The sequence below is a fragment of the Nannobrachium achirus genome (genome assembly GCF_963921795.1).
Source record: "Nannobrachium achirus genome assembly, chromosome: 12".
NCBI classification, from domain to species: domain Eukaryota; kingdom Metazoa; phylum Chordata; class Actinopteri; order Myctophiformes; family Myctophidae; genus Nannobrachium; species Nannobrachium achirus.
The window spans coordinates 8,260,393-8,381,867 of NC_137832.1; the positions used below are offsets into that span (position 1 = coordinate 8,260,393).

The 121,475-nt window shown below is 41.9% G+C and overlaps 4 protein-coding genes across 4 annotated transcripts; 2 read left to right on the forward strand and 2 right to left on the reverse strand.

Moving 5' to 3' along the window:
- Positions 1–39,087: 39,087 nt before the first annotated feature.
- ak6 (adenylate kinase 6) lies at positions 39,088–48,278 on the reverse strand. Its single transcript, XM_080739020.1, has 5 exons — positions 48,124–48,278; positions 42,813–42,905; positions 42,272–42,330; positions 41,409–41,554; positions 39,088–40,167 (listed from the first exon to the last, which is right to left on the reverse strand). Exons 1-5 carry the CDS (start codon positions 48,158–48,160, stop codon positions 39,978–39,980), a joined length of 525 nt encoding a protein of 174 aa, XP_080595146.1. The 5' UTR covers positions 48,161–48,278; the 3' UTR covers positions 39,088–39,977.
- Positions 48,279–49,439: 1,161 nt separating this feature from the next.
- On the forward strand, positions 49,440–81,477 carry rad17 (RAD17 checkpoint clamp loader component). The gene is made up of 17 exons (XM_080739373.1): positions 49,440–49,490; positions 50,690–50,845; positions 51,701–51,946; positions 52,233–52,313; positions 52,924–53,089; positions 53,738–53,874; positions 55,586–55,638; positions 57,399–57,524; positions 58,326–58,395; positions 59,625–59,739; positions 62,507–62,704; positions 63,441–63,535; positions 64,224–64,370; positions 65,097–65,225; positions 65,585–65,705; positions 80,295–80,352; positions 81,057–81,477. Exons 2-17 carry the CDS (start codon positions 50,804–50,806, stop codon positions 81,307–81,309), a joined length of 2,037 nt encoding a protein of 678 aa, XP_080595499.1. The 5' UTR covers positions 49,440–49,490; positions 50,690–50,803; the 3' UTR covers positions 81,310–81,477.
- A 2,429-nt stretch (positions 81,478–83,906) lies between these two features.
- On the forward strand, positions 83,907–108,482 carry ccdc125 (coiled-coil domain containing 125). The gene is made up of 13 exons (XM_080738435.1): positions 83,907–83,948; positions 85,398–85,740; positions 87,343–87,401; positions 88,238–88,324; positions 92,552–92,629; positions 94,995–95,080; positions 96,750–96,832; positions 97,696–97,808; positions 98,881–98,985; positions 100,074–100,224; positions 105,734–105,840; positions 106,298–106,693; positions 107,207–108,482. Exons 2-13 carry the CDS (start codon positions 85,398–85,400, stop codon positions 107,531–107,533), a joined length of 1,935 nt encoding a protein of 644 aa, XP_080594561.1. The 5' UTR covers positions 83,907–83,948; the 3' UTR covers positions 107,534–108,482.
- A 676-nt stretch (positions 108,483–109,158) lies between these two features.
- Positions 109,159–109,602, reverse strand: LOC308295381 (lactose-binding lectin l-2-like; the record flags this gene model as incomplete). The annotated part of the gene is made up of 2 exons (XM_080738436.1): positions 109,159–109,169; positions 109,302–109,602. 2 exons carry the CDS (start codon positions 109,600–109,602, stop codon positions 109,159–109,161), a joined length of 312 nt encoding a protein of 103 aa, XP_080594562.1.
- Between the last annotated feature and the right edge of the window lie 11,873 nt (positions 109,603–121,475).

Genomic DNA, 121,475 nt, shown 5'->3' on the forward strand with positions numbered 1-121,475 from the left:
GATTCCATATACTGTAGTTTCATTGTTTGACAGCAAATAATAGTGTATTTTGGATTCATGTCAATTTGAGTTTTCAGATATTTAACCACATGAACCGTCAATACTTAATAAACTTGACCTTTCACTCTGTACTTAGTCTGCTCTTTTTCCCCTCTACACCAAACCTCTCACAACGCCTCGCAGCTTGAGCTCAAGCTTGTAGATCGACTATTTTTGGCTAAAGTTCTCAGAATATGGACACTAGGGTTCAATTGGTTTATATAAAAAAGAAGAAACCAAGTTTTTATCACTCAAATATTTGGAGGACCCCCTGTAGTAACTCTGAGGACCCCCTAAGGGTCCCGGACCCCCTGTTGAAGACCCTTGCTGTATAGCCTCTGCTCTACTCCTCCCGCTCAACACTCCCGGTTTCCTTCCCACAAAGGAAGCACCATGGTGAAATCAAATCCCCAGACTGTGGGTTCTGCACCACCATGCATGAGTCCCCAAAAGGATTCTTGTAGAAAAATTGTGAAATTGATAGGCTATATATATATATACACTCCCAAACTGAAAATAGACATTACAAAAATAGAGCCTGGCCATCTGGGGGTTGAGGCGTATGCATTGATATTTATTCGCAGAGGTTTAAAATCTGGCATTAAAGGTCTTATGACATAATTTTTGTAGGCTTTTTTTATGTTTCCTGGCCTTAATTACACCAAAAAAGTGTTTCTCCTGTAATCTGTTTTTTTATTTTTTATTTTTTGAGCGGTGCTAACCGCTCCTATAGACCGCTTTTTTACCAAAACCATGATGTCACAAATGATGATGACATGAGTCCGCCTGACCAATGAAACACTTCGATTCTGTTGATCTGTCCATGATGTCATAGTCACATAGGCACCCGATTGGTTAACTCTGATTTAGAACGCGTTTAGGCCGCCTAAATACGTCATAAAAAATTATTGAGCGGTGCTAACCTTGAATTTCTCAATTGTATGAGTCATGTATTATTATCTATATAATACATGAAAACAAACCACACTTTTAGACAGAGCGCTTTAATCACAGGGCCCTGTCTAAAAGTGTGGTTTGTTTTCATGTATTATAGATAAATACATGACTCATACAATCAGCAATGTCAGTTCTCTGAGGTTTCATGAAACAAAATGTATAATAAAACACACTGATAACAGATTTCACAAAACCGAATGAATCTCATCTCAGTAATGTTCTGACGGAACGTGATGTGCTTCTGAAGACAGTGAATCACGTGATTTCCTACTGTACTTTTCCTGCCACAAGTTGTATTAACTTTTCTCCAAAAACAGACTGTATAGATTATAACTAAATAGTATAAACAATAAAGAGCCACCTGCATGACAGAATCAAGACAGGACACAACATGACAGTGATATGCCAGATATGATGAGTCTGTCTACAGGGATTGCAACCTTGCCCACAATGTCAAGACCATGGTGCTTCATTGATGAAATTGCAGCGGAAAGGGTCAGCAAATACCATACTAGTTTCATTACCTGAAGGAGTTCGGAGCGAGCCCCCGCATCCTCAGGCTGTATTACAACAACTCCATTGAAAGCACTCTGTCAGGCTGCTGTGTCACAGCCTGGTATGGCATCTGCACCATTAAAAAACGGAAAAGCCTACTGTATGTTGTGGTGCGTTGGGCCAAGTACATAATGGCTGGTGGGCTCTCCTCACTCCATGAGCCGTACGATGAGCAGTGTGTAGTCAAAGCTCACTGAACAGGACAGTCACCACCCCAGTCACAACCTCTTCATCTCACTTCTACAGCCGTGGCTATGGAAGGAGGTCTAGTATCAAATGCAAGAGCACCAGCTTTCTGAACAGCTTCCTCCCGCCTCATACTGGAATATTAATATATACAAAAAAAGATTATGCTGTCACTAATGAGGGTAACATGAGTTAACTAGACCAAATGTTCCGCCCCAGGATAACGGATGATTCTTTGGTCAAAATAATCGTGGTATGAAATTCAAATACTTCGGCTTTGCCGAAATAATTAGTATAGGGTCATAAACAAAAATCTAGAGGCAAATAAGATCACTGGTTGCCTAACTGACGACCACCAGAGTCATCAGGCTCTGGTGGCAGAGCTGGTTCTGTCCAGAGATGGTTCCGTCCTCTGTATGGTGTAAAGGTCAGGACCACGAAAACCTTATATAGTCTGAGCAGACCTCTAGACTGACATCATACACAACACAAAGAATATTGCCATGCATGCCTATCAACACTGATTCGCGCAGGCGCCCTTACAGGAATTAGTTTGCACCGCTCACTTCGCACGGTGATGATGACACAAGTCCGTTAGACCAATGAAACACTTCGATTCTGTTGATCTGTCCATGATGTCATAGTCACATAGGCACCCGATTGGTTAACTCTGATTTAGAACGCGTTTAGGCCGTGTAAAATACGTCATAACACGTTTAGGCCGCCTAACCTTGAATTTCAAAATTGTATTAGATTAATATTCACTTATAAGCGATAACATAACCACACTTTTAGACAGAAAATTTGCACAGTTTGTGGCCTTTGATCGGTCCTAGAAATCTTACTCCCCTGCTCTCTCCCACCCTTCCTGTCTCTCTATACTGAATGACTATCAACATTCAAACATAATTGCCCCAAAATTATATATATTTCTTTATTTCTGATCACATCACAATATCTATTGTGATGTAGAAATGACATCATGTAAATGATTGAATGGAATTGGTTTATATTGATGATGTATATTGTGAATATTAATTATTAACCTAGTGATTGTGAATGCTAGCTTGACGATGCTGATAAATGCTGACTTGGCGATTGTGAATACTAAACTGCTCATGTTGAATTCGGCTAATTCATGGTTAGAACAGCTATTGATTGATCACGGCCATTTGATTGAAGACACACAAAGCATATATGATTATTTAAAGAAAAACAAGGCTTGAAAATTGTCCACAATGTATCTCCCTAAATATATTTGCACAGCTCACTTCGCACGGGTGTGATTTTTTATATAATTAGGCTCATAAAAGTCATCATCGTCCAAGGGAGGGTGTGGTTGTATCACCTTTGCTGTTACTTTCCACTGTGTTTGTATCTTCACCATTTACCTGTTACTTTGCACTGAGTTTGTATCGTTCCAATGTACCACTTTGGTTGTTGCGTTCCAAAAGAGGCAACTATTAACGTTGGAAGGTTCCTGAACTACGACACCTACAGGAATTTAGGGATATTATCTTTGCAAGTAAAAATGCAACAGAAGAACACAGAGAAAAACACCTGCCATGGCTCACTGGAGTGGAGTTTTCAGTTTTAACATGTTAATACACCAGGACCAGGACAAAGACTATTACGATTGGTAAAAATCAAACCTCGGTTCGAAGTGAAGCGGTGAATTTGAGCAGTTCCAGATCTGTTTTTTATTCTATGTGTTCTAGATCTATGCGTGTATGAGAATATGTAGGAGCATAATAATAAAAGGAGCAGCCAATGGAGGAGTGCAGTGTACTGAGAAAGACAGTGTTGATAAATGTGTAGGATTGCTTTGCTAAAATTGTGAATATAGTTGACCACACCTTACATTCGATATAAAAGTCATTTTGTGGAGCATAAAATCGTGGATTTTACTTTGAGATGACAACAGCTACAATGACAACAGATGACAACAGCTTTTTCTCTGCCAATCACAGCGTGTGTCTTTTTCTCGGCCAATCACAGCGTGTGTCTTTTTTTCAGCCAATCACAGCCATTCAATCCATTCTGGACTAGTGGACAGGCACTGGACAGACAAAGCTAAACCTTGGAAGCGCTTTCACCGCTTCAAAAACAGTATATATATCATAATTGCTTTAATAATTTGGAAATGTACTCAAGTAAGAATAATAAGTATTACAAAAATGATAATATTCAAGGAAAGTACATATCCTCAAAATCTGTACTTAGTAGCCTACTCAAGTACATTACTCAGCAAAATCATAATAGTTCAGTTTCACCAGATAAAACCACAGTTACAGTATCCATGGAATTTGTCCGTGACCGTTTTGCAATGTAGCTGAGGAATGATGACAGTACTTTAAAGTACTTTATAGAACTGTACCTACACTGTAGATTACAACATACGGCTGCATGTCAATGGCAAGAACATAGAGTGCACATTGGTTGGTAGTATTATGAACCTTAATACAGAGAATATAATCTCCTGACCAAAAAATATATATATCTGTAGTAGGCCCACTTCGATCCCCAGAGAATGAAAATATGCAAATGTGTCTCATGTAAAGCAAAACAAACAGTCTTAACGTGAGAGTAATTAACTTTTTAAACTCTTTTAATGATAGAATATCCACAACTCCACATCTCTGACTGGAGTTAGTTTAATCTGGTAGAAAACTTAGAATCTACTAATAACAAGATGATATTTATTAATATTGTTCTGCTATGAAATACACAGAAAATGTATAATCATTGAATTTCTGTGTCTACATCTTGGTGGCACCACGACCCATGATGGACTTCTTGGTGTTTCTCTCAGGTTTCAAAAGCATTATATAACACTTTGGTCCAAACAGCGCCACCAAAATGCCAAAACTAGAAGCTAAGATAGCAAACACCTCCACTACGTCTGCATATTTGCCTGGAGAGCTGATATATGCTGGGATGAAGGCTATCCACACGGCACAGAAGATCAACATGCTGAAGGTGATTAACTTGGCTTCATTGAAGTTGTCTGGGAGATTCCTTGCCATGAATGCTAGGATGAAGCTGAGTAGTGCCAGTAAACCAATATAACCCAGTAACACTGCAAAACCAACTGTTGATCCCACATCACACTCATAGACTATCTTATCACTGTGGTATTGAGTGTTTTTATGAGGAGTTGGTGAGGCAGAAACAAGCCAGACTATGCATATTATTCCCTGAATGGAAGTAAGAGCCAGAACAGTTCCTCTCTGCTGCACAGCACCAAACCACTTCATAATGTCTGCTCCTCCAGGCTTGGAGGTCTTGAACACGGCCAACACCACCATAGTCTTTACCAGGATACAGGAGGCACAAAGAACAAAGCTGATGCCAAACACTGCATGTCTCAGCTGGCAGGTCCACGTTCTGGGACGACCAATGAACAGAAGAGAACACAGGAAACACAGTTTGAGTGACAGCAAAAGTTGAAAGCTAAGTTCTGAGTTGTTGGCGCGCACCATGGCCGTGTCTCGATGATAGATGAAAATTCCCAGGACAATGGCACAGGTAAGTGTGCCTAGCAACGTGATGGTTGTCAAGGCGATACCCAGGGCCTCATGGTAGGAGAGGAACTCCAAGCTCTTAGGGACACAGTGGTCGCGCTGGGGACTGGACCAGAAGTCCTCTGGACAACTGGTGCAATCTGTAGAGTCTAAACAAAGAAAAGAAGATTAAAGGGTCTGACAAGTACAGTATCAGCTTAAAGTCTGTACGACAAACGGTTGATGAGTTATAGCCAAATAAACTTTCGGCCAATCAGAAGAGGGGGCGGGGGTAAGTTAAACCAATTAAGCTGAAGGACTCTGAAACAGGTCAAATGACACCACCCAACAAGTCTGTACGACAAACGGTTGTCGAGTTACAGACAAAATAAGGAACAATCAAGTATCAACCAATCAGAAGAGGGGGCACTTCCTGTTTGGTGAAGGAAGTTTGACGCTTTGACACGGTCACGCCGCTTTACAAAACTCACGATTCGCACAACTTTTCATCGTTAAGGTGTCTTGTGTATGCCGAGCGAACTTGAAGTTGATCCGATTAACGCCCTAGTATTTAGGAGGAGTTCGTTAAAGTGCGACACGTGAAAACGGCCCAAAATGTGCCAAAACGCCACAAAGAAGTAAAAATGTCTGACTTCCTGTTTGGTTTCGGACGTGGTGCCAAGAGACTTTTTTGTAAGTCGGGACATGATACAGGTGTGTACCGCTTTTCGTACATGTAGGTGGAACCGTATAGTCGGGATGCGCCGTTGAAATTTTGTAGGGGGCGCTATTGAGCCATTAGGCCACGCCCCTTTTTGCGGATTTTAAAATACAAAGTTTTTCGCCACTTGTTATGTGTGCAAAGTTGCGCAACTTTTGGAGTTTGATTTGTGCCTTGATTTATATGGGGGAATAAGAATAATTAAAGCTGCAAGCAGCGATGACCGGGCCCTTGCAGCTCTACCCACGTCACAAGGGGCAGCAGCCAATCAGAAGAGGGGGTGGGGCTAAGTTACACCAATTAAGGACAAGGAAACAAGTCAAACTAGAAGAAGTGCTCTTCCGAGCACAGGTCTCCACCAGGCACACGTCCTGGTGGTGCTATAATTGGCCAATGTAAAAAGGGTGGTATGTGTTCTTCACCAATCTTAGACCTTTCATGGCGCCACCATGAGGCTGATTTGAACATTGTGTAGTGTAATTTCTTCCTTTTGCGAATGTGCGTGCACAATTTCATTACAATTGCACGCTGTGTTTGATTTGAGGCATTTTGTTCGAAACGGATCAATCCTGCAAAGTTTGGAGGCCAATCTTAGCCAATCAGGATTGAATATTTAATACGGGACAGATCCGTCTTGATCATATGACTGTAGAGATACTGTGTACTGATTTGTGTTAATTTTGGGTATAATCTGGAGGAGTAATATCCAAAAATGTGTCTTACATAAGTCGGCCTCCTGGTGGCGCTATAAAAGGCTGATGTGAAAAATACAAGGAAAGGGTTTTTCCTTGGCCTATAGGGAGTGCGCTTACAAAGTTTGAAACTGATCGGTGGAGTTATAGGTAAAACCATAAATAGTTATAGTGCCACCATGAGGCTGTTTTCAAAAATTTGAAGTGGCATTTCTTCCTCGGCCTAGTGGGAACGTGTGTGCGCGATTTCATGTTAATTGCACTCTGCATTTGTGATTTGAGGCATTTTGTCCAAAACGGACCAATCTTACAAACTTTGAAAGCCAATATCAGCCTGATAGGATATAAATTATGATACATAATTGTATGGTTTGTGTATGAGGGTCATATGACCATATAAGGATATATTATGAACTGAACTTACAGTATAGGAGACCACATTTTGGTCGGATACTGTAAGCTCAGGCTAATAGATTACAGGTCATTGTAACTTTGGTTGCCATGATATAATCATGTTTTGGTTTATACTGTATGTCACTAGTGGAAAATTACCAACACTAAGTGTCACTGTCTTCCTTGTTATGATCTGGGAACCAATCAATGAGTCCCACGACTTATACTGTTATAACTGTACTCTTTATATACATGTTAACTTCCATCTTGGAGGAGAGAGATTTACAAAGCTACCACTAGGATGGTACGCTCACTGTCTGTCTTCCTTGTCTGACTCTCTTAAAATACAGCAATCTAAGATACAGTCCTTTGTCTCGTCTCTCTTATTTTGGATATGGATTTTATCCATATTCCATACTTATTTAACTTAATTAATTTATTTAACACAGCCAATCAGGATGGAATATGGACAATCAGACATATCTGTGTCGATCACATGACTGTAGAGACACTGTCTACCGATTTGCGTGATTTTTGGACAAAATCTGTAGGAGTAGTGTACAGAAATGTGTTTGGCAAACATCGGCCCCATGGTGGCGCTAGAACAGGGCCATTTGAAAAATGTGGGGCATAGGTTCTGAATTGTCATCCAGGGAGTGTGCTTACAAAGTTTGAAACTGATCGGTGGAGTTATAGGTAAAACCACGAATCGGCCTGTTATAGCGCCACCATGAGGCTGATTTAAAAAAATTGAAGTGGCATTTCTTCCTCGGCCTAGTGGGAACGTGTGTGCGCGATTTCATGTTAATTGCACTCTGCATTTGTGATTTGAGGCATTTTGTCCAAAATGGACCAATCTTACAAACTTTGAAAGCTAATATCAGCCAATCAGGATGGAATATGGACAATCAGACAGATCCGTGTCGATCACATGGCTGTAGAGACACTGTCTACCGATTTGCGTGATTTATGGACAAAATCTGTAGGAGTAGTGTAAAGAAATGTGTTTTGCAAACATCGGCCTCATGGTGGCGCTAGAACAGGGCCATTTGAAAAATGTGGGGCAGAGGTTCTGAATTGGCATCCAGGGAGTATGTGTGCTCATTTTGGCAGCGACCGGGCCAACTGCGCCGGAGATTAGCTGTACACAAACTCGGAGGACGGATGGACGCACGGACGGACGCACGGACGGACAGGGGCGAAAACATACTCTCCCCCTGCCTTCTGGTGGAGACAATAACAGCGCCGGAGATTAGCTGTACACAAACTCGGAGGACGGACGGACGCACTGACGGACACACGGATGGACGCACGATCGGAAAGAAAAGTAATAGCACACCATTCCCGGCCGAGCCGCACATTTTGATATATATATTGCGGCGGTGGCGTAAATCGTGTGGCAGTTATTACGTGCCGAAATTTCCCCCATTCTAAGTCAATGGGGTTTTTTGGGCGTCGTTTTTTGCGAATTACGTCGCAATGGTAACGCGGATCGGAAAGAAAAGTAATAGTACACCATTCCCGGCCGAGCCGCACGTTTTGATGTATATATTGCGGCGGTGGCGTAAATCGTGCGGCAGTTGTTACGGCTCCAAATTTGTGGGATCATTATTAAGTATGGCGGATTACAATAAGTGTTTTGCCATTGCGTTGCATGGCAGGCAGACTTAATTACAATAGGGTCCTCACACCACTGTGTGGTGCTCTGGCCCTAATTTGCAAATAAAAGTGTTAAAATGTTTTAATTTACTGCTTTCTATTTAGCGATTTTAGTATTTTGATTTCAGTGGGTTGGGGCATGCGTACAAGTGGCAAAATATATCTTTTTAGATACAAGAAGCAGCCCCCATAAGATTGCAGATCTGCCCATGAAAGATTGCAGTGAATCTTGAGAATGGGTTTATTGTGTCTAAAAGATTCATATTTAGCAACTTGCATGCAAATCAAAATAGTTAAAATCACTATTAAAACGATAGAAAGAAGTAAATGAAAACATTGTTTTAACACTCATCTTTTCTTTTCTCTAATGACTATCTAAAATATGAACCCTTGATGTATAAAAAAAACAAAGTTGTCCTTTAACGATAACCTACTGTTCATACATAATGTAATCCTACCGGTCTCATTGCTGATCTCTCCCTCAGAACAAACAATGCAGTCAAAGCAGCAGACAGGTTCTCCTTTCCTTCGGGCCACACGGGTTCCAGGGGAACAGCTCTCACTGCACACTGACCGAGGAGGCTACAGAGGAGACTAACAATGATCAATTTCAGTCCAAATTAAATTAAATTCATATTATGGGCTCAAAATGAGGTATATTAGAAAGTCAAAGTGACCTTTTTGGTTTCAAAGTTCCAGAAGATTCTCTCTTCATCAAGGATGAGTTCTTCATCTCCGGAGGCTGACTTTTTGAAATCACCTACATGGTGAACTTTTGTGCTTCCATCAGGGAGCCAAACCCAGTTCATGATATCACAGACTGGTGAGGCATCACTATTCCCTTCAAATAATACTTGATCGCCAAATGACGTAGTGAAGTTGATCTTGTCCATGTAATACATTAGCTTAGGTGATGAAAAGAAAGAGAAAGAGAGAGAGAGAAGAAAACAATCACTTTGTACATTATCGGGATCTCATGTCCCAGCACAGAATATGTGAAGATTCAATCATTCAATCATCATTATTCAAAAATGAAATCCTTCTAGAAACTCTCGTAAAACAGTTTATTAACCCATTTAGGCCTGACCTTAGTTTTCTGAAAACCCACCTGCCATGGCTGTATTGTCTGCAAACTGGCACAGCTGTGCCCAGTCAAAGGCCCTCTTCCTGGCACACACTGCAACATGTCATGCAGGGCATGGGCCACAGCATACACAGCCTTGTACACATTATACTCTACCCTGAGATCAGACACATCCAACAGGGTGGTTTCTGCTGTTCCCAGGTCCTCTTGTCCAGTGCACACCCTTCCACCAGCATCCACCCACTCTGATGGTAGGGGTGAAAATTTACACTGAAATGTGTGCTCCCAAAACTGCCTCACCTAGAGAAACAAAATGATAACTCAAACAGAAATATAATAACTTTTGAATATTTAAAAAAAGATGAAAAAAATATAAATAATCTTTAAGTTACTCAAAATTAATAACATCACAAAATATTAAATGTGATCTTCGTGAAAACCAAGTAAGGGGATCCAATGCAGTTGGGTACATGAGTACAACAAGGCTGAATAGGGAAAATAAATACACAATGATACACACATTTGCTTCACAGCCATATCTACTGTTCATTAATATGTGCTGTCCCGTCCAAATAAACAAACCGTGATCATTGAAATTATACAAAAGACCCACTATGACATTTTCATGGCTTTTGTCCAGGTCATTTTGAGGATGTATTTTCAACAAGAATTCCTTGAGGCCTGGTATCTCTCCACGACGTACTGCAATACCCAGGGTGCCTCTCATATACGGCGCGTAGCGAGGAGTCAGGAGCTTTGGTTCTTCCAGGAAACACACATCAGCGATCCACTGTAGACCTGTCACCTTCTGCTTTACCACCTGTTGATTATAACAGCAACAACAACAATGGAATACTGTTCCTACAAAACACTGTGGGCTCGCTGCTCCCTCATTGGCCAAAGGAGAATAACCTTAGTATATAAATGTGATTTGAGAGAATATACTGGTCTCGCCTTTCAGCAAGCCCACAACAAGATTTCATGTGGGTGTTGTTATTTATATCAGGTCGCACTTGGTGGGGGTGATGTCATCAAGAACGCTGCTCCTCATTGGTGTTTATTTTTTATTTTTTAGGAGAATAACCTTGGTCTATAAAGTTTTGGTATAACATAGGCCTACTGGTCTCGCCTTTCAGCGAGCCCACAACTAGAACGATGCAAGTGTTGTTGCTGTGACGCTTGCAAATGAATTCTGTCTTAACGTTAGATTTTTTTCTTTTTTGCATTTTGCATTGCCATTTTCCCATTCAAGTCAATGGAGAAATTGTATTCAATAATAAATGAATACAATTAAACTATATAATGTATCTCTTAGAAAAATGCAAGAGGACGTGTCCCGATGAAGCCGGTCAATTTGACATAGCCCAAAACTATGGGAGGAGCATGGAATAAAGTCAGACAAGTACAGTACTACTGTCTGGTTGTCCTGTGAGCAACCACACTACTACTACTACTAATAATAATAATAATAATAATAATATACATACATGTCAGAAAGCCTGTCAGGTGCATTTAGTAGGTGATTTTTACAGACAGCTTTGTTCAGTGTTAGACACAGACAGAACAAGTCAGACACGACAACCTTTCTATGTTTGTGTTATTGATTACTTTCTCCCTTTGTGCGTTCATGGAAATAATATCGAATGAATGAATGAATGAATGAATGAATGAATGAATGAAATTTTTATTTCCGTGTCATGCCATAATTTGGCCCATCCCATATGGGATTATATGACACATTAGACATCAAAGTGACTTTACATCGGTAGTCCTTCCGGCATTTACACTACGCCCTTATAGTATACATTAACAAATTCATAAACATGAGAATACATCAGAAACAAAATTATCTTAAATAAAACAGTACTATTCTACATGTATATGGCCCTCCTTCTCATTGACCAAGCTTTCTCCAGAAATGAAGCAAAAGAAAAAATATCATATTGAAACAGTCGTCTCAGCTTCTCTGAGTCATCACACCACACAAATTCATAATTTGGATCAACCTTATTAAAAAGTCTCTTCCTAATAGAGTTGTAGAATGGGCAATAGAAAACAAAATGCATTTCATTTTCAATTTCATTAAGCTCACACAAACCACATAACCTATCCTCCTCAGCTGTGCCTATGTATCTACCCGTCTCGATATGAAGACCAAGTATACCAGCCCTAATTTGAGCACATAAGGATCGTTTCTTTTTTGAAAGGTTATACAGTACATATTTTTCTGGACCATAGACATATTTTATCTCACAATATGTACGGAGCTTTGGTTTACACCATATATCTAGTGCCCATTTGTCTTTTACGTTTTGAAAAATAATTTCTTTTATTACAATACTCTGTATGTTTTCTTTATTATAATAATGGTCTTCATACCCAGCTCTCAACAGAATATCATACATGTCCATAGCCCATGCACCCTTAATCGAGATGTCCCACTCAAAAATCTTCCTTACAATTCTATTAGAATTAAGACCAAGTATTCTATTCCACAGACGTACCATGTGCATACTCCACCGTACCTCATTGGGTTCCCACCCCATATCCCCCATGATAGCCAGGGTTGGTGTAAATTTGTGTACGCCCAAAAAGTACCGCATTGCTCTATTATGTACAGCCTCGCTTTTAGGATATTGCTTAAATCCCCACACTCCTGCTACATAATCTAACACTGGACAAACACAAGCCTGGTATAGTTTGGAGTAAGTAGAGAAACCAAGATCCCTCAGTGCCTTTGTCTTAGCTATGACACCCCCTAGTGCTCTACTTGCTGATTCTGTCAATAAAGTTGTTCCTTTTATAAAATTCATATGTTCATCCAAATAGAAGCCTAGATATTTATAATACTTTGTATAATTCAGCTTTGATTCCCCAAATTGGAATTGAAAATCACTTGTGCGAATAGCTGGGTTTTTAAAATGAATAATTTCTGATTTCTTTTCATTTATCAGAAGTCTCCATTTTTTACACCAGTTACTTGCATATGTAAGCATTCTTTGTAAGTCCAGTTCTGTCTCTGCTAATAAAATAATATCATCTGCATATAATAAAATACTGACATATTCACTTCCGCATTTGACTCCACAGTTTAGCGGTTTAATTTGATTAGCTAAATCATTAATAAATATGGCGAACAGGGTAGGGGAAAGGGCATCGCCCTGTTTCACCCCGGATGGTGTGGGAAACCAATTGGTACAAATATCATTTACCTTTACACATGCTTGTGGTGCACTATAAAGTGAGCTAATTGCCTGATAAAACTTTCCATCTACACCAGTTTTAATCAGTCTAAAGGCAAGAAGTTCTCTATTGACAAAATCGAAGGCTTTTTGAAAGTCAATAAAGCACGCAAACATTGATTTGTTTACCTTCAATCTGTTTCTTACTATGGTACATACTGTATAAATGTGGTCAATACAGGCCCTGGCTTTACGAAAGCCATTCTGCTCCTCTACCAGAAGCTGTTCTTTCTCCAGAAATTCCATCAATCTCTCATTTAGTAAAGATGAATACATTTCATAAACTGTGCTCATCAGACTAATTCCCCTGTAATTAAGGGGAATTCTGGGCTCATTTTTTGGTGATTTTGGTATGGGGCTTATGATAGACTTAAACCATATTGAAGGTATTCTACTATATTCAAAACAATTGTAAAACAAATTAAACAAAATGCGCAAGCTTAGGGGATTTTAAAATTTCATTTGGTAAATCTTCTATGCCTGTAGCTTTACCTATTTTTGCTTTATCAATAACTTTTTGCACTTCCCCCATAGAAATGACCCTATTAAGGTCCTCATTACCTTGGAATGTTGCTTCTAACATCTCTTTTTCCCAATTGTTTTTTAATTGACACATTTCCTGAAAAAATCCATCATCAAAGCCTATTGCATCATTTTCAAATAAAGTAGCAAAATCTTTTTCCCATTTAGCCAACACCTGTGAAGTCTCTCTTATCAGATGTCCCCCTTCTCCCCATACTTCCATTGGAATACATTTTTTACGTCTTGGTCCTAACTTATTAATTTCGCTCCAAAAATGCTGAGGGCTTGATGATTGGATTTCTTCTAGATACAGTAACTGACCTCTTTGATATCTCCTTTTAAACAAACGATATCTCTTATCAAATGCATACTGACATTTTCTGAAATTATCTAATAGTTGCTGTCTGTCCCCACTATCTCTTTTACATCTTAGAAACAGTCGTTCTGAACTATGCATAGAGTACCACAGATCCTGCAACTCTTTATTCCAGTATGGTTTGTCGTGTTTAATTCTCTTTTTTGTAGGAGTATATGGCTTGTCCTGTGAACCTTTTCCTATTTCCTTATGAACTAAGTCACAAAAATCACCATACCAACTATCTAACCTCTCCTGTGTGGTAAAACATGCTTGCTGTCTGTCCACCAGATCTATCAATGCTTTGCTTCTCATATTAGAACATAAAAAATCATTTGGCAGTTTTCTACTAACACCTCGCTTATATTGTTTTACTTGTTGGCCACTTTCCCTTGATAAATCTACATTAGTTCTATAACCTACTGTAAAATCCATTATTAGCAGGGAATGGTCAGGCACTTTACTACGTTCTCCAATTAAATCTATGCAGCCAATTGATTCCACTATGTGGTTCGACGTTATCACTTTAAACCGCATGCATGTTTTCAAACACTCATAAGGAGTTGCTATATAGTCCACAACAGCTTTTCCTTTTACAGATATTGAGGTGTAGTTATCGTTCAGTGGACACACTCTGCCATTCACCATACACATCTTAGAGTCCTTAAGAAACTGTATCCATAATTCTCCATGTCCATTAACCCCCTCGTCCAATACCACCCTCCTTGGCACATCATCAATATCACTCACATAGTCCTCTAAGTTACCAGTCCTACCGTTTATGTCCCCACAAACATAAATAGCATCCACGTCAGAGTATGAATACATATAGCTTAATAAATGACCAAAAAAAACGGATGCATCTCTTCCCCAGGGGGGATGTCTCACACCCATTGTATGTGAATGGAATAAATATTTGGAACGAAGTCCCTTCTCCAGTAAAGCCTGATTCTCTGATAGGAATCCAGTTCATATATGTCCGCCTCATCCATTAAACCTGTTTTTGAGTAATTGGAGGTGTCCCCCTCCGTTACAATACAAATAATTATAATAGTAATACAATTATATAATAATACAATCAACAAATGCAATATAATAACATTCCAACACTATAACATTTAGTTTGAACAATAAATGTGTGCCGTCAAAAGCCTAAACAAGTAAGCAAACTTCAAAGCAAGTCACCTAAATGATCAAGCCAACTTCAAACCAAGACTGAGTGAGAGCCTAATTCCAGGGTTCGAGTTATGTGGGGGCCAATGGGGGCTTAGCCCCCATAGATAAAGTCTGGGACCCCATAGTCAAAAACCCCTATGGGGTCTCTTTTTTTCCCAAGTGTTTTTTTTTTTTTTTTTTTTTTTTTTTTTCTCCCCTGCGCTCTCTGGCTCTCATCAACACAAACGTAACATCTCAGTGGCATGTAGGTGCTATTTGGCTACTATTTTCCAGGACAATTTCAAAATAAACATGTTGAATGATCGATTGTATAGATGAAAAAAATAAAATAAAGACTCTTGTTTTGAAATGCGCTTCTTTGCAGAGAGGAAATGGCTTTCATAGGACGAGCCTTTAACGGTCGTCCACTCTGTCGTCAGTGCGTATCTTGCGCCCTGATGGACTCGTGGTGAAATTAACAACACAGGCATAAAGGAATATAACAGAACACCAAGACAAGACCATGTAGGCTATAAAGGCATTAAACATCGTCCTGCTCGTCTCATCGTCACTCAGTCAACAATTGGTGAGTGAGTCGTGGCTATATAGAGTTGGAGTAATGATGGATGCTATGCTGCTAGCTAACACTGTTTTGGCTAGCGTTGTGGACACATTGTATGGGTCCTGAAAATAGCAGATCTAGAAGTTCACAACGCAGCGCGAAGCGACTCCTTGTGAGCTTGTAGATCGGCTATTTTCACTTCTACTTGTTTGGGTTTAGTTTCTCTTGGTTCACGGGCTAAAACGTTTGGGAAGCGATACCATAATGCTTGCTGTAGTAGAACAGTGGTGTAAAATTAAGTAGATAACTGAAAAGCTTTTGGAACTGAATGATTATATGATACTGGTGTTGTCTGTATGTTGGAGTGTTGGTACCAAGAATTCCATCTACTATAACTATATAGACTATCTTGCTGGCTGGTGCATGTGGAAAGGGGCAAAGGGAAAGTGTAGTGTGCCGTTCCCGATTGTTTAGCAAAAAAAAAACAGCGGAAACCCGAATAAAATGCGATAAAAACGCGATCAAAACTGCGAAAAACCGCCAATTTTCAAGACGTGCACGCGCGCGATGACCCCCCCCCCCCCCCCCCCCCCCCCCATGTAGGGCCCCCATTGCTCTGGGAGTATAACTCGAACACTGCCTAAGGGTCGTTTCATACCGTTATAAGGAGCCTAACTAATTTCGGTTCGGGAGTGCTCCCCGACCCGAAATTAATTAGGTTCGGGGGGAGTTCATCCATACTTTCTTAACGGCTATAGTGCCGAAGTCGCTTAAATATTGGAGGTCCGTGGCATGACAACGTTTGTGGCCGATGAATGAGCATTGCAGGGCGGATACTATTTGACTTGCCCTGGCGCTGCACGTTGAATGACTTGAAGTCCAGTGAGTAGCAGGCAGCTCCAGCAGGCAGCAGCACCAGTGACGGGGACACGGGGTCTCTTCCATAGGTCTCTTTCTCTCTCTCACTCACTCTCACAAACGTCGAAAACATTTAATCTACAAGCTCACATTATAGACGTGCCGCGGCCGCCTCTCTTGCTGCATGCATATCATCACGCAGTCACAACTCGTCATGGACAACACGGAACATTAGCAAAGTTGTGTCTATGCTTTTCTTTTCTCTTTAAAACGTTCGGCGAGTAGCACTAGCAAGACATGCACCAAAGCTGCGTGTGTGTGTGTGTGTGTGTGTGTGTGTGTGTGTGTGTGTGTGTGTGTGTGTGTGTGTCGCGCGCGCCTCCCAGTCCACCACTCGTCTCCAGAGCGAGAGGCAGCTGTATATATCCGCTCTGCGATGCCCAACACACGGCCACACAAGCATTTGGAAGTCGGCGTGTCTCCCTCCCAAACGACCGCTGTTTCCTTGGATTTACAGCCGAGAATATGCACTTGAAGCCGGGCTGAATGAATTAGAAGACACCGCTGAGTACCGAAATTAAGTCGGGAGGTCACAACATTTCGTCAGCACCGTAGAGCCGAATTTAGTCGGTTGACGCCCCCCCGAACCGGGAGATGCGAACCATATTTGGGTTAGCCTAGTGCCGAACCGAACTTTGTTAGGCTCCTTATAACGGTATGGATCGACCCTAATTCATTCACTGATTGGAAGGGAGACACAGTTTTGTCCAGAACAGTCAGAAATGCTAGTGCAGCAGGAGGAGAAGCACTGTTTGTTCTCTGGAGTAAAAACTAAAAAACTAAGAAAATAACCAAAAGATTGGAGCTGGGAAGAGAGGACCTTATCCACGGCATCGAGGGGAATGCCACTGGTGCGATAAGTGTTACTTTTAGTTAGAATTATGACATTTTAGTTTATCTCTACTTTAAATGCTTAAAGTATGGTGATGCTACTGCTTCAGTATAAGTCACTGTTTGATGCTGTACTGCTAAATGATTATGGTTGACTGCTACAGTATGTGTAATTGATTGAAGATGTAACGCTAAATGCTTGATGTTTAGTAGATAGTACCTAGTAGATACAGTACCTATTTAGTGATGGTGTGTTTTGTATTTTGTGTTTTGTCTTTTTTCTGTAAAGGTTTTCAACCTACTAACTACTAATTCCCTACTAATTCCCAACGAATAATATTCACGACTATTCCTATATAAAAAGTCAAAAAGAAGAAAGAAGTTGTGTTTATTGAGTTGAACCACAGATTCCCTCTGGCTAAGCCATTTTCAAGTTTCCCCAAAATCCCATATAACTTGACAAATGGTTTGAATATTTGATTATTGAGTAAAAATACACAATTACTACTCATTTCATTTGATGAACCAAATACTGATTAAACTGTATTGAAGTTTAATTGTGATTGAATTGCATTGCAATTAACCCTAAAACTACGAGTTCCTAAATGAACATGGATCGTCATCCCAACCTCATCCATGAGTTTAATCAGACGGATCCCATATATAAATGAAAAGACGACATGAGCTGTGGATTTCTTCATCACAGAGACAATTCTCTGGATTTCAGCGGGGTCGCTGTCCCAAGGAAAAACCTCTGCAAACGCCAGGCAACCCCAACCAGACTGGGCCAGCTCAGACTGGAAGATTCGGGCCCCATCCTTGCCATAGGCATCATCATTATACAACACTCCTACCCAGGTCCACTCGAACCGTCTCATAATCTGGAGCATGGCTCGCACCTGATTGGATAAAGAATGAAGAGAGACGTGGTTAAACTGATTATTCACATAGCGGTAAATCATTGACCTTTGGCAACTGAAGGTCTGTCTGTCTGTCTGTCTGTCTGTCTGTCTGTCTGTCTGTCTGTCTCTCTGTCTCTCTGTCTCTCTGTCTGTCTGTCTGTCTGTCTGTCTGTCTGTCTGAATCATTGTATCTCCTACACTGATTCCACAATGGAAAGCATTATTATTTTCTTTTGTTATGCTGTCAACAAAGACCTTAGGTTCCAGCAATAATACACAAAAGCAAAAGAGAGATTTGAATTATAAATTCCACTCTATAGACTAGGGGTAGGTATTTGTCAAGTGTGTGGAACATCTAAAAAGCCATTCACCTGGATGGAATTACTGATGACTGTTCTGAAGAAGGAAGGATGCTGATTCCGGTCACTCAGACCAGAGCTCATGGAATAGTAACTTATCTGGAAAATACATTCTGTAATGTAAAACCCTTTTTTTCTCCTTCTCTTTCTTTTTTTTCCACATTTCCCCTGCAAGCAAAGCATGAGTGGAGTGAGGGCTGATGAGGCTCTTCACATGCACATGTGTTCATAGACACTTCACAAAGCCAGATGCAAAGTGGTGGATTCAAACCCCCAAACACGGTGGTGGACTTGTAATTTTCCACTGCGCCACCCGAGTGCCTTCAATGTGTTTTCTATTTTTAACATTATTGTAACCTCATTATGTAGGGCTCGCAATGATTCAAACATAAGATTTAATGACAACATGCCAGGTTTTACGACAAATAGCTTACTCCCCAACCCCAGTTATATAGTAGGCTATTGTGGGAGACCATTTCCACGCACTCGACACGCTTCAACAGTTTCCCCTGCCATGCAAGGTGCAGTTAGTAGCCAAAGACATTACACTTACAATTTAGCAGAAGCGCTTAATCCAGAACGACTTACAATAAGCAGATAATACATTGATACAATAGGCAAGGTCTTTACTGATATTAAACTGATATTGCATCAGTATAGAAATATCAATATAGAAAAAAACAAAAATTACGTAGGTAGACCAAGCACCTAATCAATAAAAAACGTTATGTAAAACCCAAAAAATGCTATCTCCATGTCTGGCCATTTTAGGGTAGGCAAGCGCTATGGTAAGTGCTATGGGCTTAGGTGGAGTCTGAAGAGGATCAGGCCACGGCGGAAGCTAGGGAGTGAGTCTGTTGTTCTAAGTGCGACCGTATGTATAGGAAATTGGTGAAATGACAGATTACTGTAACTGAATCATGACAGATGAGCTGAATCATGATAAATGAATTTGCACTTATTTTACATTATTATATATTATATTATTGTACTGATTTTAGTTATAATATGAAGTGTTTATTTATTTTATTTTGTTATTTTCTTAAATATATTTTAGGATATACTGTACAGTATGTAGGATTGTAGGATATCCTGTCTGTATTTTTTGCACTCTGACCATTTGAAACATCTGCCCGCTCCGCACACATGCTCTGCCTGCAAGTAAATATGTCTTTCAACTACATTGTACATCATATTATGTTTGATAAACAACCAAATTACCATCATCCTTGATAGTTGATGGTCAAAGGAGAATCAAGCAGGAAACTTACCTGGGGCACTCTGTACAAACCTACTACACTGGAGATGGCAATAGAATGTGCTGAGGAATCAGGACCCACAATTCCGAGCACTGGAGGAGAGCCGACACAGCTCTCATCCAGCTGAAAGTGCTCATCTCTTCCGCTGACCAATGACAACGCTGCACTGAATGTAACTCGTTGTGTGAAACAGGTATCATAGAGAATATACCCCAGAGTGACATTAGGCAGCAGGATGGGGTTTCTGTTGATCTCTGTAATGGCAAAAGCCATGGTCTGGGTCCATCTGAATACATCAATGTTGAAACTAACAGACACAATGTCAAGGTAACTGTGCCCATTTATCAACATACATCAACAAATCCTATGGTACCATACAGTCCTGGAATTTCATCATTTTAGGGGCAAGGCCACTTGGCCTTTGGTGTTGTCCATTTTTGAGGGCACAAAGGCCAAATGCCAGGACAGGAAGGCCATCAAATAAAACATCATTTATACATAATATAATATAATTTAGTATAATTCACTGGATTGGTTTAAAGATTGGGATTGGGGGAATTAAGAATTCAGAATATCAACAAAAGACACTGGTGTCTACATGACAAGAAAGAGACACTGGTGTCTATATATTGACGATAAAGAAAGTGTGGTCTCAGGTCATGCCATTTTTTTTGAGGGGCAAAGGCCAAACCGAGGGGCAACGAAAGCCATGGCCTTCATGTCCTCCCTGAAATTCCAGCCCTGGTGCTATACTTCAAAACAAGGTTGCTATTCTCTTGCTTGCTGTTGCATTTGTGATGCTCACCCATAGCAAATTGGTTCCTGTTGCTCAGAGGTGAAAGACAGATCAGGGAAGACAGAGGAGAGGTGGATATCAAACAAGCTACCCAGAACCACGTCCCCAGGCTGGTAGATTCTGTTGAGATTAAACGGCGCCTGCAACTCACAAGAAGAGGAAGATGAGGAAGACAAAGGAGAGAAGGAAAAGAACAATATCATGTACAAGTGCAGGTGTGCAAGCTGGTGTATGATGAGAGAAGCCCTCATGACTGCCCTCTTCGGTTTAACTACTGTAAATCCATTGTCCAGTGTATTTTATACACAGTGCTGTGCCATCCCCTGTGCCACCTTATTAGTCTAGCGGAAAGATGCTGATTTCAATGCATGATAGTTCAGTTGGTGATAAAAGCATGAAATTTGGCACAAATGACCTTCATATGACCCTAATTGATAATCAACCTCTGGCCACGCAAAATTCCAACATTTTCAAGATGGCCAGCCAGTTTGAAAAATGGCTGCAACTGGACCTACGTTTTGGACAATATCACTTTGCTTGGGCTGTAAATCTTTGATTTTCCTCTCATTTTGATATAAGAGAATGTTCTGGAGGTATTACAACCAGGCAAGTTCAGAAATAATATTAGGTTCCAATATGGCGGCATATTTTCCAATATGGCTGCCGATACATTGCATAAATGTACATCTGCTCATAGTTAATTCACAGTTGGTGATACAACCATGAAATCTGGCACAGATCACGTTTATACTACCCTAATTGATAATCAACCTCTTGCCACGCAAAATGTAACATTTGCCAAGATGGCCAGACAGTTTGCTGCAACTGGACCTACGTTTTGGACAATATCACTTTGTTTGTGCTGTAAATCTTTGATTTCCCTATCCTTTTGATATATAAGAGAATATGTTCTGGAGGTATTACAACCAGGCAAGTTCATAAATAATATAGGTTCCAATATGGCGGCATATTTTCCAATATGGCTGCCGATACATGTACATAAATGTACATCTGCTCATAGTTAATCCACAGTACGTGATACAACCATGAAATTTGGCACAGCTGACCTTTATACTACCCTAATTGATAACCAACCTCTGGCCACACAAAATTCCATAATTTTCAAGATGGCCACCAGTTTTCAAAATCGATGCCCAGCCTAATTGACCAGGGCACACTGGTTGACACTGTAGCACACTAGTCGCATGGGGTTCGATGTTAGCTATTAGTGAATACATTTTCAAATTTCACTTACAAGGAAGCTGACACAAGGATGTTCCTTTATGCAGCCTATGCTGCGAATCATGGAGTGTCAGCTGCCATCATCTGAAGCTCAGATACTGACTTTCATTGTCATAGCAGTTTCAGCCATAGCTGAATGGTTAGTGAGCCCGCCTGGGGAACCAGAGCCCCAGGTTCGATTCCAGGCCAGGCCAGCAATGTCGATCTGTGTCCCTGAGCAAGACTCTTAACCCCTAATTGCTCACACGCTCCTTGTGGGCAGCAAATCAGCTGGGTTGGGCTGAATTTCCCTCACGGGAGGGGTAGGTAACCATTATAATTATTATTTCACTTGGCTTGAAAAATCTGTGGATTGACATTGGAAGGGGGAAGAACCACAGATAGATCCCAATTCATGAAATTGCATCAGCTATGGGATCAAATTCATCAGGTTCTTTCATGCATTCAGCGAATGCAATACAGTTTCGTTCTTCCATGGACGGTCAGCATGGCAGACATGGAACGTGTTTGAGAAGATATCCCTGGTCTTCAACAAATTAGGTTCAACACCTGTTGCAGTAACTGATGAAGACATGGAAGTCATTGAGGAGTTTGTAGTACTTTATGTACGATAAAGGTAGTTCCTACAAGGAAGTGAATGAGGCAAGGCTGCACTTGTCTGCAAGAAAGCAACGATCATATGACTGTATTCTACCAACATGCTGCTCTGAAAGAACACTGCAAGAGATCTGCATTCCAAGCAGGACATATATGGGGCCTGTCACTCTAATGTAGTCCTGTTTTGCCAAGTCCAATTCACTTGGGCTTCCACAATGGATGGATCTTCCAGCAATGGCCAAATCATGCCAGGAGCTGAACTTTCTGGACGCTGCAAAAACCTTAAGTCTGGACTAATCTACACCCCTCTGTGGTTGCAGTTGCTAGCACACAGGCCTGTCACTTTCCCAGCCACCATTATAAATGAGAATGTGTTTATAATGATTTGCCTGATAAAAAAAGCAAAAATAAATAAATAATAAATACAATACAAAATACATTTAAAAAGATGCTAAGTTTTATAGGATCTAAGTGTGTTTATGGTGACCATATTTAAAAACATGTCAACCTATTTGAACCTATAGGTCATTCTAAAGCTACAGAATCACTTTAAAATGTGCCATAAAGGGATTCTGTGGTAATTTACACAAATATGTGTTACAAGCTCATGTGGATTAACCATAAGCAGTAATGTCAATTTATTGGCAACCATATTGGAAAATGTGCCGCCATAAATCAAAGATTTACAGCACCAGCAAAGTAATCTAGTCCAAAGCGTAGGCCCAGTTGCAATGCAGCCATTATAAAAACTGGTGGCCATCTCGAAAATGGAGGAATTATGTGTGGCCAGATGTTGATTATCAATTAGGGTAGTCTAAATGTGATCTGTGCCAAATTTCATGCTTGTATCTCCAACTGTGGATTAACTATGAGCAGCTGTACATTTCTGTAATGTATCTGCTGCCATATTGGAAAATATGCCGCCATATTGAAACCTAATGTATTTTTTATCTTGTTTGATTGAAATACCTCTAGAACATTATTCTTAGATCAAAATGAGCTGAGAATCAAAGATTTACAGCCCCAGCAAAGTTATGTAGTCCAAAACGTAGGTCCAGTTGCAGCCATTCTGAAGACTCCCATCTTGAAAAATGTTGGAATTTTGTGTGTCCAGAGGTTGATTATCAATTAGGGTCATATGAAAGTCATCTGTGCCAAATGTCATGCTTTTATCACCAACTGAACTATCATGTCAACTTTCCGCTAGACTATATGGCATTACGTTATCTTTCACAACGCCCATCTGGGCAGAGGCAGAAGGTGAGGCAAGGCTTAAAGTTAACAAATAATGTTGTGTGTCCTGCAATCTGTCAATGACACTATTCCCCATATCGGCAATGATTTCATGCATTTCATGACACTGTAGTAGATAATTGTCTCCACCAGCCGAAGGCATGGGGGAGAGTATGTTTTCCCCTCCGTCCGTCCGTGTGTGTGTGCGTCCGTGTGTGCGTCCGTCCGTCCGTCCGTCCGTGTGTGTGTGTGTGTGTGTGTGTGTGTGTGTGTCTGTGCGTCCTCGCAGTTTGTTACCACGTAATCTCAGTCACCGTTGGCCCGGTCGCTGCCAAAATGAGCACACACACTCCCTGGATGCCAATTCAGAACCTCTGACCCACATTTTTCAAATGGGCCTGTTCTAGTGCCCCAATGAGGCCGATGTTCGCAAAACACATTTCTGTACACTACTCTTACAGATTTTGTCCAAAAATCCTACAAATCGGTAGGCAGTATCTCGACAGTCATGTGATCGACATGGATCTGTCCGATTTTGCATATTCCATCCTGATTGGCTAAGATTGGCTTCCAAAGTTTGTAGGATTGAGCCGTTTTGAAAAAAATAACACAAATCAGTACACAGTATCTCTATAGTCATGTAATCAAGTCTGATCCGTCTGATATTTCATATTCCATCCTGATTGGCTAATATTAGCTTCCAAAGTTTGCAGGATTGCTCCGTTTTTGAACAGAATGCCTCAAATCATCAACGCAGCTTGCGATTACTGTGAAATTTGCCACACATATTCCCACTATGTCAAGGAACAAATGCTACCCTTTTCACATTGGCCTGTTATAGCGCCACCAGCAGGTAGACTTTAGCAAAACACATTTTTGGAACACAATGCCTCAACTCATGCATGCAGTGTCCGATTGTGATCACATATGCCACCCGTTTTACATTGGCCTATTATACAGTAGCACCACCAGGACGCCTGGCCTGGTGGAGACCTGTGCTCGGAAGAGCACTGCTTCTAGTTACAAATAATGTATACACATATAAATCCTCAACTTGGAAGTTGTTCTGTCCCCAGGGTAGGTTTCCAAGAAAATAATAGCTTTTTGAAAAATAATTCTAGTATTTATTAGGTAATAGTAAACCCTCTGAGCAGGGGTTGAACATAAAACACCAGACCCAGCTTCTGGAAACTACAACCGCCACTCTTAAAATCTCACAGCCGTTTGCTTTCAACAGTGTCAAACGGTACTACAGACAGAAAAGGTACAGCCGTGACCGGCTGTAGGCACAGGCAATGGTCTCTTCACAACAGCTGAGTTGGACAATATTGACCTCAATTCAAGCTCTGGAACAGCAAATGACTCATTTCATAGCACTAGGATCTTCTCTATTGTGTAGGCTCTGCCTCTGACCGTGGTGTGCTTGTCATTAACCAGTCTACTCCATCCACTAAGTCAATCATGCCTTTGCCACAAGCATACACCAATGCGCCACCTAGTCTGGGATCCCTTCTCCGGTCGAGAGCGGAAACCACTCTACGTCATGTTGTAGTCCTAGACGGACTACACTTTGGCCGGAACTGTCAAACCGGAAACAGTTTTAACCCAAAATAATTCCCCTGCGCTTAAGTTTTAGGGCCCACCAAATAAATCCGTTGATGCAGCATATTTTTTCTTTTGGAAAATTTGTTTGGTATATGTATCTTTTAGTCCAACTCGTAGCGACTGGCAAGATTACACTAGGCTACTCGAGCATTTTAATAGGGATTGAGGAAAAACGGCAGGAACCAAAACAAAGCGACGCCGCTTCTTCTGCTTGTGGTTTCCGAATACCAGGCTTTCCCCCAAGAAAGCCTGGTGACGCGAGGTTAGCGCCTATGGGTGTAACGATACATTTTAATAGCGATTCGATACATATCACGATACATGGTTGACGATACGATACGTGGACAATATTGCATGGTTCATTCATGGTGATACGATACGATTCGATTCATTGATTTAAAATCGATATAGTTACTATTTATCAAAGAAATTCAATCTGTGTGAAAGGTGTCTGTGGATAGTGCAGGTTTTTAAGGGAAACATGTATTATTATGGATATAAATAAGTAAACACAGTGATTATCTGCCAAATACATGGACATTGTATATTGACAAACCTGCACCTTGACATGAACCCAGAGATTACGCATATTTATCGAAAGACCAGTGTAGCTATATGGAAAGGAAACGTAATTATCCTCCTTTTAATTTTGTCTTTGGCTAAATACAATGCACAAGTAGGTAGTATCGATACAATCGATTATTTGCACTGCCGATTCGATACGATACAAAATAAAACGATACGATTCGATTTTAGCTGTTTTCATTTCGATATACTTCGATTTTTTAAGTTAAAAACAATATTTCGATACAGTTACTACATTGTTACACCCCTATAATAGCGCCACCAGCGGTTCGAATGACAAAGCAGGCATAGCCCCTCCAGTAAAAGGCCCTTTGAAACCCCTTGATTTCCACATGACAGCAAAAACAGCGAAGGCAGCCCTGGATGATCCGTAAACAAACCAGGCGACGTGAGTGTCATGGTCTGCCGATATCCAGCAGACAGTAATCCCCTCTGCAGCCATCAATGTTGCCTTTATTTATGGACAACGCACACCCTGCTGCCATGATAAAACATTCAATGGATGTTGGAGCAACAGTTCAGCACCTGGATCCTGGCCAGATGCCTCTGCCTGCTGCAGACCAGCCTCTCTGTGTCTTAGCCAAGGAGATCCAGTGGTCAGCCACGGAGAGGACCACTTTGTGATCATGTTCAGTGGGCTTCACATCGAAATGGCTGTCTTGAAGGTAGGGCCCATTATTTCAGTTTACCGCTAAGATAATCTGTCATTGGTAATACAAGGTAATACATCAATACAATAAGCAAGGTAATACCGTACATCAATACATCAAATGCATAGAAATATCAATCTAGACAAAAATAACATAGGTAGGCCGAGCACCTAATCAGTAAAAACGCTATATTTAAAAAGAAAATGCCATCTGCCTCTGGTGGTCAGATGGTCAGTGGGGGGTTGGCGAGTGTTATGGAAAGTGCTATGGGCTATGGTGGAGTCTGAAGAGGTGAGTCTTCAGGCCACGACTGAAGCTAGGGAGTGAGTCTGTAGTTCTAGTGCGACAGGGAGTTTATTTCACAGTTTGGGGGCCAAGAGTGCAAAATGTCTAGGACGGGTGAATTTTTGTCCTGGGTCTGTCAGATTGTAATATGAACTAGCAGTATAATGTTAATAATGTTAATGTTATTATGGTGTCACTTGGCACCACCGGAATGTAAAAGTTGTACTTTTTTGTTATTTCAGTTTACTTCTACCCATGTCTTGCTGCGGACTGTGCAACTGTGCGCTCTGCCCTGGCAAATGCGTTAGGTTTACTGTCCATCTCTCTGCTCTGGTCTCTGTGAATTACAGTAAGTATAGTTATCACAGCCACTTGTTGTCTTATTTCAGGGCCGGTGACAACACTGACTGCTGTATTGCTATGTGTGGTTTCACTACTACACACAAACTCCGAGCTCTACCGTTCATAAAACGGCCTGTCGTAACATGGACACGGCGGGAGTGTTTCGCTGTTACTAGTACTACGTGTCATCTGTTCGACACCCAACTCTAACCCTTACCCTAAACCTAACCTCTGTGGGGTGAGTCGCTAACCCTCCCGACGCTCCTTTGTCGAAATGATGGTCGTTCGAAAGAGCGAGATTTCCCCAGACACGGCACCCGTGCTGCTTCATATACCTGATGGTCCGAGGACTGCCCCATAGGTCGAACTCCCGTTGGGTCGACTGAGGTTAGGGTTAGGGTTAGGTTTAGGGTTAGGTTTAGGCATAGTTTTACTGAGGTTAGGGTTAGGGTTAAGGTTAGGTTTAGGTGGTAAGACCAAAGGGAGTTCGACCTAATGACATGTTACCAATGGTCCACAACCTCCGGTTTCACGACCAGCTCAATTGTTTATTAACGTCTTTATTATTTGTGATCATTGTTTATTTGGAGTTTATTTCGTTATTTTGTTTATTGTGTGAGGCTACCGGGCATACAAATAGGCCCCGTAACAGACAACATCCTCTAGTTCTTGAATGTAGGCTATGTTATTTTAACATTTTTCACTGCAAGTCTTTCATCTACTGTTGTTTCTATTACAGGCCTGGTGCTGGGGGGGGGGGGGGGGGGGAGGGGTGATGGCCACCCAGTGGTTGTGGTAATCCTCCTTCTCGCTGTGTTTTGCTATTGTTTCATTCAGTTTGTTTCATTCAGTTTGTTTCATTCCCTATAGGGCCGAGACAAAAATGCATGTATTTGTGCATATCTGTCAAAAGGATAACCCACAATATGCACACAGTGACAAAACAGTGACAAAACAGGTGGGTGCTGGGTAGGAATGAAAACCTGTTGTGTGTTTACCACTGCTGACATGTGGCCCAGGGCTGATGAAATACCGGCTCAACAGGTGCGATGTTGAGAGATAATTAATGTTTACCTCTCTAATGAGGGCAATGAGTCACCGGAGATCTTATTAAAACATGCTCAAATCCATTAACAACATGTGAGGGCCATACAGTGGTGTAAAGTAACTTTTACTCGAGTACTGTAATTAAGTTAAAATATTATAGGTATATATATATATATATATATATATATATATATATATATATATATATATATATATATATATATAATTTTTTTAGGCCTACTGGAGTATTTCCAATTTCCAATACTTTTACTTCTACTTTTACAATTACAACTTTTACCATTATTTGAAAACTTGAGTTACTAGTTACCACTTAATTTAGAAAATAGACAATCTACAAGCTCACAGTGTGTCACAAAGAAACACATTGTGAGCTTGTAGATCTGCTATTTTCAAAACATTTGAAAACTTGTGAAATGGGACATTCTGTATAATGAGTAGCCTACTTTCTACTTTTGGTACTTTATGTACATTTTGATAACAACACTTTTGTACATTTACTTTAAGTCAATTTTGAATTCCAGACTTTGACTTGTAACAGAGTATTTCCACATTGCAAGTATTGATACTTTTACTCAAGTAAAACATTTTGGAACTTTTTCCACCACTGGAGCCATAGTATATGCCATAAATATAGATAGAGTCGCTCTCCAGTGGAAACCTTATACTTTTCAGGAAATGGGGTAAAAAAAAAACCTGTGTTCCGATGGATCCTATTATTTAGTCACAAGTTCTTCTTTTACTTTTCACTAGTTTACACACTGATGTCAAAATATGAGTGGGGGATATGAGTTGAGAGGGGAACTGTTCTTTTTTTTCTGAATTTAAAACAACCCTGAAGAGCCTGTGTGCATATCTGTCTGTGGGGTGAAGTTATGGTATGGTTAACCAGAGGATGTCGATGTATTACCTGTAAGGACCCCTGGTGTTCCCCAGAACCGACGTTGAGAAACTATGCGTTACAGGACATCATCTGTTGCACCGCCACACATACTGTACTGCAAGTACAGTATGTATGTCTTTTCCTTGTTTTTGTCCTTGGTTTAAAGTTAAAGAGTTAAAGCTGCTCTAAGAAACTACTCCTATAGTATATCTGTAAAGTATGACTCATTTAAGTTGATCTTTTAACTGCTGTATTGTACACTGGTCCTAATGTTGCCCTTTAATCCTCTATAACCATGGAAAGTAACATATTTTTAAACAGACTGTATACCCTGTTTTGTGCTTTCATTCATGTATAGACAACATGTGTAGGATCATAGGATGCCAACAGGGGGCCTGCAGGCTGCAGACTGCAGGTCCTCACCCTGGACACTTCTGGTAGGCCAATAATTAGGTCTACACGTTGTCTTTGTTCAGTACCCTGAAGAAGGCATTTGCTGTTACACGTTGGTGTTCTTTTAATGTTCTAATCTAGCCCGTTGCCCAAATAAAGGCCTTTTATTTATGAATCCACCTGAGTGCCTGGACCTGGATTGTTGTGCCTCTGTGGCACATTTTGTCCTCTTTTGCTCGTTGTATTACCTTTCATGAGCACCGGTGGTTTGAGGGATACCAGTAGCGCCCCTGCTATCTTCTTTCTCATGATAAAGGAGCACTTCAAAACATTCTTTACCTTATCTTCGTATAGTTGTGATCTGGCCTAGTTCTGAACGTCACCGGAGTCACCAGAGGACGTTATCATAACGTCATTGTGACGTTATAACGTCGACTTGTGTAATGAAGTCGACTGAGTCGACTTGTCGACTTTTTCGTTAATGCCCTATAACATGGACAATTAGCCAGTAGCTATGCCCCTCCCCTAAAAGCTTTTGTCCAAATTGGACAAAAGCTTTTAATGCTAGCTTAGCAACCGGCAGCTTGCCAAGGCAAGCATTGGCAAGCAGGAAGTTATTCTTAGCTAGCATTGGACAAAAGGTTTTTTGGGAGGGGCATAGCTACTGGTTCTGAAGTTTTTACATGAATGTGAGATCGTAATGTGGGGTTTCATATTTGAAATGTTGTGATTTTGAGCCTTTTTGGGTGGGTGTTGTGAAAGATTACGTAATGCCATGAGGTGGCACAGGGGATGGCACACAGCACTGTGTATAAAACTTGACAACTGGACAATGGATTTAGAGAAGGGAGGGGGTTAGACCGAGGAGGACAGTCATGAGGGCTTCTCTCATGCACACCTGCCCTTTTACATGATATTGTTCTTTTCCTTCTCTCCTTTGTCTTCCTCATCTTCCTCTTCTTGTGAATTGCAGGCGCCGTTTAATCTCAACAGAATCTACCAGCCTGGGGACGTGGTTCTGGGTAGCGTGTTTGATATCCACTTCTCCTCTGTCTTCCCTGATCTGTCTTTCACCTCCGAGCAACAGGAACCAATTTGCTATGGGTGAGCATCACAAATACAATAGCAAGGAAGAGAACAGTGACCTTGTTTTGATGTATGGTACATAGGATCAGTTGATGTATATTTCTACAATGATAAATGGTCAAAGTTACCTTGGCATCTTGTCTGTTAGTTTCAACATTGACGTATTCAGATGGGCCCAGACCATGGCTTTTGCCATTACAGAGATCAACAGAAACCCCAGCCTGCTGCCTAATGTCACTCTGGGGTATATTCTCTATGATACCTGTTTCACACAATGAGTTACATTCAGTGCAGCGTTGTCATTGGTCAGTGGGAGAGAGGAGCACTTTCAGCTGGATGAGAGCTGTGTCGGCTCTCCTCCAGTGCTTGGAATTGTGGGCGCTTCTTCCTCAGCACATTCTATTGCCATCTCCAGTGTATTAGGTTTGTACAGAGTGCCCCTGGTAAGTTTCATATTTGGTTCGCCTTTGTACCATCACCTACCATCACCTGTACAATGTATATAGTATTTTAGCTGGTGTGAAATCTGGCATGTTGTAATTAAATCTTATGTTTGAATCACATGTGAGCCGTACATAATAATGTTACAACGACAACGATAACATAGGAATACATTGAAGGTACTCGGGTGGCCCAGTGGAAAAGTACATGCCCACCACCTTGTCTGGGGGTTTGAATCCAACACTTTGCATCTGGCTTTGTCAAGCGTCTATGAACACAATTGCATGAGAACAGCGTCATCAGTCCTCACTCCAGGCACGTGCACACATAAAAGGGGGCTTGAGCCCCTGCCCTTTTATCCTTGTGTAAAAGGTGCCCTCTCCAGACCATGAATGCTGTTTTTACTATGGTGAAAGAAATGCAAATGCGCCCTCTTTCCATGCAATACCTGAAGGCGGCATTCAAGAGAATTGCCTTGTCCAAACTCTCCTGAACTCGAATGCAGCATCTTATGTTGAAAGAATTGCCCTTTCTGTGTAGAAATCCATGCCGTTACGCAACTTCTCTTGTATTGACTTGATGCTTAGTTCAATATTTCCACCAAAGGCCTTTTCAGAAATTTCAGCCCATGCCTCTCTAACATTCTCTGCACGTCCCTGCCTTACTCCACTCATGATTTGCTTGCAGGGGAAAGGAGAGAAGGAAAAAATAAAAAGGTTTCACATAATGTCTTTTTCAGATAAGTTACTATGCCATGTGCTCCTGTCTGAGTGACCGGAATCAGCATCCTTCCTTCTTCAGAACAGTCATCAGTAGTACCATCCAGGTGAACGTCTAATTGTTCCACACACTTGACCTCCCATAGAGTGTGATTGATATAACCTGGTGACACTTTTGGTGTTAGTGGGTCAAATTTGACCCGTGATTTAACCTAAAATGCTCAAGTGAATTTCTTCTTGGTTTTCGCCTCACCTCATATCTGACTTGTTATATGCATGTAAACACCATTTAAAATATTATTTTCGGTCAGGTTTAGGGTTTTATCTTTAAATATAGCAAATGTTGAAATGAACTCATTACTGGTTTTCCAATATTATGTGAATAATCTACCGGTAGTTTGACCTGCACATCTCTCTTCATTCTTCATCCAATCAGGTGCGAGCCATGCTCCAGATTATGAGACGGTACGAGTGGACCTGGGTAGGAGTGTTGTATTATGATGATGCCTATGGCAACGATGTGTCCCGAAAGTTCCAGTCTGAGCTGGCCCGGTCTGGTTGGGGTTGCCTGGCCTACGTGGTGGTTTTTCCCTGGAGCAGCGACCCCGCTGAGGTCCAGAGGATTGTCTCTGTGATGAAGAAATCCACAGCTCACGTTGTCTTTGTATTTATATATGGGATCCGTCTGATGATACTCATGGATGAGGTTGGCATTATGATCCACGTTAATTTAGGAACTCATTGGGTCAGCGTTAATTGCGATGCAATTTAATCAGTCTTTGGTTCATCAAATGAAATGCTCAATAATTTTTTATTTTTAAACTTTTTTCCTCTGCAAATAATCAAACCAATTATTGCTGAAACTAAATGTTGTTGGAATGTTATTATATTGCATTTGTTTTAGTGTACATTCGGATAATAATAATTATAATTATGATATTATGATATAATAATAATTTGTATTATTGTTGTTGTTATAATCAACAGGTGGTATAGCAGAAAGTGACAGGTCTACAGTGGATCGTTGATGTGGGCTTCATGGAAGAACCAAAGCTCCTGACTCCTCGCTACGCGCCGTATATGAGAGGCGCCCTGGGTATTTCGGTCCGTCGTGGAGAGATACCAGGCTTCAAGGAATTCTTGTTGAAAATACATCCTCAAAATGACCTGGACAAAGGCCATGAAAATATCATAGTGGGTCTTTGGCATAATTTCAACAATTATTTGGACGGGACAGCACATATTAATGAGCAGTAGACAGGCCCACTTGTAATCATTTTGTTTCTCTAGGTGAGGCAGTTTTGGGAGCACACATTTCAGTGTAAATTTGCACCTCTTCCATCAGAGTGGCTGGATGCTGGTGGAAGGGTGTGCACTGGACAAGAGGACCTGGGAACAGCAGAAACCACCCTGTTGGATGTGTCTGACCTCAGGGTAGCCTATAATGTGTACAAGGCTGTGTATGCTGTGGCCCATGCCCTCCATGACATGTTGCAATGTGTGCCAGGAAGAGGGCCTTTCAGAGGGCACAGCTGTGCCAGTTTGCAGACAATACAGCCATGGCAGGTGGGTTTTCAGAAAGCTTAGGTCAGGCCTAAATGGGTTAATAAACTGTTTTACCAGAGTTTCTAGAAGGATTTCATCTTGAATAATGATGATTGAATGTACTCATTCTGTGCTGGGACATGAGATGCTGATAATGTACTTTTTTATTTCTCTTTCTCTTCATAATTATTTTCATCACCATTTAAAGCTAATGTATTACATGGAAAAGATCAACTTCACTACGTCATTTGGTGATCAAGTATTATTTGAAGGGAATAGTGATGCCTCACCAGTCTGTGATATCATGAACTGGGTGTGGCTCCCTGATGGAAGCACAAAAGTTCACCATGTAGGTGATTTCAAAAAGTCAGCCTCCGGAGATGAAGAACTCATCCTTGATGAAGAGAGAATCTTCTGGAACTTTGAAACCAAAAAGGTCACTTTGACGTTCTAATACCTCATGTTGCGCCCATGATGTGAATGTAATTTAATTTGGACTGAAATTGATCATTGTTAGTCTCCTCTGTAGCCGCTTCGGTCAGTGTGCAGTGAGAGCTGTTCCCCTGGAACCCGTGTGGCCAGAACAGGAAAGGAGAACCTGTCTGCTGCTTTGACTGCATTGCTTGTTCTGAGGGAGAGATCAGCAATGAGACTGGTAGGTTTACATGATGGAGGACAACTTTGTTTTAATCAAGGGTTCATATTTTAGATAGTCATTAGAGAAAATAAAAGATGGGTGTTAAAACAATGTTTTCATTTACTTCTTTCTATCGTTTTAATAGTGATTTTAACTATTTTGATTTGCATGCAAGTTGCTAAATATAAATCTTTTAGACACAATAAGCCCATTCCCAAGATTCACTGCAATCTTTCATGGGCAGATGTGACTTATGGGGGCTGCTTCTTGTGTCTAAAAAGATATATTTAGCCAATTGTACACATGCCCCAACCCACTGAAATCAAAATACAAAATTCACTAAAACAATACAAAGCAGTAAATTAAAACATGTTAACACATCTGGTGCCAACCCCGAGTTTCCCGAGTTTGAAAAGGTACTACCCCTGTGCCAACCCCGAGTTTCCCGAGTTTGGGCCGTTTAAAAAAAAAAAAAAAACATTTCAAAACTTTTTTTTCAAATTTTTTTTTTTGACCTCCAGAAATGTATTAGGCATGATCGCGATCGCGAAATTGCATGTTTAACCCCCATACCAACCCATTCTTTCAAACATGGCAGCCATGTTTGTTTACATCTGAAGAAAACATAATGGCTGATAAATCATGAATGCCTGAACGGATTTCCAAGCAGATTTTTTTGTTTGAAAGCTGTGAACAGTGTGCACACACGTGGTGCATCATCTAGGCATGGGCATGCACTTTTTACACAATTGCACAATTACATGGAAGTCTATGGTAACCATGGCAACGTGGGACATTGGCCGGAAAAAATCATTGCAACATACCCATCTTTTTTTTGTGTGAGGACCCTATTGTAATTGTAAAGATTCTTCGTATTATTCTTATTCCCTCGAATAAATCGTGTTTTTGAGGCACAAAGCAAACTCCAAAAGTTACGCAAACTTTGCACACATAACAAGTGACGAAAAATTCCGTATTTTAAAATCCGCAAAAAGGGGCGTGGCCTAATGGCTCAATAGCGCCCCCTACAAAATTTCAACGGCACAGCCCCACTATACGGTTTCACATCATACGGTTTCACCTACATGTAAGAAAAGCAGTACACACCTGTATCATATGCACAAGACACCTTAACAATGTAAAGTTGTGCGAATCGTGAGTTTTCGTAAAACGGCGTGACCGTGGCAAAGCGTCAAACTTCCTTCGCCAAACAGGAAGTGCCTCCTCTTCTGATTGGTTGATAGTTGATTGTTCCTTATTTTGGCTGTAACTTGACAACCGTTTGTCGTAAAGACTTGTGAGTGGTGTCATTTGACTTGTTTCAGAGTCCTTCAGCTTAATTGTTTAAATTAGCCCTGCCCCCTCTTCTGATTGGCCCGAAAATGTATTTGGCTATAACTCATCAACTGTGGGTGGTGTCATTTGACTTGTTTCAGAGTCCTTCAGCTTAATTGGTTTAACTTAGCCCCGCCCCCTCTTCTGATTTGCCGATTTTCTTTTTGGCTATATATCTTGTTTCAGAGTCCTTCAGCTTAATTGGTATAACCTAGCCTCGCCCCCTCTTCTGATTTGCCGAAACTTTATTTGGCTATAACTCATCAACCGTTTGTCGTACAGACTTGTGGGTGGTGTCATTTGACTTGTTTCAGAGTCCTTCAGCTTAATTGGTTTAGCATAGCCCTCTTCTGATTGGCCGAAACTTTATTTGGCTATAACTCATCAACCGTTTGTCGTACAGACTTGTGGGTGGTGTCATTGGATTTGTTTCAGTCCTTCAGCTTAATTGGTTTAACTTAGCCCCGCCCTCTCTTCTGATTGGCCGAAAATGTATTTGGCTATAACTCATCAACCGTTTGTCATACAGACTTGTGGGTGGTGTCATTTGACTTGTTTCAGAGTCCTTCAGCTTAATTGGTATAACCTAGCCCTGCCCCCTCTTCTGATTGGCCGAAACTATATTTGGCTATAACTCATCAACCGTTTGTCGTACAGACTTGTGGGTGGTGTCATTTGACTTGTTTCAGAGTCCTTCAGCCTAATTGGTTTAACATAGCCCCACCCATTTTCTGATTGGCCGAAACTTTATTTGGCAATAACTCATCAACCGTTTGTCATATAGACTTGTGGGTGGTGTCATTTGACTTGTTCCTTCAGCTTAATTGGTTTAACTTAGCCCCGCCCCCTCTTCTGATTGGCCGAGACTTCATTTGGCTATAACTCAGCAACCGTTTGTCGTAGACTTTTGGGTCATGTCATTGGACTTGTTTCAGAGTCCTTCAGCTTAATTGGTTTAACCTAGCCCCGCCCCCTCTTCTGATTGGCTGAAACTTTATTTGGCTATAACTCATCAACCTTTTGTCGTACAGAATTGTGGGTGCTGTCATTTGACATGTTTCCTTGTCCTTAATTGGTGTTACTTAGCCCCACCCCTCTTCTGATTGTCTGTTGCCCCTTGTGATGTGGGTAGAGCTGCAAGGGCCCAGTCATCACTGCTTGCAGCTTTAAGTAAAGAAAAGCTTTACATTCTAAAATATGAACCCTTTAAGCTGATACTGTACTTGTCAGACCCTTTAATCTTCTCTTCTTTGTTTAGACTCTACAGATTGCACCAGTTGTCCAGAGGACTTCTGGTCCAGCCCCCAGCGCGACCACTGTGTCCCTAAGAGCTTGGAGTTCCTCTCCTACCATGAGGCCCTGGGTATCTCCTTAACAACCATCTCATTGCTGGGCGCACTTATCTGTGCCGTTGTCCTGGGAATCTTTGTCTATAACCGAGACACACCCATGGTCCGCGCCAACAACTCAGAACTCAGCTTCCAACTTTTGCTGTCACTGATACTGTGTTTCCTGTGCTCACTGCTGTTTAGTCTAGTAGCCAGCCCATAGAGCCCCATTGTGAACCCGGACATTTTGAGTACCCTAAAGTTTTGTTAGAAATGTTGAGTATGGGTCCCCAGCATGTAGAAACTGCCGGATGCTAACTTGCATATGTTTAGCAATTTTCATAATTCGCACAATTAGCTTTAATTCGCATAATCACCTATAATAATGGATAATATGTCAAAAACTGATTGGCTGATTTGAACAATATTGGAGTGGTTTCGGGGGTTATTGAGGATGCTGAATCCATTTCTGATTTTTTTTTAATTCAAAATGGCTGTTTTAAACCGGAAATGGCCATATAACAACTTAAATTGGGATGATTTTGATCATTTTTTGTTGATTTTCCAAATGATGAAGTGACTATTTTTGCTAGGCTATTGTGGCAGTCATTGTTCTAATCATTTTGTGTGGATTGTCTATATTTGGCTTTTGAAATGCAGATAATGTATAAGCATATAAATAACCACATTTATAATTGAATTCATTATCAAAATCAACAAAAAAGTATCAGAATCATCCCAATTTAAGTTGGCATATGGCCATTTACGGTTTAAAGCGGCCATTTTGAATTTAGAAAATGTCAGAAATGGATTCAGCATCCTCAATAACCCCCAAAACCACTCCAATATTGTTCAAATTGTCCTATCAGTTTTTGACATATTATCCATATAGGTGATTATGCTAATTAAAGCTTATTATGCAAATTATGCAAATTGCTCAACATATACAAGTTAGCATCCGGCAGTTTCTACATGCTGGGGACCCATTCTCAACATTTCTAACATAAAACTTTAGGGTACTCAACATGTCCGGGTTGACATTTTGGCTACTAGACTAGTTCATTGGTCGTCCCAGAATGTGGACCTGCCAGCTGAGACATGCAGTGTTTGGCATCAGCTTTGTTCTTTGTGCCTCTTGTATCCTGGTAAAGACTATGGTGGTGTTGGCCGTGTTCAAGACCTCCAAGCCTGGAGGAGCAGACATTATGAAGTGGTTTGGTGCTGTGCAGCAGAGAGGAACCGTTCTGACTCTTACTTCCATTCAGACAATAGTATGCATAGTCTGGCTAGTGTCTGCCTCACCAACTCCTCATAAAAACACACAATACCACAGTGATAAGATAGTCTATGAGTGTGATGTGGGATCAACAGTTGGTTTTGCAGTGTTACTGGGTTATATTGGTTTACTGGCACTCCTTAGCTTCCTCCTAGCATTCATGGCAAGGAATCTCCCAGACAACTTCAATGAAGCCAAGTTGATCACCTTCAGCATGTTGATCTTCTGTGCCGTGTGGATCGCCTTCATCCCAGCATATATCAGCTCTCCAGGCAAATATGCAGATGTGGTGGAGGTGTTTGCTATTTTAGCTTCTAGTTTTGGCCTTTTGTTGGTGCTCTTCGGACCAAAGTGTTATATAATGCTTTTGAAACCTGAGAGAAACACCAAGAAGTCCATCATGGGTCGTGGTGCCACCAAGACGTAGAAGCAGAAATTCAATGATTATACATTTTCTGTGTATTTTATAGCAATAATGTAATAAAATGTGATTGCTGATCATCTTGTAATAGATTCTAGATGTTCTACCAGATGAAACTAAATCCAGTCAGAGATGCAAACATCTATTTTCTATCATAAGGGAGTTGGGGAAATATAAATTACTCTCCCGTAAAGACTACGTTTGGTGGTTTTATACGAGAAAGGAATAGCACATATTCATTCTCTCTGGCTCAATATACAAGTCAAATTATGTATAGGTTTAAAATGTATAAATGTACCAGCAGCTACTGTCTAACACTATTATTTTAGAAATATTCTGGTTTCATAAGGTTAGTGTTGCTTTGTGCATTTTCTTGGTGAAGAGATTCATGCAGATCTAGTCTCTGCATGAAGGTTTCATAACACTACCAACCAATGTGCATGTTGACTGCCATCGACGACGATTTTCCAAACTACTGGCAGTCTGGCCCAACCATACGCTACCCGATTTCCCCCCTCCCCTTCCATATTTTCTTCCCACTATGTTAAGTTATTTAGTACAGGATATAAGCACTTGTGCAAAGACTATTTACTCTATCATGCACACAGTAGGTAACAATGTCATCAAATATGGATTATTATTATTATTGTTGTTCCTAAAATGAAATTCCGGGCCTGGACATTCAAGGCAATGTGAATATTCCAGGCCCTCAAATGACAAGCTCAGCTATTTGCCATTTGATAGAAGGTTTAATGTTGAGTTATAATAAAAAAATACATTTGGAAATATTTGAATACTTAGACATCGTCAATTTATACAATCCGTTGACCTCAAGACAACTTGAACAGTTGCTACATAGTTGTTCAAATTCTGCTGCAAATATTCATCCAGAATAGCAGATCTACGAGGCATCGTGACATTGTTTGAGCTTGAAAAACTGCCATTTCTAACCAAGAGATGTGGCGCATAGGGAAACAAAGAAGCAGACTAGGTATAGATCCCAGTGGGACTCCGGTCAACTAATTATCTTCATATAATTGGTCCTCACTAATGTTCATTATAAGATGGCACGTTTATGTCTACTGCTGTGTCTCAGAGGTGGGCTGTGGACAGAAACCTTTTTTTTTTTTTTACTGCTGCTGTGCTGCAAGAACAATTATCAGCAAGCCAACTTTCCAATAAAAGCTGTAGTTTCTACTGTATTAGCATACCACCAAGGAGATGAGTTTTGCGTATTACATGTACAATAACCCTTGTGGGGCTTGTTTCTTTTTGTGTTATCCTTTTAGCATAACCGTTGACTGCACTACATGTTAACAACCTTGTTAATGAAGTATTCAATCAAGCAAAGTAAACAGAAAGGTTGCCCTCTTACACAGAGCATTATACAAAGATATGGCAAAAAATGGATGCTCCTTTATCTTGACGACTTGCAGTATACAGTAATGTGTGGCTGTAAAGCAGATGATATTCTGTAACACACGGTTTCTGGGGACCACCAGGGGTCCTTGACAGGTCTAGACCCATAAGGGTCCATTTCATTTGGACACACTTGTGGTCCTCGGACCCTACAGTACATCGACACATGGAGTCCAGCTGCAGGCCAGCAGTGAGTTAGTTTAGTTGTTGTCCTTGGTCCACTGCTCCGTCCACTGGACGATCTGCTCCAGGTTGCGCTCCAGGTCCTCAGGCTCGTTGCTGGGCAGCTGGTGGACCAGCTCCTCCTTGTAGGCCTCCATGGCCTCTTCGTAGATGGTCTGGAAGATCTCACACTGCACGTTGTCCTGAAGCTTCTTCCCCGAGTAGCCCCTGGTCAGCAGGGAAGGAGAGGGTCAGCGGTGGGAAAAGTACTCAAATGCCTAACTTAAAGGAAACTTACATACATACAGTATGAACAAGGGTTCATACTGTATGTTAGATTGTAATTAAATTAAATAAAAGATGAGTGTTCAAAATGTTTTCGTTTACAGCTTTATTTTGTTTTAGCCATTCTAGCGATTTTGATTTCAGTGGGATGGGGGCATGCGTACAAGTGACTACCCGCAATTGCCGGACTATAAGCCGCGGCTTTTTTCCCATGTTTTGAACCCTGCGGCTTATACAACGGTGCGGCTTATATAGAGATTTTTACAGCTAACGGCCAGTTAGTTTTACAATGGTCTTTAACAAGGATTTATATATAGATTTTTACAGCTAATGGCTACCAGTGGCGCTCAACCGGAAGCAGGAAGGACACCTGGGGCATATGTAAACATTAGTTTTTTGTTCTAAATTTAGCTGGTGCGGCTTATAGTCCAGCAATTACGGTAAATGTCTTTTAGACACAATAAGCCGCCGATTACGCATGCTAAAACGATAGAAAGCAGTAAATTAAACATTTTAACACTCATCTTGTATCAAGCTCACTACTTGTCACAGTGTGACATGTTGTGAGCTTGTAGGTCGGCTATTTTCCAGAAAGATATTTTAAGCCCTTGAAACGCAGTGGACGGAAAGTCAATCGGAAAGTAAAGAGCACATACTCAAAAGAATTGACTCAAAGGACAACTTTGTTTTTTACAACAAGGGTTCATAATATTTCCGATAGCCATTAAAGAAAAGAAAAGATGCATGTTAAAATATTTTCATTTACTTCTATCGTTTTAGTGATTTTAACGATTTTAATTTGCACGGATGCCCCCAGGTTGGAACATGCGTGCAAGGGTCTAAATATGTATTTTTACACAATAAGCCCATTCCCAAGATGCACCGCAATCTTTCATGGGCAGATGTGACTTACGGGGGCTGGTGTAAATAGTAAGAAAGAAATTAACGGCTTATTGTGTCTAAAAAGACATATTTAGCCACTTGTACGCATGCCCCCACCCACTGAAATCAAAATACTAAAATCGCTAAAACGATAGAAATCAGTAAATGAAAACATTTTAACACTCATCTTGTCTTTTCTCTAATTACAAACTAAAATATGAACCCTTGTTGTAAAAAAGTTGTTCTTCAAGTACAGTGTACTCAAGTAAATGTAATTTATCAGCGTCCACCCCTGCATGTACCTGCTCTCCAGTCGGCTGTACAGATGGGTGTTGTCCGTGCGGAGGACGAACACGATGTGGAACCAGCGCTCGGGGAAGAAGTCACAGCCGTGGTAATCCACGATCACACCGCCGTCCGACATCTTGTCCTCCAGCTCATCAACCACCTGGAAAAAACAACATGAGCACCATTACTGTAATGTAGTCCAAGGGTCTTCAACAGGGGGTCCGGGACCCCTAGGGGGTCCTCAGAGTTACTACAGGGGTGAGGGGGGCCTCCAAATCTTTGTGTGATAGAAACTTTAGCCAAAAATAGCCGATCTGAGCTTGTAGATCGGCTATTTTCAGCAAAGAGGTTTGGTGTAGAGGGGAAAAAGGATCAGACTAAGTTCAGAGTGAAACGTCAAGTTTATTAAGTATTGACGGTTCAAGTGGTTAAATGTCTGTAAACACAAATGTACATGAATTCAAAATACTCTGATGATTGTGCTGTCAAACGATTGAACTACAGTTTATGAAAAGGTTGTGGGGGTCCCTGCTTCATCTCTCTCTCAACTAAGGGGTCCTTGGCGTGAAAACGTTGAAGACCCATCCTGTATTCCAAATTCGAGAGTTTAAATGTTTGCTTCCAAACAGACAAGACCTCACGGGTGAGGGCAGACATGACTGCTCTCTTGATCAGTGGTTCTCAACCTGAGGGCACGTATATCAGCTATTTTCACAAAAGAACCATGTTATACAAAATGTAATGCCTCAACTCTTAGTGCTCGTCAGGGTGGGGGGTCCCCAGTTAAAATATGATTATTTTGGGGGTCGCTGCCTGAAAAGGTTGAGAACCACTGCTCTAGATGTTTGATGGACGTTGACAAAGCATGGACACTCACCCTGTCCTCATCCAGAACGGGACACTGGTACTCTTCATCGAAGCCGTCAAAAAGTTTCCCTGAGGAACAATCGTCATGGTCAAACGTCAGCAGTATCAATCCAACCGGTATATCCTGAAAATGTATTTCTTTTCGGATGGTAATTTTATTGTCTGACAGGGAGACAGACCCCTGTTACCTGAACACACACTACCATTGGTTACTATCACAAATATAGCATTAAATAGTTCACCCCCAAAATGACTTTTTTTCCCCTATTGATTACTCATGCCATGGAGACTTGAGTTCAAATGCATTTGGGTCCCCATCCGGAATCAATGGGGGCAAATTTACTATAATCACATTTTTTACTTAGGAATGCAACAAATACAAAAAAGTATTATTGAACTGAAGTCTCCATGGTGTGAGTAATCAATAGAAAAAGTCATTTCGGGGGTAAACTACTCCTTTAAACTTTTTAAAACCCTTTATTTTTTAACAAAGATACAAATGATCACTATACCTTTAAAAAAAAGTAGGTGGGATGTGCGTCATATCTTACCCTCCTCTGCGAGTTCGCCAACATTGATGTAAGTCAGTCCTGTCCTCTGGGCAAGCTCTTTGCCCAAAGTCGTCTTGCCTGTACCAGGAGTACCTGCAAGAGAAAAGGAACAATCGTCATCACCAACGCCATCATCAACAGACCTCCAGCTCCTTCATATAATTGGTCCTCACTAAAGTTCATCATGATGCCACCATTTCTGTCTAGTCTCTGTGCGTCTCAGAGGAGGGATGTAAACCGCTCTGAAACCTGACGGGTGCGTAGCGAGGTTACACCCCGCCATACCGACGCCCTGCCACTCCGACCATTGACTTCTATGGGTCGAAATGGCGGGGTGCTCCCTCTTTTCTATGCACATCGCCTTTACGACCCTATAACGTCTCGGTTCAGAAATACCGCCATTTCGAATAAACCTGTCGGAATGGCAGGGTGTCCCCGTGTTGCTATAGACATCACCACTCCGACCCTAGGAAAGCCCTTCTATGCGCGGCCGCTGCTTCTATATAAGCGAACGATTCAACTGTGCGTAGAGCGGCAGTTCATAGGGGTGGAAGAAGAAAAAAAAAAGGAATGAGTTTATGTGCGCATCTCCTCCCATCTCTCTCTCTCTCTCTCTCTCTCTCTCTCTCTCTCTCTCTACGTAATCTTGTAACGGTCTAGTATTATTTCTGTACTTCAAGCTTGATGGTTTGATGGAGGGACAATTAAAACATTTATATACACTGAACCGAGGCGGGCCCCGCGGACCACCGCCTGTCCCCCCGCCGTTCAGTGGGCACCTGGGCCAGCCTGCCTCCAGGACCACGGACAGCAACGACGTCATTCCCCATTAATGATTGAATAATATCCTACAGAACAGATGAAATCACGTAGCTGTAATGTAGGCTATATTGCTGGCTTAATTTGTTAATTATTATAATAAATATAGTCTATACGCCTACTTGATTCAACAATAAATAGGCTCAAGAAAGTTGCCAAATTACAATGGGTCACTGTGACATGGCTTATTTAATCAAATCTAATCAATAGTATGCCTTTGGGTATAGCTCACCAGATCTGCAATTTATCGCAGTTTGGCTGGGGTCTGTCTTGTTATCAAATGATATCGTCGGCCCAAAACTGATGGACATGGAATATACAGTATAGCTACTGACAAGGCGCACAGTTGTGCACGACGCTGTCTGTCTGTCGCGCTGTTGCATTAGGCCTACGGTATATATCATTATCATCATCACATAAACAATCCATATTTGCGCGCCTGACGGCCCATAGGCCTAGATAGCCTAATAGGCTCCAATCGCTCCATGTACAAGTGCATTAAACGAACAAAAAGGCTTAAATACTTCTAAAATGGACAATTTCTTATATCCCTTTACCCCAGTCCCCTTAATTTATCTGATGAAGGATATATAGATTTCGTTATTCGTAGGCTATTTATGATCGCAAGCCAAGAAGACAATTAAGGTGGCGTTTCCAAAACGTTTCTGCACGCACACGCACACATTTGCGCTCTTAAGTTAATATGTAGGCCTATTGCTGCAACCAAATCGCCCCTCGGGGACAAACGAATATACATGTAGGCGGCAGCCTATTTGAACTTGAACTTTATGCATATGCACACATGGCTGGGAGTGGATCGATCGCTCTCTCACTCTCTCTCTTTCTGTCATTTGTTTCTTTTCCTAAATAAATAAGCAGCAGCAGTTAACGGCTGCATGGCGCTGCAACTAAATGATCAGGTCGCTTTTGGCTGTATCCTCTATATATGAACCTCTCCCTCTCTCGATGAGTCGTTACTGGTATAGTCTGGTAACTGTCGTTTCCATTCTGTGTAGAGCAATGGTTGTATGCCAGGGACCACCAGGCTCTAAAAGTGATTCTCAAACGTTTTCATTTCTAGCCTAGGACCCCCAGGTTAACATGCATGAGTCCTTCCTTCCATCCATCGAGAGAGAGAGAGAGAGAGAGAGAGAGAGAGAGAGAGAGAGAGAGAGAGAGAGAGAGAGAGAGAGAGAGAGAGAGAGAGAGAGAGAGAGAGAGAGAGAGAGAGAGAGAGAGAGAGAGAGAGAGAGAGAGAGAGAACCTCGGCAAGCGCTGGCCGTCTGTCGCGCTGCCTGTCTGTCTGTCGCGCGCGCTCTGGATGGATAGATAAATACCGAGGGGGGGGGGGCAAGCGCCGCTGTGATGGACGGACAGACAGACAGACAGACAGACAGACAGACAGACAGACAGACAGACAGACAGACAGACGGACGCGTCGCGCTCCAGACAGACGCGTCGCGCTCCGTGCCAGCTATACCGTCAATTAATTTTACGCTTACAGTTAACGGTCGGGTGGGTCCATTTGGTTTCATTTTAGTTACAGATATAAGGTGGTCCACAACTCTTTAGCTGGGGACCACATGGGATCCCCTCAAGGACCACTGGTTGAAAAGCAGCCATAAAGAAATGTGTCCTCCGCTTAAGGCTGTATGATACAGTAACAGTCCATTGATGCCATTAATCCCTATACCCGTTTAATTAATTCATTGCATATTAAATAGGCCTAAGCAAAATAGGCAGTAAAGCACTGGTGCAAAATGCATGTATGATTGAATAAAGCAAATAGCCTACTCCAAGAAAAAGGACAATGCGTTACTGTTGGCCAGCTCAATAACAGACCTACCCAGGGAGTGTGTGTGTGTGTGTGTGTGGTAGGCTTCTGTGGTTGGTACAGTAGGTCAAAGACGCACAGGAAAGTAGCCTATATAGGAGGGTCCAGTTCAGTCCCCACACGCACACACCTTTCTCTATCTCCTCTGAATCAGAGGAGATATAGAGCACGACGCTATAGCCTCTTATTCAGAGGCTCTGATTAATAAGAGCCTATAGCGTCGTGCGAAGGTGCGCCTTGTCAGTAGCCTATATTCCATGTCCTTCAGTTTTTGGCCGACGATTGATAACAAGACAGACCCCGTGCAGCCAGAACCCGCGGAGGGTCTGGATTGGTCGCCAAACAGCGAAAAATAGACGATCTACAAGCACACAATGCTTGCCGAGTTTGCAGATCTTTCGGTGAGCGACCCAAAGCCATAGCCTATATAAAGCTTTGATAAGATTTGATTAAATAAGCCATGTCACAGTGACCCATTGTAATTTTGCAACTTTCTTGAGCCTATTTATTGTAGGCGTATAGACTATATTTATTGCTCCTAATAATTAACAAATTAAGCCAGCAATATAGCCTACATTACAGCTACGTGATTTCATCTGTTCTGTAGGATATTATTCAATCATTAATGGAGAATGGCGCGTTGCTGTCCGTGGCTCCAGTAGGGCGTAGGGGGCTGCCCGGGGCTCCGGTGGGCCTGGCAGGCTGGCCCAGGTGCCCACTGAACGGCGGGGTGACAGGCGGTGGTCCGCGGGGCCCGGGGACCCCCGGAGGAAGCTCCGGGGCTGCCTGGGTGGACGCACAAGGCCTTATTGCTCGGTCAATTCTCAAGGGATTTTTTTAATTTTAAGTACTGTATCTGTGAAGTGTCTGTATTCATTCAATGTATATAAATCATGTTTTAATTGTCTGGAGAGAGAGAAGAGGGAGAGAGAGAGTATGAGAGCAGGAATTAGTCATTAGTAGCCTATATTACGGCCGGAATATTGCGGTCTGAATGGGGGGGGGGGTCGAAGTGGGGGGGTGGGGCGCGGTCGAAATGGGGGGGGGGGGGGGTCGAAGTGGGGGGGGGTCGAAGTGGGGGGGTGGGGCAAGGTCGAAATGGGGAGGGGTCGAAGTGGGGGGGGGGGTCGATTTGGGGGGGGTCGAAATGGGGGGGGTCGAAATGGAAATCTGTCCCCGCGTAGCGATGATCCCATTAGTCTGAACGACAGTCCCGGTTTGGCTAGGATTGTCCCAGCCAGAATTTAAATTATAGTAACTGTTTTCAGTGGTTGCACAGACATTTATCATGTTCTTTTCATGAAAACATGCTCACCTCACCAATCAGAAAACATGAACAAATTCATTGTGTCTGAATATGGTCTGCATTCAATGCTGAGACTGTTTGTCAATCACTCACTGCCTGTATGCAACCCTACTTTGAGGGTCCCGGTTTTAGCCTGGAACAGTAGTTCACACTCGGTTTGAGTGGCTGAATATAAGGTCATCCAAACCTAACCCTAACCTTTATCCTAACCTCAGTAAAACTATGCCTAAACCTAACCATAACCTCAGTAAAACTATGCCTAATCCCAACTCTAACCTATTAACTAATGATGGACTACCGAGACTTTGTCAAACCTGCCTACCAGTGACGACATCATCCGTAGAGAGGTTTCTATTTGTTTCTTATTAATGAAAGAAATGGCTTCTAATCACTTGAACCCTAGCAACACTATTCTGGGGGAGAATTCACCTAAAATAGCCAACACGTTGTGAGCTTGTAGATCTTGTAGATCGGCTATTGGCTTGTAGATCAGAATGTGTTCCCCCTCCAATATATAACTGCACATGTATGTAGATTAGTCAGAATGTGCTCCCTTATTAATATTACTATAGAGTCGCAATATCCAACCATTGTTTTACAGTTTGATAATCCAAACAATATTCCTGTAGTTAGTAGATTAAACAAAGGCAAATAAATAGTAGTCGTTTTAATGATAAGAAATATTTAATCACAACAACACTCAAATTCCTTCACGGATATGAATTGTATTGAAGGAGGGGTCACACATTCTGTCGGGGAAACACAATTAGGCAAACCCAAACAAACAGTACAATCTTAATATTTACCCATTTGTGAGTGACTCTGTGGGTGTATTAATATTAGATTTTACGGGTGAATTTGGTTCAATGTAGGCTATACACTTTACAGGGCTTGACAATAACTTTTTGAGGCACTTGTCGTTTGGACAAGAGCATTTCCCATTCACCTGTCCAGGCACAAAAGTCACGGATATATATTAGCCATTTCAGTCATTTATTTTTCTGCTTTATTTTATTTTTAATAGATATGGGGCCCCCCTTGGCCCCCTCCACAGACTGCAACTCTGCTAGGAGCATCACAGAATACGTTAAACCAAGAGCCACTTGTCCAACGGAAGTGCATTTTTCATGAACTTAATTCATTGTCCATCCATATTATTAGTTATCCCGGTCAACAGAACAAGCCTTTAATGTCATGTCCTATACTTTAGAGTAGGCTATGTAGGCTACAGCAGTGAGAGTGAGGAGGATTTCGTAGATTAGACGGGGGAACACATTTCGACAGGGATACACACCACGACACAACATGGATATAGAAATGCAGATTGCATTGGTTGGTCGGTTGTTTATTACCTGTAAGCAGAATGTTCGGTCGCTTCATGAGCTTCATTTCTGTTGGAATTCAGTGGCAGCCAGTTGCAGTCAGAGGGGAAGAAACGGCGTGTTTTCCTCTGGACACGCAAAACACGCAGAGAGTGTTGTAAGTGCGTGGATCACAGATCGCATGCACACGCCATGCGCACATCGACCACTGTCTGTCAAGTTATGCAATAACAACTACTATAGAAGTTCCGGTCATGGAAGCTCATATCCCTGAGAGTAAACATGACGGTCGTATCCGTCATGGTTCCGAGTTGAAATGGTTTCGGGCAGAACGTCTTAATTTGCCGATTACAGCTACACAAACATTCACATTTTACAAACAAAGTGCTTAATCAAGTCTCAGACGTGTCTAAATACGGTACGCTCTACTATAATTACCCGTAGCCTCCGTATTCTTTAATTAGAAGCCTTTTTATCCGATCGTTTTCCACCGATTTCCCAAGACCACGCCCACATCCCAGTGGGGTTGGTGCGCTTGGGGTAAACCAGGAAATACGAGGAAACACAGAAAATGATCGGATAAAAAGTATTCTTATTAAAGAATTCGGAGGATACGGGTAATTATAGTAAACCGTACAGTATTTAGACACGTGTCAGCCTAGATTAAGCACTTTATTTGTGAAATGTGAATGTTTGTGTAGCTGAAGCTGTAAGCGGCAAACTAGGTGGATCTGCAGGAAAGCATGTGAGCCCGGAATCATAACGACAGTGAGATGCGACCGTCGTGTTTCAGGATTAGAAAGCTCATTGTGAATTATGTAATCAAAGACCGTTTCTTAGCTTTTAAGGCCTTCGTATCATTACTAATGCACACATGTGTGATGAATACTGTTCTTAATATAGTGTGTGCGGCGTTTTAATCAGCCTTTTCCACAACTTTGTGTCAAACGTCAAAGCTTTTATTTTGTGGTAAATAGTTCCACATCCGCTCGTTCTAGCCGTTTCACGGTTCAACTTGACGGGTTTCTCTGGTGACGTCACTTTCAGGCTTCCCACGTTGTCGAAGGACCCCAACGCGAGTCGCGTTTTTGCCTCGCGATCCAAAAACAGCAGATCTGCAAACCCGAAGCTTGTCGCGACGCCGCGAGGCGTGAGCTTGGAGATCGGCTGTTTTGCTAGCGCGACACCGTCGTGCGACGAAGTATACATCCGTCTTAAAGGGAACCACACCGGCGCCGCTCGTTTAAAAAACGCTGTTGTTGTTTTTTTAAACTTCCCAGCCAAACACAGTTTAAACAGTTTAGTTTTTAATCAAATATCTCTGCATTATATTTACATCTATTTTTGGAAAATATTGAAAACTCAAGAGTGAGCCTCGGATGGTCAAAAATACGAAGGTAAAGTTTCTGAGCGAACTTGCATCTTTTTAATTTGCTACTCTAGCTAGCCGATCAATATTTTACTCGTAATGTAACTGTTTCTTGAATTATATTTCCAGTATGAACAAACGATCTCCAACAAGTTAAGCTTTGAGTTATACACCTCGTCGTATCAGGGTGCTCTCTCCGTGTGTGAGCTTGGAGATCTGTTCTGGTGGGGTTCAACCAGAGACCAGTGGTTCTCAAAGTGGATTTCAGGGACTCTCTTATGAGGGTCTAAAATTGACCATAAGAAGTCTGTAACTCTGACAGTAATATCATGGTCAGAAGTACATTTTTTAACACTCATGTCAATGGTAAAGTACAGTAGTTCTGCAAGGAGGCACAAGTCAGGGATCACAGTCATACTTTACTAAAAGGACAAACTGAACCATAACAAGATAAGCTGTAGCCTACCAAAACAATAGCTATTCAGGCCCAGTGAAAAAAAGACACCTTGACACTTACAAGCTATCAAGTATCATGATGTATCATAAAGAACTAGATATTAATATAACCATTAAGACGCCAAAGGGTGAAAAGCGAGTTCATGCCATCTGTCTTGGCCATATGGATTCTGTTTGTGTGGTTCTCTTAACAGGGCATCATCTGTGATACAATCCCTTTTATGCCCATACAGTATATGGAGATCCCTAACAGAATACCTTTTATGCCCATATATGGAGATCCCTGCTCTGAGTATCTGAATCTGATGTCATTGTGATGTCACCTGTGATGTCACAGTGATGTGTCAGGGGAACCTGTCAGGCGTTACCCGTCCGGACGACCGGACAAACACGAACAAGCTGTGACGGTTCTGATGGTAAACTGCGACCTACGGCCGCATTATAATGTACTTTAATAACGTCACACATAATCAATCATGATAATATAATAATCTAACATCTTCGTCAACTGTAAATAAATACAGTGGCTCTGTTCTATAGTGATAGAAGGAGGAATTCTTATGGACCAGAGCTACAGTGTCCTGTGCATGCAGCACTGCACTGTACAGTATCAGTCTAATAGCTGTCGTGCCTTAGGCTTAATCTGTCGTCTTCTGCTTTACTGCTGTAACTGCCAATGACAACTTACAACTGAATTCTCCCCCCCCCCCCCACACACACACACAGGATAATAATATGTAAATAAATGTAGGCCTATTTTTCCCCTCCCAGTGTTGCACATCTGTCATCGATCGATCGGCGTGATCAGTTTCCTCCAGATCGATCAATGTGATCAGCTGCCTCCAGATCAATGTGATCAGCCGTGAGAGGACCAGTGACCCGAGGATGTCCAAGCTTTCTCTCAGAGGAAAAGATCCTTCAAGCAAAGTGAGTTGGGTGTGCGGTGGTGGAAGAAGTTATTGAATGGAGTAGACTTATGTTCTATCAATTACACACCCCATTGAATTCATGGAGATACTTGTAGTTCTTCCCTAGGCCAATAATTTAATCTATTTATTGTCGTGGAAGGGCTTTAGATAGGCTACCTTTGGTTATTATGTTAAGATTAGAGTATTTATTATGGTCAGCAGAATGGATCTGAATGCGTTAACACAGGGGTCTTCAACGTTTTCAGGCCAAGGACCCCTTAGTTGAGAGATAGATGAAGCAGGGACCCCCACAATCTGTTCATAGATTCCATAAAGTTTCATTGTATCATCAGTGTATGTTGGATTCATGTCAATTTGTGTTTTCAGATATTTAACCACTTGAAAGGTCAATATTTAATAAACTTGACCTTTCACTGTAATTAGTCTGCTCTTTTCCCCCTCCAAAGCTCTTTGACAAAAATAGCAGATCTACATGCTCAGATCTGCTATTTTTGGCTAAAGTTCTCAGAATATGGATGCTAGGGTTCAAGTGGTTAATATAAAAAAAGGGGGGAAAAAACAATATCCTATCACACAAATATTTGGAGGACCCCCTGTAGTAACTCTAAGGACCCCCTAGGGGTCACGGACCCCCTGTTGAAGAACCCTGCGTTAACACATTCATCAGCAGGTGTTAATTAATAATTAAGACCTCTGCAAGGGTCTTTCTTTGTTTTATTTTTTATGTATACACCATATATCTTTAAAGCATTTTATTTGTATTTATTTTTGAATCTCAAAACTTTGCTTCTGGGGGTCGCTGGAACAAGTCTATTTAGAGATATTTAATCTGTGTGCCCGCCTGCTGCTGTAGGCGAGCCGCTGGGTGGAGCCATCGTTTGGGGATCTGTTTGGCGGCGGCGCCTCCTCTCTCTCCTCTGGAGGAAGTAAGAGGAAAGCCCGTCCCGCCGCCGCTGAGCCTGGCGGCGGCAGCGACCCCGGCCCCAGGAGGAGGAAGGGAGACGCCAGCAGCTCAGAGACTTCCATCGCCGCAGGACAGCCTGCGTCCCAGGGCGACCAGGATGTCCCCTGGGTGGACAGTTACTCTCCCCAATCACAGGTAATCGTTTCTTTGTTTCCATTTTTAAACGTTTCAAAAGTTACAAGGCTTAAAAAGGCAAACAGAAATGTAATTTAGATTCCAAATAATTCCAAATATTCAATACCAAAAACACAATGGAATTGTTAATCACAAGAATATTAATCATTGATTAAAACTATTTTTTACATATCACTTACACACTCAAAGAGAGATTGCTTCCAACATTTCCCGTGTGGACCTAAGGTCGTCACCGTCTGTTTCTATGTGGGTATTTTGTTCCAGTTTTATGTTTGTGTGTCGGCAGGCTGACCTGGCTGTCCATAAGAAGAAGATAGAAGAGGTGGAGAACTGGATGAGAACTCATGTCGATGTTAAAACATCCAAGGTTTGTTTCCCTTATCCTAGGGCCTTATTCTGGGGCCAATATTTGTTGCCACGAAGAATTTGTATAGAGAGAAGGATGGGTGGGACGACCCCTGTTCAATGAAGTGTTTAAAGTTATTGTAAGTAAGTGATATGTTTTGGTGACATCAAAACGTAGTAGTAATCATTGCATATGATAGGAGTATTTGTTGAGTCTTCTGTCTCTCCAGCTCTTTAATGAATAGAAAATACATTTTCAGGCGGGTTGCAAACTTCCTGCCAATCAGGAGAGAGAACCCATTTATCAGCTTAAATCTTATAGTGTTGCAGTTCTATTTCAATTGGGCCTTTTGACTACGAGGCCTTTTCAGAAACCAAAAGTACACAGGGAAGGCATATTTGCATAACATAACCACACCTGGGGGTCTATTAGAGTATATTAACTCCATAGAGACACATACAAAACAGAAAACATTACAAAGCTATGGCACCACCTCTTTTAGAAAATGTACTTTGTGAGCTTGTAGATCGTCTATTTGTGGAACACGACACTATTGTGCGATTAATTATAAATGTTGAGGTCTTGGCGTTTGGGATTTGTGCCTCAAGCAGCCTCTCTTGTCCTCTTACAGGGCGGTTCGGTGCTGCTTCTGACCGGCCAGTCCGGCTGTGGGAAGAGCGCCACCATCAGGGTGCTGTGCAAGGAGCTGGGCTTCAGACAGCAGGAGTGGAGCAACCCTGACTCAGGCCAACCCTTCAGCCTGGATCCAGACGCCTACAAGCAGACGTTTGACCCCGGTGAGATCCATGCTCCTCCAAGATGAACCACAACTTATCTATAGGGATGTAGAGATTAGAGACTTTGATGGTACGATTATGGTCTGAGAAATCACGGTCATGGCTCACATCTGCTCGCGGTGCAGAGCCGTAGAGCCACGCCACGTTGCTGAATGTAAACAAACAGCTGTGATTGGAAGTAGAACGTGTTTTTGTCATTGACAATTAGATTTCTGTCTGGCTTGTAGGCTTTGAAGTTGCACATGGCAGATATGACACATAACCTAAATATACAAAGAAATGACTGACATATTTGACAACTTTCTACTTAAAAAACAACATTGATGGTGGAAATAGCCGATCTACAAGCTCACAATGTGCCGCATTGTGACACGTTGTGAGCTTGTAGATCTGCTATTTTCAAAATGTTTGAACATGTTTGAAAATATATGAACATTACTCAACATGGAAACGATTATGACAAAATAATTGCGATTACGCATGTCAAATAATTGCCTTTAGACGATTATGTAATAATTGTGACAAGCCTAGTTGTGTCTCTGTCTAAACGCAGAATAAAAAATGAGAACACAACGGGACTTTGCAGTTTTCTCTAGTAGAGAAGAGTGGAGTCTAAACACGGCCCTAAATCTGTCCCCACCCTCCTAGGCTCGCGGTTCGGTGGCTTCTCGGGGACGTCCCAGACGGCCCAGTTCCAGGACTTCCTCCTCCGAGCCAACAAGTACAACTGCCTGCAGATGGCAGGAGAGAGCAGCACTGCAGAGAGGAGACTCATACTGGTGGAGGTGAGGACCCGTAGAGCAGGGCTTTTCAAAGGGAGAGTGTTTTTTGCAGGTCGTTCAGTCCGAGTCTATCAAAGGGTGCGTTCGGAAATTCGCACCTGGTATGTGCTCAGTGTAGTGAGTGCAGTAACCTCAGTAAAACTATGCCTAACCCTAACCCCTAAACCTAACCTTAACCCTAACCTCAGTAAAACTATGCCTAACCCTAACCCCTAAACCTAACCTTAACCCTAACCTCAGTAAAACTAAACCTAACCCTTAACCCTAATCTGACCTCAGTAACCGTTGACGCGGGTGATTATCTAACACACCCAGTGCACATTTCCGAACGCACCCTTTGATACACTCGGACTGAACGACCTGCAAAAAACACTCCCGGTTTTCAAACTTTTTTGACTCTGGGCACCCCCCGTAAATAACCTTTTCATCCACGGCACCCCTGAATTGTTCATTTTTAGAATCTTAAATCATATCAAGCGACGCAAATTTTAATCTCTAACCTTAAGGTTAAGGTTAGAGATAATACGGTAGGCTATGTCGCGGAGAAATATCTGTTTCCATCAGAACTGACTGAAAATAACTTTATGTTTAACCACTTGAAACCCAGTATCCCTATTCTGGGGGGAAAGTTCACCAAATATAGCTGATCTACAAGCTCACAACGTGACGCGCTGTGAGCTTGTAGATGTGCTATTTTTGGTGACGAGAGTTGGCCGTAGATGGAAAAAGAACTCATCAAGTACAGTGCAAATCAGGTCTTCACATAGTGAAGTGATATCGATGCAGTGATATTGATAATTCCAAATATCATCAAATCATTCTGAGGCACCCCTGGATTGCTGTCACGGCACCTCAGGGTGACCCGTCACCCACTTTGAAAACCCCTGCCGTAAAGATAATAACCATATCTTTGGCCGATAAATCTGCCAAAATCTTTGACTTTTCTGACTACATCGGTCTCAGCAATTATGCAGCTGGTGTGTCCGACTTCTAAACTCCCTGTCACACTTAGAACTACAGACTCGCTCCCTAGCTTCTGCTGTGGACTGAAGACTCACCTCTTCAGACTCCACTTAAACCCATAGCACTACTGTAACACTCCCCCTTCCCTCAATGACCATACATGAAGCTAGATAGCATTTTTAAGGTTTAGAAAAGCTTTTTACTGCTTAGGTGCGTGGTCTACCTATGTTATTGTTTTTCTAGATTCATATTCCTATGCATGTGTTGTATTGCTGTTGATGTACTGACATCTTATCTTGCTTATTACATTGATGTATTACCTGCTTATTGTAAGTCGCTTTGGATTAAAAGCGTCTGCTAAATGCCTAAATTGTAATCACTTTCAACCCACTGTCCCCTATTTTGGGCATGAACCTGTCGTCCCCTATTTTGGGCTTGTCGTTATCCACAAGTTTCCAACGTCCCATCGTGCATTGCGCAGAAGGTGGGCGGCAGTTCCGGCGGTCGCAGCCGAGTGTGATCTGACCCACACTTCATGACCATAGGTAAGAGTAGGAACGAAGATTGCTCGGTAGACAGAGAGCTTTGCCTTCCAGCTCAACTCTTTTTTTTTTCTTCACCACAGTGCGATTTAGAGACTGCAAAACCGCTCCTGCTGCTCCGATTCTCCGGTCGATCTCCTTCTCCGTCTTCCCCTTTCTCTCATTCGTGAACAGATGAATATGTGATATTTCTCCTTGTGCCTCTGCAGGACTTCCCCAACCAGTTCTACAGACAGCCAGACAGCCTCCACCACATCCTGAGGTGAATGACGCTGGCATTACAATATTCGTTGTGCTTGTGTGCTTTTGTTCGTTGTGCTTGTGAAGTCGCATGCATGAAAACATATTCCTTTTTCTATTTAACACTCTAGTTCAGCGTTATTCAACCTGCAGCCTGTGGGCCACGTGCGGCCCGTCATGGTCATACCAATATAAATATATATATATTTTAGGGATGGGCCGAAAGCAAAATTCTTGGCCGAAACCGAATACCGAATACTGGAAACATTCCACCGAATACCGAATACCAAATAGCCGAATAATACATGTATATAATTTATTTTGTATAATAAATGTTTGTACCATTGCTGTACCTTTGTTGTAAAGCTACCTGATTATGGCAAACCCTAACTTAAATAATAATCACCATATGGTTCCATAAAACATTTATTTCTCACTTTTGAATGCACACATAACAAAATAAAATATTTTCTCTTTGCAATGTTAGCATAAAACAAAGTCAAAATAGTGCAACTATTTCTGTAGTATCCTACAGAGATATAAGTGCATCAGAACAAGGTGCTTAAAACTGCAGAATGATCTAGGCCTACAACAAAATATTATTGTAAACACAAGGGCTGTAACAGCCAGGCCTTCAACAACAAATGCACATACTGTATGTTGCAAAATGATCTAGGGCCCAGGGGTCCTCAAATACAAATCTTGAAGGTCCAGAAATATTTTTTTGAAACAGGTCCAGGTCCGAAAAAAAGGCGAAGGCGAAATAAGGCGGATACATTTATACAGTATGTACTGTATGTATGTATGTTTATTATAATCATTAGAATTGTTTATTTTAATTATTATTATTATTATTTGGAACTTTGGAAATCTCAGTTGGAACTGTTACCCCTGCTACCTGATGCTGGATAAGCGGTTGAAGATGGATGGATGGATGAATGGATAATTATTTATGCATGTCGAGTAGGCTACATTATTTACATTTATTGTGTAGCAATAAAACACTGGCTTATAGTTTAATTATTGGAAACTAAAGAGCATAAATGCAATATTAGGCTTGTCGTTCAGAATGGAAAATAAAGTGGAACTTAGCGTGAGGGGGAGAGGATTACTTGACATTCAGTTAGTTGACACACGTACTGCACAAGCCAGACTGACTGTGCTGATTGACTATGTCAAATGACCAGTCAAATCAGGGTCAACGAGTCATAGTTATTAACCTAACACAGCCTAGGATAGCTGGCAATAATATGCGACGACACATCACATTGTTAAAGACGCATGATCACGCATCGCGAGTTTCGCGACCATTTCTCGTCTAATGCAAGCAGTTGGAGCCTTACATCGTGGATATTAATGTGTTGCTGTTGTCCTCTCCAATTGAACAGCCAAAGGTAGAAGATCTCTAAGTTAATAGGACCATTCTCTTTGCTTGCGGCCCTTGGACCTTTGGTATTTTCTTGAGTGGCCCGGCCTGAGTGTGTGTGCGGCAGTGGCTCAGGGGTAGAGAAACAGTCATTAGAACACGGAGGGTTCCCGAAGGGTTCCCAGTTCGATCCCGGGCTCCCCCAGAGTTAGTGTCGAAGAGTCCTTGAGCAAGACTCTGAACCCCTAGTTGCTCCCGGTGAGCAGGTTGGTGCCTTGCATGGTTTCCTCTGCCATCGGTGTATGAATGTGTGTGTGAATGGGTGAATGTAATGCAAACTCTATGTAAAGTGCCTTGGACAAAAGGTGCTATATAAATGCACTATTTACCATTTATGTGTGTGTGCGTGCACCCAGGCGCTTTGTGAAGACGGGCAGGTGTCCTCTGGTGTTCATCGTGTCAGACAGTCTGAGTGGAGACAGCAGCTCCAGACTGCTGTTCCCTAAAGAGCTGCAGGAGGAGCTGGGCATCTGCAACATCAGGTGTGAGACCACACACACACACACACACACACACACACACACACACTAGGGCTGCACGATATGGACATATCACGGTATTCATGCCAATATTTCGATATCAATACGTTATACGATATCTGTACAATACCGTACGGTTTTCATATTTTATATTTTGCAACAGTGAAAACAAAGCATTATTCAAAAGACGGCATAATAACAAGTCAATATCACTTTTGATATTAAGTGCTATTGGGTTCCCACACGTGTGATATTCTAAGTGTAGCAAAAGGCAACAATATCCCGATATCGCTGCCTTTTGTGATACTGATATTGTGCATGGTAAACCCTAACCCACACACACACACACACACACACACACACACACACACACACACACACACACACACACACACACACACACACACTCACAGAGAGAGCACTGGGCTAGCTAGGACACACTGCTACAGTCAGTACAGTAGGACTGAAACTATGGATTTTCTTTGCATCTTTTTGCATTAATTGTTTCATAAATGAATCAATGCTCATCCATCCACTTAAGTCCTATGTTACACTTATTATCATACAGTTCACACAAAAATAGGGGATTTTTCAAAAGCTCACTGCGTGAGATTGTAGATCGACTAGTTTGGCCACTTTTGTGCCATACTGTCATACGACGATGTGTAAAATATGGCAGTTATTTATAAAAAGAATACATAAAAAAATGAACCAAATGAACAAACAAGGGTGAAATATGGTGCAAGCAAGGTACAGTATCTTCTACCCGACAGTGACAACATGGGCTTTCTGATGTGTTTACAGTTTCAACCCAGTGGCTCCTACCAGCTTGATGAAGGTCCTGACACGAATAGCTACCCAGGAGGCAGCCAAGGTGAGGAAAAGATTCACTTCTGTGTGCGTGCGTGCGTGCGTGCGTGCGTGTGTGTGTGTGTGTGCGTGCTCTTGTGCACCTGCATTATGTGTGTGTGTGTGCGTGTGTGTGCACATGTGGACTTAAAGGACAACTTTGTTTTTTTACAACAAGGGTTCATATTTTAGATTAATTTTAGAGAAAAGATAATGTGAGTGTTAAAATGTTTTCATTTGCTTCGTTCGCTAAATATGTCTTTTTAGACACAATAAGTTTCTTTATTACTATTTACAGTAACACTTCTTGCCCCCATAAGTCACATCCAACCATGAAAGGTTGCGTTGTATCTTGGGAATGGGCTTATTCTGTGTAAAATGACATATTTATCCACTTGTATGCCCCCAACCACTGAAATAAGAATCTCTAAAACAATAGAAAGAAGTAAATGAAATAATTTCAACACTCATCTTTTATAGTCTTTAATTACAATCTAAAATATGAACCCTTGTTGTAAAAAACTAAAGTTGTCCTTTAAGCAATAAACAAAATGTAATATGCTGCCCTGAAAATGTCCACGCTTTGGCATAAATATTACGATATCACAATAGACCTGAACAATGCATAAATAGTTATACTGATGTCACGATATGAAACTTGATAGCAGACCTACAAGCTCACAACATGTCCCATAGTGACATGTCTGCTATTGTGAGGGGAAAGAAGATATATTGTCATCGTCACAATACCATATGATTGTCACAATATTGGCATTGAAAGATATTGTGACATTTGGACTATAACCCTATATAACAATAAGCTATTGCAGTGGTTCTCAATCTGTGTGTAGGGCTGTCACGATTTGACATTTTACATGACGATAAATTGTCACTCAAATAATTGGCGATTAACGATTTAATTGTGTTTTTGTCATTGACAATTACATTTCTGTTTGGCTTTTAGGCTTTGAAGTTGCACATGGCAGATATGACACAAAACCTAAATACACGAAGAAATTACTGACATATTTGACAACTTACTACTTAAAAAATAACATTGATAGTGGAAATAGCCGATCTACAAGCTCTCAGATCTACGAGCTTGTAGATCTGCTATTTCCACTATTTCTGACATTTTTCAACATTCACGATTATGACGATTATGAAAAAATAATTGCGATAATGTCAAATAATCACGATTAGACGATTATGTAATAATTGTGACAGCCCAATCTGTGTGTATGTTTTCCTCAGAATGGGAGGAGGAAGGTAGGGGTCCCTGACAAGGCTGCGTTGGAGCTGCTTTGTTCAGGCTGTTCCGGAGACATCCGCTCTGCCATCAACAGCCTGCAGTTCTCCTCATTTACAGGTGAGGGCGCCAGAACATAAGGTACTACCAGGGGCATAGTTCTGCCGATTTAAAATGACTCCAATACGGAACTAAAACTTCCTATGATTGGCCGCTAGTTGCGCTGTTCCCCCCCCCCCCCCCCCCCCCCCCCCGGCCGATCGCAAAAAGAATTGCCCTCCATTGGAACCCATTCATTTTCCCCTTTCGTTTTCTAACCTTAATTAACATTTTCATGAATACTGTATGGTTCCTATCGCTAGTTAAAAATTGCCTTTCAATCACCATACTTTACTTTATTTGTTTATTTAGACGGGACAATGCATATTAATGAACACTACATGAATGCAATGTAAATAAGCCGGAATTAGCAAGAATGCTAAATTTCATCCGTAGTCCCCACATGAAGACAAAACAATACATACCAACAAACAGTAACCCTACATTAGGAGAGGGCGCCTAAGAACATACATACAAATACTATTTTTCCTGAACCAAGAAAAAAACAACAAAACAACACATATTACTAACAGTACCCTACATTAAAAAAGGATAGTTAAAAATATACGTACATGGCATGAGCTGTACTCTTAGAACTATACATGGTCACAGGTTTGATTGTCAACTAACCATTTTTTTAGATTGAACTTGAAGGATGGAAATGACAAACAGTCTCTTATTGTTAGAGGTAGGTCATTCCAGATTGAACATCCCTGCACTGAAAGGGTGTTTTTTCCAAAAGCGGTTACCCGGTACGGTACTTCGCAATCCCCTCTAGTGATTGCTCTAGTATTGAGTCCTCTATCAGGCTTCCTTTTTATGAATTCCTTTAGGGGAGGTGGGCATAGACCATTTAGTGTCTTATATATGATACTGACCTGTTTAAAAACCTTAAAATTAGCGAAACTCAAGAAACGGTACCTCTGAAGAATATTACAATGGTGATATGAGTGGGGTTTCCTATCGAATACCTTAAGCGCACTCTTATATAGCTGTTCAATGGGTTTGAGAGTCGTTATACCTGCGCAAGACCAGTTTGTGAAACAGTACTCAATGTGTGATAGGATCATGCATTGGAGATACGATTTAGCAGCACTAACTGCCAAAAAAGGTGTGATTTGTTTAAAGTTCTGAAGGTTGAACTTGATTGTGTTTGTAACCTTTTTTACATGTTTTTTAAAGGTTAGGGTTGAGTCTAACATGACCCCGAGGTACTTGAACTCTGACACAAGTTCAAGTTCCTCTCCACCCAGAAACACATTTGATGATTCCATCACAACTGGTCTTTTGGAAAAAGCCATGCAAACCGTCTTTTTTGCATTCAGGAGCAGGCATGAGTCTGTAAGCCAGTCCTGAACGCTGGTCAGAACCATCATATTTGTTTTGTCGAAATGTGGTCCAATGTATTTTAAAATAAATTATAAACTTGCGGGGGGGGGCGTGGCCAACTAAACTGATACCAGCCGGCTATGTTCTTCTTCGTGTGCTGTATTTCGGGAGGCTCCGACCACATTCTCCCATGTATCCCTGCGTTGCACGTGACCGTTGGCAGCCAATAGCATCTCTGATGCCTTAACAATTCTATGATGGCGACACCCATTCCAAGGGGTAGAAAGGGCCATTTGCGCTGCATAGAAACCAATGGCTTCGCTTCGTCCATATTTTTCTACAGTCTATGGGTACTACAACACACCTTAAAGGAGTAGTTCACCCCCAAAATGACTTTTTTTTCTATTGATTACTCATGCCATGAGCATGACTTGAGTTCAAAAATATTTTAATTTTTTTTTGTCACATTCCAAAGACGATACCAGCATTGTTGTTGCCGACGAGGGCATGTGGAAAAAACTCCCAGCAAGTTATGCTTATTATAATTATTTATTTTATATTTATTTTCACGTGGGTTGCCAATTCCAATCGGAAGAGAGCGCCCATTTATCAGCCTACATTGTATAATGTTCCGGTATTTATTAAGTGATGTATTAGTCAATTCCAATTTCACGTGTTTATCCTGACCCAGTTAGTTATGATTTGGGATGCTAGGGCATCTGCAATGCTTTTTTACACTATATATATATTTTTTTTTTTAACCCATTTAGGCCTGAACACATTATGACGCAATATTTTATGCTTTAAATATAAAAAAATAGCAGATATACAAGCTCACAGCGCGGCACCGAGTGCCGCGCTGCAAGCTTGTAGATCTGCTATTTTTGAAAAATCGTGAAAATTAGAATTTTGACCCGATTCTATAAGTGTCTTTTGAATCCTTCAAAGATTTTTGGAAAAAAAAACTAGGTATGTTTCTATGTCAGCAATCTGGCCAGCCATCGTCAAAGAAAAGGTCTTTTTCACTTAACTGGAGCTCAGTTAGTCTGTTCTTGAGAGACTACTATGTCAGTGGTGCTCAAACCTTTTCATGTGAAGGACCCCCAAAATGATATTTATTTGGCCACGGACCCCCATTTCAAAATATCTAGTTCCAGGGACCACCCAGAAGCAAAATTTTTAGTTACAAACGTTCGCTTTGAAAATACATCTATTCAAAGATTTGCACACATTTTCAAGACTTTTTCAAAAATAGCAGATCTACGGTGTGAGCTTGTATATCTGCTATTTTTCAATAGTTAAAGCATAAAATATTGCGTCATAATGTGTTCAGGTCTAAATGGGTTATTAATATTGATCTGTACTGTGCAGCTGCCTTTGATACTGCACCGCGAGAGCCTTTTCTACTACTTTTGCACAGTAGTAACCAATCATTGTTTCATCGATGTACCGTCTGTAGACTCCTCTTTGGAGAGGGGGCCGTGGGCGTCCAAAAAGGGAAAACCTGCGCCGGCATTGGGCAAAGCCGCCTCTAAGGCCACGCGGAGGAAGAGGAAGACCAAAGATGGTCAGGAGGCGGATGTGGAGCAGGCCATCGGAGGGAAAGACGCCTCTCTCTTCCTGTTCCGAGCCCTGGGCAAGATCCTCTACTGCAAGAGTAAGCCCCTCCCACTGTTTATTATGCGAGCAATAGTAGCAGCCGAGCAATCTGATTTTTGAATTTCAAGGACCCCATTAGCTTTTATCCAAAGCGCTTTAATGTGCATTACATTCACCCATTCACACACACATTCATACACCGGTGGCAGAGCAAACCATGCAAGGCACCAACCTGCTCAACGGGAACAACTAGGGGTTCAGTTTCTTGCCCAAGGACACTTTGTAGACAACCAGCTTGGCCAACCCGCTACATTGGCCAACCCGCTCTACCTCCTGAGCTACAGCCTCCCCCAGTGGCAACTGGACCTAACATTGAAAACCAATGATTTAAGACAGTGGCTGCTTCTCATGCCCAAGGCACACCAATGGACAATTCCAAATCTCAATTTCATAGAGAAAGTAAATCTAAAAAATTGTGGGGGCCATTAAATGAAATACAGTACATTACTATAATAATAATGTACTGTATTTCAGTTTAATGTAATTATTTAACTTCTAATGATGCCCAAAATAGGGCATGTCATGTTTTCATAAGGATTTCTGGAAAGAATTTGAAATGACTGTAAACGTGTTTTATTATTCATAATGAGTTGGGTTTGCTGATGGTGAACCGTGTGTGTGTGTGTGTGTGTGTGTGTGTGTGTGTGTGTGTGTGTGTGTGTGTGTGTGTGTGTGTGTGCGTGTGCGTGTGCGTGTGTGTGTGTGTGTGTGTGTGTTGTGTTGTGTTGGAACAGGGGAGGCCCCTGAAGACTCAGAGGAGCCCCAGGGGCCCGGTCTGCCAGTTCACCTGTCAGAACACCACAGACCCAGACTGGTGGAAGACCCTGAGGTGAGCACACACACTGCCCTGCAGGGCAACCAGACTATATAGTACTTGTCTGACTTTATTTCCTTCCATTCATCTTTCTAAATACACTTTATTTTGCCGCACTTCTCCCACAGTTGGTGGCACGCACTCGGACATAATGTCAAATGTGTCAAAATGTTAACTCCAAGGGGGCACGGCAGTGGCGTCAGTTCAGAAAAAGCTAAGGTATGGCAACATGACTGGAAGACACCAGTCATGTTGCCATACCTTAGCAACAGGCATGATACATTCATGATACATACATGACACATTATTTTTTTCCCCACGTTTCTACGGTTTCTTCTGGAACGGTTGTTCAAGTGCAGCTAAACTTGGCATGTTAGTAAACGTGCCACAATTAACAATAATGCATTGCACCTGTGCAGCTGACCTGCGGAACCTGGGAATATACCATTTTGTCAAAATGGGGAGAATAAAATTGTAAAAATGTAATTTTTGTTATTTTACTGTAATTTAACAACATAATAACCAGCACAGATAGACAAAGAGACATTCGTGGATTTATATTTAAAAGTAACTTTTATTTTCCACCCTGGACCCAGGGTATGGCAGGGGCACGGTGGCGCAGTCGGTAGCGCTGTCGCCTCACAGCTAGTAGGAGTGCTTGCACATGTCCACTGACGACTTCTCTTTTCTCCTGGTTGTTTAGCTAGTGGTGGAGCGGTCACACATGTCGGCTGACTTCTTCAACCTGTACCTGCACCAGAACTACCTGGACTTCTTCTCTGAGGTGGAGGATGTGACGCGGGCCAGTGAGTACCTCTCTGACGCTGACTTCCTCACCGGGGAATGGACCGTGAGTAGAGCTGTCACCATCATGACATTATAGTAGGCCATTAATTATATTATAACTAGTCCTGTGCCCGGGGGTGTGCGATGAGGAATTGAATGTAGGAGTCTGAGAAGTAATGTTGGAGAACCCAGACCGAAGAATAGTCACCATTGATGTCGGGTATCCGTCTGTCTGGCTAGCACTCTTTTATGCCCATATATGGTGTTCCGTGTCCAGGCCAGTCTGTGATGGCATCTCCAAATTTGAGCAATGTAGTGATGTCAGTTGGGCTTTGTTATCATGGTGGTGACACTGTTTAGTATCAGTGATGTCAGCATGCAGACTGACGGTTACCATGGCGGCGAAACTGTGTAGTATCATTGATGTCAGCAGGCAGATGGCCAGATGTATAGACATTCACTAAATTAATATATAGATGATAAATGGGATTAATAATTTAGCTGTTTTTACTTAGTTAAAAAAAGTTAAGTGTGTTTTTGGTATTGAACATTGTAACATATAAATCATAAATTCATTTATTGTTTGCCTTCTAGGCTTGTAAACGACAATAAAGTATCACCAAAACAGCCCATACATACACCATGTTTGCTATTTTTCAAAAATAGCAACAATAGACGATCTACAAGCTCACCAACACATTGCATTGTGACGCGTTGTGAGCTTGTGGATCGGCCATTTTCGGTACCAATGCTAAACAGACATAAATATCGGGCTTTACTGTGTTTGCAGTCTCGTGGCACCATGGGGGAGTACGGCTCCTCTGTGGCCACCAGGGGGCTCCTGCACTCCAACCGTGGACACGTTGCAGTTGGCTTCAGACCGCTGCACAAACCCAGCTGGCTGATGGTCAACAGGAAGGTACATTAATGAAGAAATGCACTAAAAGTGGGAATATCAGAATATAAAACTACTTTTACAAGAAAGAGGCCTGTATTCAAAATGTGACCTGAGTTCGCTCTGTACTTGGTCTGCTGTATTTTCCTTCTACACCACATCATTTCATTGAAAATAGTCACGCTGAGCATTTTGGTGAATGTTTGCCCCCAGAATAGGGAGGCATGGGTTCAAGTGGTTAACATTGTAAACCTATAATATCCATTCACTGTTTTTATTTATGTTGTTGACACTTGCTTTGGCAATGTCGACATATGTTTCTTGTGCCTATATGAAAATTGAAATCATAAGCCTCCATTAATAGAATGTTGATGTCTCTTCAGCACCGTGAGAACTGTCTGGCCGCTCAGTCTCTCTTTGCCAACTTCTGCCTGGCTCCAGTCAGTCTGCAGACAGAGCTGCTGCCCTATCTCGCACAACTCAACACCCCTCTGAGAAACCAAGGTAAAAACACTACCTCGCACAACTCAACACCCCTCTGAGAAACCAAGGTAACCACACTTGCATGGATTATAAGGTTCTCACTTCTCAGTAGCCCATCACTGATTTTAGTGCTTTAGATTGGATAGAAACCAACATGTCTCATCATGTCATATCTAAAAGCTCACAGCACGTCGCGCTGAGCTTGGGGATTGGCTATTTTCGGTTCAAAATGTTCCCTCTTTTCCCTGCAACAATTTTCAATTTAGGCATTTAGCAGACGCTCTTAATCCAGAGCGATTTACAATAGCAAGGTAATAAATACATCAATCTATCAAATGCACAGAAATAGTAATCTAAGAAAAGGGTTAGGTCAAGAACACCTGGGGTTCCCGGACCCCACATTGTCCCCTTTTCCACCAGGGTTGGAAACGGGGACAATGTGAACTGGTTCAGAGCGTTTCCACTGAAAATGAATTGGTTCAGATTCAGAACCCTAAGGGCGGATTCACACTGCGGTCTCGGGAACGTTCTCGAGGCTACTTGGCAGATGTTTTGACAGTGTGAAGCCTGCGGTTTTCCTCAGAAACGGATCAACTCAACCAGCCTCGAGACTACCTCCGGAGGTAGTCTCGAGGCTGCATGGTGCGTCCACGAAAATGATGCGCTGCAGTGTGAAACTACCGTCCACAAAAACGGATGTGATGTTGAACGTGACCTCATATAAAGTCGACGAGTCAGGCGTCGCCACAAATAAACACTGGGTAACAATTGTCGACATGGCCATGAGATAAGCGACTTCGTCTCACAGAGTGACAGAGAGATTGCTTGGGCTCACAGATTCAATCTGAGCCCCGCTGAGTGGCTCGGAGGGCGATCGGGACCAGCCTGACTCTTTTCAAACATGTTTGATATTTTTCTGGGATCCCTCGTCTGGAACAGCAGCGGGTGAGAGAGAAAGACAGCTGCTAATCGACAGATCTCTCTCTCTCTCTTGTTCTCTCTCCATCTCTCCCTCCCTCCTCCTCTCTCTCTCACTCACACACACACATACATGCACACGCGCGCGCACGCAGACACACTTTTCATACCGTCCACATCCATCCGCCCAGGTTGTATCATGATTGCTTGCGATAGGAATTAAAATTCAATACGGGTTTGTTTCATATCAGCAGAAATAGTCACTACCAGTCACAGATGGAACAGCGCACGAGTGACTGGCACATCGCGCTTTGCTCTTGCAAGTACACAACCACTGCCTGATCTACAAACCCTACAACGTGGCGTGGAGGAGAAGAGGGACACAGTTTGATCTTGGAAATCTAATGTTCTGTGCGCCACACAGTCATACGACTAATCATAAATCAGGCACCATGAGAAGCAGACAGCACGCAGCACTTGACCAGTTTAGCAGCGGAGAGAGAGGGTATAAAAGTCAGAGAGTTGAACAGAGGCATGGATGGACATGAAACGTGTCAAAGTGAACTCATATCATCAAAATGGGACACAAATTCCTTATTGCAGCGTTTTTTTTCCTCCATTGCGCGAAGCGATGGTGTTGTGTGGATAACGTTAATGTGTTTGTGTGTGCGTTTGTGTGCGTGCGTGTGTGTGTTGCAAGGCGAAGAACAGCCCCCGTGACATTTTGTATTCATTATATTATGTATTATTGCTTTGTTCAAGCCCGACTCAATCTGAATAGAATCCTGTAGCGTGCGGACTCGGAGCGCCCGACTTTTCAAAACGGCTAATGTGAGCCCGTTTAGATTATCTGGTCAGAGAACCTGAAAAAATGATCCTGTAGTGTTTAATGCTACCCGATTCAGTCGGGCCAGATTATCTGTTAGTGTATGGCCAGCCTTACTCGCTCATCATTCTGCACGTTTCTGCGCCTGGAAAATAGCAGATCTACAAGCTCACAACGCGTCGCGGATGAGAGGCATTGTGAGCTTGTAGATCAGCGAACGTTGCTCGACACCTACTATACAGGTCTATTGATATGCAAATAGGCTTGTTTCTTTGTTAAACAGTTGTCGAGGTGTGAACTTCGGGGGGTGCGAGACCCAAGACCACTGCAACACTGTTCCACACTGCGCTGTCGCGAGTCATTGGATTGTTACCAGGCGCGGACGGCTCATTAAGGCGAAAAGGCCGTCGCCTTACATTTATTCTGTAGAAATGTTAAATATAGCCCCCAAAGCACCCAAAAAGCCCTGCTAATTTAAAGAATGTTGCTCAACCCCCCCTTGCCCACTAGCTGGGGAAGGCAGCCACTGCAGCCAGCCAGTTCATTGGGATGTAAATTGAATTCTGCTCGCCTTTTGTTCTAATGGTGTTACAGGCAGGGGAGGGGATTTTGGGCCATTATCACCTCTACCTGGATGTAAGGTGGGCGAACACTTCGACAATGCAGACGGAGGCACTGCATGTCCATAGTGCATCACATGATAAGACCCAAGTGCAATCAATATGTTTGCATGTCTGCGACGAGTTGAAACAATGCCAGTGTATAGGCTGTTGCAGCAGCAACCGTTCTCTTCCACCAAAAGTATGTGGTGCTTGAAAATATGAATGATTCCATTGATAATACGTTTGGGATACTCAAAATCCCCGCCGCAGTTATAATATATCGCTCTGTGCGAATGGGTAGCCAGATAAGTCGATCTCTTTCAAAGTCGACCCAGAGTCGTTTCCCAACGGGTCTGAGGCCTTAAACTAGATGCAGATTAAACTAAAATTAAATCTGTGCTTCTGGGGGTCCCTGGAACAAAAAAGTTTGCAATAGGGGTCCATCCGTAGAACAAACTATTTTGAGATGGGGGTCCACGGCCAAAAATACATTTGGGGGTCCTTAAACACACAAGCTCACAATGCGGTGCTAGCAGACGCAGTGTGAGCTTGTTGATTGGATATTTTTTTGTTGCGTGACACCGTCGTACTATGCGTTATAAATTACACTTTTAAAGAGACGGTACACATTTAGTTTCTTCAAATATTTTCCCAAAATAAAAAGGTTACTTGCCTTCTGTCTGTTAAAGTACTGTATTTGAAGGCCCTAGGCCTAGTCTAATGTAGTGCATAGGCCTATATAGATTTTTGTTGTTGATTAAAACAAAGAAAAGATAATGGAAAAAATTGATATGCATTCACTGTTAAAAAAAGAGAGAGACATGGAAATGTTAGCTTATAGTTTATATTATATACCTAAATATACAATTTATAGTAACATTTAAAATGTAAAATGTTTTTTATTTTTATTTTTATGGGCACCCGCTCCCCCGGGTGGGGTGGGCACCTGGGGGGGCACCTCGTTGGCATTTTGGCTGGCATTTCGCCTATCCTGACCCTCATTTCTGGGTACGCCCCTGATTGTTACATCAACTTTCGTGCCTAAATTTCTTGGCGACCAGAATCAGCAATGTTGCATAGTTGATGATGTCTGTATTCACCGGCGAGGCACTATGTGCATACCGCCACCTATAGGATGGGGATGTATAGTGCTAGTGTTCTCCAGGGAGGCCAGAATCTCTGCCAATGTGAATGCTGGCCAGCGTGAACCAGCAACCGTTTTCAGAAACAGTTCTAATCAAACGGATTGCAGTGTGAATCCGCCCTAAAAGTTGGTTTGGAACTGGAACCAACAAATTGCCGCTGGTTCTGTGAAAGCACCAAGGTTCCAAGAATCTAGAATGGAACCAGTTTTGGTGAAAAAGGGGCCACACCGAAATGCCAAAGAAATGGTCATAAAACACCACAAATTTACGTGTGGTGGATATTGTTAAAAACATAATACCAGTGAAGGTTGATCAAAAATAACTTAATTGAAAAAGTTACACAGTTGGACTTTTAAGGATTGTGAAAGAAGGAACACATTAAAGGAAGAGAAGGGTGGATCAGTTTAACTAATAGTTAACTGACTATGGTCAACTAGTGTCCACCTCCTATCTCTGTTCTCATGTAAATATCTTTCAAATGAAGGACATGATCTGTATTTCTATCCAACAGAACCAACTCTGACTGGTGATTAAAAGTGCTGTAAGTGATATGCATATGTACAGTATACGAGTAGTTCACCCCCAAATGATTTTTTCCCCCCTATTGATTACTCATGCCATGGAGACTTTTTTGCATTTGTTGCATTCCTAAGACAAAAATGTGATTATAGTAAATTTACCCCAATGGATTCTGTATGGGGACCTGGATGCATGGCCCTGGATGAGGACCCGAATGAATGGCAGTGGATGGGGAAACCGTCAGGGTACTTTTTTTCCCCAAGTCTCCATGAAATGAGTAAAAAAAAAAGAAAAAAAAAAATTTGGGGGGTGAACTACTCCTTCCATTCCCTGCGAACTTAAAATATGGATGTGCGCTAAAACTGCCGGGAAATAGCTATATTTGCCAGACCCAGGGGGTCGGCCTACATAAGGCTTTGTCGGTCGGTCTGTCGGTCGGTCTCTCTTTTCCTCAGTGTGCCTGTCCCTCTTTTCCTCAGTGTGCCTGCTCATCTGCCCCTCCCTTCCCTTGCTCGGCTGATTGCCTTGAGTGCCGTCACCTGTACAGGACCAGCTGAGTTGAGTTGGCTGACGAGCTGCTGACACTATAAATTCCTCAGCCCATCTACAAGCTCACAAACATTTCCAGCTGCTCAGCCTATACAATCCTGTGTGTTCATGTGTTAGTTCAGTGCCATACTAGTCAAAACAGCCGATCTACAAGCTCACTACGCTTTGTTGCTGAGACTATAAAATCCTGTGTGTTCATGTGTTAGTTCAGTGCCATACTAGTTTTCATTGCGGGTCTGGCACGACCAGGTGACCTGGTCTAGTTTATTAACGTGATAGGGTATAATTTCATTGTTTTCAAAGCCATGATGATAAACCACCACAAAAAGACGTGCGCCATCGTAACACTAAAACCTTCAGAAGAAACCATGTTTAAAACATGTTTCAAGAATGGGAAGGTGACGTCGCTCCATTGACTCTGGGGGGATGGGAGATCAGCGGCGGGGCCTCTGAGCTCAATCCTGTTCAATTCGTGCTTGATCGTCTAAAATCGGATCGGATCTGGGCATCGGATCGTATACAGACGCCACACACACTCTCTCACACACACACACACACACACACACACACACAGCTTTGCTGTGTGTATCGCCAGTCACCGACCGTTTGAAAGAGAAAAGACGAGCTTAAACACAACTTTGATAGTGTTCCGTGTTGATAGGTTTTCCACGACGAGTTGTGACTGTGATGACATGCATGCAGCAAGAGAGGCGGCACGTCTATAATGTGAGCTTGTAGATTAAATGTTTTTGACAGAGCTCGAGCGTTTGTGAGTGTGAGTAAGAGAGAGAGAAGAGACCCCGTAACTGGTGCTGCTGCCTGCTGGAGCTGCTACTCACTGGACCTCCAGTCATTCAGCGTGCAGCGGAAGGGCCAGTCAGACAGATATGTATCCGCCCTGCAACGCTCATTCATCTGCCACAAACGTTGTCATGCCATGGACCTCCAATATTTACAAGCGACTTCGGCACTAGCCGTTAATAAAGTATGAATGGACTCCCCCCGAACTTAAATAATTTCGGGTCGGGGACTCGGGGAGCCCTCCCGAACCGAAATTAGTTAGGCTCCTTATTATGTGAATCGACCCTTAGCCTCGCGTAGCCAGGCTTACTCATCTGCAAAGAGAAAAGCCTGGTGAAAATATGAGGCAGAGACCGTTCTAGGAGGTGGAGCTGAATTTTCCGGACGTTTTTTTTTCACAAGTGCGGTGTTCCTGCAACCGCTGGAAAAAATCTGGTCTACGTCGGTTGCGCTCGCAATAAATAATATACAAACAAAAAACATTGATCAGGCGATGTTACACCTGTTAAGAGCTACAATCTTTGTTTTTTTTTTCGCTGGGGAATGCAAACAGACGTGCACCGCATGGCGTAACTTTCGTTAAACGCTGCACTTCCGCTAGAAATCTTGGAACTAACCGGAAGGCATATTGTGTACAGGGTGTGTGATTGGGGTGAGTCGGTAAAGTAACCTGACTCTGAGACTGGGTTTGGGTAATGCTGAGTAGCTGGTATGGGGGAGGAGTGAATGATAATTTGTCAAATTAGACGGTGAGCCAGGGGGATTGGTCAATATCAACTGAGGGGATTAATGCTCATTGTGATTTTTGTCATGGGGTTATAGGGTTTTATGTCTAGAGTTAGAAAATATATGATAGCCTTGCACCAGTCGTAGCTTTATGGGTGCTATCATGCATTTTAGTTTGGGTCTCATTCACTTATACACTATACTATAAAGGGAAAAAAGACTCAAGTCTGCTTTAAGTACCGTAGGATGTGAGGGTTCTAATTCAGTGTTTTTTAATTATTCTGAATCCATTCAAGCATTTGTTTTGCACTTTTCACAGTTTTGTGGGGACTGTTTTTAGCCCAAGGATTAAAAACAACTAGTTAGACCCCTCACATCCTAATTAAAGCAGATTTTTTGGGAGTCTTTTTTCCTTTATAGTATAGTGTATAGTAAGTGAATGAGACCCAAACTAAAATGCATGATAGCACCCATAAAGCTGCCACTGGTGCAAGGCTATCACATTTTTCCTAGCCTCGGAAACTCAGGCTTTTATTTTGGCAATAGGAAGAAAAATAAAAGCCTGAGGTAACCTGCTGCAATTTCTGGCATAGGAAGTGAGAGGCGGGCCATGGCACAGATCGTGAACCAATAGGATTAAAGCAATAGGATATATATATATATATATATATATATATATATATATATATATATATATATATATATATATATATATATATATATATATACTGTATATAAACTTCGGTCCATTATATCTCCCCTTTAACCCATTTAGGCCTAACCTATAGAATAGGGCTAAATCAGAAATTAGCCTACAAAACAAATATGTTGCTACATACTGTACATGTACTGTAAGCCCCTAATAATACCAAATTGTATTGTATTTTATATTTTATATAATTCTTTTCATTGATTCGTCACCTTTACAACAAGGTACACCTTGTAAGCATCAGGCATTCGAGGCATCAGTTACACAGCCAAACCTGTGGGTAGCGCCAACCAAAATATTGGCAAAATGGCTTGTAATACTGTTTTGCTGGCATTTACCCTCGTTTTGGGCTTCCTTGAGGGTGAGCTTAATATTAACAAAGTGTAAACAATATGTGTTTTTTTTTCTTTCCTTATTACTGTGGGAGAGCACAATCATTCAATGAACCAAGCAACAAAGGTGAACACCAAAAGAACACTATTGCAGGCCTGCCAGGCCATTTTGACAATTTTGGGTTGGTGCTACCCACACATTTGGCTGTGTAGCTCATTCTACGAATGTCCGATGCTTACAAGCTGTACCTTGTCGTAAAGGTGACTAAACAACGATAAAAATCATATAAAACCCAATACAAATTGGTATTATTGAAGGGGAGATATAATGGACCGAAGTCAAGTTTCCTTTCTTTTTGTCTCTCTCTCTCTCTCTTTCTCTCTCTCCGCTAAGGGGTCCCTGGCCTAAAAAAAAGCTCTAGAGTTATGTAACCATACTTTCCGCCCAAACCATGTTTGTCCTTGGATACCCTTGTGTTCCTTCCTGCTTTTGTTCATAGGTGGCAGTGGTGATCAGCAACAGTGTACACATACTTGACAAACTCACAACACCTCGCAGCACAAGGGAGTTGTGAACTTAGATCTGCTCATTTTGGCAAAGAGGTTTTGTGTAGCGAGAAGAAAAGAGCAGTCCAAGTAGCCAAATGTGAAGTTTACTACTGTAGATATCGAGGATTCAAGTGGTTAGCATGAACCCAACACTGATGACAGTGCTGTCAAACAAGTCTATGAAGCCATCTATGAAATCTATCAAACGGTTTATTAGGCAACACCATTGTATACAATATTATGTAAAAATAACAACACAATTGCATGCAAAGAGAATTCACAAACATAACTCTTCATGGATTCAGCACAATCAAATCCGTCCGTTTTAGCCAAATGCAGCTTTTGTGCATATACTTATTCCTTTTAAATATATGAATTGATATACATCATGGATGAATGTCAGACCTTGACTGCCACTAACATAAACAACTGAGATCACGATTAATTCAGAATCAATTGAGTTAATTAAGGAAATTGACACTTTTTGTTTAGAGCAAAAAAATAGCCTACAGTCCAATAATACAAAAGGATATCCCCTTGACGTCTTCAATTAGATGGTGAATAATGATTTGTTTATACTGTTAGTAGCCTACATATTGCAAATACACATGAATGCCAATAGATTACATGTGCTTTACAGATTCAAATCAAATTTCAAATAACTTGACAAATCACTTGGAGAAAAAAGTGGATTTTTGTGTACATTTTCTTTCCTTTGTGGGAACACTAGCCTCATATAGAACCCCAACCTTTCTACATGGGGCTATGGGAACACATAGTTTGGTGAAAAGCTTGTTTCTCCCACATACAGTATATATTTTATGACTGTCACCAGATAGGATAGGAGATAGAATGTGGGGTAAAATAAGGTATCCTTAGTGCATTCATTGCCAGACTAACATTGCCATTTTAGTTCCATTTCTGACATTTGTATTTTTAGTGTTCTGAAAAAGATACATTGATACAATACAGCTTTAAAGAAAATGCCTCCAATATCCTTCCCTTGATGTGACAATTTGACAAATAGCAGTTCGTTAGTAATAATAATAATTATATTATCATTATCATCATTATTAATCAATAATAGCACATAAACTGTGTGATGTTTTTGTTAAAATAAGTGTTTAGCTCTACAGTATATTGATGTAATAATCATACAAAATAAATCACTAGACTAAAAATGAAGAAAAAAAAAGAAAGAAAAACAGAAGGATTCTAATAGATAGGTAGATACCTTTATTATCCCAAGGGAGAAATACAGGACAGTAAGAAAAAAATAAAAGGACTGTTGTGTACAGCCGAACGACAAAAACAAACAAGAAGAATCAACACTACAGGAGAATCAACCATACAGAGCAATTAAAGACCCAATGAAATTACTATTTTGGGTATTTTATTTTGAAGTTTCAGTTTGAAAAGGAAGCCTGTGTGTTTCTGAACCAATCCGAGGGGACCAGCCCTTCAGGCGATGGGATTTAAAATCTGAGTAATGGGAGTAATGGGAGCCAGCAATGGGAAACAAACAGGTGAATGTAATCAAAGGTTCATTTATATGCAAGCGGCCTGTCTATGTCATCACTTTTTGAATTTCTGTTCACAGGAAGTAATTAAGAATGGACTATTTAGGGACCTTTGATATAAATATACACAGAAGTTGTTTATTTTCTATTTTTTGGCATCTAGTGTTAGGTATGGCCATATTATCACTACAGATATGCACTAAAAGTGTGAAAAACATGTTTTTGATTCCACCCTGTCTAATATATATATATATATATATATATATATATATATACATACATACATACATACATATCAACAACAACAAAAAAGTAGTACTAATGTTTCTGTAAAGGATTGCAATTTTTTTTTCTAAGCATATTGCAAACTCAAAGAACTTACAATGGTCCAGTCATTCAAATGGGGATCGATGTGGGGGGGGAGTAATTTGGATGGCCCGGGATGGAAGTTTGGAACAATATCGTTGTGTGCGCGTTGCAATCGTCCTTCCGAGCCTCGGTACAGCGTCTCCTCGGCCGTCTTGGCCCAAGTATGTTACAGACCCCCACAGCAACACATCCTCCGGTCCACGCCACGAGCCTTCGCGGCGAGGGCTCCACTCCTCCGGTGCGCCTCCAGCCCAAGTTACAGGCTTTCACGACGACATAGTGTAGGTGTAGGCCTCCTCTCCTGCTCGAACATCGCGCGGATGCAGTTTACTCGCGATCTGACTCCCGCCGCCATGTTCGCATGCATCCAAAACAAGGTCCACGTACATCTCCATGCCTACGGTACCACCAGACTAGTGTGAGTGTCTCCATAAAAAAACACCAAGGCAACGAGCCAGTCCAGTTACCCCAGGGACACACGCTTAAAGCTGTACTGTGGAAGGCTGCTCAACTAGTGGTCAGTAGCGGTATTGCTTTTTTCGGCCGGAGTCGCCGCGGACCACCGGAACGGCCGTCGCGAGCACCTCCGCCTTGCCGATACGATTCCGTAGAGCCGTCTCCCATCATTTTTAGACCAGAATTGAGGGAGTAGCAAGCAAGATTCCTTCACCAATGTAAACACAGTTGCTGAGGGAAGCTACTTCCTTTAGAGACAGCAAGACTCGCTGTGATTGGCCGGTGGTGTATGATCGGCGCTGTGATTGGCCGGTAGTGTATCATGTGGGAGATGACATCATTTTGCCGGGAAATTCTCCCCCCCTCACAACTCATAGAAAACATATAAAGAGAAGGCTTCAGAAGCTGAAAATAACAGAGTGGGGGTTCTAAAACTTTAGCGATTTAACAGTTAGGACAATTTTAAGATTTGTTTTATAAAAAAAGTTACATGGTATAACTTTAAGACAGGCTAAACAGTTAGTTCCTGTGGAACTTTGTTTTATTCGTGTATATTATACACGAATAAAACAAAGTTCCTCAGGACATGCCCAGCTCTATTGATGTGATGAGTCACCACAAGAAAAAAAGAAGACAGGAAAAAAAGCAAGAGAAAGTAGGAAAATAACTGCAGAGCCGAACTGAGATGCGACTGCATCCCGCTTCGATGCTATCCTAGCATTGAACATCTGGGTATTTCTTCCTGGCGTTAGTGCAGGACACACTGAACTCTCCGGGCCGGGTCATTAGATCGTCCAGATTGGATCTGAGATCAGTGAAACTTGTCTTCAGCTCTGAGATCAGCGGGTCGAACATGCGGTTTACGTACTCGTTTTCATAAGTACGAATTGCAGACCATGAGCAGTATTTGTTAACATCTTGGTATCCAGGCTGTACATTTTTGCAACTGAAATGCACTTTAATATTCATTTCTCTGTCCTCAATTGAGCAATGATTGATAAAAGCCTCCGGAACAGGTTCAACCTTTAATTCAATCCAAGTGGTGGAGAACTTGTACGCCTTGTACTTGTCCAGCAGCTCGCCCAGTATATGCTGGTAGATACCGGCGTAGTTGTGAGCGGCGGTGCGGAAGGACATGGACTGGGACATCCCGACATCCGCACACTTGATATTGGCCATGTGCGCCAGCAGCAACACGCGGAAAGCCGCTCCGTTCACCCACTGCTTCAAATAGCGGCTCCTCATTTGTCCACGTTTCATCATGTCGAGTTTGAGGTCGGTCAACTGTCGGCCGATAATATCTGAAGTCGTTTTCGCCTGGGAGAAATGCCAATCTGCAGTTTCGAAGATGTTGGCGTACGTTTCCACCATGTAGTGGTCCATGGTGACGCGGATGGCGTTGGACTTCTCGTCAATGAAGACGCGCTGCAGCATTTCGACCGTGTCCTTCTGTGTCGTCTGTGGAGGCATACACATGTCCAGTACAAATGAGAGGATAAACGCCCCGAGCCCCACAGCGTTGGGTGCCTTTGTTAACGGCCCAAATGCTGCGCCCAATTTCAGGACGTAGTCGGAGACTTTGTGCAAATTGTTCGCGTCGGCCAACTTCTTGTCATAGTACTGCTGTAGAACGGTGTCTGAATTGAATACCGAATACTTCAGCAACGAATGGTCTATCCTCACGTCAGGCAGCAGCTTGTTTCCCACAGCTCTCTGTATGTTTTGTTGAATCTCGCACGGCAAAGTCTGCCCCATCTTGGCCCCTGGTTGTTGTGTGCTAGTCTGTGTTCTGTGCTTGTCAGTCGCTACAACAATCGCTTTCAACATAAATTACACCCCACCCCCTCACATTCACTTCCCGGAAAAAATTACCTCTGGGAACTCAGACTTCCCAGTGACACACAGCGCACACATGCGCACGCACCCCCCCCCCCCCCCCCCCCCCCACACACACACACACACACACACACACACACGTATGAGTTGTGCTCCGAGATGAGGTCCTAGAAACATGTCCGCTGGAATCGTGCGACAGCCTCCACATCACAGTTGGAAAACACACAAAACGAAATTTTGTCCAAAAAGTAACGGCAGTTCCGAGCTCCCAGACTGTGAAAACCTCACCTCGGTACATAAAACATGAACTGCGGCATGAAACAACCCCTTAAAATCGCTAGTTTTGTCAGCCGGTAATGTTTACAAGCCTGGAAGTTGCAGCCGGAATGGCAGCATTAGCACCCTCTCTGGTCGAACGTAGCCCCAACCGTCGCTGCATTCGAACAGACATTGAAAAATGTTTAATACTCATCTTTCCTTTTCTCCAATTACATTCTAAAACATGAACCGTCGTTGTACAAAAACAACGTTGTCCTTTAAAGCTGCTGTCCCCCCCCCCTCCCCGATATTCAAACAGTGGTCCCCCGCACAAGCGCTGAAAATCTTATATTATTTTGCCATAACAGGCTTGGGAAGCCCAGTTGCTTCCATTTGAGTGTCATGCTGTACCTCTTTTCAACCAGTAGGAGTCCTACCTGACCATAAGAGTACTGTAGGTAGACAGGCTGAAACCATTGCAGATAGATTCTTATTATCATACTCAACAAAAACAACATTATGGATTGCAGCCTGACATGTAGGCCTACGTGTTTTATGACAGATTGTTCAGACGGTGTAAGAGTGCTGAAGTATGACAGCTCGCTTTTCTCCTATCTGGGACTTTGGTAATCTGATTACACATTTAGCGCTGTAATTTAGGAACTACAGTACGTTCAAATGTATTGTCTGTTTTATCAATTTTTTTTTTCTTCTTTTCAGTGGTCATCACAAGGATTCCATGCATTTCCAAAATGGTGTTAACAGCAATAGGATTGTTAAACAGGGTTCCCACGGTCATGAAATTCCTGGAAATATTTTGAAATTAGGAAAAATATTTTTACAGTACTGGAAAAGTTTTGGAATGTATCAAGCGTCCTGGAAGGTCATGGAAAAAATAGCTATGCATTGTCTTTGGTTATTGATTTTGTTAATACCTCTGAAATTACAAATTAAACATTGGCCAAATTGTCAAATATTAGAGGCAGAAATTGAGAAAATAGCAGATGTACATGTGTTGTGAGCATGTAGATCTGCTATTTTCACAATAGAACCGTGTTATACAAAATTCCTCTACTCTTTGTGCTCGTCAGGGTTCCCGGTCCCCAGTTAAAACATGATTTTTTGGGGGTCACAGCCTGAAAAGGTTGAGAACCACTGGCATACACTGCCTGTCTTTGGGCATTGCACATAGGAGTAAGCGACTCGTTATTGAGCTGAATTATTGTTATATAGTCCTGGAAATCGGGTTAAATATTCTGGAAAAGTTTTGGAAATTAATTGGTAAAATGTGTGGGAACCCTGTTCATTGCAATTATTTATGAAGGAGAGAGCTCACTTCTGAACTGCTCACAGCTTCTTTTTCTTTCTTTCTTTTTTTTAGATGGGGTGATAACAATATTCTTTTGTGGGATCTATTATTAATGAATCACATTAGTCATTGGGGGAAAGTAATGTGGACTATCATTGTTGTATTTGTCATTTAAAAATGAAATAGTGAAAATAGCCAATCTACAAGCTTGTGCTTGTAGATCGGCTACTAGTTTTGTGCGACAGTGTTGTATGAGGAAGCAGGGCTAGCCTTCACTTAACAGGGGAGATACGAGGTTTCTGCCCGACAGTGACGATATATTACCATGCAACATGGCAGATAACCATGCTGTGAGTTAATGGAGTAGTTCACCCCAAAAATTACAGGTACTTATATATTTATATATTTCCTATCAATGACACTGCCCATGAAGCATTGAATTCATTTATAATTTTCAGTTTTTGTCTCATTCCTAAACCAATACTTTGATGATAATAATAAAGACCCTCGTGTATCTGGTAGGACACCCAAAGAGTCTCCCTTGTGTAAACAAGGGTCTTTTTGTATTATCATCAAATGATTAACTCAGGAATGCAACAAAAGCAAATCCACAAATTCATGTCTCCATGGGGTGAGTGATCCATAGGAAAAAAGTCATTTTGGAGGTGGACTCTCTCTTCAAGACCCATTGCTTGCGACGAGTTGTGAGCCTGTAGAGCAGTGTTTCTCAACCACTGTGCCTGGGGACCTTTGGTGTGCCCCTGAGAAGGGTCAAGTGTGCCCCTTGAAACTGCTTGAAAGCCAGTATTGTATTTATCATTTTAAAAATGATTTTAACTAGTGAAAACAGCCGATCTACAAGCACACAACGCCTCGCGGCGCGAGGCGTTGTGTGCTTGTAGATATGCTGTTTTCACTACTGTTGTGCGACAGCCTTGCATGACGAAGCAGGGCCTTTCTTTGCGAAGAAAAGTACAAATTTGAAACTTGGGAGATGCAAGGTTTCTTCCCGACAGTGACGATATTTACACCCCGGTATTATGTTGGTGTGCCCATGGATTCTTGGGACATGAAAAGTGTGCCCATGCAGAAAAAAAGGTTGAGAAACACGGCTGTAGAGTGTCTTTTTTTTGGACACCATTTGTACACTGAAGTATAAATTGCGGACTCTCTGTGTGTGTTCCAGCTCAGATCACCTTCATTCAGGACGTGGGACGTCTACCAAGGAGAATGTTCCCTGGCAGGTAAAAAAAAATCCCTAATGTCAGCCTATTCCTGTTCTTTTTCTCTTCCACTCTATGTATAACAAGATCTTTTATTGAATCATTCAAAGCGTCCTATATGAATGCAATACACAGTACAGTAGTGACACAGTACAATGTGGAGGTGAATTAATGAGGGCATTTTTAACTGTTGTTGTTGTTTTGGAGTCCCAATGACACACAACCATTTTTCTTTTTTTCAATCTAAAAAAGATAATAAAAACAAATTAAAGCCCTTTGCACACAGGACAGTTGTGTTTTTTTTTTTCGTTTGCTGCATGAATAAAACGCATTGGACTCGGTGTGCAATGCTGTGCGGTATCGGCGCTGCGGATCCCAAAAGGAGTCATAAAAGGAGTGATGAGTTTTTTACCGCATGCGACAAGACGCACAAATTGAACTGGGTTTGATCGACCACAGCCACTCGTCGCACGGCTAATTCGGATCCGGTGTGCATGAGGTCGTAGAGAATCATTGTTTTCTTTTAAAAAAATGAAATTGTCCGTTTTATCCGTGCGGATAAACGCGCCTGTGTGCAAAGGGCTTAAGGGATGGCAGAGGGAGAGCAGTGCCCAGGATTACAGCTCCTTAGGCCATTGGCATTGGGTGAAAAATGGGTTACAAAATCGTGGGATGAAAAAAAGGAATGAAACCTATTGACTACAATACCCGTGTACTACATCCAGGTTCAAAACCGAGGCCCTGACCGATAAAGACCCCGGCACGTTGGAACCAGACAGCGACGGCGAAGAGGAGGGAAACCCAGGGACCCTCGCTCTGCCTGGGGGGGACGACAACGCCGCGAGCCAAGCCCCTGCCGCCCTGCCCGACAGCCAGGGTCAGGGGGGCGAGCTGCCTCCCAGCCAGCCCCAGCCCGCCATAACGGAGGACCTTCTGGAGGATGAGGATCTGCTCATAGAGGAGTACGACAGCGATTAACCAACCGGAGGGCTTGTCCGGGAAAAGAGACTTGTGATGCTTTAGCTGCCTTACTTAAAAAAAAACTGTGACCTTTTTTTTGTTTGTTTTTTTACTGTTGTTAGGGCCATCTACACCAAGCATGATAACTATAACGATAGTTATAGTTATCTCCACGAGTATCGTAAACTAATGCTTTTCATATCTGCTTTTTGGGCCGTGACCCCCCCAAATGAATCATATTTGAACTGGGGACCCCCCCACCCTGACAAGCACTTGGAACCCTGACAAGCACTTGGATTGTTTGAGTTTTGGCATTCAATTTAGTTTGACTCGTTTCCACAGGTAATATTGTGAAAATAGCAGATCTACAAGCTAAAAGCGCCTTGCAACACGAGGCGTTGTGAGCTTGTCGATCTGCTATTTTAACTTTTTGTCTCTTTCTTATATTTTTTGACAATTTGGCCAATGTTTATCCAGTTTATTTGTTGATTACATTCAATGTCGTATTGGTCTTTTTCTTTGCTTTTTTAGGTATTAAAAAGACTAAAATTGCCACCTTGCAGTCATCTGGCCATGGGGACCCCCCAAAAATCATTTGGGGACCCCCTGGGTGTCCTGATCTACAAGTTGAGAACCCCTCGGCTACGACATAATAGCTCACCTTGCGCTGATAGCATTCTGGCATAATAGACTGCGGAGGCAATCGGTCTCACTAACTACACTGAATTCCTGAGACTGAGACCCATTGCATCCCATATGTCCTTCTGAAAGGATTTTTTTGACTGGCTGTAAAGTGTTTCATATCATTCATGAAATCACTCTGAAAGTGGTCCAAACGATAATGATTCACCACTACCCTCCTTCCAGCTGTGGTGTGGATGGATGCCACCATCCAGGTTAGAATTCACTTTTCAAACAGCATATTTATAATTCCGTTCTTGGTGTTGGTGGCCCTTCATTGTGTATCCGTTATTCTCCAAAAAGTATAATCTGTTGAAACAGTCTATAAAGTCCGGAGGCGGATTGTCTCACGTTATCTGGATATGGGAGATCACTGCTTATCCATACGTCTAGAGATATCTGGTGAATTCTTTGAACGCCAACCTGATTTTCTGTAACCAGATGTATCTGTGGGCTGAGATCTCTGATTGCCATGGCTATTCATAATGGGGCACTTATGCTAACTCACTCACAGATCAGCTCTTAACATCCAACATGTTGTTGATATTTATTTTATGTGCATATTTAAGACTTTTTTTTTGTTTGTTTTGTCAAGCTCCCACACAAAAGAACGTTAGAACACTGAAAAAAATCGTATGCTTTTGTTTTGTTTTTTTCCCGAGTGAGGGGACAAAAAGGTTACTTAAATATCCACTTTGAAGGATGTTTTTATTTGTGTGAATTAAAAAAAAGTATTTCGCTTAATTAAATGTTGAGCTTTGTTTTGTCCTCAGTCACAGTGTAATAATGGTGGTTTACACCTTTTAATCTAATATTTGTTTAAGATTAGAGTAGCCAACATAAAGTACACAGTATTTGTAATATTGATGATGAAACGGCTCCCTGTAGTGGCATTGCTGGAAGAACAAATATAGTCTACTTAAAATAACAATAGTTAAAATATGCTTTGTATAGAATCACGTTGGGGCCTGACGCAGTGTGAGCTTGTACAGTAGACTAGCTATTTTTCGAATATACAAAGTATAAAATAGGGCTTAGTTAGTTAGTTAATGCATGTTTGTTAATAGTCTAAATCTACAAAGGAACTTGCAGAAAAATATATATTTTTGTGTGGTAAAAAGTATAGTTGCCTTGTGATGTAGTGGAGCTGTTGGAAAATGGTCATAGGCCTACTCAAGTGAAGTAAAAGTAACTAAAACATGTACTTATGTAGGCTGTAGGGCCAGGCAGCAAGCTACTTGAGTTTGTACTTTCCACCAATGCCTAGTGGCGTGTTTAGGTACTACAGTCTGCATCCCACTGGGTGGGAGGGTTCCTATTCCACTTCGAGTTTGATCAGAGATAACAGATATTTACAATGAATTAATAAGCCGAATATACATTATAATGATTCTCCAATGTGTCATAGAAGTCATCTAATTTCTTCCTCAACTGGGGTTTTGTTTTGCGGTTTGTTCAAAGAAACCAGGCAACGCTGTTTGATTCCTCAGTCCAGTTTGCAGGTAAGCAGCAGCAACACAGCACTAAAGTAGGAATAGGCTACAAGTGCTATCCTTGGCGTCACAACGGAATTAGTGACCTACAGGAAAACGGTGACTCTAGAGGTCGCCTTTGGTTTGTGTTTGAGTTAAACGCGAGTAGACCTACTGATTTTAAACACATGATACTATTTCATTTGGGAAATTCAGGTGACACAGAATTACGAATTAAAGTCTTTATAGGCTTTGTTATTTGTATTACTATTATTGTTTTGCTTCCTTGCAAGACATTTTAGTAAACTCAACAGAATGCGCATAATGTGTGCCACTTTCTTTGTTTCTTTCCCCAGAGTGAGTCATAATAACTATTCCATAAAGTGACTTACAAAACCCAGAGGCTTGGTGATGAGGCTCTGACAAAACCACTACCACTGTTGTAGTAACATAATTCGATAGGTCGCCAATTAGTGTGGAACATACATCACGGATCACCGCAAGGTAAGAAGTGAACACAAACTACAGCAGCTTTCAGTTAAAAACATAATTTAACTGCCATGAATAGATTTCATCACATTTAGAATATAGACAACTTGAATAATTGGCGCTTGCTTGCCATGTTTATTCTCAAACTTATTTTAAAGTCGCTCTTTGAGGCTGTCGCACTTTGTTGTTGACAGATGTTGTAGGATAAGTTGGTCTTTCTTGGCTGATATGACAGCTGTCAAACGGCTCATAAGAGATGAGGCAAAATAAGTGCTATAGCCTAATAGGCCTACTGTAAAGAGATTGTTTTATTTTGATCTATTTTGTTTATTTTTGTAGCCGAATATCAGAACCAGCTGGACAGAACGGAAAAGGACACTTTTATTCATCACAGGTTAAACTTAAGAGGTGTAAAGTCAGTAAACTAATTAAGTAGGCCTACAATTACTGATAATATTATGGGGCTGTTAAGTATGACATCATTTTGTAGGCAGAGGAGAATTTCTGCCCCCAGTTTCCGTTAATCTTTTTACTATTTACACATTTTTCTTCTCTTTGTTGTTGAAAGGAAAGTGTTAGAATTATACTTTAGTCGTTATTTTTGTCTCGGATCTGTTGAAAATAGCGAGGGACAGAAAATGATCTGGGGGCAGATTCTCCTCTGCCTACAAAATGATGTCACGGCTTAAAAGCCCCATACTTTCACTTCTACTCCACTACTACAGACTAGTACTGGGATCCAAAATATTGTAGGCCTACTTTTACTCCTCTACATTTATTTGAAAACTTTAGTTACTTGTTACTTTGCAGATATAGACCTACATTATTATAAAAGATACATAAAACACTTTAGCCCTATTCTGTTACCTTGGCTGTTTGAAAATAGCCGATGTGAGCTTGTAGATCTGCTATTTTCAAACACTTTGCACTTTTACTTTTGGTAAGTACATTTTGATGCCAATACTTTTCTACTTTTACTCAAGTAAATGTTGAATTCTGGACTACTTGCAGCTGAGTATTTCTACAATGCAGTATTAGAATTAGAGAAAGACAGAACGTGACATTTCAATATCTGAGTGGTTGTTTAGGCTAAAACCTGTATAAAACCGTATTAAGGACCAATATTTAAGTAAAATATATATTTTGAAAAGCATGGTGTGGCCCCTTTAAATAGCAGACCTCCAAGCTCACAACAACGCAACTATTTTTGGTGCTTGATACCACAGTGAACTATACATAATCAAGTCAATCCTGGACAAGGCAATTCTCTTGAATGCTGCCTTCAGGTATGGCATGGAAAGGGGGCATTAGCAATTCTTTCACCATAGTAAAAACTGCATCCATGGTCTGGAGAAGGCACTTTTTACAGACGGATAAAAGGGCAGGGGCTCAAGCCCCCTTTGATGTCTGTGTGTGCACGTGACATGAATGAATTCATGTTGAGTGTAACTCTTTTTCTTGCAGATGCAGGGGGACAAGGAAGGCTGGCGGCGCGCCGACTGCGAGGAACACGCCGTGGAGGACGACATGGCGGGCGGGGACCTGGGCGACGGGACGGCCAGCCAGCCCACGCTGCCGTCCGTCAGCCCCGCCGCCGTCGCTCAGAGCTGGAGCCACGCCCACGGCGAGGAGGAGCCGACTCCGCCCACCACCGCGGCGGGACCCCTGAAGCGGGGGAGTCTGCAGGGTAGTGGCAAGGGGGCTCGGACCCCCTTTAGCACCTCCACCTCCTCCATCCTTGGACTGTACAGACCCCTGCCGGAGGGAGAGAGGATTGGCGCCCCCTGGAGGAGACTGACACGCACGCGTAAGATTATGCCTGGTTTTATCCGCAAAGGTTTTCATGTCAAGGGCGCGCAATTTGGAATCGCACCACATTTCCAGGCGGAGCCGCTCGTTTTCATTCACCAGCGTCGGCAGGTTAGCATGTCATGTCACCAGGTTAGCATTCACCAGCGTTGGTTTTACTGAGGTTAGGTTTAGGTGGTCGGAACACCCAGCACCTCTGCGCGGTCCAAAAGGAGCCAATCAGAAGCTTCTGTGAGCGGGGTTTGACTAGAATTGTGGTGCGATTCCAAATAACGCGTCAAGGACAGGTGGAAGAAGTACCCACTACCCACATTCTGTACTCAAGTACCAATAGAGGGTATGCGTGTGACATCGTACCCGGAAGTTATGTGGGAACGCCCATATAGACATAGAAAGGTAGACGCCTCCTTCGGCTCTGGGGCATGTGCATCGCAGGAACTGTGGGAATCAAATCTGCATCGCTTCCGCGTGCACCGCTTTTATGTGCGTCACACATACGCCAATAAAGCTCTGTTGAATTGCCCCGTCCCGGAAAAGACAGGCTGTGATTGGCCAGTAGTCACTTTGACTGGCAGCGCTTAATTACAATAATTTGGGGGCCCACTTGCAGTATCCTCCCAGCCCACCACTGGGCCCCGGCCCACAGGTTGAGAACCTCTGGTGTAGCTGTTCCTACAGTACTTGGACATTGTTGTGGCTGTGATAGTGTGAACACATCACTGCTGGTCAGTGTGTTCTGTGTACTCTGGTTGAGTCACTCTGTTGACTTTGGTGGGAGAGGTGAGAGCAGGAGACTGAAGGCCAAACATCTGTTATACACGCACGCACGCACGCACGCACACACGCACGCGTCTTCTAAGAAGAGATGGAATATCAGCATATACAGCATTGCAGTATATTACTAATCTAATATACCGTATGTGCAAAGGGTTGGACAATATGTCTCAATATTTTTGACCATGTACCTCAATATTGCTACTACTGTGGCAATAATATTGTATTATTTGTTTGATTGATTTATTGAATACTTTATTGACTATTCTTATTAGTACAGGCAGTGCAACAGGTTAAAGGACAACTTTTTTTTTACAACAAGGGTTAATATTTTATATAATTAGAGTAAAGGAAAGATGAGTGTTAAAACGTTTTCATTTACTGCTTTTTATCGTTTCAGCAATTTTCACGATTTTGATTTCAGTGGGTGGGGGCATGCGTACAAGTAGCTAAATATGTCTTTTTAAACATAATAAGCCGGTGATCTTGGGAATGGGCTTATTGTGTCTAAAATACTTATATACAGTATTTAGCTACATGTACTCATGCCCCCACCCACTGAAATCAAAATCATTACATTTGCTAAAACAATAGAAAACAGTGAATGAAAACATTTTAACACTCATCTTTGCTTTTCTCTAATTAAAATCAAAAATATGAACCCTTGTAAAAAAAAGAAAAAAAAAAAAAGTTTGTCCTTTAAAAGGCGTGACACAAAGAGCCTAAGGTTTGTTTCCAAAGGGTCTCACATCACGATATGGATTATAATATTGTTATTGTCCAGTATTGTCTGGTATACTGACATATGTTCTCCATCATCATCTAGAGTCCACGGCTGACCTCTCAAAGGATGAGCTGAGGACAAGACTCCAGGAAGTGACAGAGGTAGCCTATATACGAAAATACAATACAATTTGAAAAAAAGTCATAAAAAACAAGATATCAGCGGAAGAGGGACTGCGTGTGTGCTGCTCATATCCAATAAAACCAGGGTTCCCACCGTCATGAAATTCCTGGAAATATTTTGAAATTAGAAAAATATTTATCCAGTATTGGAAAAGTTTTGGAATGTATCAAGGGTCCTGGAAGGTCCTGGAAAAAAATATCTATGCATTGTCTTTGGTTATTGATTTTGTTAATACCTCTGAAATGACAAATTAAACATGGGCCAAATTGTCAAATATTAGAGGCAGACATTGTGAAAATAGCAGATCTACATGCTCACAACGCCTCGCGTTGCGAGCATGTAGATCTGCTATTTTCACAATAGAACTGTGTTATACAAAATTCCTCAACTCTTAGTGCTCGTCAGGGTGCCGGTCCCCAGTTAAAACATGATTATTTCAGGGGCCACGGCCTGAAAAGGTTGAGAACCACTGGCATACACTACCTGTCTTTGGGCATTGCACATAGGAGGAAGCGGCCTCTTATTGAGCTGAATTATTGTTATATAGTCCTGGAAATTGGGTTAAATATTCTGGAAAGGTTTTGGAAATTAATTGGTAAAAATGTGTGGGAACCCTTTAAAACGTGTATTTTTTATGTTTTTATATCTTGATAATCTTTTTTTTCTTTTTTCTTGTGTATTGTCCTTGTCAAATATCTTAGAAAAATCTAGTTGGAGGCCCAGTTTGACCTCCGAGGAAAAGATGTCAGGTGGATTAATGCTCTGTTTGTCTTGTTCACTGTGGCCTGTGTCCTCGCTGTGTGCATCACTGCAGGAGTCAGAGTTTCTGCGCTGTGAGCTGGAGGTGGCGCGTCGTTACCTGGAGGGCAAATATGAGGCCCTGAAAATACTCCAGGGACAGGTGACCCCACACACACACACGCACGCACGCACGCACACACACACACACACACACACACACACACACACACACACACACACACACACACACACACACACACACACACACACAGTGTATCTGCCCATTAACTAGTTCACAGCCAAATCGCCAAACGTCGCCATTTTGAGGAGGGTGAGGCAGCCAGATCGCCCAACGTCGCCTTGGGGATAATTTTCTGATCATTTTGGTATTTTTTTGACATTTTTTGAGCTATAAATGACCTTTCTAGCTTAATTTTAGTCTAAAGTTACATATTCGAAGGAAGTGACATCATCGATGACGTAACCCGGAAGTCGTTCGGCCATAACATAGAATGGGCCTTTTTACAGCATTGAATGTTGACGTTTTTCTTATCAAACTTTACCATTTTTAGACCGATTTTCATTCGGAAAAAAATGGCTGGACTGACAGATTGGTCACTCAAGAGCAAAAACGAGTGTAAATGGCGTGCGCACGACGTTCGGATCGTGTTTTATAGCTCCCGTTCGGCGGACCGGGAGACATAATGGCCGCCAATGGGCGCCGCCATTATGGGTCTACTGCTGTCCACTCGCTAGTCCAGACTCTAGGAGATTATCGTTGGGCACACTCTAGTGGATAGTACTAGTACTACATTCAACAACAATATGATCCCTGTTGGGTTAGATTAAAGCTAACTTGGAAATTAATAAAATTCCTGGCAGTATAGGCGCACAAGCCTATTGTAAATGGCTGGGAGAGAGTTAAAGCATTGGTTCTCAACCTTTTCCGCAGTGTTGATTTCGTTGACTAAAACTATGACGAAAAATGTTTGTCGACTACGCTTTTTTTCACAGACGAAAACTAAATAAAAACTAAACTATGATGACTAAAACTAAATATATTGACAATTTCGTCAACAAAATAAAAACTAGACTAAAACGTTAGGGAGGGACTAGCGGAGAAGAGAGTCATTTTATGTTTGGTTGCTCTCAGGTGTTACACGCTGAAAATAGCAGATCTACAAGTTCACAACGCGTTGTGAACTTGTAGATCGGCTATTTAAAATCAGTCATTACGATGCCATCAAGGCCTGCCAAAATACATTTTAGTTGACTAAATCAACTGCAGATTTAGTCGCCTAAAATCTTGTGATATTTAGTCGACTAAAACTCGACTAAATTATGACTAAAACTAAATGACATTTTATTCAAAAGACAATGACTAAAACTAAATCAAAAGTTGCTGTCAAAAACAACAATGCTTTTCTGTGACGCACGTGGAAGGCAGCGATGCACGGCTGCACGCGGAATCGATGCAGAATCCCTCGATCCTGCGATGCTTATGCCCCAGAGCCGAAGGAGGCGTCTACCTTCCTATGTCTATGCTATTACCACACATACACCACACATTTAAGATTGAGGCATTTAGCAGACACTCTTAATCCAGAGCGATTTAACAATAAGCAAGGTGCATCAATACAATAAGCAAGGTAATACATCAATACATCAACATTAATACATGACATGCATAGACATATCAATCTAGAGAAAAATGACGTAGGTAGACCAAGCACCTAATTAGTAAAAAAGTTTTATATGAACTTTAAAAAAAGCTATCTAGATTTAATGTATGGTTGTTGGGGAAGGTGAGTGCTACAGTAAGTGCTATGGGCTTAGGTGGAGTCTGAAGAGGTCAGTCTTGTGGCCACGGTGGACGCTAGGGAGTGAGTCTGTTGTTCTAAGTGTGACAGGGAGTTTATTCCACAGTTTGGGGGGCAGGAGGGTGAATGGTCTAGCACAGGGGTCCTCAATAGGCGGACCGCGGTCCATGTCCGGACCGCGAGGCACCGCCGACCGGACCCAGGACGAATTATAGTAAAAATAAAAAAAAAATAAAAAATCGGAAAATATCTCCTCGTTTCCACTTCTCGTTCACTTCATTGCATGCGCTCTGAGACTGTGTGTGTGCGTGTGTGAGAGAGAGAGAGACAACGACGCGCTGATTGGCTGATGCCGGGATACATAGTATTATGGGATGTCCTCTCTATGACGGACTGTGCGTGGAAGCTTTCAGTCAGAGCAGGGCTGCAGCCTGCAACAGTGCAACTAGTTATAAATCAGTGGGTTTCATTCACGCACATCAACATCAACGTGTGAATACGTTTGCAGGATTGTAATCTTCTCTCAGGAGAGTTTGTGGCGACGCGCCACGGCCCGTGACGGCCGCCTCTCTTTCTGCATGGCGAGCTGCACGCAGTACTCGGTACAGTACAGGAGTGAGCCACGAGCCGTTTCGTCAATCGTCACCGACGCGCAACAACTTGTTTTCAGATCGATATTCACGTTGCGACACAAGCATAAATTATTCAAAGATTATCCCAGTTTGTTAAAAGAAACCAGAGCAACTAACACTAGTGCAAAATATCTCTGCTCCACATTGATTTACTACTGTTTTCCTTTCAATGGGTTGTTGTTGTTCTTTAGTCAAGTGAAGTGAGGTCCCCAAATGATTTTGGAGGACTCAGAGACAGAGTCCCCAGGCCAGGCCAGGCCAGATGACAGTGAAGTTATAATTTAAAGACCCTTTTAATAAAGAAAGAAACGGAAAAAGACCATTACTGCATCAACAAACTACAAAAAAAAACTAACATTAGCAAATGTAAAATAATATAAGAAAGGTATCCCTAATGTAAGATTATGAGGGCAAGTGGCCATGACCTGAGGGCAAGTAGAACATGACCTGTACTTGCCAGACGGGCAAGTGCCTCTGAGACCATAGTGTCAACCCCTGGTTGGTACTTTTTTGTATCTTTGCCTACTATATAAGATTGACCGACATAAAAATAAGCGGATATATGTTTATTATTTTATTTTTTTCCCCGGACCCAGACCGGTTTCAAAAAAATATTTGTGGACCTTCAAGATTTGTATTTGAGGACCCCTGGTCTAGCACGAGTAGATTTTTGTCCTGGGGTTTTTAGCGAGGGTTCTGTCAGCATCCCTGTGTTAGCTGATCTAGCTCTCGTAGCTCTCATTGTTGCCAGATTTTGTGAGAGAAAGCAGCCAGGTCTAGGAAAACGAGCCCACGCTTTCCCCTGATTGAACTGTGAAAAAGGAAATGCAACACAATGTACAGTATATTAAAGGAGCTATAGTCAACTTTTTCTATAGACTAGAATATAAACAAAGTGTCGGTCTGACAATGGCCAAAATGATTATTTTATAATTATTTTACGCTTTGTGTGGTAATTTTTTAATAGAAACACATATATGAAGCTTATTCTTTTATAAAATATTTTCGAAACATCATTTTTATTTTAGCATCCGTTTTTCAAGAAAAAGTTGACTATAGCTCCTTTAAGGTCACTGTGACTCACAAGTCAATCACCCCTTTGCATCAGGGTCTAATAATTACCCTCAGTCTGAAGAAGAGCAGTGTTGCTCGAAATGTCACGACATTTATTTGGTGCAATAAAGCACTTTGTTTTTGTTTATTTTTCTAATAATTAACCTGTCAGGGTTTATTCCTCAATAAAGACTGCATCCCTGTTAAGTATACCTTGCTTGGTAGAGAGTGAAAAAAAAGACTGTATCAAGTATGTTATTTACATGTCCATTTGACTAATTATAGAGGGTTTAAGTGATATGCAGTTCGGCAAATAAAAGGTGAACTGATGACAGAGGAAAATTTCACGATGAATTAAATCTCCATGATACGATTATCCTGAGTGTTTTCTTATCACGATAAACGATAATAGCGATTATCGTCCCATCCCTGTTTGACACCACTGGTAGGGCTGTCACGATATGACATTTTACATGACGATCAATTGTCACTCAAATAATTGGCGATTAACGATTTAATTGTGTTTTTGTCGTTGATAATTACATTTCTGTTTGGCTTTTAGACTTTGAAGTTGTACATGGTAGATATGACACATAACCTAAATATACAAAGAAATTACTGACATATTTGACAACTTACTACTTAAAAAATAACTTTGATAGTGGAAATAGCCGATCTACTAGCTCACAACGCGTCGCATCGCGACGCGTTGTGAGCTTGTAGATCTGCTATTTCCACTATTTTGGACATTTTTCAACATTCACGAGTATGACGATTATGACAAAATAATTGCGATAATGTCAAGTAATCACGATTAGACGATTATGTAATAATTGTGACAGCCCTAACCACTAGTACTCTCTATAATGTTGTCCCATGCAGGCCATCCTAGACAAGGCCACCGGTCACACCAAGAGCCTGCTGCAGAAGAGCGAGGAGAGAGCCAAGGCCTTGGAGAAGGTAGGTGATACTCCTGCACCTCCAGGGCTGTTCAAACAAGGGATTGGCTCGTTGTTGACATTAGCATGCCTTCACCAGTCTCTGGCTAACAGCCCTATGGGCTAATGTAACCGTTCGAGTGACAACGTTCTCCAGACACGGTTTACGCCGCAGCGTCATTAGAAGTATGATTCACTGCACTGTTTCAGCTCCAGGGCCCAAAAGAGACATTTTGTGTCTGTACGGCACCTAAGTAAGAAAGTAAGTAGGTCTGTCTGTCTGTAGTATGTTTCTTCACTATACTGTCCATGCCAAACAGAAACAAACTTTACAGTGTTCAGTGATGTTACTAGGTTTTCAATGTAAAGGGTCCCGGGACCCACAGGTGGTCATTCAAATGGGTCCCAGAAAAGTTTTATGAGTCCTCAATATAAAGTTTACGCGCGCAAAATGGCGTCGGACGTCGGTGGAATCAAAACATTGACGTTTCTATCGCCTGTTTAAGACTTTCTACGTGGGTTTTATTTGTGTTAACGTAAGATGCTTTCACCCATGAACAATGGTGGTGTCTGTGGACATTTCTTTTTCTTTTACCGCGACGCGGTAAATTATTTGAACATGGACTCCAATGGAGGCGCATCCCCGGGACCCCAGGACCATGACATGAATGAGTCCCTGGGTGACTTGGATGAGTTTTTGATGCGGGATGCGCACGTAATGACATCGCTGAGTGTTACCGGTATTGCTTCTAAGATCATCTGACTTCCCACACTCACACTGTCTGATATGAACAATAAGGCTATCACACACTTAGCACTCTCAATAACAAATAACACTGAACATCCTCTGCATCACTACTTCCACCTCTTGCCATCAGGGCGAAGATACAGAAACTTGAAGTGGCTCAAGGTTTGGTTCAGCGGGAGCTTTGTCCCCTCAGCTATTGCTGAGGGGCTATTTAACAATCTGCTTAACAATCGGCCCCGTCACTAAGAGGGTTTTCTGTGTATAGTGGGGTACTGATGACCTGTCTTTGTGATATGTTTGTGTTGTTATTATATGGTTATTATGTGTTGTTTCTTGTTAGAACAGACTCGTGAAGACACATTTCCCTTTGGGGACGATGAAGATTATTATTAGGTCAGAGAGGCTTATTGTTGTTATCAGCCAGAGTGCGGGAGTCCATCCCCGTTTCACAATGCGCTGGCGTGGCTAGACCTTTGGGAGATGGAGCACGACACCTACCATCAGCTCCCAGTACTTACTGCACAACTTACCGTGCTACTCATACGCTGAGTTGATTCAATATTCAATATCTATTTGATATGCCCTCTCACCTATTGAACTTCAAACTCCATTTAAACCATCTTTGATCAATTGAAAACAAATCATCCTTGGTTCCGGTGACCTAGCTTCCTTATTCTGGGCCGAATGTTTGGTGAAAATAGCAGATCTACAAGCTCACAACGCGTCACGTTGCTGTGCACGGTGAGCTTGTAGATCGGCTATTTTCTGCGTAGACATTGGTAGAGGAAAGAGAGGCAGACCTACCGTAGTAGAGCTTTGGGGGACCTCGGGTCAATTAAGTTTATAGGGTTTATAAGTGGTTCAATGTCTGAAGTTAGAAAAAGTTTAGAAGGTTAAATAAAATACGAAAGATGACCTTAAATGTAGGTAAAATCGCTTCTTTAACCCATTTAGGCCTAGAATTATTGAATGCTTTAACTATTGAAAAATAGCAGATATACAAGCTCACAGCGCGGCACCGAGTGCCGCACTGCGAGCTTGTGGATCTGCTATTTTTGAAAAAGTTGTGAAAATGTGTGCAAATCTTTGAATATATGTATTTTTAAAGCGAACGTTTGTAACTCAAATTTTGCTTCTGGGGGTGGTCCCTGGAACTAAATATTTTGAGATGGGGGTCCGCGGCCAAATAAATATCAGTTTGGGTGTCCTTCACATGAAAAGGTTTGAGAACCACTGACATAGTAGTCTCTCAAGAACAGACTAACTGAGCTCCAGTTAAGTGAAAAGGACCTTTTCTTTGACGATGGCTGGCCAGATTGCTGACATAGAAACATAGGGTTTTCAAAAAACCTTAGAAGGATTCAAAAGACACTTATAGAATCGGGTGAAAATTCTAATTTTCACAATTTAAAAAAAATAGCAGATCTACAAGCTTGCAGCGCGGCACTTGGTGCCGCGCTGTGAGCTTGTATATCTGCTATTTTTCAATAGTTAAAGCATAAAATAATGATACACAATAATGTGTACCCGTTCTAAATGGATAGGTAAAATCACTTACAGCTCCTTTAATGGATATTCCAAAAGAAAGCTTCAGAAAGCGTTGCTCTATCACATTCATTTGACTTGCCTCCCCTTCTAGGAAGTGAATGGCTTGCAGTGGGAGGTGACCTTCAACCAGGTGCAGCTGAAGAACCTGGAGCAGTCCTGGCAGCAGAAATATGACAGGTGGGGATTTATTTACTCTCTTGTCACCTTTATCTTTTACATTTTGTATCCCACAATTTTGTAACCCATTCTTCACCTAGTGCCAATTGCCTAAGCTGTAATCCTGTAGCGTCATACTGCGTTCACTCACTCATTCCTTCCTTCCCCAGTATAACGTCTGGCCTTCCGGGTATAGGCAGCGAGTATCCTGATTCTTTTCTGATCGGGGCCAGTCAGTGACTGCTGTCCGCACAACAAACGTAGTCTTCCTGACAACAAGTGAAAAGCTTCCCCCGGTCCATGTGTAGATTGTGACGTAGATGCTTGCTGCAGCATTTTCAAAACAACAATGGCTGCCCTCGATGCAACAAGTGTAACAGTTAACGCTGAAACGATAAAACGAGCAATAAGTGAAGTTATTTCAGAGTTGGAATCAATTACAACAATTAAAAAGGAAAGGGAGTTCATCGGCCGAAAAGACGTGTTTGTTTGCCGTTCTTTCGACTGGCTGAGAGATGTTTTGCAAGCTGCCTATAGGCCGAATGACAGACGTTATACTGGGGAAGGAACGAGTGAGTGAACGCAGTATGACGTCGGGCCCCGCCAGGCTAGTAATCCTGGGCTCTGCTCTCCCTCTGCCAACCTGGGGAGAGCCCCGAACTGATCATGCTTCCTTCAGTGCATGAGTGAGTGAGCAGGCCGCTTCTTATCAACCGGCAGGGGGGAGGCAGTATAGAGACCAGGATTACTGCATGTTTTTTTTTTGTGAGGGTACCTACCCAAGGGGACACGCGGAGAACATGCAAACCCCACACAGAATGGCACTTTCGCCAACCCCAGCTAGGGAATGGGCACTGATGACACGGAGTAGAGAACACGCCACTACACAACACTCCATTTAAGTGATGCGGTTTTGGCCAGACTTTATACTTGATTTTATTACCGTAGTAAACATTTTTATTAATACTTTATGGTTTCAATATTTTTAGTTTGTTTTTAACTCTTTTACTGCTTCAGACGTTCCCGTTCGCCCCAATTTTGACCCAAGCGCGCTGCCAATACGGCTCATTCTTTTTACCTTGTCTGATGACTGTAAGCTTAGCTGATGAGGGGTCGCGCCGCCGTGTACAGTAAAAACATCTCCCGTAACACTGCTCTCAAAAATCCACCGCACGTAAGTAATCACTCCCAAATCACTTCCTGGCTGTTTTCTGCGGATCTGATCTAGAAATGCATTTCTATGCTCTGAATGGATGGCAAGCGGAGCGGCCCAATTCACATTCATTCTTTGCATAAGGCTGCCCTCTGCCGCCAGCTTGGCTAAAGTACACATGTAATAGGTTATCTTTTCATTTCATCTTATCATTTTCTATAACATTGCAAAGGTAAGCTGCTTTTTGCTGGCACCAGCCCCAATAAATAAATAATAAATCTGGCAGTTGAACTGTTAATTATAATGATATACGTTTAATAACGTATTATGGTCCCATTCATTTTTAAATCAATAATACAATTAGGGTACAGTATGCTTCCTAGGGCTCCTACTGGATCGGAAGTTCCAAGACGGCGTATTTGAATTAGCAGAGAAAGTGGCTTCAAAACGGCTCTGTAGAAACCTTCTTCCATCTATATATGTTTTTGTGTGCGTGTGTGCGTGTGCGTGTGGGTGTGCGTGTGCGTGTGTGTGTAGGGTGTGCACAGAGAACAGGACTTTGAGTGACAGTCTCGGGGGGAGAGTGAGGGAGGTGCAGGAGCTGAGAGCAGAGAATGCGGGTAAGTTCCATTACATTACAATACATACTGTATTGTACATATTGTCACTGTCGGATGTAATCCTCCAAAACGGTTACTTTTATGAAGATTTGTAGATCAGCAATTTTTAAAACATTTTGACATGAAATTACAAGCATTGTTAACAATCTTCTCTTTTGGGGGTCCCTGACGCAAATTATTTTCAGAAGGAGGTCATCATGGCCAAATACGTTATGAATTTGGGGGTCCTTGACATGAAAATGTTTGAGAGCCACTGATCTAAAGGTGTGTGTGCGTGCGTGCGTGCGTGCGTGCGCGTGAACTCAGACATCTTCGCATCTTTGCCACCTAATACACCAGATGTTGTTGTGGTTGATGAAGAGTCCAGGGAAGTGTCTGCATTAGAGATAGCAGCAACTTTGATCCTAGCCTAGAGGAAGCTTTCATGACCACCGACCACGGCCATTAAATACCAACAACTTCTACATACACTGTGCCATCTCAGAGCTGGGCTACAGGTGGAGACTATTTTTTTGATTTTTGGCAGCCTAGGGCTGGTTGTTCGAGGGTTTCAACAACTCGGGATGCCCAAAAAGTTAAACAAAAAAGTATTGTGCCGTGTCGGCTATAATCGGCAGCCGCCACATATGGCGGAGACGCTGCTACTTACAGTATACTGTACCCACCGACATGCCATTGTATCATGAAGACATTTTGTAAATGTAACTTTACTGCACCTATAATATTTGCGTCCTTGTTTGCATTTAATTTGTGTGGACATAAACAAATGTTTAAAGTGTGTGTGTGTGTGTGTGTGTGTGTGTGTGTGTGTGTGTGTGTGTGTGTGTGTGTGTGTGTGTGTGTGTGTGTGTGTGTGTGTGTAGCTCTGAACCAGCAGTGTGTGGAGCTGGTGTCCATGCTGAGTGTCAGGGAGCAGAAGGCCTTCCAGGGCACCAAGCCTCCGTGTGGCCGAGGTCAAGAGGTCACCGTCCTGGAGGTGTGTGTGTGACACACACACATCACTACTAAATGAACCACTTATGTGACCTTAGTGGCTTTAGAGAGGGGGGGGGGGAGAGAGAGAGAGAGAGAGAGAGAGAGAGAGAGAAGATTGCAAATGTATAAGCATACAATGCGTGGCAGTGCAACGATTTGTGTGCTTATAGGTTGGCTAAAATCTGTTACATTTGTTCATAGTGATTATCTTTATCACATCATTTTGTTTGAATGGTCCTGAAAGTGAATGCGAAACCATAATTGACTGAATCATTTCTATAGAGGATAATCGATATTTGCAGAGCTAATTCAGCCACTTAAATTGTATCTGGGAAAAACCTTCACGTACAATTGCAGATAGAAAACTAACAGACAGAAGATGCTTTGGCTATTTTCTGCAAAGTTATTTAACGTAGAGCCAAAAGAACTCTACTCACCATAATGGGATTCAACCCATTTAGGCCTAGAAGAATTATTGAATGCTTTAAACAGTGAAAAATAGCAGATATACAAGCTCACAGCGCGGCACCGAGTGCCGCGCTGCGAGCTTGTAGATCTGCTATTTTTGAAAAAGTCGTGAAAATGTGTGCAAATCTTTGAATATTATGTATTTTCAAAGCGAAGGTTTGTGACTCAAATTTTGCTTCTGGGGGGTCCCTGGAACTAAATATTGAGATGCGGGTCCGTGGCCAAATAAATACAATTTTCAGGGTCCTTCACATGAAAAGGTTTGAGAACCACTGACATATAGTAGTCTCTCAAGAACAGACTAACTGAGCTCCAGTTAAGTGAAAAGGACCCTTTCTTTGACGATGGCTGGCTAGATTGCTGACATAGAAACACAGGTTTTTCAAAAAATCTTTGAAGGATTCAAAAGACACTTATAGAATCGGGTCAAAATCCAAATTTTCACGATTTTTCAAAAATAGCAGATCTACAAGCTTGTTGCTGTGAGCTTGTAGATCTGCTATTTTTCAATAGTTAAAGCATAAAATAATGATACACAATAATGTGTACCCATTCTAAATGGGTTAAGTGGCTAACGCTGTGTGTCCTCTGACTGTCCCTCTCAGCTGGGTGTCCTGGGGGCGTGTCAGTGTCCCGGGACTAGAGAGCCGTGCCCGTGTGCCCGCACCGCCGCTTCCAGCAGGAAACAACTCCTCCAGCTCCGACACGAGGTACTGCACTGGCCTAGACCACTGGTTCCCAACCTCTTCAGCCCGCGGAAATTCCATAAATTAGAAAACAAATGTTTAAGGAGTAGTGAAAATAGCCGATCTACAAGCTATTCTCCTGAATGCTGCCTTCGGGTATGGCATGGAAACGGGGGCATTTGCAATTCTTTCACAAGAGTGAAAGTTGCTGGAGAGGTCAGGGTTTTTATTTATTTTTTATGGACAGGTAAAAGGGCTTTAATACCACGTGCCACACAGGGGGTGTAAGTGAGTACGTTTTGATATGGTTTTGTTTAAAAAAGAAAGAGAGGAAAAAAGGTTGTATAGATCAGATCACAATGTTGGCATTTCTGGGTAGAATGTCTACAGATGCTTTAAAATAGTGTGTCTAGTTTTCCAACCTATGTGGATTTTTATAATAAGGGGATTTTATAAGATATTTGACCAATCTGCGAAGTAAATCGTTACCAAGAAATGTCTTCACCAATGTGTTTCTAAAGGTGTGTAATAATATGTACTAAAAGGTTGAAATTCAACTCCCGGGGGAACCTCATAAAAAAACTGATTTGTGTTTGTGTTCCATTAACTTTTACTATACAGGAAACATACTATACAAAAAATAAATCTGCCTTAAGTAACACGTGAGGGGTCAAACTAGGGGTTTTTCATGATGCTGAATCCATTGCAAGCATTTGTTTTGCACGAAAAACATTCATTGGGCTAAAAACGGCCCCACAAATTGATGGTTTAGTGATGAGTCATCACTTTTCACCATTTTGTGGGGGCCATTTGTTGCCCCTGTTGGGCAACCACACTAATAATATATTATATCACGCTGCCTGCATTATCTACACGTAAATACATTTGTGGTTGTGGTGATGTCATGTGAAGTGTTCATTTATTCATTGATAACTTGGAGTGTAATGGACCCTTTCTGGCTCATTTGGTCACATTTGTACACTCTCAGAGTTAAATTAAAGTGGGTGGAAGTGATATGGATAGTTCTATATTCTGTGTGTGTGTGTGTGTGTGTGTGTGTGTGTGTGTGTGTGTGTGTGTGTGTGTGTGTGTGTGTGTGTGTGTGTGTGTAGGTAGACTCTCAGCGCAGGAGGAGAGACGAGGCTCTGATGATGGCCGACGCCTTCCGCATCGCCTTCGAGCAGCAGCTCAGGAAGCGCAGCGACCACTTCCTGCTCCTGGCCGACGCCCACAGGATCAAGTCCCGCCCACGCAAATCAGAAGGCAAGTCTGACCTCAGTCCTGTGAGTGTAAGGCAGGGGTTCTCAACTGATTTTGACCCAAGGACCACCATCATGACTACAGTACGAGCAAACTGGGGACCACCACTATTGTGTTGGTGGGTCCATCATAAGCCATGTTTCCATAAACGTATTCGAATTAGGGAAGCGAATTATCAGAAATGCCTATTAAGACAACGCAAATTTAGCCTGTTTCCAACTGATGAAATGCGAATCTTGGCAGATCCAGCCTGGGTCCGTCTGACCGACGTGCTGTAAACACTTTACAGCACGTGCTGATTTTTTCACTGCTGTGACTTGCTGCATACTCATCCCGACCCAGAGCCGGTCGCGACGCACCGTCGCGGAGAAAGTGCGCCCGGCGGGGGCACAGAGCAAGCGACACCGGCTGGGGCGCCCCGAGGGGCGTCCCCGAGGGGCGTCCCCGAGCCGAGGCGGCCGCCCCGCCGCCGGGTTGAGTCCTCCGGGCCGACTGCATCCTGCAGCGTCGCAGATGCGAGCTGCTGTGAGCTTGTAGATCGGCCACTTTTGGCACGCGCAACACGGTGTGATGACGAAGGGTCACTCCGTGTGTAACAACCGGTTTGTTTTGTGGGCTAACGTTATACAATGGATGTTAATTAAGCGGCGGGGGAAAGTGTTATAGGAGGACTATATGGACCCAGAACATCATAATGTATTCGCATTTATTATAATGAAAGTTTATTCGTATTTTGAAGTGTTTCCATAAAAAGATTTTGCGAATAAGCCTTAGAGGCTTTATGGAAAAGCCACTATAGACATGCACTCACTTTAGAATGAATTCTTCCACATTTGTTTCAGGTTTCCCCCAGCAGTAGCAAACAGACGGACCTTTGACCACACAGGGTCTTCCTCAGCGTGTATCTCAACGATACAGATACACGCTGTGAAGTATCCATCATAGACCCACCTGCAGTGCTTAAAACCCATTTAGAGCCCGGACATGAAAGGGTTAAGTTGTCCAGAGTGCCCGCATTTTGTCACGTTCGGGCCACTCTCTTATTCCCACTTGACGATGTTCAAGATTCACCCGTGACTAGGCTTGTCACGATACTGGATTTCTAACTTTGATACGATATTTCGAAAAATTTCGATACTCGATACCATTTTCGATACCACTCAACCACAGCGACTTTAGTGCAAAAATGTTTATTTTTATTTAAAGAAAAATACAGAACTTCTTGAGGTGGATGGTAGTGCACCTTTTAACTCATTCCCCGCCTCCCCCGATAGTCCCGAGAAAATCCCAATGTCGCTCCCCGCCAGGCCCGATAGTCCCGAGAATTAGCTTTTATATAATGTAATGTTTAATTACATTCTCCCCCTGCTCGTGACAAATTCTGAGCCTTTTATCTTAAAGGGAACCTAAAATATCACACATCAAAGTAAGTGTGTTTGAAAAAAAGACTGTAATAATGTACAAATTGCAATACAAATGTATAAATCTCCCCAACCACAGTTAATTGGCAAAAGACGCATTTGAGCTCAAAAGGCTGGCAGCCGAAAAAAAAGAGAAGAAAAAAACAGCTGTGTGTGTGTGTGTGTGTGTGTGTGTGTGTGTGTGTGTGTGTGTGTGTGTGTGTGTGCACATCTCTTAGCTGGCTGGTGGTCCACGACCACTGTCTGTTTCAGTGGTCCCCCTGTCCTAATCAGCACACAGTCCCATAAAGAAATAGTGCTATCAGAGTCTCTGATTCAGAGATCTGTCTCTCTCTCTCTCTCTCTCTCAAGACACAAAAAAATTATCGCCAATTCGCCATATAAATGCTTCTAAAACATACCTGAGAATGATGATGGTTGATTAGTATCCACAGGTTACTGTATAATCCATATATCCAGGCTATAATATATTGTTTTGTAATGGTCCACAAGCAGCCAAGCAGGCCATTGTCAACAGGCGGTCCTTTGCAAAAGGGGGTCCCTGGGGGGTCCGCGGGCTCAACGCTTCGCTCAGCAGAGCAGTGGGAACACGATAATCAACTCTTACAAAATCAATCAATAAAACTGCCCGATTACATAAAGTTCACACGACGCGATCCAGTTGATTCAGAGACAAGTGAAGTGGTCCCTGAAAGGGGGTCCGTCCTCTCACTACCCTGCCTGGTCTCCAGCCAACACTTCTCAAGGGTGGTGGTCGTGGACCACCACCAAAACTCCCACGCTCCCCCACCACGCTCCTCCAAAAAAGCAAGAGATCAACTAGTGTTGATTACTAACGAGCAAAGACGCAGAGGAGCTGTTTAGCAGGGCAGTGCAGAGGATTTTTTTAGGGGCAGGGGGAGACATTTTTCTAACATGTCCTAGAATGTGAAAATAGCAGATCTACAAGCTCTACAAGCTCTCAATGTGTCACAGAGCGATGTGTTGAGCTTGTAGAGCTTGTAGATCTGCTATTTTCACATTCTAGGACATGTTAGAAAAAAGACTCATGCCCCCTTTGATGTCTATTTGTGTGTGTGCACCTGTACAGATCAAAACCCATCCGAGACCGAAAACAGACACATAGAGACAGAGAGAAAGCGCCCCCAAGTGGGGGCTCACATAAATGCTCACATAAATACTGCAATATACAGTAGTATATATGTGAAATTGCTGAGTGTATGGTCAGACATAGCCAATAAAAATATGTTTCTCTGCATTTTTCTAAACAGAAAATTAAAAAAAAAAGAAATCCTATTACATAATTACATTAGTACACTTATCTGATAATGCCTGAAGCCATAAAGACAAATATCAAGTGAGTTATCCACTTGAAAAGCGATCGATCACAAAAAGGTCAATATTTCCAGTTGTTTCAATTATAGCTGGATTTTGGTCAAAAATGGCTATTTTGAGATGGCTGCAACTATAGAAAAAAAAGCTTTTTATTTATTTGTTTTATTTTTTGGTGAGACTAGAGGTGGTCCTGTTTCAATTCAGGTCCTGTATGACACAAAATACAGAATACAGAATTTAGGAAAAATGTCAATATAAAAAAAATATATCAATTTTTTCATTAAACAAAATGGCAGGGGAGCCAAACAGTCAATGTTAAAATGGCGGCCAATGAGTTAAAGGCCTGCCTTTGATGTTTCCACATTCTAAGTACAAATAGGCCTCTAGAATAACTTGGAATAAGCCAAAGTAGGAAGGATACACATAAAAATAACGTTGGTGTAAACCAACGACCGAGGTCAAAACTGAGTATCTATATTATCGATACTATGGAAAAGTCAAATTGAAAATTGATACTACAGTATATTCAAAATCGATACTTTTCGATAAATCGATATTTTTGACAACACTACACGTGACTAGTTCCGGTCCAGAACGTAAACAAAGATCTAAGATGGATGCCTTCATGCTTGTGCTATTTTAGCGAGAATCCAATGCCATCCTTGGCATCAAAAGTCTTTTTTTTTTAGAAAATGGACTGTAAAGATGAGAAAGACCATTGTTTTCTATGGGATGGGATCACTATTGCGTGCGCCAGTGCGCCTGGACATGCGATGGAAACGAATCGCGGACTTCACCAGTGCCACAGTGATAGACGGACCCAAGGTGAGCCCACGGCCACGCCAGCTTTACTGTATATACAGTATATTTCGCGCGACATCCCGGGATGGGCACTCCGGACATCTTTTAATATTTCGCGAGACATCGCGGGATGGGCACTAAATGAGTTAATTTGTGCCTGATCCCGGGCTGCACGCATAAACTGTCGAGCCGGCAACAATGTACTGGGTATTTATCTTTTTTACCTGAATTCACGCACCCAGAGATGGGCAGTATTTGAAATACATGTATTTGAAATACTTTTTATTATTTTGGCTGGGATGGAAAAAATTGGATGTAATTTGTATCAAAATACTTCCAGGTCTAGTATAAATACAAAATACTTTTTCAATGTCATTTTATTCTCAAATGGACATATTTTAAACATTCACAAAGGTTTAAACTGTACATTTAGGCTGCCTGCTCCAAAGACAAACACCATAGTATGGTCAATTTATTCTTAGAAATCTAGGAGGCAATTAATTTATTACTTGGCAATCAATCTATAAAATTACTAATCATTGCATCAATTTTTATAAAATGTATTCCATGTATTTTCAAAATACAAAATACGTTCTCAGGCCTGTATTTATATTTTGTATTTTGATACATTTTTTAACCCAGTGTTTGTATTTTGTATCAAAATACTTTTCAATGTATTTTCGCCCATCTCTGCACGCACCCAGTATAACATCAGCAGCAACATTTGGCACATGTGGCTCATCGGAACACTGGTAGACAATCTATCAATTTGGAATGATCAATCTGAATAACTGGATTATTAAAAATGCATAACATTTTGTATAGCTGCTGCTGCATGTATTGCAATAACAATGTGTGGTTGACACAGAATCACGAGACACACCTTTGGACTCGTCACACGACACGCCAGTGTAGCCAAACTATATTAAAATGACTACTGTGTGCTGTTGAGATAAGATACGACTGTGTTGATCCCGAGGCGATGCTTGTTTCAGTTGTCTGACTAAATAGAGAGGCAACATGCAGAGAAAGGAGGGTCAATACAAAAGCAATGCAAAATGACAGATGCCAACAGTGGTGCCACAGCACCCTCTGCTGGACATATGTGTGGAGAAGGTGACATACCAGCACTAAATCAGACAGTCAGGCTCATTACAGCATGAATGAGGAACACACTAGCCACCTTTTACCAAGAAAATGTATTGTCTGGAGCTGTGTTTCTGCAAGTATTTATATTTCATGGACCCCCAGCTTGATATGCATTAGGCCACGGACCCCCATAACTCAGAGCGTATACAAATGGAACCAAAAAAAACAATCGTAAGGGTCCATTTGTACACTCTCGGAGTTACAGAACTGTAATGGTCTGTTTGTTTCCGAACTATCAATGGTTTAGCCCCAGACTCCTGGTTTAGATTCAGTTTGAGAACCACGCACCGGTCAAGCCCGCCTTTTCTTCTGGGGAAACACAGAAACAGAAAGAAAATAAATGTTTTTTCCCTCCACGCCAATCTTTCTTTGCTGAAAATACCTGATCAGACAAGTTAACAACACGTTATGAGCTTGCAGATCTGCTATTTTTAACAAAGTGTAATGGTCCCTGACTGACCAACCAGCAGGCTCTATCTGCCTTGTCCCGCCCTGGTTCCGCCTTTTTTATGTTTACTAAAACATCAATTGTGGATAAATAAAAACATTTAAAAACATTACTATACTGCCACTGAGCAGCTCCATTTTACTGAAACCAAGTTTGAAATTAGAATTGAACTCACAGAATAACAATACGAAGCAACTGAATTAAAATGGTAGTGGATGGAGTGCCCCACCAAGTGTCCCACCAAGACACGGCAACCAATGGGTGTGAAGAGGGGCGGGACAACGGGCGGGACTTGACATAGGGTGAATTGTACTCTGAATTGAAATGAAGGTTACAATGAGCGTCCTTTGCATTCCAGGCGCCAACAGGAGTGTAGTCCAGAAGTTCCGAGAGCTGTTGCCCTCCAGCACCGAGCTCCAGATGTCTGATGACCCGGCAGACATTCTGCACAAGCTTCTGGACCTGGTATGGATTTTGAACGTCTTTTCTTTCACTGAGGCTTCTTAGGGATATAAACCCTCACTGGGCTGGTTCCGACAGCATGCCATTCAGACCTACTTACTTGCATCCACACGACTGTCGCCAAGTTTTTGGTCAATATGGATATGGCATTGTGGGGCATTGTGTAGGTTGGTTTAATACAGTAGTCCCATCCTTACTTACCACCAGCACAATGTTTCTCAACCTTTTCAGGCAGCAACCACCCCAACATAATCATATGTTTTGTTGGAGAGATTTGGTGTAGACTGAAAAAAAAAAGAAAAAAAAAAAAATAGGTCCAAGTGTAAGTGGTTAAACAAAGTATTTTATTGCTCATTGCTCGAATAATTAACTTTGTACATCAGAATCTTCGTTTCTTTGGCATAATTTGACTGAAGCGAAACCTATTTTTTTTTTTGTTTGTTTGTTTGTCTTCATGTAGCTCAATGACAAAGAGGAGGCTCTGGCCCATCAGAGGAAGGTCAGCTTGATGCTCGCCCGCAGCACTGAGGAGCTGGAGAGGAGACTGCAACCCCAGGACCTCCACCGCACTGAGGAGCTGGAGAGGAGACTGCAACCCCAGGACCTCCACCGCACTGAGGAGCTGGAGAGAAGACTGCAACCCCAGGACCTCCACTGTACTGAGGAGCTGGAGAGGAGACTGCAACCCCAGGACCACGACCACCACTGCAATCCTCCACCCAACACGTTCGAAACTCATCTACACCGCAAGCCTCAGCCCAACGCGTCTGAAACTCATCTACACCGCAAGCCTCAGCCCAACGCGTCTGAAACTCATCTACACCGCAAGCCTCAGCCCAACGCGTCTGAAACCAAGGTTATAAAATAGTTTTGCAAGTTTGTATTTGGATTTCGCTTTTGATTATTAGTTTGCTTATTTATTATGTGAAAAGGCTTCATTTCATGATTAATTTTTTGTTAGTTTTAATGTTAGTTTTATTTTTTATTTTCTATTTCTTCTATTATCAATAATATTGTAAAATGAGGTATTGGAAAAAGGTCAGAAAAATAGGCTAAAATAGATCTACAAACTCAGCTACAGCTCAACGCATCGCCTCGACACATCACTATACTTTTACATTTATTTAGAACAGCGCATAACACTAAAATAGTGGAGGATAGATTTCATATTCACTCAAAATATTAGGCTTACGTACAGTATATAACTATGAAAAACTGACAAAGACTAAAACTAAGGATGTTTTCTCTGTGATTTTAGTTTGTATTAGTTTTGTTTTAGTACAGTTCCAGTTAATAAAATGTTTTCTTTACTAGTTACTAGTCATGATTTTGTTATTTTTACTAACTATAATAGCCTTGTCATATACAGGAGTGTCTACACTGCAAGCCTCCACCCAATGTGTCTGAAGCTCAACTACACTGCAAGCCTCCACCCAATGTGTCTGAAGCTCATCTACAGGAGTGTCCACACTGTAAACCTCAGCCCAATGCGTCCGAAGCTCATCTACAAGAACATCTTCACTTCAAGCCCGAGCCCCCAGAGACAACATGTGATTCCAGGTATCAGCGACAAGACCCATCATGTTCTGAGTCAAAACAGCAGCAGCAACAGCAGTCCATAGCAGCCTCCGTCCCAAAGCCTCTCCAACCTGGAAAGAACTGTGCTTGTGGGAATACCAGAGATGCACCGTATTGACACCTTGGCAGAAACTAATTTCATGGTCAGTTTGATTTGATACAGGCGCAAATAGGTTCCAGTAGGGCAGTGGTTCTCGTTTTTATATCGATGACACCCAAATTCATATTTATTTGAACATATTTGGTGCCATGTCATAGGTTTTACACATTTTAACACCACAAATCTTGTATGAGAGAGTTTAAAAAATATACCCTACTTGTCAAAAGTTAGGACACAGCTCTCATTCAATGTGTGTGAGAGAAGCTGTCCAAACCTTTTGAATGGTAGGGTATATAAAAATATATATGTTATACTGTAACGGTGATTCTGGGTGCGAATGCATAATTCTATTATGCGAAACAACGCATTATTATTGCCTGATTAATTAGACCTACTGAACATGGATCTGTCCCATTTCCCATATTCCCTCCTGATTGGCTACGATTGATTGCCTTCTAAAGTTTGTGTATGCTACGTGACGGTCGCTTATCTCCCGATTAGGGAGTCTTACTGGTACTTTAATGTATTTACATTATTTCTGACCATTCTATTTTCTGAAGTTGAGATTGTATTATTGTTCCAAGAACATGAGCAGTAGCCTATGTTTATTTGTGAGGTCAGATATTGAATGATGTTAGAAATTACTGTCTGGATCGATACTTCTTAAAAGACTTCGTATAATAGACCTTCTGAGTAGCTTTATCTGCAAATCATGTGTGCTTGTTGTTGTAATTTATTTGTATTTTTTGATACTTATGACTTTCACTCCCCTACATTTCAAAAACAAATATTGACTCTGCTACATTTCTGGGAAGGGAAAGGGTACAGTACATTATGAATTAATGACTTAAAGGGGAAGACCACCCATTTTCAATATTGAACTATGTCATTAATATACCTTAGAGGAGTTGTGTGGAAATAATAAAAAAGTTCCCCCTCTTCTGTGTTGCCGAGAACTGAAGGATTGATTTTGGGGTTTGTATTGTAAAGTACAATGTGTGATGTCATCAAGTTGTAATTTGCAATGCAAACCCCAAAATCAATCCTCCAGTTCTAGACAACACAGAAGAGGGGGAACTTTTTTTTTATTTCCACACAACTCCTCTAAGGTATATTAATGACTTAGTTCAATATTGAAAATGGGTGGTCTTCCCCTTTAAGCCTATTTTAAATATAGGGTAGCATACCGTATCTACAATCTTGCCACTCGTGGAGAATGTGACGTACTGTGAGATTGTACGTCTGCTGTTTGCACATTTAAAAACCTGTGAGACGGAGCCCACTGGTGAGCCGCGAGGATATTGCACATGGTCCCCAAATAATTAGCAGAACACTAAGATTTTTATGTAACATGTATTATTATGTAATATACTGTAACATTCATCATAATACATTTTAAAACACAATGTAGAATGTCATGGTGTTTTCTTTCTTCTTTTTTCCCCCTCTTTTATAGCTTGAATAAATATGGTATAATTTGTCAACTACTGGTAATACAGTGTATTAATATATAAATGTGAATGTTCTTAACAATGGGAGACACATTGAAATTGATTCCACCAGAAAACACATTGATATATTTAATGCACTTTTATTATGCAAACCCAGTACAAGTCAGTGGGTCGAACCAGACAATCCACTCATTAGGGAGAGCCTTTGCGAAGTGCACAAATGGAAGGTGCGCCATGAGAACACCCCAAGTCACCCCATTTAGTATGATCGTTTGTAACCACACAGTTTTGATCTGTGCCACCAGCTGGCTGACTATCATGCCAAAAGATGTAACCTGCTTTGGAGCCATCAGACCATAGCCACACACCCTCCCTGTGAATGTCGCTCAGTCCAATCCAGGTCCATCCCTCTTTAGGGTCAAAGTTCTGGATCAGGGTTCGGACAAAGTTGTGCTCGTCGATGCTGTGGATGGACACCAGGTTGGCGTCTTGAGCCAGGCAGTTCAGCTCAGCGTCGAGCCAGTTGAAATGAGTGGCGACGTACTTGTAGCAGCGACCGTTGAAGCTGTACCAGAACATCGGACAGGATCCACGCTCCAGTTTCACCTTGGCCAAGGGACTGGGAGCGTTGTGCATGGCGCCTGCACACAGGAAATAAAAAGATAAGTGACAGAAGCAACCAATTATAAATGGTTCTATAAAGAACTGTTAAAGGAGTATTTCACCCCCAAAATGATTTATTTTTCCTATTGATTACTCAGGCCATGAGTTCAATAATATTCTTTTGTATGTTTTGCATTCCTAAGACAAAAATGTATTATAGTAAATTTACCCCCATTGATTCTGGATGGGTCCGGATCAAAGGGAGTACATTTATTGTAATCAAATTATTGTCTTAAGAATGCGACAAGAACCAAAAAAAATATATTGAACTGAAGTCTCCATGTGGCCTGAGTAATCAATAGAAAAAAAGTCAATTTGGGGGTGAACTATTAACCACTTAAAAACGTTTCACCCCTCCCCCCCCCCCCCCCCCCCCCTTCTCTTCGCCAGGTTATCTGCACATTTTTAATGTTAGAATTTAATCATGGAAAAAATAGAGAAATTCTGTACCTAGTCCTAGTGCCAGGCCCAGCAGGCATAGGATTTGAGGAATCAGCAGCATGTCAGTGTGAGGTGGTCTCTGTCGGTGGATATTGGGTTGGGGGTCTTCTCCAAGGTGGTCTCTGTCAGTGGATATTGGGTTGGGGGTCTTCTCTCCAAGGGTGTGTGTTGCAGACGTTTAGCTGCTACCTTTTGTATCTACCCTTCATGAGGGCGTCTTCACAGTTGGCATCTTTTGATTGGTCATAGTGCATTAGCAGCTGTGGCGTTCACATATTCATTTGACCCACATTTTCACACAAACATACGCACACGTGCGTGCACACACACACACACACACACACACACACACACACACAGCAGGTAGTGAGAGGGTGCATGATATGATGTTCTGCCTGGAGAGTGAATTATAGTTCTCTACGTGTCTTTCACAATGGAGAGACATTTAATGCAAGTATTAAGTCAGCATAAACATGTTTAATTAAGTACTGTTTTATTATGGAGAGACAGGGATTGAATGGGATGGTCTAGTGTAGCACAGAGTAAAGAACTTTGCCTGGAGAACTAAAGGTTGGTGGTTCAAGAAAGACCAGTGAAAAGCATTTTCTGTCTTTCACTGTCTGTTTTGTATTGTCTTGTATGTCATGACTTTTGAATAAAGATTTATATATATACATATATATATATATATATATATATATATATATATATATATATATATACAAATAAAATAAAACTTGACCAAGTTGGAAAAATCCACCAAATTTTCCTTCCTGAGGAAATGGCACAGCGCAGAGGCTTTCCACCCATGCTTTCCACCGCTTTCCTCCTCTGTGGAAAACAGAGTGCTTCAAAAACAGTCTTCCAAAAAAAGGTCCTTAAGAAAGCAAGTCCATTCGTATGGACAACTCTCATCCTCTCAGAGCTGCTTCCTTCTAGCCTTCGCCTGAAAGTTCCAGGGGCCACAAGTGCTATACAGGCTTTAAATGCCCTTGAGAGGAGGAGGTAATCTGTAGTAGGTAGGCAAGTTTCTTTTGAATTGCTATGAATTTCAATGTTGCTAATATACTGTAGGTCCTATGCCCATATATATGAAGTTCCCTGATGTCATCAATATTAAGCCCATATCTAACCGGACCTCATATGGGAATGCCCATATATGGAGACCACATCGGCCACATACTACACAAACAGAATCCATATATGGCCAAGACAGCCCATATCTGTGTGGCTGGTTCTACAGACAGGGATCTCCATAAAAGGGATTATGTATGATGTCAGATGTCATATCTACGTCATACGACTTTCATATAACGAATAATGAGTAAGCATGTTTGGGGTCTCACAGCTTATCTCCATATACAGTAGGCCTACATGGAGCTCCATATATGGGTACCAGGGGCCTCCAATCTCTCCATATATGGGTAACTGGTCCGAGACATGGCGTGAGGTTGCTTGTCCCCCTTAGGCGTTTTACTGGTTATTAATATAGCTATTATGCTCCGTCTACCTACGTTATTTTTGTCTAGATTGATATTTCTATCCATTTGATCTACTGATGTTGATGTATTACCTTGTATTGATGTATTACCTTGCTTAAAGTAAAGTCGCTCTGGATCAAGAGCGTCTGCTAAATGCCTAAATTGTAAATTGTGGAAGTGGACAAGACAAGGCAGGACTTGTAGGAGCTAAATAAGTCCAGAAGGTGGCAGCGATGTAACCCCAACGATGCAAGCTGCCTTTAAAATCCAAAGAATATCCTCTGTTGTTCTCGATTAGTTATGCATGTGCTGCATGATGGTAAAGTGATGTTTTACACCAGTTGTTCTCAAAGTTGGGTCTAGTTCCAGGGGGTTCCCAGATAAATGATAGATGGTTAAGAACCAAATGGACCCTTCCTTTGGACCTCTGTAACTCAGAGTACAAAGTATCTGTACAAATTGAAGCAAATGCGGGTCCAATATTGTAGGCCTACACTCTCCTAGATGCTTAATTTACTAGCACAGGCACTGGCACAGATAGCGCAGCGGGACTCCACTACAATTATTTGAAACCTTTAATTACTTGTTATTGTGTAGATGTAAATTATTATATAATGAAACATACATTAAGAACTTCAGCCCTATTTTATACATAGGCTATAGCCTACACTGTAAGTAAAACATATTATCCTATTGAGTGTTTTCCTTTTGTACGGCTGTATAGGCCTATCCGTCTGTCTTTCAATGTTATATGAGATACTTTAAGTGGTTTCCTGTGTAAATAAGCCATAAGGCTTTCTAGGATCTCCTTTTAGTTGACCTTGTACCAGATATTTGTGCTGTCATGAAACTGTAGCCTACTTTTCTCTATTGCAAACTGCTAATAAACTCGTCAATTTGGTGGTGATTGTTAATGGATGTTGTCTGATATGCTGTCTGTTGGCTAACTCTAAGTGAATGTTCTATTGAAAAATATTCAGTAGCTTTTTTGCTTGCGAGCTAAAAGTACTCAAATGTTTTACTTAAGTAAAAGTAGCAATACTACAATATAAGAAAGACTCAGTGTGCACGCGCCTTAAAGTAAAAGGCCTGTGTTCAAAATGTTACTTGAGGAAAAGTACAGAAGTAGCCTATTATTGGCATCAAAATATACTTAAAGGAGGCTACTAAAAGTAAAAGTACTTTGAGCTTGTAGATGATTGGCTATTTTCAAATATAGCCTATGTATAAAATAGGGCTGAAGTTCTTAATGTATGTTTCATTATATAATAATTTACATCTACACAATAACAAGTAATTAAAGGTTTCAAATAATTGTAGTGGAGTAGCCTAAAAGTACAATATTTCCCTCTGAAATGTAGTGGAGTAGAAGTAAAAATATTGAAAATACTCAAGTACATTTACTCAGTTAAGCTACTTTACACAGGGCTTGACATTAAGGCTTGTCCTGTTGTACAGGACAAGTAATAAATCCTTCCGGACAAGCTCATTAAAAATGTACTTGTCCGGTGGACAAGTTGCTCTTCGCTTCACTTTTTCTGTGACGCTCCTAGCAGCTTTGTGCTGTATGCAGAATATGGACTGGCGATACTATAGGGTGGAGGGAGCAAGGGGGGTCGTTAGCAGTCCTTTTTTTTTTTATTCCATTTCAATGTCTGACTTCTAGTCCTATTCATGTGTAGTGATGCACAGAATCTGGGATTGAACCCGGGACTCCCACTCGCCAGACCAACGCACAACCAGTCTTGCTAACAGGGCTGAGCCCAATTAGCAGGGCTGTTGCATTTGAGAAAGAAATGATTGTGAAATGTCTCATTTTTATCCGGACAAGTGATCTTGGTACCCAGACAAGTGAATGGGAAATGTACTTGTCCAAAGGACAAGTGCCTCAAAAAGTTCACGCATCACCATCACTGCGCATGGTGATGCGTAAATGCATGTACTATGTTGCTGTTGCTTACAGGAGATGCCCAGGGTCAGAGTAAGAAAGACCTGCAGGGGTATCTACCCACCGGATGCCTTTCCCCAAGCCTACGAGGCAGTGTTACATGGCCAGACTATCCGTGGTGCCGCTAGGCTCCATGGCGTCTCAGAGTCCACGCTGAGACGTTACATGAAGAAGAAGCGCCAGGACCCTGATGCGCCCCTCCCAGGCTACAGGGCCCATAATAGAGTTTTGTCTACAGAGGAGGAAGCTTTCCTGAGAGATGATCTTCTCAAGGCACGGGACATAATTGGCCTCAGTTCTAGGGAGGTAAGATTAGATGATGTAAAGTACCGGTCATAGGCTATTAGCTCAGTGGAACAGCATAATTATCCAAAGCGCTTTACAGAGATTGTGCATTACATTCACCCATTCACACACACATTCATACACCGATGGAGGAAGAAACCATGCAAGGCACCAGCCTGCTCACTGGGGGGCATTTTCCACCGGTAAAGAACCGGTTCGGCTTCTTTCTCTCACCGCGAACCAACTTTTACAGTTCAGAACCAACTCGGTTCTCGGTGGAAAAGCTCACCTCTGGTTCATCCCATAGGCAGGAGAAAGAACCCCAACCGGTTCTTTGCCGGTGGAAAAGGAACTAGGGGTTCAGAGTCTTGCTCAAAGACTCTTCCACACTAACTCTACAGGGCTGCCAAGTCTCATGCTTTGAGAGTGAGAGTCACACAATTTAACCTCTTCTCATGCCACACTTGCCATTTCACACACATTTTTACAGCCATCCCACCGACCTCTCCCAAAAGTTTCGGGGGTATTCTCGCTCGGTAAAAGTCGCACGGAGAATTCTCAGCGCAGTGAATGCAGCTGCTCCTCCTCTCTCTCCCCTCTACTCATGGGTCAGTGACGTGACGCCCCAAAAAACATGTTTTTTAAAAAACTTTAAATAGCAGGCATAAAAATTATTTACTTTTGTTCTACTCACTCTCAACTTTATGGAAACACATTTTGTTTTTAGATATTTTATTGGAATCAGACTTTATTGAGCAGTTTGTTGTACTTGTGCCTAAAACCGTCATCTGGTGTGACATGACAATAATTGTTCATAAAATGAAAATGGAGTACACCTTTCTTAAGTTACTCACTTTATCAAAGTCCTTTATCATAACTAACCTGTGATCCACTATAGTTTTGTGAAAATTAATTGAATCTGTATATTTTTTTCATAATCAACACTCTGTGTGAGGCCCATGTTGTCGATCTTTCAACATATTTTAATTTTATTCTGACAAAAACTTTCTTTAAAATTACACAAATATTTGTGACTCTTCCTGATACTATTTTCTATGTAAACCATACACATTTTTTCGGTTTCATCATTAATAAAGGTATGATTTCTCACTATTTGGAATGTCACACCAGATGACTTAGTGTCACACCAGATGACCATATCTTCATGTGTCAAAGCAAACTGTGTTTTAACCTACCTATTAGTGCTACGCACACCTAAGTCTTCTGCACACCTAAGTCTTCTGCCGGCCCACGGCAGAAGGATCTTAAAGAGACAATAAGGTGCATAGCCACACTGGGAGCCAAGGCAACATTTTATTAACACCAATTATTGGAAACAACTCAGCATTCAGGTGTATTACTTTTTTCCGAAGTCTCCTGAACTTGAACACAGCATTTTGAGTTGAACAAATTTATTTACGAATCATGTCGTTACACCACATCTCCACTAGCTAAAGAGTGCTGGGTTGTGCAACTCCGAAAATAGCTGATCTACAAGCTCTCGCAGCACAATGCGTTGAGAGCTTGTAGATCAGCTATTTTCGCTATGTTTGTCTCGGGTCCTACCTTACCTCATTGTCCAGTCCAGTGAGTGAAAGTACAAAAGTATTAGATTAGATTAGAATAGACATTTAGACTGCATTGTACATCAGCCAGTCACATTTGGTGAGGGTATCTAGACATTTAGACTGTATTGTACATCAGCCAGTCACATTTGGTGAGGGTAGCAAACCGTTTGCCCTGTTGCGGTTCTGCTATGCCACAGACAACTTCCTGCTCTTTGTAGAAAATGCAGTCTCGCCCCTTTGGCCAGACAAAACCATTTTTCATTTTTCCAAGTTGATTCATGCAGTTTATCTCTAGCCCCTCCTTATTAATGGTAACAATCTGCCCCACATATGGCTTTCCCTCATATTTGATTATGACAAACTGTCCTTGTGTGTATTCATCTGAGGAGGTGTCTGAATCCTCAGCTTGGGCCTCTCCAATAGATGCACTTGTGTCCAGCACCTGAGTAGAAGACCTTCAGGAGGAGACATTTAAATGTAATTTATTTGTCAGGTAGATTGTTTTTAGTAGTAAAATGTAATTACTAGCAAGTCCTCAAGTTTGCCAAGTATGTTATACTCACTGAGCTCCGGAAGCTGTTTTGGGCCTGCAGCTGACCTGGGAAGGGGGCAGTTCCGCAGATGGGCCACCACTTAGTTAAGGAAGAAAAGGAATGAATGGATGACATAAGTTACTTTATTGTCATTAAACAGGTACAATTACAGGTATCATAAAATTGGCAAAGAGAATGATTTAGTTATACTTACTCATCACTTGTCTTGTCACCTGGCACCTCAGCCCTGGAGACTTGGTCGAACTGTAATTTCCGTGGGTTGTGACAGGTGCAGATCTGAGGAAACTGGCAGAAACAACTCAGGTCTCTGTAAACTATCTTTCCCGGGAAGATAGAAAGAACCTGGTGCGTAGTGCTGATGCCAGTCACTGGACGCACTGATGGAGGGACCATTTCATCCATGTTGGATATCTTCTCTTCTTCGATCCACATGACAGTGACTTTTTCAGAGGACTTCTGTAAATACTCACACAGATCCCTCTGTGTTTGTAGGTCACTGCCTCCGAGGACATACATGTCTGCCTTACGCTTCAGCACCCCTCCCACACCATCAGGTGCGCCCTTTCCATGGGAACGCTCTGAAAAGTTCCAGGTGACCCTCTTGAATCCCCATGTATAAGGAATGCTGCTCATGAGGAAGCAGTTTGTGCGATTCCGGTACTGGGTTGCTGGCCCATCACTGAGGACATGCAGGGTGTCAATTGCATTGTCTTGTTTTCCTCGGAAATCATCAATAACTGGCTTGATGTGTGCCCACACAGCACGCTCATCATGGCGTAAGGACTGTGAAATGGTGGCATAGCACTGGGAGCCACTGACTGAGTAGGCAACTCCGGTATGCACTGTTGCCTGCTGCCTATTGCCACCAAAATGAAACGCCTGAATCTCTGTGTTTAGTTTACATGCATAGTTCTCAGAAAAGTCTATGCAAGACCATTTCATTGGGTTGGATGCTCTCCTTGATGTGTCTGAACTGCTTCACCTGATGAAGCCAGTTGAGCTGATGACTTGCAATCGCACTGAGCCTCTGGTTGAACACATCAGTGAGTCCAAATTAATCAATTTATTGTCTCCACCAGCCGAAGGCTGAGGGAGAGTATGTTTTCCCCTCCGTCCGTCCGTCCGTCCGTCCGTGCGTCCGTGCGTCCGTGCGTCCTCGCAGTTTGTGAACAGCTAATCTCAGTCACCGTTGGCCCGATCGCTGCCAAACTGAGCACACACACTCCCTGGATGCCAATCTAGAACCTCTGCCCCACATTTTTCAAATCATCCTCATGGTGGCGCTATAACAGGCCGATTTGTGTGGCCTGGTTGTTACCAGCTAATCTCCGGCGCCGTTGGCCCGATCGCTGCCAAACTGAGCACACACACTCCCTGGATGCTAATTCAGAACCTCTGCCCCACATTTTTTAAATCAGCCTCATGGTGGCGCTATAACAGGCCGATATGTGTGGCGTGGTGGAGACCTGTGCTCGGAAGAGCACTGCTTCTAGTTTGAATTGTGCTAAATCTATAACTAGTAGTCCTACTTTTTTTCCTTCTTTTTTTTTGTTTTGCTGTATCCAAGTAAGGATAAGAACAGCTATGGTTTTGTTTAAATGCCCTTCCTCCATATCCATTCATTCATCACTATACAGTATGTTTGTGTATTTTGGAAATAATAAAATCACATTTTCTGTACCACCCATTTTCTGTTGTCAAGTGTCTTATATTAACTGCTTATAACGGATAGTTATTATAAAGTGTTACCACAATATAAGGTTTAGGTTTCTGTGAAGGGGTTTCTGCTCTGTCTGATGAATTTGCTGTATCACCGAATGAAGCTAAATTAAATTATGTAAAAATGTTTAAAACGTTGTTTTAAACATGTTAACTCATCTAGTGCCTTTCGCGTGATGTCACGCGATAAGTACTAGAGTACGTATAGTGCCGAATGCGTGATGTCGCGCGAAAAGTAATATATTACTGTAACGGCGAGTAAAAATACCTAGTACAATGGCCGACGCTCCGGAGACGAAATCCGCGCTGATTTGTCATCATCACGGCTCCACGAGCACACAATAGTCATCCCATAACATTGAGGTGGACGGCCGATCTCATCTTTAATGTCCATTATCTCAAAACAACACTTTAGAAGCGAAGATGGAGGCAGATGCTCGCTTATAAAACACATGTATAAACGCTCCTATGCAATCCAGCATGGCACCACGTAAACAATGATCAGTTCCGTCGCAGGATCCGATGACGTCAGACCGGAAGTACTTCCGGTCTAGACTTCTGGCCTTCAAAATAAGACAATGGCCGTTAATGGGGCCGGGAGGGGGCACTCTGGACCCCCTAATCCGTTAATGTCCTGGGCTCTGGATGAGTTAAAATGTTTTAAATGGACAAAAGAAACATGGGACTTGTTATTTATTGTTATGTCTGTAGGAAAATACAGTATATATCATCTGGTGTGACAATCAAGTCATCTGGCGTGACAAGCAGATATGTCATACCAGATGACGAAGTGTCACACCAGATGACGTTTTCTGCATTTAGGACTACCTTGAGGCTACCAGGTACACATTAGCATGCTAACAACATGCTAGCTATAACAAAACAACCTAGATTTACATGTAATTATGACCAAAGTTTCAAATAACTTTTGCTTTATTAATGAAAAAGGTGTCACACCAGATGACATCCAGAAGTGCCACACTTGTCAAAGTTTCAACAAGATGGCATTTCATGAAAATGTTAAAATCATAACTCACCTCAGACACCTGTCTTGCAGTTGTGCTGGGAGTGCTGAATAGCCTTACAGAAGAAGGACCTCTCTAGCCCAGTAGGTGTCCAAATTATTGCCTGTTTAATTTTTCCAAACTAGTGTCACACCAGATGATTTTGGTTTGGGGGACAAAATCTTTTTGATCAGAAATGACTGAAAACATTATGCTTGGACTTTGAAAAGATATAGGCTCACAAATAGACATTTTTTTTGCCTAAATTCATTTTTAAATGAATTTTAGCAATTCTTTTTCTTAGTTTTATTCAAGTTCCCACTTTGAGAAACAAGGTCGGGACAGTCACACCAGATGACATTTACCATGTTTGGTTGAAGATTCTGAAGAAATGAGGAATGAAATGTTTTAATCTTGAGTAAGTTCACATAAAGCTTAATGTCCTGCACAATATTCAGAAGGTTTTTGACAAATATATTTTTTATTTATACATGTTTGACACCGAGGACAGCGAAAACGCTACGTCACGTCACCCACCCTCATACACACATGCAGGCGACATCATGTACGGAGCGAGAGAGAGTGCCCTACAGACGGCGGTTGCTGCGAGCTTTCTCGATTGGATCAGCGGGGCCGGGGATCGCGCGCCGCCGCTGTGGAGACACATACACACTTGCTCTGCGAGTAAACAACGGGCGATATTTCACAAAGATGACCACAATCCAGCTCTTGCCTCCCGCAAGCGCATGAACAAACAACATTATAATAGAAATGTAATTTAGGCTAGATATATCAGGCTATATATAGCCTATAGTCCATTAAAATGTTAAATTAAATTCCCCCTTTTGTTTTACTTTTTTAACTTGGTTTTTATTTGTTTTGGCAACTTATACAAATACTTAGGCCTATAGGCTAATGGGCAAAACCCAAGATGCATTGATAAGCTACTTTTAATAATTCACCTTGGATGTCATCAGGTCCGAAGGCTTGCCTTCCAGCTGGCCAGGGAGCATGGCTGTAAATACCCAGAGGTCTGGGCTACCAGAGGGATGGCAGGGAAGGACTGGCTGACAAGCTTCCTGGAGCGGAACGGTGCCCTGTCCCCGACAGACCCGCAATGTGGCAGTAAGCGCGAGGTCACTTTATTTGCAGATTGCGCCCGACTTGTTTCACCAAAAAAAAAAAAAAAAAGTATGGTTATTATTAGGCCTAGGGTTATTGAATGCTTTAGCTATTGAAAAATAGCAGATATACAAGCTCACAGCGTGGCACAGAGTGCCGCGTTGCGAGCTTGTAGATCTGCTATTTTTGAAAAAGTCGTGAACATGTGTGCAAATCTTTGAATATATGTATTTTTAAAGCGAACGTTTGTAACTCAAATTTTGCTTCTGGGTGGTCCCTGGAACTAGATATTTTGAAATGGGGGTCCGTGGCCAAATACATGTCATTTTGGGGGTCCTTCACATGAAAAAGTTTGAGAACCACTGACATGATAGTTAAGTGAAAAGGACCCTTTCTTTGACGATGGCTGGCCAGATTGCTGACATAGAATTTTTCCAAAAAGGATTCAAAAGACACTTATAGAATCAGGTCAAAATTCAAATTTTCATGATTTTTCAAAAATAGCAGATCTACAAGCTCGCAGTGCGGCACTCGGTGCCGCGCTGTGAGCTTGTATATCTGCTATTTTTCAATAGTTAAAGCATAAAATAATAATACACTATAATGTGTACCCGTTCAGAAAACAATGAGTTGCTCTTTCTGAAGTTCCTTCCCTTGTCGTCCTTCTAGATCTCCAAGAGGAGGCTGAACAGGAGGAGAGCAGTCCCAGTCTGGTCCAGGGGGAACCACAACCTCCACAGATTAAGGAGGAACAGCAGGAGAGGAGTCCCAGTCTGGACCAGGTGAAACCAGAACCTCCACAGATCAAAGAGGAACAGGAGGAGATTCTTCTAAGACCAGAGGAGGCTGGTGGATCAACACTGACTTTACTAGCAGTTAAAAGTGATGATGATGATGAAAAGCCAGAGCCTCCAGCCAATACCTCAACTGAACACATGAAAACACAAGCGTATGTAGAATACTGTACACCGTCACAACCAACTAGCGATGACCAGCTCCACTCTTCTGAATCTGACACTGAAGACCGCCACTCTTCTGAATCTGACACTGAAGACCGCCACTCTTCTGAATCTGACACTGAAGACAGCCACTCTTCCGAATCCGACACTGAAGACGGTGATGACTGGGCTCCAAACCTTTCCGAATACAAAACTAAAGACATCGATGATGGCGAGTGGGAGACCAGGGACGACGAGTTGAACGATGAATTTCTCCAAGCGATCACAAGCAGCCTCGACTCTGCGAGGGGAAAAAATGACCCCATTGCCAATTACTGCACTGCACTGGCAGACAGGATGCGCGAGTTGAGCCCGCTGGATCTCTGTGTCCTCCGAAGCGTGATCGATGGGAAAGTCAATCTTTTATTGTTGGCTGCTGCCAGGAGAGACGCTCAGCGAGAGAACACGGCGCGCGCACACGCTAAATCACAGTACACCGCACACGAGCAAAGTACACAGACTTGTGATTAGAGATGCACGCTTTTATTTTATATTAATACTAGATGTGATTTATTTTTTTTAAAATCTTACTAGAAGTGTTTTTTACTAGATGTGGTATTGTGTTCTTTCAAATGAATCCTTCAAAGTATGCTGCTATGCCATGCTTTCACAGTATGCCATGCTGTTCTAATGAATCATTCAATATATGTTGTGCAATATTGTATATTCCATTAAAAATAGGCTTGCTGCTTGCAATCGTTAGTTTTAATTTATTTGGAAACACTG

Bases quoted from the DNA above. Each gene is read 5' to 3' on its own strand.
- ak6 (XM_080739020.1), bottom strand. From the start codon at position 48,160: ATGAAGCTCATGAAGCGACCGAACATTCTGCTTACAG. The intron at 42,331-42,812 runs GTAAGATATGAC...ATTGTTCCTCAG, and splicing joins TGGCGAACTCGCAGAGGAGG to GGAAACTTTTTGACGGCTTC. The intron at 41,555-42,271 runs GTGAGTGTCCAT...TGTTTTTTCCAG, and splicing joins CCGTTCTGGATGAGGACAGG to GTGGTTGATGAGCTGGAGGA.
- ccdc125 (XM_080738435.1), top strand. From the start codon at position 85,398: ATGCAGGGGGACAAGGAAGGCTGGCGGCGCGCCGACTGCGAGGAACAC. The intron at 87,402-88,237 runs GTAGCCTATATA...GCATCACTGCAG, and splicing joins GACTCCAGGAAGTGACAGAG to GAGTCAGAGTTTCTGCGCTG. The intron at 88,325-92,551 runs GTGACCCCACAC...TGTCCCATGCAG, and splicing joins TGAAAATACTCCAGGGACAG to GCCATCCTAGACAAGGCCAC.
- rad17 (XM_080739373.1), top strand. From the start codon at position 50,804: ATGTCCAAGCTTTCTCTCAGAGGAAAAGATCCTTCAAGCAAA. The intron at 55,639-57,398 runs GTGAATGACGCT...GCGTGCACCCAG, and splicing joins AGCCTCCACCACATCCTGAG to GCGCTTTGTGAAGACGGGCA. The intron at 57,525-58,325 runs GTGTGAGACCAC...ATGTGTTTACAG, and splicing joins CTGGGCATCTGCAACATCAG to TTTCAACCCAGTGGCTCCTA.